We start from the raw sequence: 144,179 nt of genomic DNA, 5'->3' as shown, positions 1-144,179 counted from the left end.
GCTTTATTGACTATGCCAAAGCCTTTGACTGTGTGGATCACAATAAACTGTGGAAAATTCTGAAAGAAATGGGAATACCAGACCACCTGATCTGCCTCTTGAGAAATCTGTATGCAGGTCAGGAAGCAACAGTTAGAACTGGACATGGTACAACAGACTGGTTCCAAATAGGAAAAGGAGTATGTCAAGGCTGTATATTGTCAACCTGCTTATTTAACTTATATGCAGAGTACATCATGAGAAACGCTGGACTGGAAGAAACACAAACTGGAATCAAGATTGCCGGGAGAAATATCAATAACCTGAGATATGCAGATGACACCACCCTTATGGCAGAAAGTGAAGAGGAACTCAAAAGCCTCTTGATGAAAGTGAAAGAGGAGAGTGAAAAAGTTGGCTTAAAGCTCAACATTCAGAAAACAAAGATCATGGCAACTGGTCCCATCACTTCATGGGAAATAGATGGGGAAACAGTGGAAACAGTGTCAGAGTTTATTTTGTTGGGCTCCAAAATCACTGCAGATGGTGACTGCAGCCATGAAATTAAAAGACACTTACTCCTTGGAAGGAAAGTTATGACCAACCTAGATAGCATATTCAAAAGCAGAGACATGACTTTGCCAACAAAGGTCTGTCTAGTCAAGGCTATTGTTTTTCCTGTGGTCATGTATGGATATGAGAGTTGGACTGTGAAGAAAGCTGAGCGCCGAAGAATTGATGCTTTTGAACTGTGGTGTTGGAGAAGACTCTTGAGAGTCCCTTGGACTGCAAGGACATCCAACCAGTCCATTCTGAAGGAGATCAGCCCTGGGATTTCTTTGGAAGGAATGATGTTAAAGCTGAAACTCCAGTACTTTGGCCACTTCATGTGAAGAGTTGACTCATTGGAAAAGACTGTGATGATGGGAGAGATTGGGGGCAGGAGGAGAAGGGGATGACAGAGGATGAGATGGCTGGATGGCATCACTGATTCAATGGACGTGAGTCTGAGTGATCTCCAGGATTTGGTGATGGGCAGGGAGGCCTGGCGTGCTGCGATTCATGGGGCCACAAAGAGTCAGACACGACTAAGCGACTGATCTGAACTGAAAGAGCCTCTTGATGATACTGAAAGAGGAGAGTGAAAAGGCTGGCTTAAAACTCAACATTCAAAAAATGAAGATCATGGCATCTGGTCCCATCACTTCATGGGAAATAGATGGGGAAACAATGGAAACTGTGACAGACTTTATTTTGAGGGGCTCCAAAATCATTGCAAATGGTGACTGCAGCCATGAAATTAAAAGACGCTTGCTCCTTAGAAGAAAAAATATGACCAACCTAGACAGCACATTAAAAGGCAAAAACATTACTTTGATGACAAAGGTCCATCTAGTCAAAGCTATTGTTTTTCCAGTAGTCTTATATGGACGTGAGAGTTGGACTATAAAGTAAGCTGAGCACTGAAGAATTGATGCTTTTGAACTGTGGCGTTGGAGAAGACTCTTGAGAGTTCCTTGGACTGCAAGAATATCTAACCAGTCCATCCTAAAGGAAATAAGTCCTGAATATTCATTGGAATGACTGTTGCTGAAGCTGAAACTCCAGTACTTTAGCCAACTGATTTGAAGCACTGACTCCTTGGAAAAGACCCTGATGCTGGGAAAGATTGCAGGCAGAAGGAGATGGGGATGACAGAAGATGAGATGGTTGGATGGCATCACTGACTCAATGGACATGAGCAAGCTCCAAGAGTTGATGATGGACAGGGAAGCCTGGAGTGCTGCAGTCCATGGGGTCACAAAGAGTTGGACACGACTGAGTGACTGAACTGAGCTGAACTGAACTTCTTCCAAGAGGTTTACTGGTTTAGCTCATATTTAGGTTTTAATCCATTTTGAAATAATTTTTGTATGATATGAGATAGGGATCAAACTTTATTCCTTTTTATATGGATAGACAGTTGTCCCAATATCGTTTGTTTAAACACTGTTCTTTTCCCCATTTAAGTGTCTTATCACTCTGAAGATTGACTGTAAATGTGAGGATTATTTCTGGACCCTCAGTTCCATTCCTTTGGTCTGTATGTCTACAACAATTTATTATTCACTCTATAGAGTCCTCTTAAGAATATAAAAAAATTAGATTATGCCATCCCCATGCTTCATGGCCTGAGGACTTAGCATTGCACCTAGAATGAAATCCAAGTCCCATGAGTTCCAAGATAGTTTTGTCCCTATCAATCTTTCTTTCTGCTTTTAAGTTCTTTCTGCCTTTCTTCCTTCATTTTCTGAGATCTAGCCACAAAAAGCTTCCACCCACTGTGTTTCTTCCCTCAACGCTATTCATGATCATCCCTTCCCCACATTCAGGCTTCAGATCAAATTCTACCTCAGAGAGGCATCCATGATATCCTGTGTGTTCCTAGAAATGATCACTATTAGGACTTGTTTTACTTACTCATTTGTTGGATGGCGTGTTTATTGCCTGCCTCCCTAATAGAATGCAACTAACATAAATGCAAGGACTTTGTCAAGTTTTCTATCAGAGTCTTTGACGTAGTAGGTATTCAGGAAATATGTATTAAATTGTACAAATACATACATAAATGAGTGAATGAATGAATGAGTCAAAGAAGTCATTCTGGAAGAGGTGGCACTAGAGAAGACTCTAAAGGAAATTTAAGTAAAACTCACTGTAACCTCTATATTAATTATACCCTGAATGGGACCATTTACAAATCCTACAAGGACCAGACCTAACTTGATGAAATAACATCAATAGAGAAGTGAATGTGTACTTCACGTAGGATTGAGTTTGGAAACATATATTACTAAATTGGAGATTTGTAGCTATGTGCACTCTCTTTAATTATGGAAACAGAAAAAGAATAATTTCTCCTTTGCCTGTTTTTCAGACTCTATTCTGAGCCTACCATCTCTCTGGTTGTAGTTTTTCAGCTGCATATTTGTGAATCAAGTCAAACCGTTTCTGGGCTGAATTGTGATGCCAACTTCAAGGCATTCCTTGCTACCAAGACCAGCTGTCACATGAAAAAAATGCAGCCCACTTCCAATTGGCACACAATAGCACATAACAGCTAGACTGTGTAATAATCCCACATTGGCAGCTGGACTTTGGTTGGTAGAGTTTTCCAATACCTTTTTTTTTTTTTTTAATCTCACTTGCCCCACTCTTACTGGGAAGTGACGTGGCATTTGCCCTGTTGCCTGAGTTCCTCTTAGAAATTATAGCATATGTATTTATGCTAATTGTTAACATTCACCCTTAATGGGAACACAGCAGCAGCAATAATGTGGAGTGGAATGGACTTTGAAGTCATATGGACTTGGATACAAATTACAACCTTGCTTCTTACCAGATGACTGAACTTGAATGAAGGAATTAACCTCTCTCTAGTTTAGATTCCTTATTTATTAAATAGAGCATATTCTTCATATCTAGTTGAGTTGAGCAAGAAATTATTCATACATTCATTCAAGTAATTCTTATAGAATGGCTGTTATAAAAATAATAGTTGTCATGTTCTGAGCAGAAACCATGGGCCAACCAAGGTTCTTTTATCTCCAAGACATCCTAAGACCCAGGCACTATTATCATGTCCATTTTACAGATGAGAAAACAGAGTCCCAAAGACATAAAGTTAAGTCTTTATGACTAAAGTAATATGGTCAGTAAGTGGCAGAGACTGAATTTAAATCTGAACACACTTTTTGCTCTTAAGGACTGCTCTCCATGATAGCTGGGATTTGTGTACATTTTGTAGATTGTAAATCCCTCATGCTAGGAATTCTCCTTCAGTGCCTAGTTGTCAGGTTCCTCTAGCATAAAGAAGATGTTCTATAAATCTATGCTGAAGTAATTCACGGATCTTCTCTATTGCCATACACCAGCCTCTACGCCAGACCCTGATGCCTTGACATATGAGGAAGGCTTAGTCTCTGCTCTCATGTAGTTTATAGTCTAATGAGGATTAAATGAGATCATGTTTATAAAACACCTAGCACAGTATCTAATGCATAATCAATACTAGAAAATATATAGTTATAATTTTATAAGACATTATTTCTTTTAAAACTCAACTCAAATTCAAATATCAGTATTATCGATGCACAAAGAGAGAATAATTGTTTTATTCTCTATTTATATTAGAACATTTACCTTTAGGGGCTATTATGAGCAAACTCTGGGAAATGTGTAAGCACAGGGAAGCTTGGAGTCTTGCAGTCCATGTAGTCACAAAGAGTCAGACACGACTTAGCAACTGCACAGACAGATAATTTATTCTCACTCCTTCTTTAAGGCACTTGCTGAACATATCACTCTAGGTTTAAAAAAATACCAGTTCTGCAGATAACCAACAAGGACCTATTGAACAGCACATGGAATTCTATTCAATGTTATGTGCCAGCCTGGATGGGAGGAGGGTTTGGGGGAGAATGGATAAATGTATATGTATGGCCAAGCCCCTCTATTATTCACCCAAAAGCACCACAACATTGTTAATCGTCTTTATACCTGAATACAATATAAAAAGTTTAAAATTTGAAAAACAGGAAAAAAAAATACAGCAAGTTAAAAAAAAATACCATTTCTGTAAAATCCACAGAATCTGTCAGAGAACTTGCCTCATTCACCTGGCTTCCATCATTTCTTTAGCTCCAACCAAAGAACAAGAAGGAAAGGTACAACTCACAGCCAGCAACCTGGCCCTCACATGGAGCACCTTTCAAGAAGCCCCAAAGCATATCTGACCTGCCGGCAGGCATTTCTTCTCATACTGGGGGTTGAGATAGCAACAAGGGAAGAGGGTAGAAATGAACAGAAGTGGACACCAAAGCAGGAAAGGGAGAGTGGGATGAACTGGGAGACTGGGATTGACATATATATATATATATATATTATTGACACTGTGTATAAGATAGATAGCTAATGAATGTATAGCTAATGAATGTGAGCTAATATATAGCTCAGGGAACCCTACTCAGTGCTCTGTGGTCATGTAAATGGGAAGGGAATCTAGAAAAGAGGGGAGATATACATATATATATATATATATCAGATCAGATCAGTTGCTCAGTTGTGTCCGACACTTTGTGACCCCATGAATTGCAGCACGCCAGGCCTCCCTGTCCATCACCAATCCCCGGAGTTCACTGAGACTCATGTCCATTGAGTCAGTGATGCCATCCAACCATCTCATCCTCTGTCGTCCCCTTCTCCTCCTGACCCCAATCCCTCCCAGAATCACAGTCTTTTCCAATGAGTCAACTCTTCGCATGAGGTGGCCAAAGTACTGGAGTTTCAGCTTTAGCATCATTCCTTCCAAAGAAATCCCAGGGCTGATCTCCTTCAGAATGGACTGGTTGGATCGCCTTGCAGTCCAAGGGACTCTCAAGAGTCTTCTCCAACACCACACTTCAAAAGCATCAATTCTTCAGTGCTCAGCCTTCTTCACAGTCCAACTCTCACATCTATACATGACCACAGGAAAAGCCATAGCCTTGACTAGACGAAGCTTTGTTGGCAAAGTAATGTCTCTGCTTTTGAATATGGTATCTAGGTTGGTCATAACTTTCCTTCCAAGGATTAAGTGTCTTAATTTCACAGCTGCAGTCACCATCTGCAGTGATTTTGGAGCCCAACAAAATAAACTCTGACACTGTTTCCACTGTTTCCCCATCTATTTCCCATGAAGTGATGGGACCAGATGCCACGATCTTCGTTTTCTGAATGCTGAGCTTTAAGCCAACTTTTTAACTCTCCTCTTTCACTTTCATCAAGAGGCTTTTGAGTTCCTCTTCACTTTCTGCCATAAGGGTGGTGTCATCTGCATATCTCAGGTTATTGATATTTCTCCCGGCAATCTTGATTCCAGCTTATGTTTCTTCCAGTCCAGCGTTTCTCATGATGTACTCTGCATATAAGTTAAATAACCAGGATGACAATATACAGCCTTGACGTACTCCTTTTCCCATTTGGAACCAGTCTGTTGTTCCATGTCTAGTTCTAACTTTTGCTTCCTGACCTGCATACAAATTTCTCAAGAGGCAGATCAGGTGGTCTGGTATTCCCATTTCTTTCAGAATTTTCCACAGTTTATTGTGATCCACACAGTCAAAGGCTTTGGCATAGTCAATAAAGCAGAAATAGAAGCTTTTCTGGAACTCTCTTGCTTTTTCCATGATCCAGCGGATGTTGGCAATTTGATCTCTGGTTCCTCTGCCTTTTCTAAAACCAGCTTGAACATCAGGAAGTTCACGGTTCACATATTGCTGAAGCCTGGCTTGGAGAATTTAAAACATTACTTTACTATATACACACACATATATATATCCATATAAGTGATTCACTTTGCTGTACAGTAGAAACAAACAACATTGTAAAGCAACTATTCTCTAATACAAATTAATGTAAAAAATTGGGTGTCATTGAGTACCAACATCCTAGACTGGAAAGAGGGTCGGTAGGGCTCAAAATTCTGATAGGTAGAATTTGGTTTTGGCATTTCTCTGTCCCCTTTTCCATGCTGTCAAGCATTCAAGGGCTGACCTGGAAAAGTAAGTTTGTATATACCACACTGGGGTCCAAAGAACAAAAGCAGGAGCTTCCACAGATGAGCAAAACTTTCTAATAACCAGAAATAAACCCAAGTGTGGCAGTGAGCTTCCCAGTTTGTGCTAGTGGTAAAGAACCTGCCTGTCAATGCCAATGCAGGAGACATAAGAAACGCAGATTTGATCACTGACTGCATACGGAAGATCCCCTGGAGACCTGGAGAATCCCATGGACAGAGGAGCTTGATGGGCTACAGTCCATAGCATCACAGAGTCAGACATGACTGAAGTGACTTAGCGTGTGGTTCAGTTCAGTTCAGTCTCTCAATTGTGTCTGACTCTGCGACCCCATGGAGTGCAGCACGCCAGGCCTCCCTGTCCGTCACCAACTCCCGGAGTTTACTCAGACTCATGTCCATTGAGTCAGTGATACCATCCAACCATCTCATCCTCTGTCATTCCCTTCTCCTCCTGCCTTCAATCTTTCCCAGCATCAGGGTCTTTTCCAGTGAGTCAGTTCTTCACATCAGGTGGCCAAAGTATTGGAGTTTCAGCTTCAACATCAGTCCTTCCATTGAATATCCAGGACTGATCTCCTTTAGGATAGACTGATTGGATCTCCTTGCAGTCCAAGGAACTTTCAAGAGTCTTATCCAATGCCACAGTTCAAAAGCATCAATTCTTTGCCACTCAGCTTTCTTTATGTGGTAGTGAGCAACATTTCCTAGAGATTATAGTACCCTGTGGCTACCTGGACTCAGGACATATCTAGAAGTGAGATTCTTTTATTATCTTCTATTTCTTGAATACTTTTTCTCAAGAAACTAAAGTTTTCATGACTTTCTTCATCTTCTTATAAGAGTTGGTAGTTCAGCAGGGTATCTCCTTCTTTTACATCCCACATCAAACATTCCCATCTGTATACCTTTCTCTTAGGCTCTCATTACACAACTTTCAGAATAATGCAAGCCGTGCTTAACAGCCATGCATGTTTTCTCTTTTTAGACAATATTTGCATTTTAACAAGGTTTCCTAGCTCTGGAGAAGCACAAAACACTTTTCTTGACCGGAGATGGAAGCAGAATATCAAGAAAAGTGTTTGGAGAGCCAGAGGGGTGCTAAGCTACTTAATTTTGCTGTAGGCCAGTACTGCACAGCGGTAGAGAATAAACATGCTCCTAGCTATTGACTAGAAAAAGGGAAAGATAATGAAAAAAATCCGAAGCTTATTTCTATAGTTCGTCAAACTCTTTTTCTACCTAGATAGTTTTAGTGGGCTTTTACATTTTGCTTTGTGTTTTCTGATACTGATCCCAAAAACAAGATCTCACATCAAATTAAGTAATACAATATTGTTGCTGTTGTTCAGTCGTTAAGTCATGTCCGGCTCTTTGAGACCCCATGGACTGCAGCATGCCAGGTTCCTCTGTATTCCAATAAAATGTTACTACATTTAAATGTCTGACAAATTTTAAAATTATCCTTTGAGACAATTACTGTTATTATTACTATTATCAGCTTCTCTTAAAGATAACTGAAGCTCAGAGAGGCTAAGTAAGTTATTTTAAGTCCCTTGATCAATAAGAGAAAGAATTAAAAACCAAGGAGTCTGCACAGACTTAGACAACAAACTTATGGTGAACAGGGGTAAGAATGGAGGAAAGGGATAGTCAGGGAGTTTGGGATTGACATGTACACATTGTTGTATTTAAGATAGATAACCAACAAGAACCTATTCTATAGCAAATGGAACTCTACTCAATGTTAAGTGGCAGCCTGGATGGGGGAATTTGGGGGAGAATGGATATATATATGGCTGAGTTCCTTTGCTGTCACCTGAAAATATTACAACATTGTTAATCAGCTATAATCCAATATCAAATAAAAAATTAGAAAAAAAAAACAAGTAATCTGTGCCTAAAGCTTCACTTTAGGGTGTCATTAAGTTCCCAAATCAGTTGATCTTGTGATAGGGAGATTATCCAAGAGGATCTGACCTAATCAATAAGCCCTTTAAAAGCAAAGAGCTTTATTCTCTAGCTGGTCACAGAAGAGGAAACTCATGCATTCTGGCTCATCTGGAAGAAAGAGAACATAACCACCTATGAGGCCATGTGGAAGACCTGTGGGCAGCCTCTAGGAGCAAAGAGTGGTCCCTGGTTGACAGCCAGCAAGAAAGCAGTGACCTCAGCTCTACAATCACAACAACTGAATTCTCCAGCAACCTGAGTGAGCTTGAAAGAAAAGTTCCCACTGAAGATGAGGATTCATCTCAGCTCATCACCTCCCGCTTCCGGCCTGGTGTCCTGGAGCAGAGAATCCAGGTAAACCAACCTCAGATTTCTGACCTGCAAACCTGGAAGGTAGCACATGATCTTGTTTGGGGAGATTAAATATGTGGTAACTTGTGTAGCAATAGAAAATGAATCCAATATTCACTATGGAGATAAAATACATCCTGAAGTTTTCAGTAGAGGAAAATAGATATCACCCAATGTTTCACCACTAAGAGGAAATGATGCTCACATTTTTGGCAAATTTGTTTCTAGTATTCACAAATACATGTTCAAAACTGGTAAACAGTTAATACATTTTGTTATTCTCTATTTTGTTCATTGCAGCTTCCCAGGTGGCTTAGTGGTAAAGAACCTGCCTACCAATGCAGGAGATGCAAGAGATGTGGATTTGATCCCTGGACCAGGAAGATCACCTGGAGGAGGGCACAGCAACCTACTCTAGTACCCTTGTCTGGAGAATCCCCACAGAGAGAGGAGTCTGGTGCGTTACAGTCCATAGTGTCACAAGAAGTCAGATAAGACTGAAGTGACTTACCATGAATGCATGTGCATACATATATAAAAAATGTATTTAACTATGCCTTTTTGGAGGCATTTCAGGGTTCAGGATTAGTCACTCAGTCATGTCTGACTCTTTGTGACCCCAGGGACTGGCCCACCAGGCTCCTCTGTCCATGGGATTCTCCAGGCAAGAACATTGGACTGGGTTGCCACTTCCTTCTCCATTGGAGGCATATAGACTGTTTCATATTAACTTAACAATAAGATTCCTTAAAAAACTGGAAATAGAACTGCCTTATGATCCAGCAATCCCACTGCTGGGCATACACACTGAAGAAACCAGAAGGGAAAGAGACACGTGTACCCCAATGTTCATCGCAGCACTGTTTATAATAGCCAGGACATGGAAGCAACCTAGATGTCCATCAGCAGATGAATGGATAAGAAAGCTGTGGTACATATACACAATGGAGTATTACTCAGCCATTAAAAAGAATACATTTGAATCAGTTCTAATGAGGTGGATGAAACTGGAGCCTATTATACAGAGTGAAGTAAGCCAGAAGGAAAAACACCAATACAGTATACTAACGCATATATATGGAATTTAGAAAGATGATAACAATAACCCTGTGTACGAGACAGCAAAAGTGACGCTGATGTATGGAACAGTCTTATGGACTCTGTGGGAGAGGGAGAGGGTGGGAAGATTTGGGAGAATGGCATTGAAACATGTAAAATATCATGTATGAAACGAGATGCCAGTCCAGGTTCAATGCACGATACTGGATGCTTGGGGCTGGTGCACTGGGACGACCTGGAGGGATGGTATGGGGAGGGAGGAGGGAGGAGGGTTCAGGAGGGGGAGCACATGTATACCTGTGATGGATTCATTTTGATGTTTGGCAAAACTAATACAATTACGTAAAGTTTAAAAATAAAATTAAAAAAAAAAATAAACCTCATTTTGATCATTATTCTTTACATATATGTTTAAGTTAATTGCTGTGGTTTGTAGGACAGATCCCTAGAAGCACTGTTGATAATCAAAAAGCTTTTGAATTCTTTTATTGTTTTGATATAGATTGTCAATTTGCTTACAGAAGTGTTGCAAAAATACTGTTCCTACAAGCAGTGTGGGAAACTGCTCACCTCACTATGCTTTCACCCCTCTAAGTATTATTGCTTTCAATCTTCATAAATCTGATAGTCAAAATGTGGCATCTCTTTGTCTTTTCAGTTATGCATAGCTTTGTTAGCCATTTGTACTTTTAATGAACTATTTGTTAATGTTCTCTACCTGTTAGTATTTTTTAGCAGATTGGTAAGATTTCTTTATGGGGTTAGGATGTTAGCCAAATATTTCTTGCAAATATTTTCCTCAGATTGTTATTTTGATTTAGATTATTTATCACCTACAGTAGCTTCCGTTCACCTGTATACAAATGATCATCTCTTATCCGTGAATTTTTCCATTGCTGTTAGAGAAAATTACTAGCTCACCACAATATTAAATAGTGCCATGCATTTTCTTCTACATTTCAAATATTTTCCTTTTTATTTTTCAGTAACTGTAGCCCATCCAGTGTGAGGTAAGGCTTCTCATCTGGTGATGAAGAACCAGTCTAGTGACAGGAAGGAGGAGGAGTGTCATGAGGGCGTGAACTGCACCTTGCTTGGGTCTCCTCCACGGGGCCAGCACAGTCATATACACACCTAATGCATGGCAAGTCAAAGTGTCTCCTGCACTGAAGTTGATTGGACAGATTCACAAGGAATCTCTGAAATACCAGTGAGTCATGGACAGATGACCCCAGGATCCTAATACTGATAAATATACTTGGGTCTAATCTTGTGTCCACAGTAAGCTCAGTGGATAGCAATGGAAGGAAACAGCTTTTGTGAAAGCCTTTGTTTCAGCAGTCCCAACTCAGTGGCAGATGCTTCGGTTCCCGATCTCTTCCCTCCTGCCAAATTTGTCAGATGAAGCTGCAGACACGAGGGTCTGTTGCCATTTCAGGATCAAAAGGCACACGTCCACCTGCTGTCACATGTCTGATCCTAAACAGGCACCAGGTGATTGGATGTGACAGACATCACATCCGATGGAGAAATCATTTCCAATCACCTGAGAACTATCTCCTCCCCTTTGCCTCATGCTCAAGCCAAATAGCATCTAGAGCTTAACTCAGGCAGAATCTCTGCTGTAATGTCTTTTTTTAGGTCATGCAATTTCTAACCAAATGTATGTAGATTGCTAATGATAAAGCACAAGGAAATAACTTTAAAATGGGAAAGCTATTGAAAACTTCTTAGCCAGTGGCCCCTTGGTAGTTCTTTTGTAATTTATTGGCCATGTAACTTCCTGAAAGTCATTGCTCTCAGATCATATCTGTTGAAGCTGGTTGATCTTATTGTGGCAGAGAGGCTGTATACAGAATACACACAGTTTCAGGTTAAATAAATCATCTCTGCATGGTAGAAAATAATTGAGGTGCACTCTGTCCATTGATGAGGTAATTCATACTTCTATTTTCAATCATCTCACAAATGTTCATGCTGCTTCCTCTGTGGAAGTACCACCTCAAGTCAATATTTTGCTATGACCTCAAAATCCAGTGGCGTTAGACAACTATTTTATTATGTTCATGAATTCTGCAGGGTGGGAATTCAGGCATGGCACGGAGAAGCCTGTCTCTGCTTTGTGGTGCCTGGGAATTCGGCTTAGAAGACTGGGATAGCTGAGGGTGATTCAAATAGTGGGTCCTGAAGTCGTCTGGAGGCTTCTTCACTCGTATGCCTTGTAGCCAGGTTGCAGTGTCATCAAGAGCTATGGCTCACTGGTCGTCTCACTGCACATAAAAAGAGCATCAGGACTCTTCATGTGACCTCTCAGTGTGACATCTCCAGTGGGGCAGCCCCAAGAAAACTGCACTTACAAGGTTGCTCAGAGCTCCAGCAGTCAGTGTTCCAGTGAACAAGAGAGACGCTGCATGGCCGTTTATTATCTAGCTTCAAAAGTCACATAGCGTTACTTCTACCACATACTATAGGTCAAAACTCAAGCAGATTCAATGAGTGGGGACCTAGATCACCATCTCTTGATGGGAGGCATGTTAAGAAGTTTGCAGACCTGTTTAAAAGCTGCTAAAGAAGCAGCCCTTGAGCTAAGGATTCAGTGCAAGTATGCAGTTACCCTGGACAGTGGTTTCAGAAGGCACCCAGTACAGGATTGCAGAAGGGAGACAAGTGAACAAAGTCTCTTCACAGTGACTTAGCCAGCAGGTTAGGGCTGTGGACAACTAGGGCTCAGTCTCAATGGTAACTATGTGATGCCGAGTCCAGTATGCCTCATCACTCCCCAACTGGGAGAAAAGTTTGCTGAACTATTTATCTACTGACTCATAGTCCTTGGTTGAGTGTTACATGTCAGAGAGGTGGTGGTAGCTCCCAGACACTTTCAGAGGGTTCCCACTGGCAGAGAAAGTCCTCAAGAAGAGGCATGGGCTTGAAGGTGGAAGTTGTAGGGTTGGCATATGTCCAGTAATGTTGAGAGCTGACTAGATATATTGGGGCATGAACAGGGTCTGCCAGGGACTGGCATCAAACCTCAATTCTAGTGCTACTCACCTAGACATGGAATTCAGACAGGTTGATGTAGCTCCTATCCTAAACTGTGACTTCTGAGGGCAGGAGCTATGTCTTCTTTTTATATCTGTACCATTAGCACCAAGACTGAAACCTTGCACATAGGAGACCTCTATCCCCAAATTATGAATGACAAAATAAAATAAAGAATGTATCGATATCCTTAGGTCAACCCCTCTCCCAAGAAATTCCCAAGAATTTGTTACTATCTAATTATTTTCTACCTTGGGTACCTCTAATTTTGTGTATATATAGTCTGCCTCTGTCTTTTCTGTACCATGCTATAAGACCTTAAGCCTGCTTCTCTTCCTGGATTCACTCTTTCAAAAAATACCCCATCATCTACTAAGTCCCCAGCCAAGCAGAAAATCTTGATTTGTCTTTACCTTTTTCCCCAAAACCTCCTATATTCATGTTTTTGTTATGTCTTCAGAAGGCTACTTTATTCCTCTTTTTGTCATTTTTCTCTTAGTCCTCCTAGATGAAATGTTCACCATCTCTTGCTAGACTACTAGCTGCAACTGCCTGATTTGTTTTATTGCTTCAAAAGTCTCCTGAAATTTCAATGTATTAAGACTTGAACTCAAACAAACAAACAAAAAAAGAGTTGAACTTGTCATTTAAATCCTTCAGTTGTTCCAATATCAGGTGAAAATAAACTCTCTTAGCTTTCAATTATCAGCCAATATAGAAGTAAGACAACTAGGTTTTCAAAAATTTCCCCTACCCAGTCTATAAAACTCATTTGTCGATCTAAAGATTTCATAAATCCTCAAAACCTCCAAACTCACCTTCTGTGTTTGGGTCTTCTTATGCTGTTCTCTCTTCCCAGAATACCCTTCTATGCCAGTCTCCATGTGACGGTTTCAACTGTCCATCAGGGTCCAAAAGATGCCACTTGATCTATTAGAACAGCCACCACCACCAACCTTAGTTAACTAATCACCACAGCCCTAGTGAAAACTACCACATGTCCTCGGTTCTAGGATGTCATCAACTGTTTAATACCTCACTGATTTATTGCCATATTTTGATACAGTGGAAAGAAAATGGCCTATGTATGTGAGCTGTTTAAAAAAATGCTGGAAACGTTAGAAACTGTAGAGGTTCAGAGCATGTCATGTTAAAATAAGCCATCTTAGCATATGGATCATTTTGAGTTAAGGGTGCTTGAGAAACAGTAGACACAAGATGGACACTCTGACCTTCCATTTTCTTCCTAAAAGCAGGAAATAAAACTCCCATGTTAAAGGTGCCCTCCCTGTACCAGGAGGAAGGAAGACATTCATGTCCCTGGAGACTAGGAGTAGAAGCCAGGAGAAATATGTACAAACACACTTTTTAACCCTTATCTTCCAAGGTACTTTTCTACAATTAACCACTCTATCCAAAATGTCTTTTTTAAAAAAAAATTTAATTGGAGGATAATTGCTTTACATTGTATTGCCAAACTTCTTTGTTTTGTCACATTTTCACAATTTACTATTCTTTGTCCAATCCAGTATATGCACTTTGGGCCCCACCTTCTTCACTGAATTGTCTTCTTTTTTTTTTTTCTTGTGAAAACTCCACGTACATGTAAAAATTATAAATATAATATACACTTTTCTGTTGTCTTATGTCAGTCCCAGTTGGAGACTCTAAGAAGGTAGAGGAGAAATCTTACCTCCCTTACAAAATATAGTGCTTGGTTCCTCTCTTGTGTTCCTAGAATACTTTTATGATCAAGCATACATTTCACTGTGCTTCCCAGGTGGCGCCAGTGGTAAAGAACCCTCCTGCCAATGCAGGAGACATAAGAGACGTGGGTTCGATCCCTGGGTTGGGAAGATCCCCTGGAGGAGGGCATGGCAACCCACTCCAGTATTCTTGCCTTGAGAATCCCATGGACAGAGGAGCCTGGCGGGCTACAGTCCCTGGGGCAGCAGACAGCCAGACGTGACTGAAGCTACTTAGCATGCCCACACATCTCATTTGAGGTCTTCTGCATGCTCTGAGAAGGTCAGGCTTCTATATGAAATTTCTTGAAACATCCCTCTATATTTACACTATCACAGAATGTTCTGGATTAATTGCAAACAGATAAAAAGCCACATCCTTCAGTTTACTGGGACTAAGATGTATACTGGGTAAGAACTTGCAACTAAACTACAACTGGAATTTAGATCAGCTGGCTGGATAGGAATTTCCTGGAAGAGGCCAACCTGAGAGAAGGGACAATGAAGACCCTAAGAGATTAGAACCCTAGGAAAACATCAGGAGTGATTGGTCTATATTCTGATATGAAATGGTCAGATGGTGCCACAAGAAGACACTAGAGAGAGGCTCAGGAAAACAAGAAGAAGAACAAGGATTATTATACTTTTGAGTCCTGAAGATATACAGCATGGTATCCTACACAGGGCCACATGGGGAAGAAACCAGAGTGATCAGGAGGCAAAAGATGGGAGCAGAGAGACTACTTAAGCTACAGACTTTATTGGGGTTTCCTCAGAAAAGGCAAAGCAAAACAATGTAAACATTTAAGGACTGGCTAGTTTGCATAATTTTAGCTAACTTTACGACTGGTCTCTAGTTGTCTGGTACCTGTTCCTAGGATGATTAAGAAGAGGAATATTACCTCCTGGGGTATATGGGCCAGAAAGAGGAGGGATGGCTCTGGATTAGTTAGTTTGTATTTCAAACCCTTTCCTATCTCTAAGAATTGGCTATCCCAGGGAGAGACAGTCTCTCTTCAGCTATAAAGGTATTGTAAGATATCAAAACATCATAATAAACAGAAATATAAAATATATAATACAGTGATCCAGAATGAACAGCAGATCTTCTGTCTTAGCATCTGGCTCTCATCAACCCATTCTTTGCTCTACTCACCTTTGCCTTCTTATAAAGTGAAAGCGTTAGTTGCTCAGTTGTGTCCAACTCTTTGTAACCCTATGGACTGTAGCCCATCAGGCTCCTCTGTCCATGGAATTCTCCAGGCAAGAATACTGGAGTGGGTAGCCATTCTCTTCTGCAGGGGATCTTCCTGACCCAGAGATGGAACCTGGGTCTCCCGCGTTATAAGCAGGTTCTTTACTGTCTGAGCCATTAGAGAAACTCTTGCCTTCTTATAAAGATAAGAACTAAAGTATAGAGGAAAAAACTAGATCACTAGCAATTCAACAACTATGCCATAGGAAGACCCTCTTAAAGGTATGGTAGTAGGGGTAAAAACTTTCCTATTAGCTAAAGAAAGACAAAAGTAGATGCAGTCAGTGGTCTAGAAAAATCAGATTATTCCATGGCTGTGGTAGCCTTGGGGGTCAGTGGTACAATACAAATTAACAGAAGTGTAGACAGTGAAAAGACAGAAAAACTAGGCAGCTGAAAAAAATAATAAATAATAATAATCAATGGGACAAAAAAAATGTCAAAAGTAGAGTAGACTAGAGAACAAGGTACACTATAAATGCGACACCTGTATCAGGTACATAAGCCCATGGATATACGAGTTGCACTTTACTGCATGATGTTTAGGAACAAATAATAAATATGTGAATATTCACTATACAGCCTCAGTTCAGTTCAGTTCGCTCAGTCGTGTCCAACTCTTTGCAACTCCATGAATCGCAGCACGCCAGGCCTCCCTGTCCATCACCAACTCCCGGAGTTCACCCAAACTCATGCCCATCAAGTTGGTGATGCCATCCAGCCATCTCATACAGCCTACCTCACCCCCATTGCTCTTTTCAAAAGAAAAATTCTGGGTCAAAATTTGAGTCCCCTTCTTGTAGAGATTCTGGACAATGAGAAAAAAACAGAATCTTGGGAGGTTTATAGGGGAAGAGGCAAAGGAAAGAGAAAGAGGAAAAGAGAAGGGAATAATAAAAAGAAAAGCTTTCCAGGTAGGATATTGTTGGAAGCTGAAAATATGATAGAGAAAAGAAGACTGTTAGGCAGAACTTGCCAGCCATGTGGAGAACTGAGAGAGGCATCAAAGCAAAGGCTGTAAAAATGATTTCTGTGACATAGGAATACACATACATGTTAGTACTTTTTACATGTAAAGTTTAGAATTATTTTTATTTGTATATTTTATTTCAGATATTGTATCATTTTAGTTTAAAATTTTCCATTTCTTTTTTTCCCTCTCCTGCATAGCATGCAGGATTTTAGTTTCCCAAAGAGAAACCTGTGCCCCTTGCAATGTAAGCAGAGTATTAACCACTGGACTGTCAGGGAAGTCCCATATCTCTTCCTTTTATTGTCTATTTATCTGCTGAGGTTTTCTATCTTTTTATCCATGAATATGCTTTCTTGTACTTTATTAATAATAGTTATAATAGCTACTTTAAAATCCCTGTGTGCTAATTCTGACATCTGAGATATCTTAGGATTAGTCTCTGCTGATTATTATTTATCTTGAGAATAGGTCACAAATTTCTATCCTTTGCATGCCAAGCAATTTTGGATTATATTCTGGGCATTGTAATGCTATGTTGTTGCAGTGGAATTCTGTTACATTCCTCCAAAAATTATTGATATTTTTGGTTTGTTTGTTTTAGGAGACAATTAATTTGGTTGGAAACCAACTTCAAACTTTGCTGTCGGGCAGCAGCTCAAATTGGTTTAGTTCTGTTACTCCTTAGCTGAGCAGTTTGCAGTCCAACAGTAGTTTGCTCCTCTGTGTGGTTCAGGGATCAGCCAGAGATTTGGAAGAGTCTATACACAGAAATTAGGTCTCCCCAACTCTGGTTCTCTCCTTTCCAGGATCCTCTCCTCACTGCCTAATGACTACGGTTACTCTAAACTCTATCCTTTAGTTCTTCAGGCCAGAATGGCTGTAGGTTTTCTAGCAAAGGTTTAGATCCCACATGGTGCCAACTTTGCATGCCCTAATATGCTAGACTTCATATTAATAGGAAACATCCTATCTAGTCTCATTTCCCCAGAAAGGACAATGGCACCCCACTCCAGTACTCTTGCCTGGAAAATCCCCTGGATGGAGGAGCCTGGTGGGCTGCAGTCCATGGGGTCGCTAAGAGTCGGACACAACTGAATCGACTTAGCAGCAGCAGCAGCAGCAGCAGTCCCATTTCCCAAATTTCTATCACTCTCTGGATTCTCCTGCTTTTGTTTATTAGATTCTTCAAGCAGTTGTGTTTTACATTTTGTCCAGAGTTTATAGTTACTATCTGTAGCAGAATAAATCTACTATAAGCATACTTCACCATACTTGGGAACTTAATTATTTTTGATTACTGAATTTTGTTTCTTTGCATATGAAACCACAAATGAAGACTTAGACAAGCCTTCACGGCCTGAGTTTTTTGTTTGTTTTTCCTCCTTGTCAGTATCTAGGCACATTCTTCAATCTACTCTAGGTAAGAATTTTTGTTTGTTTGTTTTGTTTTGTTTTTAATATTTTAATTTATTTTATTATTTTTTAATTTAAAAAAATTTTTTTAAATTTTATTTAACTTTACAACATTGTATTGGTTTTGCCATATATCAAAATGAATCTGCCACAGGTAAGAATTTTAACCCAGATTGCAATTGAGGCTCACAAATGTTTCTTAAAATAAATTAGCTTTTCTAATTATAATGGAAATATAACCCCAATTAACGAATCTATTGATGGAGTTTATTAAAAGGAAATGGCTATAATATTATTAGAACACCAACTAAGTGTCAGACACTGAACTAGTCTCCTAGCAAGACAGTTTATTATGTCATATGCTATGGACAATAGCTCATTTTGCCATTGTAATCAAACTTTGAAGCCTACCTCTACAGTTAATGTAAAGGTACATTAACTGTACAAAACAAGAATGACTCTTTGTTTTTTTAATACTACCAAATTCATGGTACTTATATATTTCTCAAAATGGCTTATGTTACTCTTTATATATGAAAAAATTACATTTTAAACAAAACAATATGTGGAGACAACTCTCAAATTACATTCCAATCACAAAGAATGGAACATCAGAATCACATTTTTTAAACAGCATCCTAATTATTATTAAAGGAAATGTTGCTAGTGCAAAGATACCCTAGAATATCATGATCAGTACCCAAACCGACTGCTTATGAACAATTGTATTCATAATTTGGGTATCAGGAAGCAATGTTTTAAGCATTTTACATCCTAAATGACAATTTGTTGTGTGTGTCTGTGTTCAAATTGTGTTTTAGGAAATTAGTTGGGGATTTGGGGTTGATGAATAATGCATTATAATTCTTCCCATTTAAAATAATAGGAAATACGCTTCTGGGTTAGTGTTTTTGTGTAGAATATCTGATTTTTCAAGAATAGATTACTGAGCTGATGTTAAGCAGAAATGCCTGTAATTATATCTTTCTATGGATATGCAGGCTTACTAAATATTGAAGAAAAACATTTTCCATTTTCCAGATGTATTTGATAAAACTTATACAAGATGTTAATATGTATTGCTAGACATCTCCTCACTGTTCTTGAAAAAGCCCTAAACTAAGATATTAATCAGAGAAGGCGATGGCACCCCACTCCAGTACTCTTGCCTGGAAAGTCCCATGGACGGAGGAGCCTGGTAGGCTGCAGTCCATGGGGTCGCTAAGAGTCAGACACGACTGAGTGACTTCACTTTCACTTTTCACTTTCATGCACTGGAGAAGGAAATGGCAACCCACTCCAGTGTTCTTGCCTGGAGAGTCCCAGGGACAGCGGAACCTGATGGCCTGCCATCTATGGGGTCGCACAGAGTCGGACACAACTGAAGTGACTTAGCAGCAGCAAGATAGTAATACAAATACAAATGTTTCTGACAAAGAGGCTAAGCATTCTGTTTAACAACATAAACTAGTTTCTTGAATAAGCTGATGTCAAGGCTCAAATCTTGAGGATATACATATATATGTATGTATATTGTGTTTATATCTATATCTATCTCTCTATATATTTGAGCTTCCCTGGTGGTTCGGTGGTAAAGAACCCTACCTGCCAATGCAGGAGATGTAGATTTGAACCCTGGGTGAGGAAGATCCCCTGGAGAAGGAACTGACAACCCACTCCAGTATTCTTGACTGGAAATCCCTTGGACAGAAGAGCCTGATGGGCTACAGTCCATGGGATCTCAAAGAGTTGGATGTGACTTAGCAACTAAGCAACATATATATATATATATATATATAGACACAGAAAGTTGAGTAATGTATGACACATACATTCTTGTGCATACATAACTATATCAACATGCATCTATACTATATATGGGCTGCATTTAGCTTGCAGGCTTGTTTTACAAGACCTGCACAGGATTTTTTAAATGTCCTTCCAATAAGTAAATGCCCTTACTATACATATATAGTAAGTATACTATACTGGCTATGGTATAGCCAGTCTCCTCTGGCTGACAGCATTTGGACCACCTGTCTGGACCATGTAGGTGTTTGAGTTTGGAACTTGAGAAGTAGGATTTAGAAGCAGAAAGATGGGGCTGAGAGCATTATCTCAGATTGCAGGGTGGCTAGGATTTTGGTTTCTCTTTTGGCCCTGAATAATGAGTTGTATTTTCTTGTTAATGTTTCAGAGGCTTCCCTCCTCCAAGCATTTCCTACCTCTCATAAGGATGTTTTTCTCTTTTACTGTTTGTAAGCATTTTCCAAAATACAATGAATATACAATACAAAGATTACGTTGTAAGTTGTGTATTCAAATTGCAAGGGAATGGGATTTAAAAAACAGAACAAGCTACAACTAAAAAAGCAACTAGTTCTTCTTTGCCTTTCCTTCCTTTCCTGACTCTGTCAAATGTAAACAAACTCCCACAAAGCCTCCTGTTAGAAACATAAAAAAGGGGAAAATGCAAGCTTCTCTCAGGGCATCAACTGAAGTATAAGATAATTTATTTTAATAACCTCTTCCCCTGAAACTGTTGATGGTACACTCCCACAAAGGTATTCCTGGGACGTTTGCCCCAAGATGACTTCCTCCACTGAGCAGGTTTTGATGGCTACAGAGCTTCTAATAAAAAGAAGGAACCACACAAGTATCTTCCTTGGAATATTGGGACACAGGTCATCACAAGAACATTACTGGTGCAGAAACTCTTGAACCAGTAACATTTGCAATCATAAATTACAGGACTGGGGGGCAAACTGGTTAGAGGGTAAGGTTTCAGTAATACTGTGAGGTAGCCAATTTATTCCTAAAGACAGTGCTGGAATAAATTGAATCTGAAGGTAAAGTAATTTACATTCATTATCATAATGCACATCTAAGTATAGTTAAGTGTTTTCATCCATTATCTCATTTAAATGACCCGCTCAGTCTCCTAATTGCCACAGAGTCTTTCCAATCTAAAAGTGTCTATAAATATTTACATACAAAAAGATTTCTCCCCCTACACTTTATAAAAGAAAATAACTGAAAACAACCTAATTATTCAATTTTATGAAAATATATACATTATAGTATATACACATAATGTAGCAAAGTTATGACAATGATATTGTCTTGGCTTTTGAGGAGAATGGTAAAGTTCTTATGAAACATTATTCATAACAATATAAAATGCATTAAAAATGTAATGAAACATACCAACATGCAGAACCCTATGAACAAGAAGGAGTTCTGATTTTATTCTAAATATAAGTAGAAATCATTGAAATGATTTTAGTAGCATAGGAACATGCATGGATTTGCATTTTAAAACAATTACCCTGTGTTCTCTGTAGTTTTTTGTTCCTTCCAAATTTTCTATGATAAAGATGTAATGCTTTTAAAAGTTAAAAACAAAACAGGATTAAAAATAAACTTCTAGTCCTTGCTTTGCAGTCTATTCGCCGTATCCCCAAAATAAGCCCAAACCAAGGAACAAATACGTAGACCTGACTTCAGGACCTCAAAGGCAGGCACTGTAGGGAGGCTTAAATACCCCTGGGCTTGTGCCCTTCAACTCACAGTGCAGAGTTGTTTTTATGGGGCAGACAAATGAGCCCACTATAATACCTCTTGCATGCTTGTAAGTTGCAGCTCAGGAAGATGGTAAATAAACTCCTATCTATGGAAGTGCTACTCTCAAGAGAAGTTTAGAAGAGATAACTGGCCTCCATCAATTTGGTTTCCTTTTCTGGAGTAACTGATGCCATGTAGTGACTCCTGTCCTTCAGGGAGACAAAGTCCCAGTGTCTGCCACATTCATTCAATGTTGAAAGCTCTGGGACATGATGTATGGTGAGAAAACCTTGGAAACTCCCCCAGAACCATCCAATTCTATATGTAGAGTAGGTAAGGGTTGCCTGGGTGGTGGTATTTGGGTAGGGGGAATGTCACACACCCCTGAATCTCCTTGATCTTCCTGCTACTATTGCACACTTTGTCCTAATGAATTTGATGGTGTGTTTCTGTATGATTGCTTCCAAAATGTAAACACATTCAGATTAGAATGAGCTGGTGCTGGGTCTGAGATAACAACTGTTAGGTGGGTACAGTTTTTAGAATGGTGCATTATCAAAAGAGGGCAAGCCTAAGTCAGAATCTTGTAGGATACAGGGGCCAGTGGAAAAAGAAAGTCAAGATGTAAGAAATAACTGAAATTTGACTACATTGAGTCCAGTGGTAAGAAGTACAGGGGAAAAACTCAGAATTTGCTGCTGGCTTTCTTTCTTGCTCACTCTATGACCTTGGACAGAATATGTAGCCTCACTAACCCTAGTTTCTACTGGTACAAAGTTTGAATGATAACAACTACCTCCTAGGATTGGTGTGATGTGCTGAAAGTATCATCTTTAAAATATCTCAGGCTATGCATTATACATAAGAGGCTGGAGGCTCTATACATCGCAGTCCAAAAATCATGAATGCAGTCCTATCTTCTCTTCTTCTTACAATAAGAACACTGAGGGCTGAAGACCTTGTGCACTCAATGGAACTCCCACAATTTCATCACTGCTTTTATAGCCTTTAAAAGGAGATGCATTTTCCAAATGACCCCTAAATCTTCAAATCCTGAATCACGAGAAGAACACAATTATGTTCCCTGGAATTATGAAGACAAGGAAGCATATTAATACATATTGGAAGTTTTTTCAACAAAAGCTGAAGACAGAGATTCTATATAAATCCTCAATCAAGAAGTAAAACAACTAGAACACTATTTTTAGAGCCTTTTAGTTAAGAAAGGTTTTACTATATTTAGTGGCTAAATACAATAATGGATTGTCAAAGCATAAGACTCCATAAACTTACTATACTAAAGCGATTTTCTTTTTCCTTATTTGGGAAGAGGGAAGAAGAAAGGGTTACGTCAGGCATATAAGGGTGATCGTACCAAATTCCTTGACTTCTAACATACATGATATATTTCTAAATGATATATGACCCTTCCCTTGTTTTCTCCTTTTGGGTTTGCTAATTATGACTTTTTCAAATCTTTTCAACAAAATGCAGTTTTTGATATCACATCTATTTGCCACTCATATGAGTGTTCATACATACATGCATGCAACGCCCTCTTCACTAGAGCACAAAATGCTCAGTCAGTATTTTAGTTGTGTTTTTGAAGTAGGGATGCAGCGATTACTCTAAAAGCTTAAATTTAAAAAAGCACAAAACTTCGTCAGGAGTGAAATCTGCATGAAAGTTGGTTAAGATACTTATTTCAAGCAACACTTATTTCTCAGCTGGAGCCTACATTTCAATGAAGGCTGTTTTGGTATTCCTTTCTCTGGCTGGATTTCTATCATCCACATGGTCAGTGTTCCAGATACTGGAAAGGAAAGCCCCAAGATCTCTGCCAGTCTCTGTGGCTGAAGCAGTAATTCCAGAGTGGGGAGAGAGCATGAGAGAGAAAACTATTTGGGAATCCCATGTCTGTTGACCTTTCAGATGTCCTGAATCCCATGTTTGCTGCCTACGAAAAGGAAGTTTAGCAAAAGAAGTGGGCTCATGTGGCTGTTTTCTGAATACTGTATCAACCATCTGTTACTATTAAAGAAGTTCTGATTAAGGAGGGAAGCCAAAGAAAACTCTCTAGGTGTGATTGTGTGGAGTCTACTGGCCAGCCTAAGTTACGGCAGTGCTGGCTTGTGTCCTCATGGCTATGGCGGCAGTGATTGTTTCTGATTTGCATCAGCCCAACCCATTCAACCAGACAAGGCAATGGCACCCCACTCCAGTACTCTTGCCTGGAAAATCTCAGGGACGGCAGAGCCTGGTGGGCTGCAGTCCATGGGGTCGCTAGGAGTCGCACATGACTAAGCGATGTCACTTTCACTTTTCACTTTCATGCATTGGAGAAGGAAATGGCAACCCACTCCAGTGTTCTTGCCTGGAGAATCCCAGGGATGGGGGAGCCTGGTGGGCTGCTGTCTATGGGATTTCACAGAGTCGGACACGACTGAAGCGACTTAGTAGCAGCAGCAACCCATTCAACTGAGGTACGTGCCAGAGGTATATGGATGAGAGATGGGGCTCATTTTCCTGGAATATCAAGTTTACTTGGATTTGAGAAGAGAAGGATGAGAAATGAGGTGGAGGAAAACAATCTGTTTTATATTAATTGAAATGTATGTGATTGAGTAAAATGCAAAAATCTCATGAATCCTTAACGTAAAAATACGTCACCACATTTTCTCTCTTCTCTGCCTAGGGAGACTGAGTGGAGGTAGGAGTTCAGGCACAAATGGTACCAGGAGGTAAGGCAGGGGAGACGGAGGAGAACTGGGCAGGGAGTAGATCACTTCAGTTCAGTTGCTCGTCGTGTCCAACCCTTTGCGACCCCATGGACCGCAACACGCCAGGCCTCCCTGTCCATCACCAACTCCTGGAGTTTACTCAAACTCATGTCCATTGAGTCAGTGATGCCATCCAGCCATCTCATCCTCTGTCATCCCCTTCTCCTCCTGCCTTCAATCTTTCTCATCATCAGGGTCTTTTCCAATGAGTCAGTCCTCCACATCAGTTGGCCAAAGTATTGGAGTTTCAGCTTCAGCATCAGTCCATCCAATGAATATTCAGGACTGATTTCCTTTAGGATGGACTGGTTGGATTTCCTTGCAGTCCAAGGGACTTTTAAGAGTATTCTCCAGTACCACAGTTCAAAAGCATCAATTCTTCAGTGCTCAGCTTTCTTTATGGTCCAACTCTCACATCTATACATGACCACTGGAAAAACCATAGCCTTGACTAGACAGACCTTTGTTGGCAAAGTAATGTCTTTGCTTTTTAATATGCCATCTATGTTGATTATAACTTTTCTCCCAAGGAGTAAGCGTCTTTTAATTTCATGACTGCAGTCACTATCTGCAGTGATTTTGGAGTCAAAAAATAAATAAAGTCTGTCACTGTCTCTACTGTTTCCCCATCTATTTGCCATGAAGTGATGGGACCAGATGCCATGATCTTAGTTTTCTGAATGTTGAGTTTTAAGCCAGATTTTTCACTCTCCTCATTCACTTTCGTCAAGAGACTCTTTAGTTCTTCACTTTCTGCCATAAGTGTTGTGCCATCTGCATATCTGAGATTATTGATATTTCTCCCAACACTCTTTATTCCAGCTTGTGCTTCCTCCAGCCCAGAGTTTCTCATGATGTACTCTGCATATAAGTTAAATAAGCAGGGTAACAACATACATTACTTGACGTACTCCTTTCCCAATTTGGAACCAGTCTATTGTTCCATGTCCAATTCTAGCTGTTGCTTCCTGACCTGCATACATATTTCTCAAGAGGCAGGTCAAATGATCCGGTATTCCTATGTCTTTAAGAATTTTCTACAGTTTGTTGTGATCCACACAGTCAAAGGCTTTGACATAGTCAATAAGGCAGAAATAGATGTTCTTCTGGAACTGTCTTGCTTTTTCAATCATCCAACAATTGGCAATTGTTGGCAGTTTGATCTCTGGTTCCTCTGCCTTTTCTAAAACCAACTTGAACATCTGAAATTTCATTGGTCACGTACTGTTGAAGTCTGGCTTGGAGAATTTTGAGTATTACTTTACTAGCATATAAATTGAGTGCAATTGTGTGGTAGTTTGAGCATTCCTTGGGATTGGGATGAAAACTGACCTTTTCCAGTCTTGTGGCCACAGCTGAATAAGTATAAGTCAATTGTAGTCCTGGATTGGAGCTCTCCTGATCTGTGATCCGGGACAAGTATCTTTCCTTTATTGAAGCGGGGGGATTATATCACATTCTCATATTCACATTCTCTTGATCATTCTCATAATCAAGATAACACAGTATTTGGTATAAGACGGACATAGAGATTAATGAAATAGATATTCCAGAAATAGGCTCATACTTACATGGTCAATCAATTTGCAACAAAATTACTAAGGAATTGTGGGGAAGAGATAATTTTTTCAACATATGGTTTTGGAACTACTGAACATGTAAAATAATGAAACTTAACCCTTATCTCATGTGGCATGCAAGAAATAACTTGAAATGGATGATACATTTAAATGTAAAAATTAAAGCTTTAAAATTTCTAAAAGAAAGCATAGAAGAAAATACAAGCAGCCTTGGGTTAGGCAGTTTTTTAAATAGGTAACAAAAAACACAAGAGATCAGACACAAAAACAGTGACAAACTGGACATTATCAAAATTTTAAATTTCCTGTTTAAAAGATACTGTAAAGAAATTGAAAAGGCATGCCATAGACTGGGGAAAAATAATTTCAAAACAAACGTCTCGCAAAAGACCTATTTCCAGAATATATAAAAATCCTTTGGTAACTCTGTAAGAAAACAAAACAAGACAGCTTTTTAAAAATAGGGAAAGGTTTCTAATAGACGTCTTACCAAAGAATATATAGAGATGGCACAAAAGATTATGAAATATGCTTAACATCATTAGTCCATAGGAAAATGCAAATTAAAGTCACAAGATACTACTCATACCCTCTCGGAAGGGCTACAGTTGAAAAGACAGCTCATACCAGTGTTGGTGAGGATGTAGAACAGCTGGAATACTCTTATCTTTCTAACCAAAATGCATAAATGGTATAGCCACTGGAACATGGTTTGGCCATTTTTTAATAAATGTAAATATACTTATCATATAACCCAGTAATCCTAGTCCAAATTTACCCATGAGAAATGAAAAAGATATACTTACACAAATTTTTTATTTATATTTATCATCTTTTTATTTAAACATAAATATAAATATATTTATTGCTTTATGTAAACATGAATATAAATATGTTATTTAAACATAATCATAAATATGTTTGTAGCATCTAGTTAGTCACTCAGTTGTGTCATACTCTTTGTGACCCCATGGACTATAGCCTGCCAGAGTCCTCCTTCCATGGCATTTTCCAGGCAAGAATACTGGAGTGGGTTGCCGTTTCTTTCTCCAGGGGATCTTCCGGACCCAGGGATTGAACCTAGATCTCCCATATTGCAGGCAGACTCTTTAATACCTGAGCTACCAGGGAAGCCCTAAATATGTTTATATTTATCTAATTCTAACAGTTAGAACTGGACATGGAACAACGTCCTGGTTCCCAATTGGGAAAGGAGTACATCAAGGCTGTATATTGTCACTCTGATTATTTAACATATATGCAGAGTACATCATGTGAAATGCCAGGCTGGATGAAGCACACCTGGAATAAAGATTGGAGGGAGAAATATCAATAAGCTCAGATATGCAGATGACATCACCCTTACGGCAGAAAGCAAAGAGGAACTAAAGAGCATCTTGATGAAAGTGAATGAGGAGAGTGAAGAATCTGGCTTAAAACTCAACACTCAAAAAATGAAGATCATGGCATTCAGTACCATCACCTCATGACAAATAGGTGGGGAAACAATGGAAACAGTGAGAGACTTTATTTTCTTGGGCTCAAAATCACTGTGAATAGTGACTGTAGCCATGAAATTAAAAGATGCTTGCTCCTTGGAAGAAAAGCTAAGACAAATCTAGACAGCATATTAAAAAGCAGAAATGTTACTTAGCTAACAGAGGTCCATCGTGTCAAAGCTATGGTTTTTCCAGCAGTCATGTATGGATTTGAGAGTTGGACTGTAAAGAAAAAAAGCTGGGTGCTAAAGATTGATGCTTTTAAACTGTGGTGTTGGAGAAGACTCTTGAGAGTCCCTTGGACTGCAAGGAGATCCAATCAGTCCATCCTAAAGGAAATCAGTCGTGAATATTCATTGGAAGGACTGATGCTGAAGCTGAAACTCCAATACTTTGGCCACCTGATGTGGAGGACTGACTCATTGGAAAAGACCCTGATGATGAGAAAGATTGAAGGCAGGAGGAGAAGGGGATGACAGAGGATGAGATGGTTGGATGGCATCACTGACTTTATGGACATGAGTTTGAGTAAACTCCAGAAGTTGGTGATGGACAGGGAAGCCTAGTGTGCTGCAGTCCATGGGGTCCAAATGGTCAGACGCAAGTGAGTGACTAAATTGAACACAAAATTTTTACGTTTATATTTATCATCTTTACGGCCAGAATTTGGAAACAATCTCGATGTCCCTCAAGTTGTGAAGGGATAAACAAGTTGATGTGTATACATATGCTACCAGTCAGCAATAAAAAAGAATGGACTACTAATCCACATCACAGCATGAGCAAAACTCAAACAGGTTTTGCTAAGTGAAAGAGACTGTATATAAATGAAACCAGTATTGTAAAGAAATCATCCATCAATTAAAAATAAATATAATTATAATAAAGATAATATACTGTATCTTTTCATCTACATGGGATCCCGGAAAAGGCGAAACTAAAGGGATAGGAAACTAAAGTGATAAAAATCTGTGGTTGCCAAGGGCGAGAGTTTAGGAGAATAAATTAACTGCTGAAGGAATTTTGAGACTGAAGGAAATACTATATCCCATACCTTGATTGTGTTCATAGTTACGGTACTATGCAAATTTGCTGAAACTCAAACTGTCCATTTAAAGGTGGTCGATTTCACTATTTAAATTACATCTTAATAAAGCTAATTTTTCAAGCAGGTTGGATTGCAGAGCTTCTGAAGTCTTTTCAATCCATAAGGGATGATTCTTAGGGTACATGCATCTTTTATAATGAGCCTGACCTTTTGCCTGAGAGGAAGACAATTGTCTTTATTGCACTGGACAGAAAACACACATGTCTTCTGCTCCTGAGAGGAACAGAGTTTCCACCTTTCAAGGTCCTCTGTTCTGCAGACATCTCTGAAAAGATGATACAGAACAAAGCAGTCAATTCTCTTGTTTGCAAGACACCAAAACATTCGAGAGACAGAGCGGAGAACTGTCTCTCATTACTAATCACCGATGCCTCCCCTGAACTTTTGTTACAGTCTGGAGTCAAAACATCTGAGTTCAAAACAGGCTAAGCTACTGACTAGCCGGACACAGTATTTTACTTAATCTAGGCCTCAGTTTCCTTATCTATTATATTAGATGAAGATCATAATCATTGTCTTAAAGAAATTGGGTGAGTCAAGTAAGATTGTTTATTTTAAGTGCTTTTTAAACCCTAAGAACCGGACCAATAATTCTACCAGGTACTTTTAATGCTGTTTCATTCTCTTGCCAGGTTTGTTGCCAGCTCCTTCTACTTCTTCATAGTCCTTCAATGCACTTAACACAAAACTGAACAGGTAGTAGGTATTCAATTAATTCCTCAGGGTTGCCTAATCTTTTGAATACCTAGATACAACTGAACTCTCTTTCTAATTTTCCCTTAAAAATTCATGGCTACTTTTTTATTTTTTTCTCTTCTAGCTACCCATTCCCAGTCACTGTTTAAATAAAAAAAAAAAAAAATCTAGTTCCTTTTCCTAAAAAAGGCATTTTGAATTCCATTCCAGCATCAAATGGGTGGTTCCTTCTGTCTGTGACAAGCCCTTAGCAAATACAAAGCTAAGATGCTATGATGTCCTCAGCATGTTCACCAGGCAAGAAATGTGTTTCCTTAAATAATCAGCACTTAGTGTAATGTTCATGTGTAGTTAGTGGGGAATAAAAATGGGATGAGAGATATTAGAAGGAAAAAAAACATCTTTCATATAATGATTTTTAATCGTTTTTTAAATGCTCCAGTGGGTCAAGCCAAGAAAGCAGTTTATTCAGGTACACCTCCAATGAGAATGACAGCAGCGTAGGGTCTAGAAAGAAAGATGCGGTTTGGGCCATCTGTTGTGAGGGTGGAAATGGGGAAGGTTATGGTGATGATGGGGATGACTGAGTAGATTGCAGGTAATATCTCCTTTGGGCTTCCCCAGTGACTCAGCAAGAAGGGATTCCTGCAACACAGGAGACATCGGTTTGATCCCTCAGTCAGGAAGATCCCCTGGAGGAGGACATAGCAACCCATTCCAGGATTCTTGCCTGGAAAAGCCCATGGACAGAGGAGCCTTTCGGGGTACAGTCCATAGGGTCGCAGGAGTCTGACACGACTGAAGCAACCGAACACGCATGTGTGCATGCAACATCTCATTCTGAGGGTAGTCAGCGCACCAAGTGAAAAAAGAAAATATAGAAGATCTATCCTTGAAAAATACCTCAGCAAGGAGCCACACTGGGTATGAAAGCATTGTCTCTTCATAAGGTTTTTGTAATAAGCCTCTTAATAAGTAGTAGCTTATGTAATATCCAGATTTGCTCAAACATCATGCTGTGCTTGGTTTGCAATTATGGGTCCTGTTGTTTTAAAACTATGCAGCTTTAAACTCCATATTATCTGTAAGATGCTAATATTGGGAGCACATGGGCACATAACTGATGAAACACAGGCAGATTCCTGGCTGTCTCCATCACTTCCTCCTCACAGAGGTTAAAATGACAGGCAGAATTCTCTCCTCTCTCTCTTTCCACAAAGACTAAATCCATCTAAATAAGAATATGATGATGCTGCACTGTCCTTAAAAGGCTATAATTTCCTCTTTTAAGTTTGTATATCCATTTCTTGTTTGATTTTCCTAAATTCCCATAGAAAACACTGGACACATCTGCAGACAGCTTTGTCACGTATAGGCAGTATCTAAAATTGATACAAAAGAAGGTCATAATAAGTCTTTTCTCAGTTACATGATTAATGTACTCTGAGGCTTAGGAAAAAGCCAGTAATTGGGAAGGTTTAAGAGTGCGTTGAGTGAATTCATTGCTGTCAGAGACAATTCACCATTTCACTGACGGAGCCAGCAGCAGCCCTTCCGAGAGCAAGAAATAGCCATAAATCTAAACAGGAAAATATCTGAGTTTTGCTACCATGTCACATAAAATATCTCTTCTCAGAGCTGGAGGTATTTTTCAAAACTAAGTTAGAACCATGGCTGTGAATAAAACTAGTCTTCTTCAAGAATGAGTAATAGAGACAACATTTTATAAGATTCCAAATTTGACCTTTCTTGGAAATTCTAATATCCAGCAAGAACTTGTCTTTGAGTTCATAAACATATAATTCGTTTGATTTTCTTCCAAATTTCCACTAAGCTGAGATTGCAGTTGGAGCTAGAGAAGCAGAACACTGTGAACTGGAGAGAAACAGAGTGGTTCCCCTTGAACAGAGGGCATGACCAGAGGCCAGTGAGCTGGGCTGTCCCCACAAGCCTGTGTGATTTGGCCCATGCAGTACTGTCTAAACAGAGCTCATAAAATGTTTGAAGTAATGGGTAACCTAAAAACATGGAGTTCATATTGAAAAAAATTTCATAATTTCAGCTGCTCTTTGAAGAAATGAGATGACCTGGCAATAATGGATGGATGTCACTTCTAGGCAACAATCAGCTGGGACTGAAGGGAGACTTCCCCTTTTGACAGAGCAGGCGGTTTCCAAATTGCCACAGTTTCCACCACGCCTTGATATTTCCCAGACACGGAATGAAGCCAAGAATCAGCAACTGTTTTATCTAAGCCAGAAAGAAAAACACCAATACAGTATACTAATGCATATATATGGAATTTAGAAAGATGGTAACAATAAGCCTGTATACGAGACAGCAAAAGAGACACTGATGTATAGAACAGTCTTTTGGACTCTGTGGGAGAGGGAGAGGGTGAGATGATTTGGGAGAATGGCATTGAAATATGTATAATATCATATATGGAACGAGTCGCCAGTCCAGGTTTGATGCACAATCCTGGATGCTTGGGGCTGGTGCACTGGGATGACCCAGAGGGATGGTATGGGGAGGGAGGAGGGAGGAGGGTTCAGGATGGGGAACACGGGTATGCCTGTGGCAGATTCATTTTGATATATGGCAGAACCAATACAATATTGTAAAGTTTAAAAATAAAATTTAAAAATAAATAAATAAATAAAGTGAAAGTGAAAGTCATTCAGTCCTGTCCTACTTTTTGTGACCCCATGGACTGTGTAGTCCATGAGATTCTCCAGGCCAGAATACTGGAGTGGGTAGCCTTTCCCTTCTCCAGGGGATCTTCCCAACCCAGGGATCGAACCCAGGTCTCCCGCATTGCAGGTGGATTCTTTACCAACTGGGCTATGAGGGAAAGCACAGTTAAAAAGAGATCAGAAGTTTTATACTTAAGTGTTTACCAAAGGTATGGGACAATAAAAGACAGGGTGAGCCCTGATTTATACATCCAGGTTACCTGATTTGTCCCTATGAACACTGAAGTTTGAAACTGCTGCCTTAAAAGTTTACTGCCTTCGGAGAAGAGGGGATGAATTGAGAGAGTGATATTGACATGTATCAGAGAAGGCAATGGCACCCCACTCCAGGACTCTTGCCTGGAAAATCCCATGGACGGAGGAGCCTGTAGGCTGCAGTCCATGGGGTCGCTGAGGGTCGGACACAACTGAGCAACTTCACTTTGACTTTTCACTTTCATGCATTGGAGAAGGAAATGGCAACCCACTCCACTGTTCTTGTTGGAGAATCCCAGGGACGGGGGAGCCTGATGGGCTGCCATCTGTGGGGTTGCACAGAGTCGGACACGACTGAAGTGACTTAGCAGCACTGACATGTATACACTATCGTATATAAAACAGATAGCTAGTGGGAAGCTGCTGTAGAGCACAGGGAGCTCAGCTTGGTGCTCTGTGATGACCCTGAGGGGTGAGATGGAGGGTGGGTGGGAAGGAGGCTCAAGAGGCAGGGAATATATGTATACTCATAGTTGATTTAGGCTTTGAAGAGCAGAAGTAACACAACACTGTAAAACAATTATAATCCAATTAAAAATAAAGATGATAATAAATGGTAACTATGAAAATAAGTTTACCTCCTTCAAATAAGAAGCCTGCCTTATTTGACTGATTTGGTTCTATCATTTAAAATGCTTTCTACCAGAAGGTTCCTTTAGATAGCAATACAACGGAGGTTTTAGATGCAACATAAAATGATCTTTGTGCAGATCATCCAGTAATAAGTAATTTTAAAAGAAAAACATGTCTGCTGTCTTGAGTTAGCACATGGGCTTTCTCACTAACCCAATCACCTAAAAATTTACCACAAACATTGACATTCTTCTCAAAGCTCTCTCTACTATTCATTTAAGAACTTGAAAAAGGAAGCAGGTATAGTTACCACCTATAATATGCAACCCTCTGAGTAAGGACCGGTCCCTGTAATAAAGTAATTATGTAATTGTTACAATAAAATATAATTTACCTTACCATCAGAAAAAGTAAATTTTTTCTCATTGAAAGGATCTGACTTTTCAAAAGATTGAAGGTGCTTACTGCAATATTTCTGAGGCAAGAGACAAAAATTTAAGAAATGAACATTGCTTTTAGCAGAGCCATGGAGCTAAAATGATCTGATTGTTGCAAGGACATTGTTCAGAATACTAGGTGACTCTAAAGCACCAACAGACTTTCCATATTTAATATGTCTTTAGACAAAATTAAATTTTAGAACAGTATAAGGTCACACAGTCAATATGCCAACCCTCTTTACATTTATTTTAATCTCATCTCCCAGGATTGTCACCGGATCTTTGCCTTCTCTCCATCTCCATAAATAAACCTTGTTGACTCTTGAACCTTCATTCACTCTTGGCTTAATTACCTCCGGAGGTAACGAATTCACTTCCTATTTCCATAAAGTAGTCTGTATGGACACTTCACTTTTTTCCCTCCCTGCTCTGTTCATATTTGTAATCCTCCCCTGGGAAAGTGGGAAAACACCTCCTTTCCCAGTTATTTCTCCTTTGCTCCCTTTCTCACTCTTTTCTCTCATGTGCTTGATTTTCCTTTCCCTCTCTCATTCAACATACCCTAGCCACAATGACTCCTTTCCATTTCTGAAGCAAAGAACTTTCTCTGACCTCAGGGTCTTTGCACTGTATATTTCCTCTGCCTGAATGTCTGGCTCTTGGGTCTTGTCTCAGGCTCCACCCACTTCACACCTGCCCTCACAGAGGGTGTTCTGACTCTATGCTCCCTTTCGTACATTACTTATCACCTCTCTTTGTCCAGTATCTTTATTGTGCTGTGGCACTAGCTGCCTTGCTCTTTTTTTAAATTTTGTTTCTTGTCTGTCTCTCTCAAACTAGAATGCAAGCTTGGTGAGGCCAGGAATTGAATCTGCCTTTGTTTCCTGCTGAAGCTCAGTTCCTAGCACAGAGTTTAGCTCTCAGGAAGCTCAGTAAATGTTTGCTGAGCAGTGAGGATAAAAAGAGAGGTCCATTGACCTCACGAATATGAGCCACTTAAGTAACCTTTAGTTACAGAAAAGACTGAAGGCATGAGGAGAAGGGCATGACAGAGGATGAGATGGTTGGATGGCATCACTCAAAGGACATGAGTTTGAGGAAGCTCTGGGAGTTGGTGATGGACAGGGAAGCATGGAGTGCTGCAGTCCGTGGGGTCGCAAATAGTGGGACACGAGTGAGCGATTGAACTGAACTTAGAGGCAAAAACCATGTACCAGACCTCTTCTGTTGGAGAAGGACACCCACTTATTACCCTTATAATTTTGGGTGGTGGTAGGGGTCTAAGGCCATGGTTTTCAAACATTTTATATGTGTAATGGATACCCAAGGCTTAACTGCAAATCTCAGCATCTTCCTCCAGAGATTCCGTTCTGTCAAAGAATCTTCAATAAGAAACTAAGGATTCTGATATGGATTCTATGGAGCATGTTCTGAAGAAATAACCATTCTAGGACTAAGATGGTAGTATAGAGTCAGTTAGATGTCCTTTTCCCAGAATTTATTTGCACACAAAAAATCTATAGAAGAATCAAGAAGATTTTTTGGAGGAAGAGCAGTAGAATGGGGATTCCCTTGTGGCTTAGAGGTAAAGAATCTGCCTACAACATAGGAGACCCAGGTTCAATCCCTGGGTTGGGAAGATCCCCTGGAGAAGTGCATGGCAACCCACTCCAGTATTCTTGCCTGGAGAATCCCATGGACAGAGGAGCCTGGTGGGCTACAGTCCATGGAGGTTGCAGAGTCAAACACGACTGAAGTGACTTAGCACACACAGCAGTAGAATACCTTCCCTTTAAGGTTTAATGTTATTAGAAGGTGTCTGATGGACCAGTCCATTCTGAAGGAGATCAGCCCTGGGATTTCTTTGCAAGGAATAATGCTAAAGCTGAAACTCTAGTACTTTGGCCACCTCATGCGAAGAGTTGACTCATTGGAAAAGACTCTGATGCTGGGAGGGATTGGGGGCAGGAGGAGAAGGGGACGACAGAGGATGAGATGGCTGGATGGCATCACTGACTCGATGGACGTGAGTCTGAGTGAACTCCGGGAGTTGGTGATGGACAGGGAGGCCTGGTGTGCTGCGATTCATGGGGTCGCAAAGAGTCAGACACAACTGAGCGGCTGATCTGATCTGATCTGATGGAGTATGAGTTGGTGATGGCTGAGGCCAGTAGATTACCAGAGAATTCTTTCAGGCATAGAGAAGAAACCCTGTGAGAAAATGGGGTTGCAAAGCCAGGGCACACACAGATGGACAGTGGGCTACTTTAGTTGATACGCTTCCTGACCCAGCCTTCCTGGCAGATCTCAACTGAAACAATCTTCCTTACAGCCCCATCTCGAAGGTCTAGAGCAGAGTTTTTGTTTGTTGCTCATTTTAAGTGTGTAAAATCATTCACTGAATGCAAAGTGAAATCTTGCTTCAAGACCTAGGGAAGAAAAGGGTGAACGGGTGACCCTAAGGTTCTACATCCCCCTCATGAGATGTGTCCTTCTCATCCAAGAACAGTGATTCTCAGAGTGGTCATCTGAGGAAGACTTAGTGTAGGAAATCTCAAGACCAGACCCCTCATTCATCTGAGCATGAGTTAGAGTCTATAATTCGAGAATTAAGAGAAATAGGACCTTATTTTGTTGTTATAGGTAGGTGAGGTCTGGTGACATTGGTAATATTTAGAAAGATCCTAAATGCATCTGATCAAACATGCCCATTTGGGAGACAGGAAAACTAAGAATCAGAAACAGGATGATAGCCGGCCAATGTTACATGGTTGCAAATCCAAAATTTACTTATTCATTTTATCTTTTAAATATTGACATTTTTTAGCATCTATGCTATGCTATGCTAAGTCACTTCAGTCGTGTCCGGCTCTGTGTGACCCCATAGACGGCAGCCTACCAGGCTCCCCTCTCCCTGGGATTCTCCAGGCAAGAACACTGGAGTGGGTTGCCATTTCCTTCTCCAATGCATGAAAGTGAAAAGTCAAAGTGAAGTCGCTCAGTTGTGTCTGACCCTCAGCGACCCCATGGACTGCAGCCTTCCAGGCTCCTCAGTCCATGGGATTTTCCAGGCAAGAGTACTGGAGTGGAGTGCCACTGCCTTCTCCATTTGAGCATCTACCGCAGAGCTAGTTCTTATAGAAAAACACATGAATTTGGTTCAACAAACACTTACAAATTTTCTACTATGATCCTGGCATTGTGGTGGATATGGAGATACGAAAACAAATCAGAGAGACTTTTTCTTGAGATGCTCACATCTAGTGAAGAAGCGGAAAAGGCAATGGCACCCCACTCCAGTACTCTTGCCTGGAAAATCCCATGGATGGAGGAGCCTGGTGGGCTGCAGTCCATGGGGTCGCTGAGAGTCGGACACAACTGAGCCACTTCACTTTCACTTTTCACTTCCATGCACTGGAGAAGGAAATGGCAATCCACTCCAGTGTTCTTGCCTGGAGAATCCCAGGAACGGGGCATACTGGTGGGCTGCCGTCTATGGGGTCACACAGAGTCGAACACGACTGAAGTGACTTAGCAGCAGCAGCAGCAGCAGTGAAGAGACAGATTTATAAAGAAAGATCATCATACAAAGTGACTTTGATGCCACTCTTGATGAATATATATAATGAGATCACATCTAAAATGTAAAAAGCCATTCCTTCACCTTATTCATGACAACAAACAAATCTAATAACATGTATTAGATATAATTAAAGAAGTTTATTATTAAAACTGAGTGGAATCAGCCCTGAAAACAAGCAGGAACACTGTAAAATCTACATCATTAATCATTTGAGGAAAGCACAATAAAACCACAATGAACTACCACTCTACACCTATTAGAACATCTAAAATTTAAAAGACTAATCATACCAAGCATTGGCAAATATGCAGGGTAATTAGAACTCTCACACCCTGCTGGCAGGATTGTAAAATAGCAAACACATTTTATAAGACTGTCTAGAAAACAAGTTTACACCATTCGGCTTAGTAAGTTAGACTACATTTACTATATGATCCACTTACTCAATTCCTAGGTATATGTCTAAGAGAAAAGAAAGTCAAGGTTTATACAAAAACTTATACACACACACAAAAAAAGGAAAAAAAATGTCAAGGGGTTCAAAGTGACAGGATCTGACCTTTGAGTGGAACCCCTGATACTCACCATCTACATGATTGTGCATGGGTCTCCTGACTTTTCTCAAACTGTTTTCTTATCTAACAAGTGGGGATAGTAATTCTGGTTCTACTTATTTAATGAGATTATAATGAGGAGCTAATAGAGGAACAAATGCAAAAAGGCTTCATAAAATTTTAAAGCATCATGCACTGAGTGGTGCCTGTCCTGGTTGGCAGACTAGTGACTTTACGGAGGCAGGAGATGTCTCTAAGGACTGGTTACAGGAGAGATGGCTGGAGGGTGAGGGGATGGAGCTCATCTATGCAGACCAACAAAGCCAGAGCTAAGACAGATGCCTTTGAGGACAATAACAGGATGGCAGGGAAGGCATCAGGAAGAGCAGACAGGGCAGGAAAGAGACTCCAGGTGCTGGAGAGCAGAGGCATGTACCCAAACAGATAAGGAAAAGGAAAGCAGAGGGCAGAGCCTGGACCTCAGGCTGAGGACAGCAGAACTCTTGGAAACACAGTCTCTGTGGTCCTCACTGCAGCCAGATGAACCTTCATGAAACTCAGCCTCTCACCTGCTCTTAGGATGAAGACCACACCTCTAGACTGGCCCGCTCCTTCCTGTCCCAGCTCATCATCTACTGCTCTCCCTAGCAGTCTGCACATCGCCCCTCTTCAGCAGACACCCCGAGACTCAGTCATGCTATTTCCTCAGCTCAGACTCTGTTCTCACCCATGTGCCAAACCTCTACTCATGCAACAGATCTGAGATGAACTATTGCTTCAGAGAAGACTGTCCTGGCCTCCCAAACTCAATCAGATTTGCCTCTGAAGCCCTCCCACAGACCCAGGGCACATATATGGCTGGTGACTTAACCAGGGCCCATCTCACCCATCAAACTGCTACCTCCAATGAATATGGAGATCATGTATCTTTTTTAAGTTGATTTTTTGGGGGTGGGGGAGCCCACATTTCATGGCATGTGGGATCTCATTCCCTGACCAGGAATCAAACCCATAACCCCTGCAGTGGGAGCACAAAGTCTTAACCTCTGGACTGCCAGGGAAGTCTCTGAGATCATGTCCTTTTTTGCTCTCCACTGCAAGCTGTACACCTACCACAGGTGCAAGAAAGACAGCAAATGACTGAATGAATTAACATCTTGTGAGAACAGGACTTTCTCTGAACCCTTAAGAATTAGAGAAACAATGATATGTATGTGAGACTAATTTACAAGGCATGATCTATAATGTGAGCTTTTTTCTTATTCCCATTTTATAGATGCAGACACCAATTTCAGGGAGGTAAAGTAACTTGCCCAACACCACACTGCCCATGATGTAGGAGGTGATCTGACTCTAGGGCCTGATCTCTTAGCCAGTCTCATCCCTTTGATTTTAAAAGGCAGGTTGATCCCCAGTCCAACTCTAGATTTCTCCAGTCCTATCACCTCCAGAAAATTAGCAGGCAGATCTCTCAACAAGGCAGCCACCATCCGCAGCCTGCATTAACCTTTCAGACCTTTGAGACACCTGCCAACATGTTCCCTCAACAATAAAATGCTCTTCTGCTTCTAGGCTAAGAACTGAGAAGAATTACAGTCTAATCGACTCCATGGGCTAAAAGGAGCATCTGTTTAGTTTACATCAGCAGTGCTGACTTGAAATTAATACTTTGACATCAATCTTCATCCTCTATGTGGCCACTCAGAGCTGTGTCCTCCCTGGGTGAGCCTGGGGCAGCTAGCTCCAGGGAGGGGAAAGGGTCAGAGGAGTCCCAACCTTCCTGAATCTAATGAATTGCTTTGCCAGATGGAAATTGCTGCTCAAAGATAGCTTCTCCTTTCAAGTACACAGGCTCTCCTCATTCCTGATACCTACAACTCCAGTGGCTGGGTTAAAGTAATCTTCCCCATGATCAGAAGTGTTTGAGTACTGATTAGATATTAGAACACATAGTAACAATTTGTAGGGGTCTACGGTTCATATGGTAAAAAATCTGCCTACAATGAGGGAGACCCGGGTTCAATCCCTAGGTTGGGAAGATCCCCTGGAGAAGGGAATGGCAACCCACTCCAGTATTCTCACCTGGAGAATTCCATTGTCAAAGGAGCCTGGTGGGCTACAGTCCATGGTGTTGCAAAGAGATAGATACGACTGAGCGACTCACACACACACACACACAAACACACACACACACACACACACACACACCAGCTCCTAACATGTATGCCAGATGATTTGCTTCTTCTTAAGGCCACGTGGCATTAGTATCATTGGTGTCTGTCGGGTGGAATGTGGTAGCAAGGGAACAAAATTCATTGAGTATCTACTGCATACCAGGCATCCTTGTCTCATTAGCTCCTCACAATTAAACATCCAGGTGAATATGATTATCCCATTTTATTGACAATAAAAGAGGCTCAGAGAAGCCATCACTCAAGGTCACACAAGTAGGACAAGAAGGAATGGGTTCAAATCCAGGCATGTCCAGCTACAGGTCTGCCTAATATTTATGGGTTTAATCACCAATACTTGTTACAAAGGGTCTAACAAATTTTACCAAAAACATTCAGTTAATTCAGTTATACATAGACATATATCTAATAAATCACCTTACTGCAAAGAATGAGATTTGACCATTAGTATTCAAAGAATGGTCCACAGAAAAGTTACAGTCCATAAACTGTTGGTTACCATCCTATGGGGATGACTGTAGAAATTAACAGAAAGCATTTAGAAATGTTGACAACAAGTTGATAAAGTCATAATATCCAAGCATGCGATCATATAATCATTATTATCATATATTATAGAAATATCCATAATAAGTAGGAAACAAACATCTGTAAATGTTTCCTCTCTACAGGAAACATTGAATAGCAGTGAATTAGAATAAATTGGGTCTGGGGATGTGGTATCATTAGAAGAGTACTATGGTAAAAGCTATTTCAAATCCTGAAAGATGATGCTGTGAAAGTGCTGCACTCAATATGCCAGCAAATTTGGAAAACTCAGCAGTGGCCACAGGACTGGAAAAGGTCAGTTTTCATTCCAATCCCAAAGAAAGGCAATGCCAAACAATGCTCAAACTACTGCACAATTGCTCTCATCTCACATGCTAGTAAAGTAATGCTCAAAATTCTCCAAGCCAGGCTTCAGCAAACATGAACCGTGAACTTCCAGATGTTCAAGCTGGTTTTGGAAAAGGCAGAGTAACCAGAGATCAAATTGCCAACATCCACTGGATCATCGAAAAAAGCAAGAGAGTTCCAGAAAAACATCTATTTCTGCTTTATTGACTATGCCAAAGCCTTTAACTGGGTGGATCACAATAAACTGGAAAATTCTGAAACAGATGGGCATACCAGACCACCTGACCTGCCTCTTGAGAAACCCATATGCAGGTTAGGAAGCAACAGTTAGAACCGGACATGGAACAACAGACTGGTTCCAAATAGGAAAAGGAGTACGTCAAGGCTGTATATTGTCATTCTGCTTATCTAACTTATGTGCAGAGTACATCATGAGAAACACTGGACTGGAAGAAGCACAAGCTGGAATCAAGATTGCCGGGAGAAATATCAATAACCTCAGATATGCAGATGACACCACCCTTATGGCAGAAAGTGAGGAGAAACTAAAAAGCCTCTTGATGAAAGTGAAAGAGGAGAGTGAAAAAGTTGGCTTAAAGCTCAACATTCAGAAAATGAAGATCATGGCATCTGGTCCCATCACTTCATGGGAAATAGATGGGGAAACAGTGGAAACAGTGTCAGACTTTATTTTGGGGGGCTCCAAAATCACTGCAGATGGTGACTGCAGCCATGATATTAAAAGACACTTACTCCTTGGAAGGAAAGTTATGACCAACCTAGATAGCATATTCAAAAGCAGAGACATTACTTTGCCAACAAAGGTCCATCTAGTCAAGGCTATGGTTTTTCCAGTAGTCATGTATGGATGTGAGAGTTGGACTGTGAAGAAAGCTGAGCACCAAAGAATTGATGCTTTTGAACTGTGGCGTTGGAGAAGACTCTTGAGAGTCCCCTGGACTGCAAGGAGATCCAACCAGTCCGTCCTAAAGGAGATCAGTCCTGGGTGTTCTTTGGAAGGAATGATGCTAAAGCTGAAACTCCAGTACTTTGGCTACCTTATGTGAAGTGTTGACTCATTGGAAAAGACTCTGATGCTGGGAGGGATTGGGGGCAGAAGGAGAAGGGGACAACAGAGGATGAGATGGCTGGATGGCATCACCGACTCGATGGACATGAGTTTGAGTGAACTCCGGGAGTTGGTGATGGACAGGGAGGCCTGACGTGCTGCAATTCATGGGGTCGCAAAGAGTCAGACACGACTGAGCAACTGAACTGAACTGAACTGATGGTAAATACTGTGTCAAACTCAAGGGTGAGTGTTCTCAGAGGCCCATGACTGCCAATCAAATGGCAGCTCCTCCATGTCTTAGCTGATCACCTTGGGCAAATGACTCAACCCCTAGTGTCTATAAAAAGTGAGCATTTAAAAAATGCTAGCTGCTGCATTTATGTTATACTTGGTTGATATTATTATTATCATCCTTATTACTTGTCTTTTATTGACACCTATTCTGTTATTAGAATGTATTCCTTTGATTTAAGCTAATAGCCCTATTTTGAAATGCGAATACCTCCTTAGAGAGTAAATTACTTAATCATAAAAGCTCCACCTATCATGTATCCCTGAGTCAGCGATAACTAGAAAACAGGGGTTGGGAAAGACCCCAAGATGTCATGGGGTGAGTTGGGGCATAGGAGAGCATGACCTATGGACCACAAACTTTGTATGGGAGGATCTTGAAATATAGGAATCTGAGGACATGCAGAGAGGGATGGGACCAGGTAGTAATTTGGGGAATTACCTTGAAGAAAGCAGCAGAGAGAAGACATATACAAAGCAGCAGAACAGAGTATGGTTAAAGCTCAGAAATCTAGAGCCAGATAGTCTTGGTTTAAATATTGTCTTTGTCATTTTAATAACTGTGTGACCCTTGGATAAGTTACCTTTCTGTGTCTCAACTTTTTCAGTCTATAAAATGGGAATACTACTGATAGAAATAGAGTAGGTTAATCAATAATTAATGGAATTCCAGGTAAGCTATTTCAAATCCTAAAAAACCATGCTCGAAAGTACTGCACTCAATATGCCACCAAATTTGGAAAACTCAGCAGTGGCCAGATCACGTTACCTGTCTCCTGAGAAATCTGTATGCAGGTCAAGAAGCAACAGTTAGAACTGGACATGGAACTACAGACTGATTCCAAATCAGAAAAGGAGTACATCAAGGCTGTATTGTCGTCACCCTGCTTATTTAACTTATATTCAGAGTACATCATGAGAAACGCTGGGCTGGAGGAAGCACAGGCAGGAATCAAGATTGCCAGAAGAAGTATCAATAACCTCAGATATGAAATTGACACCACCCTTATTGCAGAAAGCAAAGAAGAACTAAAGAGCCTCTTGATGAAAGTGAAGGAGGAGAGTGAAAAAGTTGGTTTAAAGCTCAACCTTCAAAAGCGAAGATCATGGCATCCAGTCCCATCACTTCATGGCAAATAGATGGAGAAACAATGGAAACAGTGACAGACTTTATTTTGGTGGTGGGGGGGGGGGCGGTGCTTCAAAATCACTGCAGATGGTGACTGCAGCCAAGAAATTAAAAGACACTTGCTCCTTGGAAGAAAAGCTATGACCAACCTAGATAGCATTTTAAAAAGCAGAGACATTACTTTGCTGACAAAGGTCCATCTAGTCAAAGCTATGGTTTTTCCAGTAGTCATGTATGGATATGAGAGTTGGACTATAAAGAAACCTGAGTGCCAAAGAATTGATGCTTTTGAATTGTGGTGTTGGAGAAGACTCTTGAGAGTCCCTTGGACTGCAAGGAGATCCAACCAGTCATTCCTAAAGGAAGTCAGTCCTGAATATTCATTGAAAAGACTGATGCTGAAGCTGAAACTCCAATACTTTGGCCACCTGATGTGAAGAACTGACTCATTGGAAAAAACTCTGATGCTGGGAACAAGTGAAGGCAAGAGGAGAAGGGGATGACAGAGGATGAGATAGTTGGATGACATCACCAACTCAATGGACAGGAGTTTGAGCAAGCTCTGGGAGTTGGTGACAGACGGGGAAGCCTGGTGTGCTGCAGTCCATGAGGTCACAAAGAGTTGGACATGACTGAGTGACTGGACTGAACTGAACTGAGGATAATCAAATAGCTCAGAAATCGCATTAAGAGATTGTAAATATAGAGGAAACTTTAGGGAGCTTTGGGAAACCACAGTAAGTTAATAATTACTCAAGAAAGCAGACTTACTCAGCAACAAAACCATGCAGCAGAAGCCTGAGACATGCCCCAAAACAATAAAATAGTGGTGGCATGAGACCCACATCTTGCCCATTGAGTTCAGTAAGTTAAGGACCCCAGGACATGCTTCTTCACACATAAAAACAGTTATTTATGGAAAAGTGACATTTCCAAATGAAAGACCCTCATTGTACTTAGACCTAAACTAATTTTTCCATAGTGCCATGACTGTCCTGGTTTGACCACGTAGAGAAAAGAAAACTCCCCCATGCAACTTGGAAGAGGAGCTGATGATGGACGCATGCTGTCTACTCAAGAATGAGGAAGTGGTCTTATTCCCCTCCACACTTTTCCTTTGATTATAAAACTGTAGCCCACTAAGTTCTTGGGGCATGACACCCTCTCGCCTGTACACTTGTAAGCCTCACAAACATCCTGTTCTAATAAATCACTCCTTATCTATTACTTTGCCTCTTATTGAATTCTTTCTGCACTGAGATATAAAGGACTGGAGCTGCTTGGAGACTCCAAAATGGCACCTAAAAGTTTCAGTACCAACTTCATAGGGTGCTTGTGTGAAAAGTCAGTGAGTGTGTGTGTATATCTATAGACATAAATAGTTATTATCTATCTTAGTGCCTGAAACATAGTTAGAGCTATAGTGTATGTGCCATGATCATTAATACCAGTAGTGGTATCTGTAGTAACAGAGCATTTCAGCTATGAGCAACTCTCTCAAAAGTCCTTGCTATTAATTTAAGGACATCTCTTGTGAGTGTAGGAAGAGATGACTCAGCACAACCCAGCCTCATTGCTGGAACATCAGCATGTGACAGGTCAGTAAACCCTGCTCTGCACACAAATGACAAGGCTCTGAAAAATAAAAATCAGTCTCCCTGAAGCAGTCTTCTCCTAATTACTCCATAAGATCCCCTGGGATTATGGCCTGAGACTTTGGCAGGCAAAGAAGATCATTTGCCAAGTGCAGTGCTGGGCGCTGCCCACACTGGACCTGCCTGGCTGTGACAGGCTCCTGCCTCATCTCCCAATCCCTGGATTGCTCAGTTGCCACATCGGGGACATTGTAAATTTGGGGAATGAATACACGAATCCTCCAATCTTTTACTTGGTCTAATCTTTTACTCGACAGATGACCAAATATGAGATCAATGGAAGCAAGTGATTTATCTAAATTTTAAATGGGAATAAAAGGCAACTTTTAATGGAACAAAGTATGATTTTATTTGAACTGGAAAGTATTTTTAAAGACCAAATGGCTGGAACTCCAATGGAGAAATGTCAGGCCTTCTGTGGACAAAAAGGGAGATGTTTTGGAGTTGGGTAAGAAAGAAGGGAGGCCTCTCAAATCATGCTGCTGCTGCTGCTGCTAAGTTGCTTCAGTCATGTCTGACTCTGTGCGACCCCATGGACGGCAGCCCACCAGGCTCCCCCGTCCCTGGGATTCTCCAGGCAAGAACACTGGAGTGGGTTGCCATTTCCTTCTCCAATGCATGAAAGTGAAAATTGAAAGTGAAGTCGCTCAGTCATGTCCGACTCTTAGTGACCCCATGGACTGCAGCCCACCAGGCTCCTCGGTCCATGGGATTTTCCAGGCAAGAGTACTGAGGTGGGGTGCCATTGCCTTCTCCCTCAAATCATGCTACATAGACAATATTCTGCCTACTTGTAAAGAGGGCTCCAACCAGGAAAAGGCAAAGTTGTCCTTACCCCCATCTATCAATAATGTCACACCCCTAACCAGGTACTTGGTGACTTCTGCTGGCTTTCCCTGGATAATATGCAATTGGTGTAGGTGGTTCTTGAACCCTCCTGGGAGAATCTTTTTGACCCAGTTATATGTCTTCAGGTACCCATTATTGAGAACTGACTTTTCTTAACTACCATTCCCCAGTAAAAGGAAGTAGGACTCCTTAGTGAAATGGTTCATTCTAAGACTGGGCAGTTAAACAAGAAGAACCTGGACCATCTCACAATGCATAAAGATGTGTTCAAAAAACAAAAGGTTGGGCTCATGCCAAAGGGAAGCAGGATTCAACCTGAATGAGTGGCCAAAACTGGAGTAATTGCAGGCAAAAACAAACAGAATAGTATTGGATTATAACCCAAAATGTAAAATTAATATACCCAAATTCATACTGATTCATACTAATATAAAAAAATGACTCACTGAATGAATGAATGAATTTTTTTTTTTTAAGCTGAGAAGGGATCAAACTTGTTCTAGGAAAGCTTAACCTCCCCACTTCTTTGAGTATGGACGGGACTTAGTATAACTTGCATTCAAAGAAAAGAATATGGGAAGGGGAAAATAGTAACTGTACTGTGGAGAAACCTGGCTTACACTTCCTTAACCAGATGGTCGAAGTTAAGATTATTAGGTAGAAGCTATGTTAATGTCATGAAGCCCCTGATGTGACCTGATGAGAAGGGCACTTTGTCTGTATGGCATTCTCCCTCTGAAAGCCGTAACTCCATCATAGTCATAAGGAAAAGATCAGACAAACCTACTTTGAGGGCCATTTTACAAAGTCTAAAACTGACAAGTATTCCTCTAAACTGTCAAGGTGAAGTGAAATAAGAAAGGACCAGAAGCTGTCAGAGCCCAGAAGAGACTGGGGAGCCCTGACAACCAAATGTAATGTGGTGCCCTGGCTTCCATCCTGGAATGAGAAAATAATATTAACAGATAAATCGGGTAAAATCAGAATAAAATCTCAGAGAAACGTTGGCTTCTTCATTTTGACAAATGTCCCGCAGTAATGTAAGATGCTATCTTTAGAGGAAACCGGGAGAGGTGGATATGGGAACTCTCTGTACTGTCTTTGCAATTTTTCTGGAAATCTGAAATCATTCCAAACTTTAAAAAATGTATCTTAAAAAAGTCCTTGAAGAGGCTCAGACCAAGAGAATTGAGTCCCATAAGCTTAAACCAGCAGAGGTTTCTGAATGGACCACTGAGTAACTCATCCTGAGCTTGTCCGTCTGTGGCTGAGGGCTTGGGTAGTGAACCAGCAGTGTTAGAACAGGTCAGCTGTAAACTCACTCCAATGAATGAGGCTTCTCAGTCCATCAGGCACATGCTGGGGACCAGGAAGTTCTTCTGTTAGTAGGTAGGTTCATCCTGCAGCCTTTCCACTAGAAAAAATAACATAGTCTTTTGTGCTAAAAGACGATGATAAATGGAAATACACACACACAACTTCCTCTGGTCTGGGCTCAAATCTGGGTTCACCAGATAAACTATAGGACACCCAGTGAAATCTGAATTTTTAGACAAATAGTAAAATGCAACATGCAATACTTGAGACATTCAATCTGGGGACATATACTAAAAATTATTTATTGTTCATCTAAAACTCCAATTTAACTGGGCCTCTAGTATTTTTATTTGTTAAACCTGGCAATTCTACTCAGATAGCTTATCAGTGCAGGCTACCTTGATTTTCTTCTTTAAAATTTTAACCCACATACCCTATTTCCCTTTATTTCCTTGATATACACCTTAACATGTTACATAGTTTATTTACTGTCTGTCTTTATATGCTGTAAAATAAGCTTCCAGAGGGAAAAGATCAATCATTCATTGATCCCAAATACACTGCTGGCACATAAGAGGTGCTCAATAAATATTTGTTGAATAAATGAGTATCTTAAGGGAGTAAAGTTTATTGAGCTTCTATATTGCAGAAGGCATTGTAGTAGGTACTCAGGATACTCATGATAACCTCATACAGGAAATGTTCTCTGTTTTTTACAGTCAAGGCTCAGAGAGGTCTGGTAATGTGGAACATCTCACACAGTCAGTAAGCTGCAGTTCTGAGATACATATCAAGTTTTGCCAAAGTTAAGCCACTTTCCTTTTGCTATGCCAGGTAACAAGCTGATCTTGTCAAGAGGAAATTTTGTTATATATCTTTGGTGAGAATTTATAGAAGAGTTCCATTTGGTGTTGTGAAGCCCATTACATCAGGGAAAATGATTCTCAGACAATTGTTCCTGGTTTGCATAAGATGGCATTTTGCAAATGTACAGGGCAGAATGTAAGTGAATGCCCCCACCTTGGGGAGGCGGGGTCCCTGTCCTATATCAAAGCCACCTCGATTCACTTGCCTTCTCTCACATCAAAGCATGCATTTGTTAAATTTCTTCAAAATGTCTCTAAGGTGCAATTTTGTTTTATAGTCACTGTCAACCCAAACCATTTAACGTTAATTTCTTACAACCTACTCCACTGTCAGCTTTCTTCATCCTTGATATTTATTTCCTAGCTAAATGTGCATTTATTTGTTGACATTTTTATTAAATTAGACCATAATAAATCTGACTATGCTTATATCTAATATTTTCCCTTTGTGCTTGAGAATATAAAGTAAGTAGATGTGTTTATTAACTGCATGACCAACTGCCCAGAGCAAGTGGTGAAGAGCAAGTGCTGTAATGATAAACCAGAGGGAAGCAGAGCCTGAAACCCCGTTGTGGGGTTGTGGTACATGCTGAGGTCCAGGGATGCTTCTGATGCCTTCACCATGTGGATGAGCACATCAGAGAGACAAAGAAGACCTAGTATTCTCAGCCCCATTAACCACTGAGAACTCAAAGAGGGGGATGGGATGCCAAGAGAAACTGATGAGTAGGGAGCACAGGAAATGATCTCAATTTCCTGGTGCCTTGTCAACAACTGTAATCAAAAGATTAAGAACACAGGCTTGGGAGTCAGACAGATAGACCTTGCATTCTGGCTTGCTGGCTTGCTATCTGTCTAAAAACTCTGGGCAAATGCCTAACCCCTCTAAGTCTGAAACATCTCATTTATTAAATGGAGGTAGTTATAATACCCAGCTCATAGGATAATTATAAAGATCTATGACATAATGCACATGTATGCTTAACACTGTGCCTAATATACAGTAAGAGCTCCAAACATAGTGTACGACTACCATTGTATGGATGTGAGAGTTGGACTGTGAAGAAAGCTGAGTGCCGAAGAATTGATGCTTTTGAACTGTGGTGTTGGACAAGACTCTTGAGAGTCCCCTGGACTGCAAGGAGCTCCAACCAGTCCATTCTGAAGGAGATCAGCCCTGGGATTTCTTTGCAAGGAATGATGCAAAAGCTGAAACTCCAATACTTTGGCCACCTCATGTGAAGAGTTGACTCATTGGAAAAGACTGATGCTGGGAGGTATTGGGGGCAGGAGGAGAAGGGGACGACAGAGGATGAGATGGCTGGATGGCATCACTGACTCGATGGAAGTGAGTCTCAGTGAACTCTGGGAGTTTGTGATGGACAGGGAGGCATGGCATGCTGCAATTCATGGGGTCGCAAAGAGTCGGACATGACTGAGCAACTGAACTGAACTGAACTGAACCATTGTTTCCTTTCTTTGCTCCAGACCCCAGGTTCTCTACGACTTTGTTGTGTCTGGTTTCTGCTGCCACTCTGTATAATATTTGCCTGTCCTAGGTTATCTGCATGGGAACCATGATTCAGAGTTGTGAGTAAGCCAAGTCAAACAGGAGTACCTTCTTTCATACTGAGGCTAAGAGATCCCCAGTGCAACCAAGAAAGCCCTGGGGATCTCCAGCAGCACAGAATATGGCAGCAATCCCCAAACTGGAAGCCAGAGGACCTCTCTGAGACCCTAGTGATTTTGTCAGAGTTGGGATACAACAGCTTGAGCAAACTGGTTCTGTTTCCCAAAGACTCAGTGCATTAATCTGAGAAAATGGGGACAATTTCTTACCAGCTTATTATCTCCCAGATTATTGCTTCTTATTCAGTCTTTCAGTCATGTCTGACGCTCTGCAACCCCATGGACTGTAGCTTGTCAGGCTTCCCTATCCTTCACTTTCTCCCAGAGTTTGCTCAAACTCATGTCTATTGAGTCGATGATGCCGTCAAACCATCTCATCCTCCATTGTCCCCTTCTCCTCCTGCCTTCAATCTTTCCCGGCATCAGGATCTTTTCAAATGAGTCAGTTCTTCACATCAGGTGGCCAAAGTATTAGAGCTTCAGCATCAATCCTTCCAATGAATACTCAGAACTTATTTCTTTAGGATTGACTGGTTTGATCTCCTTGCTGTCCAAGGGATTCCTTAGAGTCTTCAACACCACAGTTTGAAAGGATCAATTCCTTGGCGCTCAGGTTTCTTTATAGTCCAACTCTCACATCCATACATGACTACTGGAAAAACCATAGCTTTGACTAGATGGACCTTTGTCAGCAAAGTGATGTCTTGCTTTTTAATATACTATTTAGGTTCATAACAGTTTTTCTTCCAAGGAGCAAGTGTCTTTTAATTTCATGGCTGCAGACACCATCGCAGTGATTTTGGAGCCCAAGAAAATAAAGCCTGTCACTGTTTCCATTTTTTCCCCATTTATTTGCCATGAAGTGATGGGACCAGATGCCATGACCTTAGTTTTTTGAATTGTTGAGTTTAAACCCAGCTTTATCACTCACCTCTTTCACCTTCATCAAGAGGCTCTTTAGTTCTTCACCTTCTGCCATAAGGGTGGTATCATCTGCATATCTAAGGTTACTGATATTTCTCCCAGCAATCTTGATTCCAGATTATTGTTTAGTGAGCTGCAAAGTGTTGGGCAGATGTTCATGAATATCTTTTCCAGTAATCTAGGCTTTCTAGCAAACGAGGGAAGAGAAACTTCTACAGAATCTAAATTTGTGAAAGAAGTCAAGAGAACAATGATTATATTCTGTTCTTATTAGGATGATCTTGGCTATTTTATTCTTGGGAGGCAGCAGAATGAATGGATAGTGTCTCTCTTGGGGAACTTGTAGATTCATATCAAATTATTTGGGACATCTTCAAATTTGATCCAGGATGGTAAGAAAGTTTGCTGTGAGTGCTCCTAGTAGTATGGTTTTCCTATAATTTCCTACTAACTAAACAATATAATGCACAATCAAAAGTTATATAAAATTAATAAAGCTAAAGAAGCATGTTATTGTCCCATCAAATGGGCCATATTAATCTACTGAGTTCTGACAATGAGGGTATGATTGATGTAATAAAAGATTTGCTTCCTTAGATGTAACTAAGGTTTGAGTCATTGCCCAGCAAATTACCTGTTAAAAACACATGTGCCAGCATCAAGTTGTGAAATCTATATCTATGGCTGATTCATGTTGAGGTTTGACAGAAAACAACAGAATTCTGTAAAGTAATTATCTTTCAATAAAAAAATAAATTTTAAAATGTTAACATGGTGGATTATAATGATAAAAAATAAATTGTATATAAGTTTTCTATAAAACAAGTATGAGTGGAAAGGAAACTATAGAATAAAAAGCTTTGAGAAACAGTGTAATACATCAAAAGGAACACTGGAGTGCAGCTAACTGCCTCTCTGTTCCTGGAATAATAGTAACCACAATTACCATTTACTGAGCATCTACTATTTGTCCAGCTCTTATATATAATATGTTATTTATAATACTTCATTTAATTGACCCCTCTTATGCACTGGCTGTCAAAACACAGCTTGCATCAGAATATCCCAGGGCTTGTTAAAACAGGAAGTGCTGGACCCGAACCTAGAGTCTGATTCAGTCAGTGGGAGGGGAGAAGGGCTGCAGAGAACTGGCATTTCTGAAAAGTTAGAAGTGATGCTGATACTGCTAATTCAGGCACTACGTGTTGAGGGCCCAGATCAGCAAGACAGACATTGGTTTGCCCACTTTAGAGACACAGATGGAGAAGGAACTGGCAACCCACTCCAGTATTCTTGCCTAGAGAATTCTGTGGACAGAGGAGTCTGGTGGGCTGCTGTCCATGGGTCGCACAGAGTTGGACGTGACTGAAGCGACTTAGCATGCATGCAAGCATTGGAGAAGGAACTGGCAACCCACTCCAGTGTTCTTGCCTGGAGAATCCCAGGGACGGGGGAGCCTGGTGGGCTGCCGTCTATGGGGTCGCACAGAGTCGGCCACAACTGAAGCGACTTAGCAGCAGCAGCAGCAGCAGAGACACAGAAATGGACACTAGGAAGGTTACAGGATGGAACTGTTGTTTCACACCTTCAGAACCAGAACCAAGCCACATTGGTGCATACTTGAGTCCAAGACCTATGTCCACACAGACACAAGAGAAGAGAAAGGACTAGGAAAGGGAAGAAACCTACTTTGAAATGACTGTTTTCTTGTCCAGGAGAGGAAGAGAAAAGACAGTTTATTCAGAGTCAAAAGCTTTGCTCCATGGCACCTCATGCAAGCACTGAGCCTTGGATTCCCCATTCATAAAAGGGACATTATCTCCTTTCTAGACTGTTGTAATGATCAAATCTAAGTGAGATGCAAAAGCGTTTTGGAAAATCCAAAGTGCTACAGAAATGTAAGGTATTGTTAGAAACAAGTAAAATAAATTAAAAGACCAAGATCTTCATTAAGAGGATTTCCAACTCTTCATACTTTTACAGAGGCAGCACTAGCTACACAGTAGCTATGAGGCCCATTTCTACCAATTAATGGATATGGGACTGTGGACCTATCCTCATGGACAGGTGTTCCCTATATGGAAAATGTAGGCAACCCTATGTACTTCACAAGATTTGGGAAAACTCCACTGACTTAAGATAGGAAAACACTTTGTAAACCGCAGATCACTCTACAGGATAAGAAAATATCTTCAGCAATAGCACAAATACTATTTTTTAAAGAATCAAATAGGAAACAACTGATTTTTTTCTTTCCTTTTCTTCCATTCTTTTCACTTTTTCCTTTTATTTCATCCACTCCCATATTTCCGTTGGCTTACCTCTGCTAGCAACCCATCATAATTTGTGCATCAAAAACAAACTATCCAAAGAACAGATCAAGCTAATGTGTCTTGCACTGAGAATGGGGGTCCCTTTGTGTTAGTTTATCACTTGAAATAAAAATCATATTCCTAATCACGGCTTACTCACCTCCATAGAAAGCCCTGGCTCCTTCCTGGTCTCACCTCTAACCTCCCTCTCCTTGTTCTAGGCAATCTACTTATCTTAGTTTGGTCCAGCTGCTACAATAAAAATACCATAAACTATGTGGCTTATATAAACATTTATCTCATTATTCTGGAATCTGAGAAATCCAAGATCATGGAGCTGTGAGATTTGGTGTCTGGAGAGGACCTGCTTCCTAATTAATAGTCATTTATCCACTGTGCTCTCACATGGAAAAAAGTCAAAATGCTTCCTGGGGTCTCTTTTATAAGGGTACTAAATTCTATTCTTGAGAGTGTAACTCTCATGACCTCATCACCTCCAAAGTCTCCATCCCCTAATACAAACACTTTGGGAACTAGGATTCAACATATGAATTACTTTGTAAACAAAGGTCCATCTAGTCAACGATATGTTTTTTCCAGTAGTCACATATGGATGTGACAGTTGGACTATAAAGAAAGCTGAGCATCGAAGAATTGATGCTTCTGATCTGTGGTGTTGGAGAAGACTCTTGAGAGTCCCTTGGACTGCAAGGAGATCCAACCAGTCCATCCTAAAGGAAATCAACCCTGAATATTCATTGAAAGGACTGATGCTGAAGCTGAAACTCCAATACTTTGGCCACCTGATGCAAAGAACTGACTCATTTGAAGAGACCCTGATGCTGGGAAAGATTGAAGGCGGGAGGAGAAGGGGATGACAGAGGATGAGATGATTGTATGGCATCGCCGACTCAACGGACATGAGTTTGAGTCAACTCTGGGAGTTGGCAATGGACAGGGAAGCCTGGCATGCTGCAGTCCATGGGGTTGCAAAGAGTCAGACTTAACTGAGCGAACTGAACGGATATAAATTTGGGTGGGACATAAACATTCAATCTATTGCAATTCCCTTCCTTGTATTTGTTTTTCCAACATAGAACATATATTCCTGCCTCAGGAATCATCCTTTATGTAGGATGATATTTTCCTGAGCCTGTAGCAACCTCCCCAGACTTTCACTAGCCTGCTTCCCATCATGCCGTCTTAGCTCAGGTCTCACCTTCTCAGAGGGACTCTCCCAGGGTACTTTCAGTCCACAGGAGAGCAGAAGTCCAGTCTCTATACCAGGTCACTCCATTTCAGCATCTTCTTGACACTTTATGCAATCCAAATCAGTGGTTCACAGCAAGGGCACACAGCCACCTGTGAAGGTATATAGAAATGTGTGGGACAGTTTTGACTAACAGGATGATGAGAGATATGCCTGGTATTTAGTGGATATGTTGCAGAAACTGGCCATCGAGAAACCAAGTGACCCTTGGAGAGTGGGAGAACTCTGATTTATTATGCCAGCAGGCCCAGTGGAGTTAGCACTCCAAGCTCTGAGCCCCAAGCAGTGGGGTTACACGTTTTTTATAGGCAGTGCATGACATCAGACTATAGTGGGCAATACTGACTTAATAGGAGGGTTTAAACCAGGGGCTGTGTGTGCACAGAAACAACAGTTAGGAGAGGGTGGGGGAATGCCTGACCTTTACAGGGACAAGCATGGTTAAGCAAGATCTCAGGGGCTGGGTAATTGCAAGAGGAGGGGCAAGGGTGAGTGAGATAAGCTTCAGTTTCTAGCATTGTTTTAAGTTTCCACTTCCCCGAAACTATGTGATCTATATGATCATGCAAGTGGCAAGCTGAGTTACAGAAGCAGAAAGCGTATATTAGACTCCATTTTGAATTTCATACATCCCTCCACAGATGTACCTGTTGAGAAATACTGATTTGCTTGTTATCTATCACCCCCATTTGAAATGTAAGCTCCCATATCAGTTTCCTATTGCTGCTATAATAGATTACCACAATTTAGTTTAAAATAACACAGATTTTTTTTTTTTTTTACAGGTCTAGAAGTCAGAAGTCTAAAACCAAGGCTGCATTCCTTCTGGAAACTTCAGAGAAGGCTCCATTTCCTTGTTTTTTTCAACTTCTGGAAATCACCTACATTTGTTGATTCATGGGCTCTTCCTTGCATCATCCCATTCTTTGATTTTCGTTGTCGTATCTCCTACTAATTATTCTTATCTCTTTTAAGGACCATTGTGATTGAAGGAGGAAACAGACAGAACAGGCTCCATCTTAAAAGCATGACTCCATCTTGGGCCGGACTGTGGACTTCGAGCTATATGCCCAGTATCTATGGAAACGACATACCAACTGGAAAACCAGGCCCCCCTCCCCCCCCACCCCATAGAAGAGCCCCGGGGCTCATACCTAGATTCTCCATGGTATTCATGGTAAAGAATACCTTAATCATCTGTGTAACTGAATAGAATCATAAATTCTATTATGTTTATTGGGGTATGACCACAGGCCTATTGATAATTGTCCACTGTTAACTACCTAGGCTTAAGGCACGGGTTTAAGGCATATGAATCATGGGTTAACTTTGATTTTATCTTTCTTTTCCTTTATTCAGACTAGTTTCAGAGAATTTGGGGAGGTGGGTTTGAGCGCATATATAAGGTTTTCACAAAAACTGGTCGGGGTCCTTGGCTAAAAGGAGACTCTGCCTTGGGCCCGCTGGTGTAATAAACCGCAATCTATTATCTGCATTGTCCTTCTGAGTGAGTTTTTTTCCCAGAACGTGTGGCTACAATATAATTATATTGAGTCCACTAGGTAATGCAGGAAAATCTGTTTAGCACAAGATCCTTAACTTAATCAAACCTGCAAAGTCCCCTTTGCTGTATAAAGTAATGTTCATGAATTTCAGGGATTTGGATACATGTCTGGGGGCCCATTATTCATCCTACCACAGCTCCAAATGAGCAGGGAACTTGTCTGTCTTATTCAATGGTACAGGTCCAGAACCTGACACAGACCCTGGTGCATGGTGGGTACATACCTAAAAAGTTTCTAACACTGGGTGAAGGAATAGTAAATCCATTGTTCACTGCAGTCTGGAAACCATGTCTGTGAGAGGACTCTCATGTGAATACTGACATATAAAATAAAGCTGCAGTTTAGAACAATGTCATTGGCCCTCATGGAATATGGATTTATCCATGTTGAAAACTCCTTTGCAAGCCAAGTTCTTATTCCAAATCAGCATTGTGACTTTGTCAGCATCTGCCCCAACCCTGAACTTTCAGAGTAAATCTTCCCACGAGATACCCTCAGCCATAAATCTTTCTCCTGGCTGTTTTCACAAGGAATTGGATTTAAATGAGGATAGGGAGTTAATCCTAAATGCTCACATTTACAGCGAAATAAGGTCTTATTCTGAAATAATATACCTAATCTTAGTTCTTAAGGCAGTTGATGTTATATAGGTTTCCCCTTGGAGGTTGGGTCTGGAGGAATGTAACAAAATAAAGCAGACTATTCAGAAAGGCCAGCGTGAAACCCAGACTGCAAATCAAAATATTTGCAAGTTTTGTCCTTTGGAAAATTTTTCTTGGCTCAAACCAAGAACAGTGTGACATGCCATAAATTTCCTCAGGCCAGGCTGACACACACAATTTACAAACCCACCCTTTCAATTTGCAGAGCCCTGTTGCTTGCTGCTATATCCTTCATGCTCAAGGGGGTTGAGGTCTCCATTGTATGGAGACCAAAGGCTCAGAGAGGAAGAGCAGTGAGACAATGGAAGCAATACCAGGGTCAGAAATCATATCTTCTGGCTTTCTGGCCAGAGCTCTTCTTTTTCACTTCACTGCAGACCATCTGTGCTCCTTCCAGAATAGGCTCCTCTGAGCCCAAGGGAAAGTCAGAGAAAGACTGTTTGCTGGTAGGAAGTTTGCTAAACTCAACTGTAGAACTCAATTATGGGGAAAACTGCTGTCTCAGGATTCCAAGATCCAACATAGAAAGAGGTACTAGAACCCATCCATATACATATAATTTTAATCCAAATCAGCCAGGGTTGGCTTGGCAGCTAGTGAAATGAAGGTGGAGGTGGGAGGAGGAGCATGATGTGGGAAGAGAGATGCAAAGACTTGGAGTGAATCACTGTCTTTATCAACTACCACATGTATCAAAGGGAAAGTCTCGTGTACAGAGCAGATTACATTTGCTGCTAACTTCAGGCAGGGCTTCTGACAAGCCGAGGAAAGGATTACTCTTTTTTATGGAAATTCAATCTAGTTTGATGCTGGAAGTTATGGATTCATCTAAAATAGCAAGTGACAGGCACAGCAACACATCAGACACCGCTCAGGCAAACAGTGGAGTCTAGAGCCCACCCATTTCTACAGGAGCCCTTGATGGTCAGTGCTCTTGCTGTTGCCATGGAAGTGGTGGGGAATCATTAATAATTTTACAGATACTTCAGGGTAGGGGCCAGGAAACAGCCTCTTCAAACTGTGTGTTGTAGACTCTTCATGGTTAATTCAGACCAGCATACACAGCAATAGATTCGCAGGATCTTTGCACAGAGCCTGGGGAATGGAAGGGTTTTCTCACACCTATGGCCTTGGGAATGCAGTTCTCCATTCTTTTGCAAGTCTGGGGAGCCCAGAGGAGAAAGCATGCACAGAAGTCAGGGTACCCCACTTGGTGTCTTTACTGTGACATCCCTGTGACTTTTAATCTTGGAAAAGACACTCCCCTCTCCAGAATACATACAGGACAGATGTGGTGGGCTGTGACAGCTATTGCTATTTTGTCTCTCCCAGAATGTCCTCTGACCCTCTTTTGTTTTGATAACATTCTCCCCTTTGGTGGGGACTGAATGGGAGGAATACTGCATCCCTTTTCCATGGGCCCCAGTGGTCATCTATACACACACAGCAGGTCCTCGGTATGCATGGATTTGGCACCTGGAGATTCAACCAACCCAAAGACAGATCCAAAATATTTAGGGGGAAAAAAATGTCAGGTTTCAAAAGGCAGAGCTTGAATTCCCACACAGGTAGTTATTTACAGATCATTTACATGCACTTACAATTATTTACATAGTATTAGGTATTATAAGTAAAATCAAGATGATTTAAAATACAAAGGAGGATGTGCTTTAGGTTATATGCAGATTCCTTGCCATTTCATACAAGGAACTTGAGCATCCCCAAAAGTTGATATCCTTGGGGGTCCTGGGACCAATCCCCTACAGATATGGAGAGACAAGTATGCACCTTTGGCCTAGAAAATACACAGGAGGAAAAGGATGGGTCAATCATTGTGCCCCAAGCCCCAACCAGTAAGGAATTCAAGAAACTGACCCAGGTGGAGCCAGGGAAACTGCCTGGTTTCTAAATCTAGCCCTGCCACTTGCTAGCTGTGTGAATTTGGACAGCTTACATAACTTCTCTAAATCTCAGTTTTTAAGTAGAGATATTAATAGTGGCTTCCTCAGAATTGTATAATTTAATGCAAGAATGAGCGTAAAGCTAAGAGCATAAAGCAAATACCCAACACATGCTAACGATGCTACTTTCTATTATTATTTCCTGGTGTTTTTCATACAAATGTTGAGAAAGAATTCGTCTGTCTCTGGAGTGACAAAATTGATGATGGGAAGTTGTCGGTGCCAGGTTACTTTGCCTGGCAGTACAGAGAAAACTGTCGTCAATACAAGAGAACAAAGATAGGCAAAAGCAAAGCTGAACTGATGATCATAGAGACCGAATCAACTTTGTTTGAATACCTTGATCCATCCAGACCTGAAAATGCTACATTGATTGACGGCTGTTCCTTTTGTCCTAAAGTCAGTTTGAATAGGGTTTCTTTCACTTTCTAATTAATACAAGATGATTTGATTAAATAATTTCTAAGAGTTTTCTCATTTCTGAAACCATTTGGTGGCATCATTTCATTTAACTTACTCACCATACCTTTAGGGTTATATAAAGGGGACTTTTCCTAGTAAAGAAGATAGTACTGAGATGTCTTCATTGCCAAAAACAAATTGCCCACAGATATCTAGAGGAGGGAAATTTTAGAAGACTGATTTGAATTTGTGAGATTATTTTTTTTTTAAAGGGGGCTAATATGAGGAAATACATTTAAGTTGAGACCTGACATTTTAGTAGGGCTTAATATAGTGAATAACAGGAAGAATTCACCTTCATTTATACTTACTGATGATTGGGGAATATATAGAAGATGTAGTTTTACACCACTACAATAGCACATATCAAAGACAGCACTGTTGAACATGTTGATATCTGTCACTGGAGAGTATATGGCCATAGGATGGCCTTACATATTGCTAAGGAGTATAAATTAATGGTGTAACTCTGGATAGCCATTACACTATAAAGTTAACATTTACATAGTGACTACTCAGCACACTCCCCATTCTAGGACATATAGCAGAACATTTTGTGCAACAGGAAACCAAGAATGTTCAGATTGGCTCTAACCACATAACAACAAAACTTGGAAGCAGTCATCAAATGCCAATTGAAAGGATAATGGGTAAATTCATTGTGGTATATTCACTCAGCAGCATATTATATGCCCGTCGAAAAGAGTGCAGTATGGCTACTTACAACCAGACAGGTGACTCTGAACAATATAATATTAAGTGAAAAAAAGTAAGAAAAGAGAAAAAGAAATGCAAAAAAAGAGAGAGAAAAGCTACAAAAGATTATATTCAGCTACCATGTTAATCAATAAAATTAATTGTAATTAGATAACATATACATTAATATTTTAATATAGAGATGCGATAGAAGTAATGAGGGAAGAAAAAGAGGAAGTAAAGAAGGAGAGAAAGATGAAAGATCAGCTCAAGATTCTGACGGAATTTCCTTTGGGGAGAAGGAAGCAGGAGATCAGAATAATGGAGAATCTCACAGGTAGGTGTTAAGTTATTGACAACATTTTAATTTTCAAACTGGTATCAATGTAAAGAGTGTTTCCTAAGTAAAAAATTATGATTAATATAATTCTGTGCAGTCAAGTTTTAGGAAGAAATTTCTGGGGAAGGGCAGTAGAACTATAGGAAAGGGCATTTTAGAAGGCCTTTTATCACCCAGTCACTTTCCTCTCTCCCAACTGCTTTTGGCTGGAAGCTGGAAGTAGGGTGTGTGCATGTGTGTTTACATGCATTTTTTGGTGAAGAGTAGAGGGAAGGATGACACCACCCTTATGGCAGAAACTGGAGAGGAACTAAAGGGCCTCTTGATGAAAATAAAGAGGAGAGTGAAAAAGCTAGCTTAAAACTCAACGTTCAAAAAACAAAGATCACGGTATATGGTCCCATCACTTCATGGCAAATAGATATGGAAACAGTGACAGACTTTTATTTTCTTGGGCTCCATAAATCATTGCAGATGGTGACTGCAGCCATGAAATTAAAAGACACTTGTTCCTGGGAAGAAAAACTATGACAAACCTGGATAGCATATTAAAAAGCAGAGACATTACTTTCACAACAAAGGTCCATTTAGTCAAATTTATGGTTTTTTCAGTAGTCATGTATGGATGTAAGACTTGGACCATAAAGAAAGCTGAGCACCAAAGAATTGATGCTTTTGAACTATGGCATTGGAGAAGACTCGAGTGTCCCTTGGACTGCAAGGAGATCCAACCAGTCAATTCTAAAGGAAATAAGTCCTGAATATTCATTGGAAGGACTGATGCTGAAGCTGAAACTCCAGTACTTTGGCCACCTGATGCAAAGAACTGACTCATTGGAAAAGACCCTGATGCTGGAAAAGATTGAAGGTGGGAGGAGAAGGGAATAAAAGAGGATGAGATGGTTGGATGGCATCACCAACTCGATGGACATGAGTTTGAGCAAGTTCAGGAGTAGGTGATGGACAGGGAAGCCTGGCATGCTGCAGTCCATGGGGTCGCAGAGTTAGACATGACTGAGCTGAGAGACTGAACTGAGAAAGAAGTTAGGGTAGCAGTGTAAGGTCAGGGAAGTCATAAGGAATGTATCATTTAGGGCATTTTAGGCCAAAAGAATTTATGTTTTTATTCTAAATACTGATACCAATAAGGACTCTATGGGCACAGAAGCCTTCTTGTGTCTCCCAATTCTTTGATTACAGGAAATAGGCTTCATTTAGCCTGCATGACTTTCCCTGCTTCAAACAGTTGCTAATTAGGAAAGAAGGGATGCAGAGACAAGGGGGGAGCAGTCAAAAGAAACAAAAGTGCAGCCATGGGGCAGGGTCCTGTATCCCCCTCATATATACATAAAATATTTGTGAGTTATGTTGCAGATACTGAAACCACCAGGTGGGAGAAGTTAATGGTATGCTCCCCATATGCAAGTAGACCCCAGACTGGTTGGAGCCAGAAAATCAATGATGCTGACTCCCACTTACTCCCACAGATCAACCAGAAGAAATTTCATGAGCTGATCATGTTCTCTTTGAGCAGTTATTACAAAACTTCTCACTTCCCTTTCCAGGTTGGGAAACACAGATTGAGGCCCACTGTGGGCATTAGTCTACTTCACCCAAAACTCTCTCTGAGATTTGATTCAGTGTCAGGGTAGAGAGGTTGGATTTGGCTTCAATATCATGGGAGCCATGGAAAGCTGTTCAGCTGAGACATGATCATGTTTAGTTTGTAAAGATTTTGCACCTTGGCTGCAAAATGGAGACAGAATTGGGGTGCAGGGAAGTGGTAGGAATGGAAACAGAGAAGGTGTGAAGCTCCTGCACTCTACCTGCCAAGGGAGATCTTGGGACCAGGAGGCAGCAGCTGATCATGGAGAGGCAAATCTAAGACCATGGAGATAGACACTATGTCTTTCTAAGTTTTCCATTTTCCTTTCCTAAGAGACAAAACAGGGCTTCCCTGGTGACTCAGCTGGTAAAAAATTCACCCGCAGTACAGGAGACCTGGGTTGGAAAGATCCCCTGGAGGAGGAAATGGCAACTATCCCTGACCCCGCCCTACCCCAGTATTCTTGCCTGGAAAATCCCACAGAGAGAGGAGCCTGGTGGGCTATAGTTCATAGGATTGCAAGAGTCAGATGTGACTTAGCAACTAAACCACCAAGAGACAAAACAAAACAAAAACAAAAAAATATCAAAAGCATTCATCCATAATTCATGAAAGTGAAAGTCGCTCAGTCATGTCTGACTCTTTGCGACCCCCTGAACTATATGATCCATGGAATTCTCCAGGCCAGAATACTGCCGTGGGTAGCCTTTCCCTTCTCCAGAGGATCTTCCCAGCCCAGGAATCAAACCCAGGTCTCCTGCATTGCAGGTAGACTCTTTACCAGCTGAGCCACAAGGGAAGTCCAAGAATACTGGAGTGGGTAGCCTATCCATACTCCAGGGGATCTTCCCAACACAGGAATTGAACTGGTGTCTCCTGCATCGCAGGTGGCTTCTTTACCAACTGAGCTGTGAGGAAAGCTCATAATTCTTCATTCATCACATCAAATGATGAATTTATATACTCACCATTAAACATTAGAAAAGATATATTTGATTAGGAACAAATTCATTTCACCAGAGGCTCTCACAAAAGATGTGGTCTTTGAGAAATGTGAGTGAGTGATACTCCCTTTTTTGCCCAACATGCTATAGCTGTAATTGGGAAATCAGCGATGCATGTACTCATTAGAAAGAAAAATGAATGGCCTCCCCACAATACATCCCTCCAGTTTATGACTTGGAAAGCTAGACCATAGAAATTGCCAAAAAATTTATCTAAAAGTGACCAGAAACTTTGATGGCCCTCTTCTAAGTAAGAAAGCAAGCCTCATCATTCCTGCTTTTAGCCAAAATGCATGGAACACCCAACCATTTTAATTTTCTATTCAGGATTTTGTGACAATTAAATCAGACCTTGATGAATTTGGAGGGAAAAACACCCAGCACAGTGATTATGAGTACTAATTAGGAAGCAAAATAGTGGCTTTGATGAATCTGTGCTTGGTTTGTCCCTTAATTAATTGACTGGCTGCTATTATACTTGGTGGTTGATTGGTTGAAATATTCCATTAAAATTGGATACAGTTGGGGTCTTTTGTTCAGAAGAGTTTTCCAAAGATGAGGAGTGAATGAGAAATGGTGCCATGAAAGCCATACATGTATTTATTTATTTATTTTGTTGACTGAAGAGGGAATTCTCTTGCAAGTTTCTGAGCATATGTCTTCATCCAAGTGTAAGATAACTTCTGTAACTCTGGGGACGTTTGCTTTAAAGACAGTGAACAACTTGCTTGTTTTGCTAAATGTAAGGTGGTCCACAGTAGCTCTTGTGGCTTAAACATATACTCCACTCACACATGCATACATGAGTGTGAAAGTGCCATGTGAACTGTCATAAGCTAGACTGGCACACTCTCCCTGCTTCCTGTGTCCAGGGAAATGGCTCTGATTGTCCATCTAATACACAAACAGGATTGGCAGATTGATAGCCTCCTCGATTCCGTGGGTGGTGTTGCATGGCCATGGAGTGATTTGTCAGGTTAATTCTGATAACAAATGAGACTCTGGCATGCTAACTAGTTATGCAACCCCTCAACTGTCAGCATCCCCCAACTTCTTAGAGGGACAAGTGGCATTCAGCCACCCAAGATTGAGCAATAACAGGTCTGTGATGCCCTTAGATGTCTGGGGCTGCACATGTGCTACACTGACTGGCTCAGCATGTGCCTACCCTATGCCAGCAGGCGTGGGTAACTAGTTGAACCCTCTTTGCGATGCGGATGGGGATCTAATACATTACCAGGACAGTATGTCAGCAAAAAAAAAAAAAAAAGAATGCGGGAATGCATTTTTCCACTCAAATCCCTCTAATATTTTTTGGTAACCTTAACTCCTTTTCTCCTACAGAATCTTGTGACATGGATTGAGACAGCAGATGGCAGAAGCCAAGCTCAGGCTTTTCCCCTGCTGCTCAAGGACCACACTGTCCCTCCTTGGCACTGGAGGAGCAATTGTAAAACATACTTAGACTGATCAAAGAGCAATCTTCTGGGGACTGCCTGAAGGAACTGTAAATCTGACTCTCACCAAAAGATCAGTGGAGTCACCCATGTACAGGATCCTCAGTCAGTGTTTCAGCTCATCAGAACTCCAGCCTCTGAATTCTCGTTTGACACCTGCATCCCCATGCCCAGATGTGATACCTCTTCTCGAAAGAGAGACTGACTGCCCTGAGCCAAGCTGCTGCAACTTCCTGCTGCTGCAAAGGAAATTCCTACTATCCTCATGATGACGGTACTTAAGAGCAATAAATATATTTGTATTTAAATGACAATGGAATTATGATTGTTTTTTAAACAAACCCACACTCACTGGGGATAGGGGGAATGGTGGATAGGAAACTAGACACCTAAAGAACAAATATTTCATTTCTTAGGCTCTAAAAATGGAATGTTATGCAAAGTCTGTAATTGCTTTGATTTCAAAATAGGAAAGAATTCTGGGGGCAAATTCAGAGACAAAGTGCAGGAACCTGCAGACAACCTGGCTATCAAACCTAGAAGTGTCCTGCTCTTACAACAGAGATCCGGTCACTTATTGACTGGAAATGGGCTGGCAAGATTGAAAGATGGCCATGTCTGCTAAAGGACATAGTTATGCTATGAGAATATTTGTCCTAAGGTAGTGTGTGGAGTCCTACATAGGAATAAAGACAAGAAGATACGTTTTTTTGGAATGGCCTGCTGTTGTTTTTGTCTCACCTTGCAGAGCAATGGAGCGTGAATTTCCTGCCCAATGTCCTGCCTGCTCTGCTCCTCCAGGCTCCTAGTTTTAATCAGCACAGTGTACAATGTCACTATGACCCTGGCAAGTGGGCAGAAAGAGTGGTGAGGTTTTCTATAAACTGGTTTGATTTAAAACTATTGTTAGGTAGACTCACAGACATAGAGGACAGACTTATGTTTGCTAAGGGTGAGGGGTATGTGGCAGGGAAAGATTGGGAGTTTAGAACTAGCAGATGCAAACTAGTATCTGTAGAATGGATAAACAACAGGGTCCTACTGTATTGCACATGGAACTGTATTCGATGGTAGTTTAGTCGCTAAGTCGAGTCCAACTCTTACGACCCCATGGACTATAGCCTGCCAGGCTCCTCTGTCCATGGGATTTTCTAGGCAAAAATACCAGAGTGGGCTGCCATTTCCTTATCCAGAGGATCTTCCTGATCAAGTTCCAGGGATCGAACTTGAGTCTCCTGCATTGCAGGCAGATTCTTCACCGACTTAGCTACAAATTCATTTCAGTTCAGTTCAGTTCAGTTCAGTCGCTCAGTTGTGTCCAACTCTTTGAGATCCCATGGACTGCAGCACGCCAGTCTTCCCTGTCCACTGCCAACTCCCATAGTTTACTCAAACTCATGTCCATTGAGTCAGTGATGCCAGCCAACCATCTCATCCTCTTTCGAACCTTCTCTTCCTGCCTTCAATCTTTCCCAGGCCCAGGGTCTTTTCCAATGAGTCAGTTTTTTGCATCAGGTGGCCAAAGTATTGGAGTTTCAGCTTCAGCATCAGTCCTTCCAATGAATATTCATGACTGATTTCCTTTAGGATGGACTGGTTGGATCTCTACAAGGGAAGCCATAAAACATAATGAAAAAGAATATGTCCTTCTGGTTAGTGTATAGCTTGAGAGTCTTTGATTCCCTTGCTAAGCGCAGAAAGAGAAAGCTAATTGTTTAAGTAGCATGCACAGGTCTTTGCAAGAACTAGGGAATATTTCCCTTCATTCAATAGCATGAGGTTACCATTTCAGTTTTCTCTTTTCTGCCCCTCCCTCACCCCTTTTTGTTCTTAAAAAACAGAGTCGAAGTGAAGTGGGAGAAAAAATAAGTATTATATTGAAATGCTAATCTCATTTCATTAAATGAATTGTGGAGGCTGAGATAGTGATCTGCATCCTCAAAGAATAATTTCTTTAAATACCTTGAGCTCAATATTCCCTTCTGGACAACTTTTCATCTTTCTATTAAAAAAAAAAAAAACATTAAATTATGTTAAAGTGTCCCAGTCAAGCCTGGCTTTTAGAGCATCCAAGTTTCAGGGGATGTGCTCAGTCATGAGGGTGAAGTACCAAGGCACCCCCGAAATCTCTTCTTAAAAACAGGTCTTCCCTGCCTTCTCCAGCTGGCTTACATTGCCTGAAGCAGCTCCTCAAAGCTGAGCAGGGCCTATTTCAGGAAACAGCAAATAAACACAGTGTTTTAGGTCAAATCCATTACAAAGTTGGTCAGATCACCTGCAAGCTTCTCTCAGAGGCTTTGGCCCCAAAGCTTCCGTATTTATTGGGAGCAAACCTCTATCTGAAAGAGCATTCATTATAATTCTCTAGGGAGTACAGCCACTGATCCCAGTCACATCCTTTATAATAAGCTTGGGGTTGAGTTCCTGAAGGTATTCAAGGCCAGGTCTATTCTCGTTGTCACTATGGGTTTGTACTTGAACTTGGGGAAGTCAGATTCAAAGTTATTTTTAATTACATTTTTTAAAAAGACCCTGTAACCTAGAGTGAAAGTGTGCAAGAGAATACTGACTCCCAGAAGAGAGGGAAACCAGGGAGGGAATTAAACAAAGCAGGTGTTTTCATAAGAACTGGAAGAGACTGGAACAGATGGGAGGGAAGCTGTAGTATTTCTGAAGGCAGAGAATTTTATCTTAGAATAGCAAAGTGTCTAGAATATGTTGGGAGAGAAGAAGAGGGAAAGGGAGAGATAGGAAGAGCTACTAAGGCAACAATAATAATTAACCAGATTCAGGAAGGTTCTAGTTCTTTGGTACCAGAGGAGAGAATACAAAGGCAAGCCATTCTTTCTGGGTGTATATCATGGTTCTGAGTTTCTAGCAATAGAAACTAACTCCAGTTGATTTAAACAGAAAATGATTCATTGGAAAGATATTGGGTAATTCCTGAATCACTAAGGGCTAGACAAGAGACTGAACTGCTACTTGGTCAAAAATAGCACCCAAATTCACACAGCAGGTCTATGAATTCCCCACTTTCTGCCACCACCCAGCCCTAGAACCTCTAGTTTGCACCACTCACACCACGACACCCCAAGCACTGGAGAGTTAGTACATTGCTAGCAATTGTTCTCCTTGAGAACAGAACCTTGCTACAACCACCCACGCTGCTAGAAAGAAGTCTCAGAGAAGTCTGAGAGTCTTCACAGACCACTAGCTCCTATTTAAAATCTGAGTGAGTATGTGTTAGAGTTTAGCTCTCATTCTTAAGCTCTGGCTGTAGCCGTAGCTGGCAAATTGACTTTCTGGCATCTTCACCCTCTCTAGTGAGACATGAGGCCCATATTTGGCAAATTCAGCAAACAAAGGAAACTATTTCCGATAGAAAAGCAAAAAAAAAATAAAAAAAGAAACCCAAAACTACTATATGATGAAAACTTTCTGAGTTACTAAAAAAAAAATAAGAGCACTAGGATAACACAGTCCTGAGAAAAGTCAGGTGCTATATCAATAATTAGGCATAGCTGTGATGAGCACCAGAGAAGGCAATGGCACCCCACTCTAGTAATCTTGCCTGGAAAATCCCATGGATGGAGGAGCCTGGAAGGCTGCAGTCCATGGGGTCACTGAGGGTCAGACACGACTGAGCGACTTCACTTTGACTTTTCGCTTTCATGCATTGGAGAAGGAAATGGCAACCCACTCCAGTGTTCTTGCCTGGAGAATCCCAGGGATGGGGCATCCTGGTGGGCTGCTGTCTATGGGGTCGCACAGAGTCGGACATGACTGAAGGGACTCAGCAGCAGCAGCAGCAGTGATGAGCACTGGTTCTGGAGACAGAGACCTAGGTTTGATTTTGGCTCCAATCCTTCCTACTTATGTAATCTTGAACAAGAGGCTTTAATCTCTTTAATTCTCAGTTTCCTTATCTGGAAAATGGGGTTAATAATAATTTGCCAATGTTGATGCCATGGCATCTGCTGTGACACCTGTCTTATTTGCCTACTTGGTATTTCTTCCCCATCATTTTGTACTAATGGTTCCCCTCTTTCCTATGGAGAACTTTTTCAGTATAACCCAAGTGGGACAACTCAACTCATTTCCATTAGTGTAAGTGGCTGCCATGATCTGTTTACACTGAAAACATTTAGGATACCAAGTGGGTAACTTTTCCATACCAAACAATTCTCCAGTTCTCTTCAGATAGCAACCAGGTATCCTTTAATTTAATTCAGTTCTGACACTAACTAGACAGAGTTATCACAGGCCCAAGTGAAGAGCTCAGTCCCTGACTGTCCTCTACTTCACACACCAATCACAAAGAGTGGGTTCCCAGTTTACCCACATTTCTGTCTGACTTGGCTACAAATTGTTGGTTCATAATACCCCCTCCTTCTCGGGACAGATAATTTTCTATAATGGCTGACATAATTCAGGGAAATAATTTATCATTATCTGTTTATTATAAAGGATATTATAAATGATACAAATGAACAGCCAGATGAAAAGGTATATAGAGTGAGGTCCACCTGTGTTCTGAATAAAGGCAGTTCTGTTCCCATGGAGCTTGGGCTACACTACCTTCTTGGCACCATGGGTGCATTTTCCAATCTGGAAGCTCTCTGAACCTTTTTGTCTAGGATTTTTAGGAAGTTTCCGTTATATAGGCATGATTGATTAAATCACTGATCATTTGCATTGGTGGTTAGCTCAATCCTTAGTCTCTCTCAGTCCTTGGAGGTTGGGGGCAGAGATGAACGTTCCAACAAAGATGAAAGTTCCAATCACATGGTTGGTTCCTTCTGCAACTCTTCCTTATCCTGAAGCTATCTAGGGGCTTCCAGCTACCAGTTATCTCATTAACACAAACTCACATGTGGTTGAAAGGGGCTGATTATGAATAACAAAAGACACTCTTCTCATGCCTATCACTCAGGAAATCTCCAAGCATTTTAGAAACTCTGTGCCAGGAATAGGGGTGAACACCAAATATACATTTCTTACTATATAACACCACAGTGGCATGTGACTCAGGCCTAACCAATCACTGGCCTTAGTTCTTGGCTCAGGGATGGGCATGGGTCTCAAGTTGGGCCAATCAGACTCCTGCTGACACCTTTCTCCTGGAAATGCCTAGAAAAGCCATTTCTTTCCCAGGGCTGCTACACTGGTGAGAGGTGAATCTGGATCTGCAGGAGCCATGTTTCCTATCTAATAGAGAGAGTCCACCTGAGGTAGAGAAAAAAGATGGAGTCCTAATGACATTGTCTGCCCTCCGCCATCCAGCTGAACACAAAGCCAGATGCTCCGTAGATTTCTCAGTTAGAAGAGTCAATACATCCCTTTTATGCTTAAGCTAATTTGTATTGAATGTCTGTCACTAACAACCTAAAAAGTCCTGAAGATTTCAGTTGTTGAAACGATTACACCAGATAATGCTAGTAGTATACTTAGTGAGGTATCTAGTGGTGTTTGCATCCTGACCTTCCTTGTCATAGGTGAGGGCATCGAAATTCACTCTCATAAAAAACATGACTTTTGACAGACTCATTTCATAGAAGGAATCAATAGACTATGTGTTCAAATCAACAAGAAGGCAAGAAACCTACCCAAGTGCCATGTGAACTGGCAAAATGAGGGCTTGCATCCAGGTCTCCAAACTTTCATTTGAATATTCTTTCACTGATATGGTCACTGGTGATCAGGTCAATCCTCAGCCTCTCTCCTATTGATGGAGGTCGGGGGCAGAGATGAAAATTCCAACTCCAAAGTTTAGTTACTTTGAGGGTACAACCACTGCTGGGTTATTGATATTTAATATTATCTAAAAACTTACTGGAAAATCCCATGGATGGAGGAGCCTGGTGGGCTGCAGTCCATGGGGTCGCTAAGAGTCAGACACAACTGAGCGACTTCCTTTTCACTTTTCACTTTCATGCATTGGAGAAGGAAATGGCAACCCACTCCAGTGTTCTAGCCTGGAGAATCCCAGAGACGGGGGAGCCTGGTGGGCTTCCATCTCTAGGGTCACACAGAGTCGGACACAACTGAAGCAGCTTAGCAGCAGCAGCAGCAAACACTTACTAGGAGCCTCCCTGGTGGCTCAGATGGCAGACAATCTTCCTGCAATGCAGGAGATCCAGGTTCAATTCCTGGGTCAGGAAGATCCCTGGAGAAGGGGATGGCTACCCACTCCAGTATTCTTGCCTGGAGAATTCAATGGACAGAGAAGCCTGGCAAGCTACAGCCTATGGGGTCACAAAGAGTTGGACACAACTGAGCGACTAATACACATGCGCACAGACACACACACAAGCACTTACTATGTGTTCATAGTATCTCTTCCCTGATTATCTCACTTAATCCTACAGTGTACACATTATTGCTCCCTCTCCCCCATTTGTAATTGAGAAAACTGGTTGAGGGATCTACCAAAGTTACACAGCTATTGAATGTCAGAGTGGAATATCAGCCCAGGACTGTCAGACTTAAAAAGACAGTTCTCTTAACTAGCAAATCATGATGTGCCCTCAATAAACAAATAGTTCACGTCCTTGTTACCTCTGAAAAGTCAACTGAAGCCTAGGACTTCTGTAGCTTTGACATGTAGCTTGATGTCTTAAGAAAGTCACAACTTCAACACTGTGCTTCTGCCATTTCCCATATGATGCAAATACCTCTTTAGAGCCATATTCCACATTTTGCTCATTTTTAACAGAATGCTAATTCTATACATATTCTCCATGCCTAAGTTTAGATGTATCCAGTTGAGCATACTTAGTTTTTATCTAAATGTGCCAGATCCCAGGTGAAAAATTATTGCCTGCATTATAATTATACATTCAGAATAATGTGTATGTCTTCTGGGGGTCTATGAATCAATAGCTTATTTTGCAATATAATGTTCACTTTTTTGCCATAGACATATTAGAGAAAGCTAAAACTTGTCAATTGGCTGTATATTAATGATGAATTTGAGACTTGGACAAGAAAGTAGAATAAATCTGAGTTGACATCACTGACCAAGAAGACCTCCACGACTTTCTCATCTGTCTGCTATACCTAAGGTCTGAGGAAAGCCTAGAACTAGTAAAGATTGGCACAATAAAATAAAGCCCGGTTTATATGTTTTCCAAAATAGACAGTCATTCGCCATTTAATAAACATTTACTGATTATCTGCACTAGACCCCAGGGGTAGAGGTGTGAACAAGACAAGGGCCCTACTCCTTCAGAGATGACATGTGAGTGGAAAGTGACAAACAAGTAATCAAATGCACAGATGGATAAGATTGTTTCAAATAGTGATAAATATATGAAAAAGATAAAACAGAGAGTGGGTTAGACAGAGACTAGGGGTGATGAGTCAAGAAACGGCAATACATAGGTATTTGGTAAAGGCTGCTCTGAGGAGAAACTATATGAGCTGAGACTTGGAAGATGAGAAGGAGTTGGCTCTGTAGAGATTAGATGAAGAGCATTTCAGGGATAGGGCATAGCATGCACAAAAGAAATACAATCAGTGTAACAGAAGAGTAGAAAGCAGAAAGAGAGAAAAGCGTAAATGATGTTAGACAGGTAAGCAAAGGTTTCATCATGTAGGACTTAGCAGGTCACTGTAAGAAACTTGAATTTTACTTTTAGTGTAGAACAAAGCCATTGGAAGGATTTAAACCAGAGAGTGATGTGATCTGATTTATAAGCTTTCTGCCACTCCAGTTCAATTGCATGTACTTACTGCAAATTTAAAGTTCTGGAAGAAAAATTAGCTCCAAGTCACAGCTGCCTTGCTACAAGCTATATTAAACTCTATAGATTTTTTTTTTTTTACTGGAGAGAATGGAAAAGTTCTTTTCCAATTGCTACATTCTTATAAAGTGCTTTTAGGAAGAATTTACAGTATCTGATTGCCAACAGACTCCTGGAAAATTTACTCTTGCTATTATGGTTAAGCAGAGAGTTTTCTGAATGACTTACTAAACTTCACGGAAAAGCAATGGCCAGGAAAGGCAGAAAAACTTTTTTTTTTTTTTTTTGGTAAATAGAGATCTTCATTTTGCCCTGAACCAGCCCTGGTAAGTTGCTTAGTCACACCCGCCTCTTTGAGACCCCATAGACTGTAGCCCACCAGCCTCCTCTATCCATGGGATTCTCCAGGAAGAATCCTGGAGTGGGTTGCCATTCCCTTCTCCAGGGGATCTCCCTAATACCAGGTATTCTCCAGGATTCTTGCCTGGAGAATCCCATTGACAGAGGAGCCTGGCAGGCTAACAGTCCATGGGATCACAAAGAGCTGGACATGACTAAGTGACTAACACACTTGAGCCCTGGTAATGTATCTACTAAAGACTATGGATTGTGCTTCCTAAAGCAGTTAATGGTCACAATGAATCATCTATCCACATTCTAATGCTGCAAGAAAGAGCAAGGGCTCTAGTCACCAGAACCAGCTCCTTATCTTCCTAGTTGTATAATAACAGTCAAGTTATACTCTAGTTTTCTAACCTGAACTGGGGAATAAAAATGGTACTTACCTTTTTAGGTTATGATATGAATTAAATGAGGCAATCCAAGTAATGCATTAAGTCTAGGACAAAGTATAAACACTTGTCATCAGGGGGTCCACAGTTGAAAGGTGGGTACCTAGGCTGAGAGGTATATACCATAGCACTGTGGACGATAAATGTCACCTGCTCTAACAGTAAATAAAGGATGTTGCAGACATCGAGTCATCCAGCCATCCAGCCATCAGCCACTGCAGCCTCCTCTGACTATGTACTCTGAGGGGATTCAGGATGAAGAAAAACAGGATACTGGCCATAGATGGTTAAGGTGCAAATCAAAGAAATGATTTTTTTTTTTTTTTTGGCCACAGAGTAGCATGTGGGATCTTAGCTCCTCAACCAAGGATCTAACCTGTTCCCCCTGCAGCATGGAGTCTTAACCACTGGGCCACTAGGGAAGTACCTGGAATGATTTCAGTGAACCCAGGCTCTTGATCTTCCCATATATTGTTGTTGGTGTTTTTCAGTTGCCAAGTCATGTCCTACTCTTTTCGTGATGCCCCACCTCCAACCCCAAGTACTGCAGCATGCCAAGCTTCCCTGTCCCTCACCACCTCCCCATACATAGAAAAGTGCTAAACTCATTAACTTGAGATGTCTTCCTTTTTTTTTTTTTTTTAAACTTAACACTAATCTTTTAATGTTCCAACTACCTGGTTTTTAGATCATACCTGAATGGTCTAGTGGTTTCCCCTACTTTCTTCAATTTAAGTCTGAATTTGGCAATAAGCAGTTTATGGTCTGAGCCAGTCACCTCCCAGTCTTGTTTTTGCTGACTGTATAGACTTTCTCCATCTTTGGCTGCAAAGAATATAATCAATCTGATTTCGGTGTTGATCATCTGGGGTGATGTCCATGTGTAGAGTCTTCTCTTGTGTTGTTGGAAAAGGGTGTTCGCTATGATCAGTGCATTCTCTTGGCAAAACTCTATTAGCCTTTGCACTGCTTCATTCTGTACTCCAAAGCCAAATTTGCCTGTTACTGTAGGTGTTTCTTGACTTCCTACTTTTGCATTCCAGTCCCCTATAAGGAGAAGGACATCTTTCGGGGGTGTTAGTTCTAGAATGTCTTGTAGGTCTTCATAGAACCATTCAACTTCAGCTTCTTTAGCATTACTGGTTGGGGCAAAGACTTGGATTACCATGATATTGAATGGTTTGCCTTGGAAATGAACAGAGATCATTCTGTCATTTTTGAGATTGCATCCAAGTACTGCATTTCAGACTCTTTCATTGACTATGATGGCTACTCCATTTCTTCTAAGGGATTCTTGCCCACAGTAGTAGATATGATGGTCATCTGAGTTAAATTCACCCATTCCGGTCCATTTTAGTTTGCTGATTCCTAAAATGTTGATGTTCACTCTTGCCATCTCCTGTTCTCTGCTGCTGCTAAGTCGTTTCAGTCGTGTCCGACTCTGTGCGACCCCATAGAGAGCAGCCCACCAGCCTCCCCAATCCCTGGGATTCTCAAGGCAAGAACACTGGAGTGGGTTGCCATTCCCTTCTCCAAAGCATGAAAGTGAAGTCGCTCAGTCATGTGCAACTCTTAGGGACCCCATGGACTGCAGCCTACCAGGCTCCTCCATCCATGGGATTTTCCAGGCAAAAGTACTAGAGTGGGGTGCCATTGCCTTCTCCATCTCCTGTTTGACCACTTGCAATTTGCATTGATTCATGGACCTAACATTCCAGGTTCCTATGCAATATTGCTCTTTACAGCATTGGACCTTGCTTCCATCACCAGTCACATCCACAACTGGGTGTTGTTTTTGCTTTGGCTCCATTGCTTCATTCTTTCTGGAGTTATTTCTCCACTGATCTCCAGTAGCATGTTGGGCACCTACTGACTTAGGGAATTAGTTTTTCAGTGTCCTATTTTTTTGTCTTTTCATACTGTTCATGGAGTTCTCAAGGAGAGAATGCTGAACTGGTTTGCCATTCCCTTCTCCAGTGGACCACATTTTGTCAGAACTCTCCACCATGACCTTGGGTGGCCCTACAAGGCATGGCTCATAGTTTCATTGGGTTAGACAAGGCTGTGGTCCATGTGATTAGATTGGTTAGTTTTCTGTGATTGTGGTTTCTGTCTGTCCGCCCTCTGATGCCCTCTCTCAGTGCCTGCCATCTTACTGGGGTTTCTCTGACCTTGGATGGGGTGTATCCCCTCATGCCCCAGCTCCTGACCTTGGATGTGGGGTATCTCCTCTCGTCCATGCGCTGCTTCAGTGCCGCGCAGCCACAAGGCTATGGTTTTTCCAGTGGTCATGTATGGATGTGAGAGGTGGACTATAAAGAAAGCTGAGTGCCAAAGAATTGATGCTTTTGAGCTGTGGTGTTGGAGAAGACTTTTGAGAGTCCCTTGGGCTGCAAGGAGATCCAACTAGTCCATCCTAAAGGAGATCAGTCCTGGGTGTTCATTGGAAGGACTGATGTTGAAGCTGAAACTCCAATACTTTGGACACCTGATGCAAAGAACTGACTCATTTGAAAAGACCCTGATGCTGGGAAAGATTGAGGGCAGGAGGAGAAGGGGACAACAGAGGATGAGATGGTTGGATGGCATCACCGTTTCATTGGACATGAGTTTGGGTAAACTCCAGGAGTTGGTGATGGACAGGGAGGCCTGGTGTGCTATGGTTCATGGTATCTCAAAGAGTCGAACATGAATGAGTGACTGAACTGAACTGAACCTGGCTTTTGTTGTAAAAACACTTATATAGCCTGGCTCCTCCCTTTCCTCTTCAGAACGGACCCTCAGAGCTCTCTGAGAGGCTATCTCCTGGGCTTAAGTCTTCAGTATGTCTGCCAAATAAAACATAAGTCTTTAGCTTTTAGGTTGTGCTTTTTTCCAGTCAACAGCACAAACTGTTCTGTGTGTAAAGGCAAACTGAAGGCTATGGGCAATTGTGCCTTTTCTCATATTGATGACCAACTATGGCCTGTGGATCAAATCTAGCCCATCACCTGCTTTTGTATCGTCTGTGAGCTAAGAAGAAACTGGAAAGCCTGAAAAGCTGAAACTATTTACTACCTGGTCCTTTTTGAAGAAGTTAGCTGACTCCTGCTCTAACCAGCTGAACTGGTTACACTGTAACTAACTAAATTGCTATTCTGCTAATAATTCTCCCCATTTACATTGAGATTTATTTTGATAAAACTTCAAATTCCCAGGTGGTGTTTCATATTCCCCTGGATATTTGGCCTGTAGTTGTACCTACTGTACATGCTGGGTGAACTGTAATAGGTGGATTAGGACCTCGTGGTCACCCCACCTAAAATGAACAAACAGAATGATGTGCCTTTTCCTACTCAATTCTTAGTGGGAGAATTCTTTATGAAAGTACTACCCAGAATCATCAGCTAACATCACATTGTTATTGTTTAGTTGCTCTGTCGTGTTTGACTTTTTGTGATCCCATGGACTATAACCCGCCATGCTCCTCTGTCCATGGGATTTCCCAGGCAAGTATACTGGAGTGGGTTGCCATTTCCTCCAGGGGATCTTTTGGACCCAGGGATCAAACCCCAGTCTCTTGCATTGGCAGGCAGATTCTTTACCACTAGCACCACCATTACTTTATTTAAATAATTATGATAAATCACCAATTAAAGAAACACACCAACAAGTACTTGCAGATTACTTCTCACTGGGCATAAGAGTTTTCCAGCAGTAACTAATATAATCTCATTTGTATCTTCAAATGAGACTTCCATCTTAAGCACATGGACACCTTATATTTAAAGAAACACAAAAACCCTACAGAATTTCTGACCCATTCTCTATCAAAAGCTTTGACAGGCATTTTCTGCTTAGCCTTTGATCTTGCTGTCAAAAGATATCTGTCAGTGAGCAAATTGTCAGGCAAATGCCCTTCCAAGTTCTTTGCTTTTGGTCTGTTTCTCCTCAGACACTCAGGAGAGGTCTCTGCTTTAAAGAGAGAGAAGTGGTATGAAAGGGCTGTGCTGCTGGTGTACATGAAATCTAAGGAGTCTTTCCCTAATCAGAAAAAAAAAGTCATTGTCTCTAACGATCTTTCATCTCCATATTTTTCCTTATTGATAAGCCCTTTTTCCCTCACCCTGTAACATGCGAAAAAGCACCTCTGTCACTATATGCCAAACATCATATTGCATGTTTCCTGTGTATCATCTCTTTTAACCCTTATTCAACCTTGTCACAGTGTGTATTGTCCCCATTTCACCGGTGTGTATACTGAACGTGGAGAAATTAATTTGCCTTGGGTCACAAAGCTTATAAGTGACATACCTGAGGTTTGAACCCAGAGCTTCTAATTCCCAAAATTATTCTTAAAAACTACAACCCACTGAGTGTGGTTCTTTGCTTTTGTCTAAATTTAACGTGGATTTATCATTCCCAATTTCCTTTCTAAGAATACCCAAAGATAAATAATTTAAATTATATACAACAGACATGGCATTTTTAAAAAAGAATAGGAAGTATTTATTAGAAAACAATTTATTTTTTCCATAAGTCTGCTTGGACAGTGTTTCACAGACTTTGTGAACCAATAACATATGTTTTCTCTAGGATAAGACTGATAGACTTGGGATACTGCTAGGCTGTTTCTCACTCCTTAGGACTTGACAACTGGCTAAAGTGTCCCACATTTGTGTTATAGAACACAAGGCAATGAGAAGGTATGGATCATCTTCCATATTCATTCCTCGGAGTTCATTCAAATCTGTTGCAAGAATCTACATTTCATTGTTCTAATACTTACCAACCTGTTTATAATCTGATAATGAACATATGATAAATATTACCATCATTATTCCAAAATTCATTCTACTGTGCTTATGGTATCTTTATGGCATTTTTATTTTTAAACTAATTTTATCGAGGTTAGTTTGCATAAAACAAAATGCAGCTATTTTAAACCTACATTCTGGTGTGTTTGATACATGTGTGTTCCTTTTTAAACGCTACCTCCATCAATATAAAGAACATTTCTATTATTCCACAAAGTGCCTCACAGTCCTCTGTAGTTAAGCCCTGAGGAAACTCACCCCAGATTTCCACTAGTATTAGTTTTGACTACTCAAGAATTTCACATCAAATGTCTCATACAGTATGTATGTTATTATTTTAGAGGTATTTCACTTAGCAGAGTAACTTTGAGATTAATTTATGTTATATGCATTGGTAATTTATTCCTTTTATTACTAAGTAGTATCCCAGGGATGGGGGAGCCTGGTCAGCTGCCGTCTATGGGGTTGCACAGAGTCGGACATGACTGAAGTGACTTAGCAGCAGCAGTGTTCTATTTTATGGCTATGCCACAACTTGTTTATCCATTCATCTGTGATGTACACTTTGGTTGTTTTTAATTTGAGACCATTATGAACAGCTATGGCTAGGCTTCATCTATACATGAACCAAGAATTTCCAGATACACAAGCTGGATTTAGAAAAGGCAGAGGAACCAGAGATCAAATTGCCAACATTTATTGGATCATAGAGAAAGCAATGTAATTACAGAAAAACATCTACTTCTGATTCATTGACTACACTAAAGCCTTTGACAGTGTGGATCACAACAAATTGTGAAAAATTCTTAAAGAGATGGGAATACTACCTTACCTGTCTCCTGAGAAACCTGTATGCAGGTCAAGAAGCAACCATTAGAACCAGACATAGAACAATGGACTGGTTTAAAAGCTATGACAAACCTAGACAGTGTATAAAAAGCAGAGACATCACTTTGCCAACAAAGATGTTTATAGTCAAAGCTATGATTTTTCCAGTAGTCATGTATGGATATGAGAGTTGGACTATAAAGAAAGCTAAGTGTTGAGGATTTGATGCTTTTGAATTGTGGTCCTGGAGAAAACTCTTGAGAGCCCCTTGTACTGCAAGGAGATCAAACCGGTCAATCCTAAAGGAAATGAACCCTGAATACTCATTGGAAGGACTGATGCTGAAGCTGAAACTCCAGTACTCTGGCCACCTGATGCGAAGAGCTGACTCACTGGAAAAAAAAGCCTGATGCTGGGAAAGATAGAGGGGATGATAGGGGGTGACAGAAGATGAGATGGGTGGATGGCCTCACCAACTCAATGAACATGAGTTTGAGCAAGCTCCAGGAAATAGGACCGGGAAGCCTGGTGTGCTGTAGTCCATAGGGTTTCAGAGTTGGACAGGACTTACAGACTGAGCAACAACAACAAAATTATGAACAAAGTTGTATATCAGAGTACAAGTCTTTGGATAACTTGTGTTTTTATCCCTCTGTGTAAATATCTATGAGTGGAATGGCTGGATTATATTGTATGTCAATTTTACAAGAAACTGCTGAACTATTCTCAAAAGTAGTTCTGCCATTTTACATTCCCATGAGAAACATGTTCCAAGGCCTCAATCTTATGTCTCAGATAGTGGATTTAAACTTCATGATATTTCTGTTTTGTCAGTAGAAATGTGATTCTCAAACTGAGTGATTCAGGAGAGAAACTGTCCTCAGTGCCAATTTCTGTGATGCTGTAAGGATAAATAACATTACCTTGACTGTTAAAAATCTAATTTTATTGGTTAATGTCCAAGGGAGAATGCTGACAGGTTTTCAAAGAATATAACTTAAAATCCAGACTGTGAAAACTACACTGACTTAGGTTCTCTGTTGCTTAGAGACAGGACTTTGATGAGAAACTACAGTTTGAGTAATGGCCATAGAACAATAGCAACTCAGGATGACCTGTGACATTAAAATGTGACCCACCTCAAACCATCATCTGCTGCCTGCAGTCTGTCTTACTTAGGCACTCAGGGTGGCTTTAACTGAAGATCCCCTGAAGGAGGGCATGGCAACCCACTCCAGTGTTCTTGCCTGGAGAATCCCAAGGACAGAGGCGCCTGATGGGTTACAGTGCATAGGGTCGCAAAGAGTTGAACATGACTGAAGCTGCTTAGCATGCATGCACATGTAGGGCATTGTTACTAAGTATGAACTGTGTGAGAGGATGGCAAACACTAACCCTACACCTAACCCTAACTCTGATCCTAGGACAAGGCTCAAGAAGTCCAGTCTGTGCCCGTAATAGCACTCTACAACTTGTTCCCACCAAGGGAGTGAGGGAGTGGGGTACATCATGGGGCAAAATGAAAAAACAGTGTCTACATTTGGCCTTGGCAAAGAGCAGTCTGGCCTTATGGCAGATAAAGGCCAAAATCTGAACTTGAAGGAAGAAATGCTGTTATTACAGTGTCGCAGAAGCACTTGTGAGAAATGGCCAGCTGTTTATAAGGCGGCATACTTTATACTTGTATGGCACTTCCCAATACTTAAACCATTTCATATATATATATATATATATATCATCTCATTTAATCCCCACAACACCTTGCAGGCCAGGGTGGGGGCAAGCTAATCAATATTGCTATTTGACAGAAACACAATGAGGTTCCAACTAACCCAACAACTTGCCATACTTCCCACAACCAGATTGGCAGACTAGTACCAGAGCCTTTGATTTTTGGTTCCCATTTTTGTTTCCTAGTTTAAACACTTCTTGCTGCCTATCATGGGTAAACTGGGTGACAAAAACATAACTTTATCAACCTACACCAAAATTCCCTGGAATATACTATTTTAATTTCATGATAATGATTTAAAAAAAAAACAACAGCAATGGCATTCATTGAAGACTACTTGCCAAATACTATGCTAAGTGTTTTACATAAACCCCTTCATGAATCCTCTTCACACAAGCCTATGAAATAGGAACTATTATTAAGCCTACTTAACATGGAAGAAACTGAGTTGAAGTGATGATAAGTGGACAGGAACCCAGGCCGGACTTCCTCCAGGCTCTTAATCAAAAAAATACACTACCTCCTGCTGTGAATTCAGTTTCTTACTTTAAGATGGAACCCCTCCAGCCCCATGAGTTTGACATTGTAGCAAGGAGGCTGGAACACAAGGCTCACTGTGAATGTACAGACTAAATTTCTACATCACCGACTAACAAGAATCCATTGTCATAGCAACAGACTTATCAGATATTCCAGCTCAAGCACACAGAAGTAACATTCTCAAAAGATCCACAAGGGAGCCTGCCTTCATTCAGGGCCATCATTCCAGATTTCATGTGAGTTTTTAAAAAATTCCACTTGTTTCATCTTTTAATTTAAAAGTTGCTCCAGAAGCCCAAGTAGCAGAGAGGACATTCATGAGAGAAGTAAGACACAAAAGTCATTTGATATAAGAGATACAGGATAAAACAAAGTTTCGCAGCATGTGGGCCCATTTTCCTAACATGGGAACCTTTCATTTTGTATCTGTTTACCCCCTAGAACTAACTTCTACCTTGATTTCCAGGCAGTCCTACAGTATAGAATGCCAAGTGGCCTGTAAGAAACAAGAGTTCTGTTTCAATACAATTTTCTTCAAGGGAGCCCATTTTACCTGCTGAATCCATAAGCCAACGGTAAAAAAATTATATTTCCCATCTTACTGGTAGTAGATGAGGGTGTTGAAAGGCACAGGACATACTTATAAATTATTCACTGTTTATCTAAAATTTAAACTTAATTTGGAATCCTATATTTGTATTTGCTCAATGTGGCAATCTTATTTGAAGCCAGACTAAACAAGGTTCAACTTTAGCTCTATCATCTGCCATCTGACCTGTTCTTTTAGGTTGGTTATCATCAGCCTGTATGGAGAAGGCAATGGCACCCCACTCCAGTACTTTTGCCTAGAAAATCCCATGGACGGAGGAGCCTGGTGGGCTGCAGTCCGTGAGGTCTCTAGGAGTCGGACATGACTGAGCAACTTCACTTTCACTTTTCACTTTCATGCTTTGGAGAAGGAAATGGCAACCCACTCCAGTGTTCTTGCCTGGAGAATCCCAGGGACGGGGAAGCCTGGTGGGCTGCCGTCCATGGGGTCGCACAGAGTCGGACACGACTGAAGCGACTTAGAAGCAGCAGCAGCAGCATGTATATGAATATATCCAGTTATTTAACATGCTCATTACCCCATCTATAAAACAGGGTTAATGTCTGTATCTATCTTCTAAGTTTGTGCTAAGAATTAAAATTTTAAATATCTAGCATGTATCTGGAATATACTAGGACTTCTTATATGTTTATTATTATTATTATTATTACTACTAATACCAGTCATATTTAAACCAGTAAATGTAAATGATCACTGACACATTTCTACTAAGAATAATAAAAAAGTACCAAACATCTTTCTAGAAACCTAAATGATGTGATGAGTCAATGACACCTGACTAATAATAAATAGCAATTGATTCAATTCAACTTAGTAAACATTTGTTAATTTCCTGAGATATGCAAGAACAGAGTTAAGCACTAGAAAAATCATAAGCCATCAGAGCTAAAAGGAAACATACACGATGATCTCATTTAATGCCACTCACCTTACACATGAGGAAGGAAAGTAACCAGGGCAATAAACAAGTGATTACCCAGCATCATAAGCTAAAAATGGTGGCAGAGCCAGGACTGACGGCCATCCTCCTGATGCTGGATGCAGAGCAACTTTGATTCATCTTCTCTGCCTGCATGTGCAAAGAGAGTCCTCATCTCCTGAAGTGCACACTCTGGTAGGGACATACAAAACGGCAGCAAACACTGTTTTTCTTTTTTCTTTTTTTTTTTTGCTGTGGATCCACTAAAGTAGAGCCAATTTTACTTAATAATTTTATTCTCAAAAATAAATCCAATAAATTAACAGAAAAAAAAAAAAGAAGAGAAAAGCAGGGGTTGTTATTTTCATTATTCTTTTTTTTTTAATTTTATTTTATTTTTAAACTTTACATAATTGTATTAGTTTTGCCAAATATCAAAATGAATCCGCCATAGGTATACATGTGTTCCCCATCCCGAACCCTCCTCCCTCCTCCCTCCCCATACCATCCCTCTGGGTCGTCCCAGTGCTCTAGCCCCAAGCATCCAGTATCGTGCATCGAACCTGGACTGGCATCTCGTTTCATACATGATATTTTACATGTTTCAATGCCATTCTCCCAAATCTTCCCACCCTCTCCCTCTCCCACCGAGTCCATAAGACTGTTCTATACATCAGTGTCTCTTTTGCTGTCTCATACACAGGATATTCTTAGCAAAAATAGAAGTCAATTGGCAGATATAAGATTTTAAGTTGAGTTAGAATCTGAAGTAAATGCTAGACCTCCTGCCTTCTTGCCCTGGAGCTGGGTGTCCCACCCATAAAAGGAGTGAAACTTATTGTGAAGCAAAGTGAACCAGCAGGTGTTTCCCAATGAAGATATCTTTACACAAAACTGCACAGGAAATCAGAATGAGCCTGGGGATCTGGCAGAAGGAACCAACCAACACAATTGGCCAAAGATCAAAAGAGCCCCATCACAAAAGCCAATGAATGACCTTCTTCCCCAGATGATCCTGAAGAAAACCCAGACTAAAACCAAATGCCAGAACAACAGAGTAATCAGAGTCTGTAGATTCACAAATTTCAGAAATGCAGGGCAAGGATATATTTGAGGACACAGAGGGAACAAGTGGCCCAGTTGGCCTCAACCCAGGTCTGCTGTTCTCTGATGTCCTTCTCTGCAACACCATCCTATGATCCATTCTTTTCTATTCTGTCCTATTCCATCCTGGCCTGTTTCTTCCCATACGTTATCTGATTAATACATTCGGCATATTTTTTAAATTGTATTTACCATTTTAACCATTTTTAGGAGTATAATGAAGTGACTTAGCAGCAGCAGCAGGAGTATAATTCAGTGGTACTGAATTGTATGCTCACAGTTATGAAACTATCACCAATATCTGCTTTCAGAGCTTTCCCATCCTCCCAAACAGAAATTCTACACCCATTAAACAATGGCACTCTATTCTGCTCCCCTTAATCCCAACCACCAATATATTGTCTCTGAATTTGCCTTTTTCTAGGTACATCATATGCTAATTTTCTTTTTGTGTTTATTTCAATTAGCATAATGTTCTCAAAATCCCTCAATGTTGTAGTATGTGTCATAATTTCATTCCTTTTTAAAAAGCTAAATAATGTTCAATGGCAAGTACATATTACACTTTGTTTATTCATCCATTGATGGACAGTTAGGTTACTTTCCACCTTTTATCTATTCTGATTAGAAAATATGTGAAGTGAAGTGAAAGTCACTCAGTTGTGTCTGACTCTTTGCGACCCTGTGGACTATAGCCTGCCAGGTTCCTTTGTCCATTGAATTCTCCAGGCCAGAATACTGGAGTGGGTAGACGTTCTCTTATGCAGGGGATCTTCCCAACCCAAGGATCGAACCCAAGTCTCCCACATTGCAGTCAGATTCTTTACCATCTGAGCCACTAGGGAAGTCCAAGAATCTTGGAGTGGGTAGCCTATCCCTTCTCCAGCAGATCTTCCCCACCCAGGAATCAAACCGGGGTCTCCTACATTGCAGGTGGATTATTTACCAGCTGAGCTACCAGGGAATACTAAAAAATATAGAAAGGACCTAAATAGATATTTCTCCAAAGCAAACACAAATATGGTAAACAGGTACATGGAAATGTGCTCAATATCATTAATCATCAAGGAAAGGCAAATCAAAACTACACCTTATACCTACTAAAATAGTGATTATCAAAAATGCAAAAGATAACCCAAGCATCTATCTATAGATGAATTGATAAGGAAATTGTTGTATGCATGTGTGTGTGTGTAGTGTGTATATATATATATATATATAGAGAGAGAGAGAGAGAGAGAATGAAATATTATTCAGCTATAAAGAAGAATGAAATCCTGCCATCTGTGACGTGGATGGACCTTGAGAGCATTATGCTAAGTGAAATAAGTCTGAGAAAGAAAGGCAAATACCAATGATTTCACTTATATAAAGAATCTTAGACAAATAGAAAGAGGCTCAGAGATACAGAGAACAAATTGGTGGTTGCCAGAGATGGGAATTGGGGAGGTGGAGAAATGGAAGAAGGTGGTCTAAGCAGTAAAAAAATAAAATAAAATAAATTAGTTTAATTTTTTTTAAAGATAACAAGTGTTAGTGAGGATGTGAAGATAAGGGAACCCTTGCACACTGTTTGTGGAAATGTAAATTGGTGTAGCCACTATGGAAAACAGTATGGAGTTTCCTTAAAAAATTAAAAACATAACTATCATATGATCTGGAAATCTCTGCTCTAAGTATAAATCTGAAGGAAACAAAATCAGGATGACAAAGAGTTATTTGCACCCCTATGGTCACTGTAGCATTTTTCAAAATAGCCAATAAACAACATAAGTGTCCATCAACAGACAAATGGATGAAGATACATATATACAATGGAATATTATTCAGCTCCAAAAATTAAGGAAATTCTGACATTTGCAATGACGTTGATGGACTTTGAGGGCAGTATGCTAAGTTAAACAAGTCAGACAAAAAAAGACAAATAAGTATGATCATGCTTATGCATATGGGATCAAAAAAAAAAAGCTGAATTCATAGAAACAGTAGAATGGTGGTTGCCAGGGGCTGGAGCTAAGGAGAATGGAAAGATTTTGGTCAGAATACACAAACTTCCAGTTATAAGATAAATAAATTCTTGGGATGTAATACATAGCATGGTGATTGTAGCTAACACAACTATATATTTGAATGTTTACAAAAAATATATCTTAAATCTTCTCACCACCACGAAAAAAAAAAAGGTAATTATGTGAGGTGATGGAGGTGTAACTAACCTTATTGTGTTAATCATTTTGCAATATACACATGTATGAAATCATCTTGCTGTATCAAATCTCATTTTAAGATCAAACTTACACAATATTAGAGATCAAATATATCTCAACAAAACTAGAAAAGATCATAAGTGGAATAAGTGATATGAAAACCTAAAAAAGTTAGGGTGAGGTTCCTGAGAAAGTGATGTTTAAGTTGAGTGCTGGAAAATAACTAAAGCAGTGGTCATTAAACCGTAGCCCATAGGTAAATCCATCACCCTCTATTTTAATAAGTAGTTTTCCTGAAACACAACCATTTTGACTAGGTTACATACAACCTATGGCTATTTTCACGATTTAAGAGCAGATGTGAGTAGCTGTGACAAGGATCCATATATGGTTCACAAAGTTAGAATATTATTATCTGGTCCTTTACAGGAAGTATGCTAAAAACTCACCAAAAGTCACTGAAGAGGAGATACTGATTAGATGGGGCGTGAAGAAGGAGAGGGCATGGCATGCGCATCAGCCCTGAAAAGAAGGAGCGCACAGCAGTCACAGAACTTTGCATAGCTATGTTAGTTTCTAGGGCAACTGTAACAAATTATCATAAATTTGGTGGCTTAAAAAAAAAATTATCTCCAGAGACTAGAAGTCTGCAATAAAATTGTCAGCAGGACTGGTTCCACCTGGAGGCTCCGAGTGAGAAACCCCATGCCTTCATCCAAACTTCTCTTGGCAACTCTTGGCATTCTCTGACTTCTAAATTCATCACCCCAATCCCTACCTCCATCTTTACATGACCTTCTCCTCTTTGTGTCTCTCTGTCTTCTCCTTTTCTGTCTCTTATAAGGACCCCTGTCAGTGCATTCGAGACCCACCCTATCTAGGATAATCTCAGTTCAAAATTCTTATTACTCCCAATGATATTCGAAAAGAGCCTTAGTTCAAGTAAGTTCACTTTCTGAAGTATCAGGTGAGTCCGCACTAGAGTAGGCAAAAGGCACCTGAAGTCCAGTGTGATGGAAAATGAGAGAAGAATGTCAGGCGAGGAACCTAGAGAAACGGACAGGTATCAGCTCTCACCAGTCCTTGAAGAACATACCAGTGATCAAGGAGATTCCTGTAAACCTTGGAAGGAGGGGGAGCAAGAATATTACTATGCAATCTAACATAAATTTTTTTTTAAAGTTCATGTAAAAGATCCTGTTTTAGTTGGATAAGCCCCAAAAGGACTCCAGAAACACATTTCCCATCATGTTTTCTTCCAAATGGTCAGATTAACGAATAGCAAAAAAATGTTTGACAGAAAAATTAATATTTGAATCATAAAGTCTTAGATTAAAGTCATCAGGATCTTTAAAGTATAATTTGAGTATTGTGGACACTATCTAGTAATTCACATTGTCTTTTATTTTAAAATTCATTTGTCAAAGACTGACTCATTTAGACACGTGTTCTCAGGCTTGCCCTCCTTCTTCCCCAGGACTGAGGCCGTGTTGACCCTATCTGTTCTACCCATATCATTCATTACTGCCAAGGATGACCCTTGAAGGAGGGTCTTAAAGCCGTGTCCATCCCATGCTAAGAACACTGCCTCAGGTCTCAGCCATCACTAATTCAGCTTGACCTTGTCTCTGAGTTTGGTAACTCTGCAGCTTCTTCACTTCACAGACTCTGTCTGCTCCTTGCAATGCAGTTCTGGCAGTAGGAATCCTGCCTTGCTTCAGGGAGTGAAGTTCTGAGTTGATAATTTCTTTTATATACTGCCGGCTCAGTGTCAAAATCTTGCCTTACTCTCAATCAGCATCCCATTTAGGTTTGCAAGGATTATTAATGGCAAGACTGTTGCTGGGTTCCTACTATCATCTGATAAGCTTCTGCAGCAAGCGCAAATGGTAGACCACAGATCAGAGGCAAGAAATGTTAATTCCATTTCTTTCTGTGTGTGTGTACTCAGTCATGTCCAACTTTTTGCAGCCCCATGGACTATAGCCCCGCCAGGCCCCTCTGCCCATGGAATTTTCCAAACAAGAATCCATTTCTTGTTAAATTGAACTTAATGTCTCTTCTGAGCCTTCCTTCATTGTGGTGAAAGCTGAACTTAATTCGGGATGTCCCAAACATCCTTTTCCCCAAGGCTACTTGGGACCATGACGTAAGTGGGGAGGAACTGGTAAGGGCCATGGTTATGTATCTGTGTTGGTATCCTCAGAGATAACTTATTCCAATCCTCTGCAGATCTGGCTCTGCTGACTGTGGCCTCCCCTTGATCCAAGCCATATCTGTGCCAGTCTGTGATCTGGGGAGTCTGGTGGTTCAATCTAGAAACTTCATGCAGTCATTTCTGCTCCATTGTTCCTACATCATTCCAGGTTAAAGGGATTGCTCAGCTCTTACCTGCTCCCTGGGGGTTATGCAGAGATGGCGGAAGTACATCCTTGCTTTTGGATTCCTCAGATCCCTCTTGTGATGCTCTCTCTACCTCCAGCCCAAAACTCAGAGGAGGGGAACATAATGTGAGGTCTCGCCCCAGATATCCACCCAAAATCAAGTCTTTGTTTCTTCACTACCACCCTCTAGTCAGGTGACAATCTGATCTAGTCTCAGAGATAAGGAAACTGAAAATGTGACTAACTGCGCTTTTCTAAGTTTTTTTTTTTTTTTTAATCTTATACTTGAACCTTGGCTTTGGAAAGTCCAAAGCCAGAAATACTATTCTTTTATTTTCTAGTTCTGCTGTCCCACCCCCTTTTTTGAGAGTAGGAGAGGTAAAATATTCTAGCTGTTGCATAAATGGAAGAAGGGCTCTGAGGTAAGAGAAAGTAAAGGGGGGGCATCAATTAATACATCCAAGTAATATCCCACTGCTCTCCCTTTATGTGAACTGTTTGTGGAACTACACATATCTCAAAAAATGGAATCCTGTCTACATTGCTCTTTCTATCATCCATTCAAGCACTCTTTCACTCTCTACTCCTTTGATCCATGTATATTGAGCCCAATGATAGGTTAGGGATTTGCCTGGCACTCGGGATACAGAGTTGATTCCAAACACAAGGATGCTTTCACAAAGGAGCTCTCTGTTTAGCTCAGGGCCACTCGGTCTTGTCACTGACATTTGGGACTGGACAGTTGTGGTGAAGAGCTCTCCTGTGCATTGCAGGATGTTTAGCACCATCCCAGCCTCTACTCACTGCATGGAAGTAGCAGCCCTCGGTGTGGCAATCAGAAATGTGCAGAGACACTGCCAAGTTCCCTTGGGAGGCAAACTTGCCCTCAGTTGAGAATCACTGCTCTAGGAAGAGAAACCGGCACATACATGTATAATACAGTGAGGCCAGTGCGCGGATATAGGCACACACAGGTTGGCATGGAATCCTAAAGAAGGCATCCAGGCCACCCTGGGGTGAGCTGGGGTGAAGTGAGATACTGATGCCTCAGCACCTAATGTTCTGAACCACAGCCCACACTGTCGTTCTGCATTTCTGCTCTGTCATTCACCACTTGCTTACTCATTCAATAAGTATTTCTGAGAATTGATTCTAGGAGCTACACACTGGACATGCACAGATTAATAAGATATGGCGCCTGCCTGCACAGAGGCCATGTATTATTACAGTTAAGACTACAGGCTCTAGCATCAGCATTCTTAATTTCAAACTCTAATTCTAACAATAGCTCTGTGACATCGAGCAAGTTAGTCAACCTCTCTGATCTGCACTTTTTAATTATTTACAATGAGGATAATAATGGCAAGTACCTCTTAGAGTTAATGAGATTAAATGGGGGTAATTCTTGTAAATCTCTTAGCATCTGGTCTGGCAGATGGAAAGCATGGAATAAATGTTAGTTTTTATCACTGACTGTCCAAGTTATATATTATTGTAGGAAGGTCTTGTTTCAAGCTATAGCCTCTCATCAGTGCCAGTACAGTTAATTGGACTATGTCTGGTCATGTCCTGATATGTGACAGGCAGAGATGCAGTTATCTTGTTCATCATTGGATTTCCATTAGAATATCATTAAGATTAAAAGTACTATAAAATCTTAATTAGGACATTAATTTCCACTGTAATAAATTAAATTTTCAAGTCAACAGCCATAACTGTAATAAATAAGAAAAAAAGAAGAAAAAGGCTGAAAACAAAACCTCAGAGTTTCAGATTTAAGCCTTATTTCTCAGTTGATATTTTCAGTTAAAATTTGCTTTTCTTCAATTTTAATACACAAACATTAGTTTGGAGACTCTATCTTCTCTTCGGCTTTACACAGTTCCTAGAGCATGTTTGAGCATAACAATTACCCCAGCATAGAGAAGCTTGGGGATGGTTTAATAACAGTCTTCAAATACATGAAAAGTTATTATACAGAACATGATGACCAGCTGTTCCCTACTTCCACAGAGAACCAAGAAAAATAAATAGGCTAAAAATTACAGTGGCTGACAATTTGAGGTGGATTCACTGAAGAACTTTGCAAAGTATAAAGTCACTGTAGAAAACCTAAGAAAAGAGGTTAGGAAATGTGGTATAGCAAAAAGTACTTGACAGAGATTTCAGGGGATGTAGTTTCTTATGCCAGATTCAAACCAACGACTATCTACAAGGTTCCAAGCCTCTGATGCTGTTTTTTAAACCACAGAATCTTCCACACGTTCCTTACAGAGGGGTCATAGCATAGCCTGAATTTCCCCACGATTCGACAGCCATGAATACAAATGAGGTTATTTTAGAACAGAAGTCCTCAACTGGGGGTGGTTTTGGCTCCCAGAGGTCACTGGGCAATGACTGAAGTCATTTAATTATCATGACTGGAGAAGGTCAGGGATGCAGCTAAACATTCTACAAAGAATAGGATACCCTCCCCTCAAAGCACATGCATACTACAAAGAATCATCTGGTTTGATGTGTGAATACTGCCAGGATTGAGGAACCCTACTCCAGACTAAGAAGCTAGCTTTCTCAAGTTTGTGCACCTACTTATTTAAGCCTATATCTAGTGTCCAGGTTTTACCAGGTAATTTGAGAGCCTTTGGGTACGGTAGGGATTGTTATTCACTAGTATTTCTAGCTTTCTGTCTCCTGGGTCATGGTAGGGCTGCACTTTCCCACCTTTTTTGAAATTATGGGTAGCCACGTGACTTGCTGTAGCCATTAAAATCTCAGTGCAAGTGACATGCTTCCCTTGTAAGGCAGATAGGGAATTGACTGTGTTCTTTCTACTATGGTTGCAGTCTTGGAAGCACAGGTCATGGTCACAGTGAAGTCTTCATCCTGCCAGTTTCCCTAGTCACTGTGACAAGCAGTGCCCCCTACTGACATGGTTGGACATATTAGAAGGAAACTTTCCCCATAGTTGGGCAGAAGACAATGGCACCCCACTCCAGTACTCTTGCCTGGAAAATCCCATGGACGGAGGAGCCTGGTAGGCTACAGTCCATGGGGTCGCTAAGAGTCGGACACGACTGAGTAACTTCACTTTCACTTTTCTCTCTCATGCATTGGAGAAGGAAATGGCAACCCACTTCAGTGTTCTTGCCTGGAGAATCCCAGGGACAGTGGAGCCTGGTGGGCTGCCGTCTATGGGGTCGCACAGAGTCGGACATGACTGAAGCAACTTAGCAGTAGCAGCAACATATGACTATTACAAAGATGCAAAATATTATTAAAAGAGCAATATGTCAGGAGTGTAGGTTGTCAAGTCAAACCTCTTTCACTCAAACTTATCTCTATTGCTTACTAGCTGTGTGATCTTGTGTAAGCTATTTAACTTCTCTGCCTTCCAGTTTTCTCATGTGTAAAATGGGATAATAATAGCATCTTTCTTTGACATCAAATGGGAACATGAACACAGAGCACTTAGTATTTACTCATTTTTCTAAGAACTTCTTAATATTAAGTCATTTATTTCCCATAACAGCTGTGTGAGATTATTATTAATTTTCCCCTCATTGTACAGATGAGGAAACTAAGAATTTAAGTGACCTAAGCACACAGAATTAGTAAATGACAGAGACAGTATCCAGCCTGAGGTTGTTTGGCTACAGAGTCCATGCAATTAACCATGACACAATTACATGATGATGAAGATGATGTCATTTTCTTAAAAATACTGTCTGTGGGACCACATTTACAGATTAGCATAAGGCTCAGACTCAATCATCAAAGAGTTCACAGATGATTAGGGAAAATAAGACACGAACTTTAAAAATGCCCAGACAAGGTAAAATGTGGTAAGTGCCATAAAAGAGATAAGGATAAGTACTTAGCAATTTTATTAAATCTCCCATTTAACCCTCAGTTAACCTGAAAATTCAATTAACCAGACGTATTACCCATATGTTGCTATTAATCAAGGTTTTATAGTATCAGTTGAACTCGTTTAACCCTAATAAGCAGATGATTGCATACGGATTGCAAGAGGATTTAGAAGCACAATAACTCAGAAACCAGCTCCACAGCTAAGTGTTTTCCTAAAAGCAAAGGGAACATTGCTGAGCAGAAAGGGAGGAAAGGAGAAAACAGTAAATGTTTAGCACAAGGCAGTAATGAAGAGGAGACAATGCTGGTTGGTGGAAGACTAAGTAGGTCAGAAGAGAAAGAAAGAGCCCTTGGCATCACTGATGTTATCTGGGTAACGTCTGTCAGAACAGATGGCCCTGCTTTTCCAGCAGACAGTCCAAAGGACAGTAACTGGTGAGGCAAGGTGTGCCTGTCTATATAAAACCAATTTTGCAGGAGGACAAATCTGCTCTTCTTGAGCCCCCAAGCAGGATTATAAAGAACGTAAAAGACAATGAGATTTAGGACATGGACAGATGAACCACAGAAAATATGATGCTTCCCTTTAAAAAACAACCTCCTTTTCTTCCAGTCTGGGAAAACCCAATTCATCCTTCAAGACCCAATCAAATGCCCTGGAAACTGTTCTCTAAATGTTTTATAAAGAATTATGTTGTTTCTGTATTCAGATGGTTCTTTATTTTTGTCTTCCTTATACTAGCTTCTACATGGCAATGTACAAATAAGTGTCTCTAGAAAGGAGAAAACAAGGCAGTCCTGAGAATTATAGAAAGTTTTATCACAATGTATATACCACCTAATGCAAAGGTTTGGAACATTTCTCTCTCTCTACACAATTATGTTCCTTTTCTAGATTTTTGAGCCACATGTCAATGCTTGTGAATTAGTAATACTTGGTAAGCCTATATCTCATAGTGAAAATTAATTTTATGATGTTCCTTCCTCAGTTTTCTTAAATAATGAAATGGGATCATACCCCAAGCCAAATCCAGATTAGATAAGTGAAGTTCTTTTAGTAGGAGACAGAGAAGGAGTAGGGTGCAAAGTTCAGATTTCATTTATGAGTAAGACCAGTTGTGTTGACATGTGACAGTAACAAATCAGAAATTTATTGAAATGAACCTATTTTCTCCAGTTTGACAGCATACTAGTTCATGCTGATGACGGAGTTGTAACAGTCACCTTGAAGATGTTTTCTGAAACAAAAGGCAAAGGAGAAAAGGAAAGATATACCTATTTGAATGCAGAGTTCCAAAGAATAACAAGGAGAGATACAAAAGCCTTCCTCAGTGGTCAATGCAAAGAAATAGAGGAAAACAATAGAATGGGAAAGACTAGAGATCTCTTGATAGAGATTCCAAGGGAACATTTCATGCAAAGATGGGCACAATAAAGGACAGAAATGGTATGGACCTAACAGAAGCAGAAGATATTAAGAAGAGGTAGCAAGATTACACAGAAGAACTGTACAACAAAGATCTTCAAGACCTAGATAACCACTGGGTGTGATGACTCATCTAGAGCCAGACATCCTGGAATGTGAAGTCAAGTGGGCCTTAGGAAGCACCACTGCAGACAAAGCTAGTGGAGGTGATGGAATTCCAGTTGAGCTATTTCAAATCCTAAAAGATGATGCTGTGAAAGTGCTTCACTCAATATACCAGCAAATTTGGAAAACTCAGCAGTGGCCACAGGACTGGAAAAGTTCAGTATTCATTTCAATCCCAAAGAAAGGCAATGCCAAAGAATGCTCGAACTACCACACTATTACACTCATCTCACACACTAGCAAAGTAATACTCAAAATTCTCCAAATCAGGATTCAACAATAAGTGAACTGTGAACTTCCAGATGTTCAAGCTGTATCTAGAAAAGGAAGAGGAACCAGAGATCAAATTGCCAACATCCACTGGATCATCGAAAAAGCAAAAGAGTTCCAAAAAAATATCTACTTCTGCTTTATTGACTATGCCAAGGCCTTTGACTGTGTGGATCACAATAAACTGTAGAAAATTCTGAAAGAGATGAGAATACCAGACCACCTTACCTGCCTCTTGAGAAATCTGTATTCAAGTCAAGAAGCAACAGTTAGGACTGGACATGGAAAAACAGACTGGTTCCAAATTGGGAAAGGAGTACGTCAAGGCTGCATATTGTCACCCTGCTTATTTAACTTACATGCAGAATACATCATGAGAAATGCTGGACTGGATGAAGCACAAGCTGGAATAAAGATGGGAGAAATACCAATAATCTCAGATATGCAGATGGCACCACCCTTATGGCAGAAAGAGAAGAAGAGCTAAAGAGCCTCTTGATGAAAGTGAAAGAGGAGAGAGAAAAAGTTGGCTTAAAGCTCAACATACAGAAAACTAAGATCATGCCACTTCATGGAAAATAGATGGGAAAACCATGGAAATAGTGGCAGACTTCACTTTTTGGGCTCCAAAATCACTGCGGATGGTGACTGCAGCCATGAAATTAAAAGATACTTGCTCCTTGGAAGGAAAGCTATGACCAACCTAGACAGCATATTAAGAAGCAAAGACATTACTTTGCCAACAAAGGTCCATCTTGTCAAAGCTATGGTTTTTCCAGTAGTCATGTATGGCTGTGAGAGTTGAACCATAAAGAAAGCTGAGAACTGAAGAATTGATGCTTTTGAACTGTGGTGTTGGAGAAGACTCTTGAGAGTTTTGGACTGCAAGGAGATCCAACCAGTCATTCCTAAAGGAAATCAGTCCTGAATATTCATCGAAAGAACTGATGCTAAAGTTGAAACTCCAATACTTTGGCTACCTGATGTGAAAAACTGACTCATTGGAAAAGACCCTGATGGTGGGAAAGATTGAAGGAGAAGGGGGCGACAGAGGATGAGATGGTTGGATGGCATCACTGACTCAATGGACGTGAGTTTGAGTAAGCTCTGGGAGTTGGTGATGGACAGGGAAGCCTGGCATGCTGCATTCCATGGGGTCACAAAGAGTTGGGCAGCTGAGCGACTGAACTGACTGACTGAATCCCACTCACCTGAAGTTCGGTTCCCTATTCCCATATCTCATGACATTTTGTACCTCCAGTTTGGGACTTTTGTTTGCTATGGCCAAGTCTGCCTTCCCAACAAAACTGACTGTGGCCCTTGTTTGCCTAAGAATTAAACTTTGCTTGTATCTCTTGAGCTTGATTGAAAAGATGACCTTGCCATTCAGTTTTTCTAGTGACAACCTAACAGCTAGGTCAGACCTGTCCTCTCTTTCTAGAGAGCAGTGAAGGTGCTCATTCTTATACCCTGGAATGCATGTGAGCTCATCCATGTCTTCATTAGAATCAAGGAATCAAGGGTGTTGTCTCCAGTGGTTATCTCATTATTCATGGTGGACCCTAAAATCACTGAGGCCAGAAATACTTTAAGAAGTGTTAAAAAATTAATATTAGCAAATCTGAGGCCAAGTGTTCCCTTGCAGCATCATTTCCTAGCCACCCTCATAAACCAATTTCATCCAAGTAATGTTGCGAATATGTGGTCCTGGATGACTACTGAATAAAAGAATTCCTGGATGGGCATCTCCCTTCTGAGACTTGCAACAGGCATATACCAAATGTTGCAGATGAGACCTAAAGCAGATCAATAATTTTTCTTGTAGTGTGTGTGTGTGAGTGTGTGTGTGTGTGTGAGTGTAAGTGTATGCAATATGAACAACTCAGAGTTGTTTCTGCTTCTTACAATACCATCTTCACCCTTTCATTAAAAGGATTTTTATTACTAAGCATTCATTTCACTCTATTAAATGCTCAGTAATGTAAACTGATATTTGAGTTTAGTATAATGAACCTAGACAGCATATTAAAAAGCAGAGACATAACTTTGCCAACAAAGGTCCGTCTAGTCAAGGCTATGGTTTTTCCAGTGGTCATGTATGGATGTGAGAGTTGGACTATAAAGAAAGCTGAGCACTGAAGAATTGATGCTTTTGAACTGTGGTGTTGGAGAAGACTCTTGAGAGTCCCTTGGACAGCAAGGAGGTCCAACTAGTCCATCCTAAAGGAGATCAGTCCTGGGTGTTCATTAGAAGGACTGATGTTGAAGCTAAAACTCCAATACTTTGGCCACCTGATGCAAAGAGCTGACTCCTTGGAAAAGACCCCAATGTTGGGAAAGATTGAGGGCAGAAGGAAAAGGGGATGGCAGAGGATGAGATGGTTGGATGGCATAACCGACTCGATGGACATGAGTTTGGGTAAACTCGGGGAGTTGGTGATGGACAGGGAGGCCCAGTGTGCTGTGGTCCATGGTGTCGCAAAGAGTCCGACACGACTGAGTGACTGAACTGAAACTGAACTGAATGATGAATCTTACACCATGTTTCCCGTCAGGACATACAAAATCAAGCTGGTACATAATGTGACCTCAAATTCTTAAAAAAAAAAAAAAGTAATTCCTTTCCCTTGTATTACTTTCCAATGTGTACCTTTACATGCTACGTGTGTTACAATTCCCACTGCTATTATGAGGGGATAATTGTAAACAACAAGCATGACATTCTTTGGTAGGCAGCCCTGGAGACAAGACCTGTCAATCCTTAAATGGATAATAAGCTGGAAAATTTCACTTGGAGATTAAGATATTTATTTTTTCATTCAACAAATATTTAGTAGTGCACCATCATGTAAAGGGAATCTAACAAGGCCTTGCTCCTATTCTCTGGCGCATGCATTTTAGAGCTAGAAATTGCCAAATTAATTAATCTTCTTTCCTCTTACATTTTGCAGAAATGGTGACTGAGGTTCAGTTTTTGTGGCTTGAACACAACCTATGTCCAATGAATAATAAAGGCAAAACAATGGATAGAGGAAGAAGTAATCACTTGGAATATGTATTTGGTACAGTTATTTGTAACATTAATATTATGAGTACTATAGTTAAATTTGTCTTCACCACCTCTAATGATTTCCTTCTATACTCTGCCCACTGAACTCCTCCAAGGAGTATTTTAAATAGAGTACCAAAAATGTTCCAAGTACCATGACTATGTGAGGAATTTTATAGAATAGTATCCAAGAAGGAAATAGAAATTAGTCCATAGAAAAATATTAAGAGACTATGGTTTCCATTTATGGTTACAGGGGTGATTCTGGTATTGGTTGCAAAGAAATTCAGACAAGCCTTCCTGCTGAGGATAGTCAGAAAATATGGGCAAGGTATGAAAGTGTCTCCTTAAAGGCATCAGAGAGGTAGTAATGTTGTGAAAAATTATTAGACCAAGGTCCTAGAGAAGGAAATGCAGAGTCAGACATTTAGCGTCAATTTGACCATAGGATATTTATAAATTGGAATAGACATTAGAGGCCAAGTATTACTTTTGACAGCCCCCTGGAGTGTTTTCACACAGAAAACCCAAAATAACCTATGAGTAACACAATGCGTGGAGAAGGCAATGGCAACCCACTCCAGTACTCTTGCTTGGAAAATCCCATGGATGAAGGAGCCTGGTGGGCTGCAGTCCATGAGGTCGCTGAGAGTCGGACACTACTGAGTGACTTCACTTTCACTTTTCACTTTCATGCATTGGAGAAGGAAATGGCAACCCACTCCAGTGGTCTTGCCTGGAGAATCCTAGGGACAGGGGAGCCTGGTGGGCTGCCATCTCTGGCGTCGCACAGAGTTGGACAGGGCTGATGTGACTTAGCAGCAGCAGCAGCAGCAACACAATGAGTATAGCATGTCCATGGGCAGAAACTTGGTATTAAAAACATCAACAACAGACAGAAAATAAAATTTAAACACAGTTACAATACCTTTAAGAATTTAATACTTTGGCCACCTGATGTGAAGAACTTTCAAATGTTTTCAAAGAACTTTCATATATTTCAAATGTTTTCATTTGAAAACACCCTGATTCTGGGAAAGATTGAAGGCAGGAGGAGAAGGGGACAACAGAGGATGAAATGGTTGAATGGCATCACCGACTAAATGGATATGAGTTTGAGTAAACTCCGGGAGTTGGTGATGGACAGGGAGGCCTGGCATGCTGCAGTCCATGGGGTTGCAAAGAGTCAGACATGACTCAGCGACTGAACTGAATACCTTGTAATTATTCTAATAAACTATACCCAAGATCAATACTCTGGAAATCATAAATCAGTGATTCTCAAAGCATGGTTTTGGGATGAACACCACAAGCATTACCTGGGAACTTCTTAGAAATGCAAATACTCAGGTCACACCCCAGATATACTTGGACTCTGAGATGGCCACCCAGCAATTGGAATTTTAACAAGCCATCTAAGTAATTCTGAGGCATGCTGGAGTTTAAGAGGCTCTGCTCCAAGGCATTATCAAGAGAACTTAAGGAAGACAAATAAATTGGGAGATATACCATGTTTTTGGATTAGAAGTCTCATAATATGATGAAGTTTTTTAACTGAACTCTAAGTTTAAAGGAATTCCACAATACAGTATACTAACACATATATATGGAATTTAGAAAGATGGTAACTATAACCCTGTATGTGAGACAGCAAAAGAGACACAGATGTATAGAACAGTCTTTTGGACTCTGTAGGAGAGGGAGAGGGAGAGGGAGAGGGCGGGATGACTTGGGAGAATGGCATTGAAACATGTATAATATCATGTAAGAAACTAATCGCCAGTCCAGGTTTGATGCAGGATACAGGATGCTTGGGGCTGGTGCACTGGGATGACCCAGAGGGATGGTATGGGGAGGGAGGTGGGAGGGGGGTTCAGGATGGGGAACACGTGTATATCCGTGGCAGATTCATGTTGATGTATGGCAAAACCAATACAATATTGTAAAGTAATTAGCTTCCAATTAAAGTAAATAAATTTAAATTAAAAAAATAAAGTAATTCCAATCAAAATCCCAACTGATACTTGTGCATTATTTGTGCTCATAACTTGATAAGCTTATATGTTAAACATTCATGTGGAAACACCAAGGGCAAAGAATAGATAGGAACTCTTGAAGAAAATCAGGTAGAGAAAACTTGCTGAACAGATATTAAGACATTATAAAACTTCAGCAGCTAAAACAAAGAGAGAGACAAAGAGAAAGAAAAAGCCCACAAAAAGACCCATACTTTATATATATTTTTTTTATCATCAAATTTTCATTATAGAGAGTTTTTAATAAATGGTGCTAGGTCAACAAGATATCTCTGTATGAAGAAATGAAACTTGAACCTACCTCACACCAGAAACAAATATGTGATTTAAACAGAAAAGTTTAAACAATAAAACTTCTAGAAGATAATGGAAAAGGATAGCTTTTCCTACCATGAGGGATACCTTAAACAGAACTCAAAATAAAGAAATAGATAAATCAGACAAAACCACTTGGGAAAAGATCACCTGTGTCAATGAAAGATAAGCATACATCTATCTTGCATTTTCTTTTCTGTGAATTAATCACCTCAAATTCTTTCCCACATGTACAAAGAGATTATGGAAGGATGAACATAGCAGCATTACAGATAATAACCAACATCCAGAAACAACCCAAGCATCTATCAACAATAGAATGAATATATTGTGATATATCTAAATAACACCATGAGATAAATATACTGCATGTACATCATAGGTGAAGCCCAAAGTCACAAAGATGAGCAAAATAAAATAGAAATTATTCCATTTAAATAGTTTGAAATGAAAAAAAAAAAAAACTAGCCTGCAATATTTAGAGATGCTTAAATAGATGATAAAAATGTAAACTATTAGTGTCTACAATAAAAAGCAGGACAGTGGTTACCTTTGTGGAAGGAAGATTATTATTAGGAAGAAATATGGGGTCCTTCTGAGGTGGTTGGAAGGTACTGTTTCTTTCTCTTTCCTCCCTTAGCTCTGGCCAAAATAAGAATTGTAAACAAGAAATATGTCTTTGAGGAAATACACCATGATGGTCATCGTCATTGCTGGCCCTCACTGAGTAGTACACGTTTGAGCACTGCTGTCTAAGTGCCCTATGTCAGCTAACCTCATCTGATTCTCACAGTAACCCTAGGAGGGGGTACTACTATAAGTGTCATTTCAAAGTAAACTGAGGTACTGAGATATTAACTAACGTTCTCAAAGTTACACAGCTGAAAAGAAGCTAAGCCAACTGTTCAAACCCAGAGAACCTGACTTCAGTGCCCACACAAGCCCATGCTGTTAACCCAATCTCAAACAGTGGGAGTTCTAATGACAAACACAGGATTGTAAGGAAAAGGGAGCTTTTTCTGGTGAGTATTTCTTCTTCTCTCATGAGACTCCACAAAGACAATGGTCTCTGTTTGGTCTCTGCAGCTACAGACCCATAGAGGCCCTTGTAGGAGACTGATTCCTTGAAGTGTGAAGGTCCTCCCAATTTTCGAGAGATCTCTTTGGGAAGAAAAGAGCCTAGCAATCTCCAAGGAGAAAAACTCATGTCTCAGAGGAAAAACAAGGACTATCTCAGAGTGTTCGCCCTGAAACATCCTTACTTAATGGCACAGCAATAAAGTAACAGAGCTAGGAAAAGGAAGAGCCGCAGAAGGACAAGGCTACTGGCTTCTGGAGGGAGACCTACATCTGAGTTAGAAAAGACGACGTTGTTTCTTTAGGCAGCTAAGGGGAAACAGTGATAGACGTACAGGGAATGTACATTTTCCAGAGTGCAGGATCCACAGCCCTGGCTGCCCATGGAAATGAAGGGGGTGGGGCACAGAAGTAGCATCACATGAGGTGACCCCAGCAATGCTGTTCGGGGTGTAGGGACATATCTTTACATGATGTGGAATCCCACAGGGAGATTGCTATACTGTACTAAGTAGCTTCAGTCATGTCCAACTCTGTGCGACACTATGGACAGTAGCCTGCCAGGCTCCTCTGTCCTTGGGATTCTCCAGGCAAGAATACTGGAGTGGGTTGCCATGCCCTCCTCCAGGGGACCTTCCTGACCCGGGAATCGAACCTGTGTCTCTTAAGTCTCCTACACTGGCAGGCAGGTTCTTTATCACTTGGAGATAATTATTCTTTTATCATTTTCCTTTCAATTTTCTTACTATTATAAAGTCTCAATTTGACACTAGTATGGTTTTAACAACTCTCTGACACCTATTACTACTTCTTGTAACAAAGAGATTTTGGCAGGTGAAAAGAGTATTTAACTAGAAGTGAAAAACGTTCTTTCATCTTCATTGTGTTCACTTTTATGGCTTCCTTCTATTTATGCTAACAATTTTTTATTTGCAGAAATAAAAAGTTCTTTTTCAAGTAAATTTATGTATGAAAAATATAAATGTTTTACAGAATTATTATATAAAAATTTATAGAGGTCATATGCATATATGGCAAAAAATTGTGATGATGTTGTAAAGTGTGGGTAATCTTCTAAACTCTTTGAATACTCTATATCCTGTCCTCGGTTGGTGTTATACCCGGAAGTTGTTGGTCCACACTGGGAACATCATGTCTGTTTCTGGAGAGCACTCTCTAAAAGAGATGAAGCCACACTGAAGGCCATCCAGAGTGACCAGAGAAAGACCAGAACACACAGTAATAACCACAGCATAGGATCTTGAGCATAATGGAAGCCTCTGCACAGGGCCATATGAGCTGCTATGAAGAATCTAAACAACTCTCACGTGGATGCACCTCTGTGGGATCTGGTCTTTGTGTCCACAAAAGATAGACACATTTCTATCTTTCTAGACATAGATAACTTGCAAAAATCAGATTTTTTTACAATATACAAAACATTCTTGCAGCCCAAACCATCCACAGGCAGAATGTAATAGTAAAAGAATAAGCTACCCTGGTGGCTCAGATGGTAAAGTATCTGCCTGTAATGCGGGAGGACCCAGGTTCGGTCCCTAGGTTGGGAAGATCTCCTCGGGAAGGGAGTGGCAACCCACTCCAGGAGTTTTGCCTGAAGAATCCCATGGACAGAGAAGCCTGGTGGACTACAGCCCATGGGGTCACAAAGAGTCAGACATGAATGAGCAACTGAAACCACTACTATTGCTACTAGGGACCAGAAGGTGTACAGGCTCCAGTCTTCCCACCAATAATTCCTGGTAAATGAGCTTGCAGACAGAGCCTTAACTCTGAACCTTGTATTACTTATGTATGAGGCGAAAAAGCTGGACTAGATGAAGGAAAGTGGGTAGGTTCATCTTGATAATCCTGATTGCTTGGAATGCTGCCTGAAACTTCTTGTGGAAAAAAATTTTGAGGCCATATTTTGAGTCCTTCATATGGGAAGAAGGACTGATTATCAACATCTACCCCAGATCAGAGAGGTGAATCACCACATTTCTGATTGCCTTGGACCAGATGATCATTATGATTCCTCCCCACATCAATTTCACATCACTTTTTAAAATCTACCAATAAGTGCACTTCCAAAAAGGTTATCCATTAAAAAATTTTTTTTTAATTGCTGTATTCATTAGAGTAGACTTTGTTTATGGATATTAATGCCTTCTATTTTTACGGTATTACTCCAGAGTGACAAATCATGTAGCCAATTGTACCATTCTGTTCTCAGAAGCAGGCTTACATAATTATTCAAAATTTACCTGTCCTTTAGGGTTTTGAAAAATGTACTGGTTTAGTTGGACTGCCTGATTAATGAAAGGAAATTTCTGTTCTTCCACTCTTGTAGGATTGACCAGCACTTCTAGAGTGTGAACAAAGCCTTCATTCACTATAAAGATGTTAACAATCATGCCCTCATACAAGGGGATTTCTTCCCCCAGACAAATCGTGACGGTATCTAGTAAATCTGCCTTTACAGTGAGTATGTGAGTTCCGTTTCATTTTATTTTTCTCTATAAACATAATATGCAGAATAATAGATGATCCAGCACTTGAATGCCATGGAAAGAGAATGCATTTGTCAAGGGCCACAGTAGACTCTGCTGATGCCTAGCTCTGCTAGATCATGACCACGCTTCATTTGTCATCAGCATTCTGCTTAATTTACCACAAGTGTCATCTCCCAGGGCTGTCAGCTTGGAAAGATGATGCCCCGTTGTGTGGGCTTTATGGGTACTGAGTGTTGAGGGGCCAGGGCTATAGGGAATGGGCTATCATTCATAATTTCCCACACTGCTTAGTTGAGGCAGGCAGATGGGAGCCTGAGGAAAAAGGGAACTTGAAGCTAAGCAGATGGGCAGGCAAGTATCCAGCAGCATCTGCTGCTGCTGGCTAAGATGCTTCTAGCTACTTGTCTTAAAGAGCCTTCATGCTACTTATGACTTGAAGTACAGATCTGTACTGTCCAACACTATAGCCACTGGCCACATGTTGCTGCTGAGTATTTGGAACATGGCTAGTCCAAATTGAAATGTACTGAGTGTATAATGTACACACAAGATTTTGAAGACTTAGAACCAAAAACAGAATGTAATTATTTTTATATTGATTCTGTGTTGAAATGACCATGATACCGACAAACTGGATTACATTATGCAAATACTTAATAGATTCTTACTTTTTTAAAGGTGGCTATCAGAAAATTTAAAATCATATAAGTGGCTTCCATTAGGTTTATAATATTGTGTTGTTGTTGTTTAATTGCTAAGATACGTACAACTCTCTGTGACCCCTTGGACTGTAGCCCACCAGGCTCCTCTGTCCATGGGATTTCCCAGGCAAGAATACTGGAGTGGGTTAAAATTTCCTTTTCCTGGGGATCTTCCTGACCCAGGGATCAAACCGGCATCTCCTGCATTAGCAGGAGGATTCTTTACCACTAAGCCACCTAGTAAGGCCCTAAAATGTTGCTTTAAAGTAAAAAATTCATGAACCCTCATCCCTTTATTCTACAGAGAGGAAAACAGAGAGCCTGATTAGGTAAGTAGTTGATATGGTCACATAGCTGGTGAGGGACAGAGCTAGGATGAGTCACCACATGTCTGATTTCCAATCTTGACCCCTTTTATTCTACATCATCTCCTAAAAAGTGAATGTCACTCAGTTGTGTCCAACTCCTTGTGATCCCATGGAATTCTCCAGACCAGAATACTGGAATGGGTAGCCTTTCCCTTCTCCAGGGGATCTTCCTAACCCAGGTATAGAACACAGGTCTCCCCACATTGCAGATGGATTCCTTCCCAGCTGAGCCATAAGGGAAGCCCAAGAATAATGGACAGAGTAGGCTATCCCTTCTCCAGCAGATCTTCCCAACCTAGGAATCAAACTGGGTCTCCTGCATTGCAGGTAGATTCTTTACCAACTGAGATATCAGGGAAGCCCTCAACTCCTAAGAAGAAGCACCCAACTCTAAGAGTAAGGAGATGTGGATATCTTTTTGTGTTCAATCTCTTACCTGTGAGGGACAGTGCTAACTTTTCTATGCCTGAGTCTCCACTTTACTAAAGAGTGCAAACACATTTACCATGTTGATAGGGAAATCAAATTATCTTTTAAAAGAGCTTCAAAAATCTTCAAAGACAACACAGTTTTTGGCAGTTTTTTGTGTAGAGCTTAAGAGCACAAACACTGGAGCAAGATCACCTATCTGTGTTTCAGTTTCGATTCTATTATCACCATTTTGGATTAGTTATTTAAATTGTGTGTTTCTTGGCCATTTGTATGTCTTCTTTGGAGAAATATCTATTTAGGTCTTTTGCCCATTTTTTGATTGGGTTTTTTGTTTTGATGATATTAAACCCCATGTGTTGTTTGTAAATTTTGGATACTAATCCTTGCTGATGACATCATTAGCAAATATTTTCTCCAATTCTGGGGGTTGTCTCCTTGTTTTATTTATGATTTCCTCTGTTGTACAAAAGCTTTTGAGTTTAAATAGGTCCCATTTGTTTATTTTTATTTTCATTACTCTGGAAGACAGATCGAAAATGATATTGCTGCAACTTATGTCAGAGAATGTTTTGCCTATGTTCTTCTCTAAGGGCTTTATAATGTCCTGTCTTTAACCCATTTTGAGCTTATTTTTGTGTATGGTGTTAAAGAATATTCTAATTTAATTTTTTAACATGGAGATGTCATTTTCCTGAAACCATTTTTTAAAAAGACCATCTTTTCTTTATTGTATATTCTTACCTCCTTTATCATAGATTAATTGAGCACAGGTGCATTGGTTTATTTTTGAGTTTTCTGTTCTGTTCCATTGATCTATATTTCTATATTTGTGCCAGTACCACACTGTTTTGATGACCATAGCTTTGTAATATAGTCTGAAGCCAAGGAGTCTGATTCTTACAGTCCATTTTTCTTTCTCAAGAGTGCTTTGGCTATTTGGGGTCCTTTGTATCTCCACACAAATTTTAAGATTTCTTGTTCTAGTGCCATGAAAAATGTCATTGGTAATTTGAAAGGAATTTCATTGAATCTGTAGATTGCCTTGGGTAGTATAGACAATTGTCATTTTGACAATATTGATTCTTCTAATCCAGGAACATGGTATATCTTTCCATCTGTGTCATCTTTGATTTCTTTTATTGGCATCTTATACTTTTCAGCAAACAGGTCTTTTGTATCCTTAAGGTTTGTTCCTAGGTATTTTATTCTTTTTGATGTGATGATAGGTGGGATTGTTTCTTGAATATTTCTTTCTGATCTTTCATTGTCAGTTTATAGAAATGTGACAGATTTCTATGTATTAATTTTGTAACTTGAAACTTTACCAGATTTATTGAGGAACTCTAGTAGCTTTCTGGTAGCAATGTTCAACATTGATAATTATTAGAGAAATGCAAATCAAAACTACAGTGAGATATCACCTCACATCAGTTGAAATGGCTATTTAAAAAATCCACAAAAATACATGTGTTTTTTTTGTGGATTTTTAAAATAGCCATTTCAACTGGTGTGAGGTGATATCTCATTGTAGTTTTGATTTGCATTTCTCTAATAATGTGGCAGATTCATTTTGATATTTGGCAAAACTAATACAATTTGTAAAGTTTAAAAATAAAATAAAATTAAAAAAAAAGAAAATAATTGTAAGAGAATAAAAATGAAAATAATTTATCAGAAAACAAAAACAAAAACAAAAACAAAATCCACAAAAATAAATGCCAGAGAGGGTATGGAGAGAATGTAAATTGGTACAGCCACTATGGAGAACAGTATGGAGGTTCCTTAAAAAAATAAAAATAGACTACCATATGACCCTGCAATCCTACTCCTGGGCATACATTCAGAGAAAAATATGGTCCAAAAGGATACATGCACCCCAATGTTCTCTGCAACCCTGTTTACAATAGTCAAGACATGGAAGCAACCTAAATGTTAATTGACAGAGGAATGGATAAAGATGTGGTACATATATACAATGAAATATTACACAACCATTAAAAATAAGGATATAATTCCATTTGCAATAACATGGTTAGACCTAGATATTGTCATTCTGAATGAAGTAAGTCAGACAGAGACAAATAAACATCACACAATAGCGCTTATATGCAGACTCTAGAACAAACTCATAAAAATGAAGTTATTTACAAAACAGAAACAGACTCAGAGAATGAATTTATCATTACCAGGGTGAAAGGTTGGGGGAAGGGATAGTAAGGAGCCTGTGGTTGATATGTATGCACTGCTGTGTTTGAAATGGATAACCAACAAGGACCTACTCTATAGCAAAGGGAACATTGGTCAATATTATGTAACAACCTAAGTGGGGAAAGAATTTGAAAAAGAATAGATATATGTATATGTATAACTGAATCACTTTGCTGTACACCTGAAACTGATACATCGTTAATCAACTATGCTTCAATATAAAATAAGTTATAAAAAATTCTCTGGGTCTTAGCCTTCCCATGTGTAATACAATATACCCTATGGTTTTAGCTTAGTTAATATATAGAATACACTTAGAACAGTACTAGGTATTTGGCAATAGCACCCCACTCCAGTACTCTTGCCTGGAAAATCCCATGGACGGAGGAGCCTGGTAGGCTGCAGTCCATGGGGTCGCTAAAGTCGGACACGACTGAGCGACTTCACTTTCACTTTTCACTTTCATGCATTGGAGGAGGAAACGGCAACACACTCCAGTGTTCTTGCCTGGAGAATCCCAGGGACGGGGGAGCCTGGTGGGCTGCCGTCTATGGGGTCACACAGAGTCGGAGACGACTGAAGCGACTTAGCAGGTATTTGGCAAATACATAAATAGTGTTAGATATTATTATTAGAGATGCTACACCATATTCCTATAAGAAATTTCACCCAAGTTTTTTTTTAAGTTAAACAGTTAACTGCTACTGCTAAGTTGCTTCAGTCGTGTCCGACTCTGTGCAGCCCCATAGACAGCAGCCCACCAGGCTCCCCCGTCCCTGGGATTCTCAAGGCAAGAACACTGCAGTGGGTTGCCATTTCCTTCTCCAATTCATGAAAGTGAAGTCGCTCAGTCATGTCCGACTCTTAGCGACCCCATGGACTGCGGCCTACCAGGCTCCTTTGTCCATGGGATTTTCCAGGAGAAAGTACTGGAGTTGGGTGTCATTGCCTTCTCCGTAAACACATAAGAACTGTTCTTAAATGTAAGCTCGTGAGTGACCATTTACTCTGTGATTCTAGGGATTGGAGAATGACCCAGTGCCCCTGAAACAGGATTAGTTTCACCGTCTCTAAAAATAATAATACTATTTACCTTTCTGGGTTGTTGAGAGAATTAAATGCCTACTGGACTGCCTGAAAATAAATACTAATGTTCCATTTAAACAACAACAAAAACTCTTTCCTGTCCACTAGTACACATCATCATACCACCATTTGATATGTATTTCTTCAATTTAAAGCTTTGGTTTTGTTTCATGACACTGCCTACCTTTCTTCCTTCTCACTCCAAACGTACACAGAATCCTGTCAGTTCCACACAAATCTCTAGACTCTGGCATTCCTCCACCTTCAGTTCGCTCACCTTCCAAACTTTGACCAAACAGTCGACACCAGTGGCCTCTTTTCTTTCCATAAATGATTGTATGAAGCCTCAAGTCCCTGAGCTTAGTCTAAACCATGTCTCTCTGAAGTGAGTTTTCAAAAGCATGAGATAACAATATGGCACTACCTTTCCTCAGTCCTTTTTTTAACTTTCATTCACATCCTCCTTTTAATTCTCTTTGTTGTCCTGCTGCTTCAGTGACCGCTCATATTCTTTCTCCTCCTCCTCTTTGTTCACTCTTCCCCTCTCTCAGCTCTATCTTCCTCAAGGTCTAGCATTCTCCTCCTCACTCTGCCTGCTCTACCCTGCTGACTGAATTTTCCCCATGGGTTCAACCTCACTGCTGTATATATGCTACAAGTCTCTCTCTCCTCTCCCTGTCTGTCTCTCTCCTCCCCACATCCACCTTGCCTTTCTCACTCCCTCTTTCTACCTGTTTTCGGAATCCAAGAACATGGCCCTTCTTCACATGAAACCCAAGACAAAATCTCATCTTCCTCCCTCTAGCTCCTCTCAAATGCCTGAGATTTATTTATTAGTGATAATACTATATTCTTCCAGTTTCTCAAACTTGGCATATTCTTAGATTCCTCACACTGTATTATGAAAAATCTGCACTTGAATCCTCACTTCATTTCATACTAGTTCTATTAGTCTGGGTTCTCCAGAGATACACACTCAGAGAAAGAGAAAGAAAGAAAAAAAGAGTATAGTTAATTTACAATGTTAATTTACAGTGTTAATTTCTGCTATACAGCTAAGGAACCATTTATACATATATCTATTTTTTTCAGATTTTATTCCCATATAAATCATTACAGAGTATTGAGTAGAGTTCTCTGTTCTAGTGATGGTTTTTCTAGTAGTCGTGTATGAATGTACGAGTTGGACCACAAAGAAAGCTGAGCACTGAAGAATTGATGCCTTAGAACTGTGGTGCTGGAGAAGACTCTTGAGAATCCCTTGAACAGCAAGGAGATCAAACCAGTCAATCCTAAAGGAAATTAATCCTGAATATTCATTGGACGGACTGATGCTAAAGCTGAAGCTCTAATACTTTGGCCACCTGATACAAAAAGCTGACTCTTGGAAAAGATCCTGATGCTGGGAAAGATTGAGGGCAAGAGGAGAAGAGGGTGACAGAGGATGAGTTGGTTGGGTGGCATCACAGACTCAATGGACATGAGTCTGAGCCAACTCCGGGAGATAGTGAAGGACAGGGAAGCCTGGAGTGCTGCAGTTCATGCATGGGGTCACCAAGAATCAGACACAGTTTAGCAACTGAACAATAATGACAACTCTTTTTTAGATTCTTTTCCCATATAGTCCACTATAGAGTATAGAGTTCCATGTGCTATACAATGGGTTCTTATTAGTTTCCTATTTTATATATAGTAGTACAGATATGTTAATTCCAGTCAATCTAAATTTATCCCTTCCCCATTTTCCTCCTTGATAACCACTGCTTTCTACATCTGTGATTCAATTTCTATTTTGCAAACATGTTCATTTGTACCATTGCTTTTTAGATTCTACATATAAGCAATATCATATGATATTTTTCTTTTTCTATTGAACTTACTTCACTAAGTATGACAATCTCTAGGTCCATCCATGTCACTGACAATAGCATAATTTTGCTCTTTTTGTGGCTTTGTATATGTGTACCGTATCTTCTTTATCCATTCCTTCATCAGTGGACATTTAGGTTGCTTCCATGTCCTTGAATCAACTATACTCCAATAAAGATCAATTTTAAAAAATAAAGGCTATGTCTAAAGTCATATTTTAAAAAATGAAAAAGAAAAAGAGAGAGGAATTGGCTTATGCAATTATAAAGGATGATAAGTCCATGATTTATTCTCCGTAAGCTGGAAACCCAAGAACCCAATGGTGTAGCAGCTTGGGGTAAGTCCAGGGACCTGAGAACCCAGAAAGCCAATAACATAAGTCCCGGTCTGAGTCCAGAGGCTTGAGAACCAAGAGAGCTGATGATGCAATTCCCAGTCCAGGACAAAAGAAGACCATTGTTCCAATTTACATAGTCAGAGTTAGGGCAAATTCTCCCTTCTTCCAGTTTTTTTTTGTTCTACTCAGGCCCTCAGCAAATTGGATGATGCCCATCCATGCTGAAGAATGCAATCTGTTTTATTCAGTTTACCAACTTAAATGCCAATCTCATCCAGAAACATCCTCACAGATACAACTGGAAATGTTTACTCAAATACTTGGAACCTTCTGACTTATAAAATTAACCATCACACTAGCTACGTAGCTTTGACAAGTTGCTCAGCCTCTCTGAGTTCCAGCTTTCTCATTTGTAAAATCAGGAGATTAAATGAAATTGCATCTTCATGATACTTAGCATATCCTTTTATCAACTTGAATACCCACCTCGAACTAAATTTCTATCTGAATGCTAGCTTGTTCATTGAGATGTATTGTCCATGGTGGTTTTCCTTCCCCTCATGAATAAAAAATACTCATTCAATGTCAAGCATTATTTTTATTATTATAACTCCACATTTAACTTTTAGAATTAACTTCTAGGTTCTTTGACACTTGCAGTAACTCGTCATGACTTATATAGCTTTCTTACAAAACGTTTTTTGTGTCTCGTCATAGTTTTCCATTTCCCATCCCTACCATTTCCACTGGAATTTTATAATTTTATATCAAATTTGTATCCAATTCCCAGCAATGTATTCTTCTTCTAGTCCTTCTCTCCATTTACCAACTTTGCCAGACTAATTTCCCTAAAAGTCCACTAGATTATTGATCCTAAGAGCTGGGGCTTGGGGAAATGGAGAGTGACTGTAATAGGTACAAAGTTTCTATTGAGGATGATGAAAATGGATAGTGGAATTTTAATTTGGATGTTCTGGATTAGATAGTGGTGATAGTTCCAGAATCTCATAAATGTACTAAAAAAGTCACTAAACTGTATACTTTTAAACAGTGAATCTTATTGTATGAATTGTATCTCAAAAATAAAAATAAAAGAGAGGATTAAAATATGTCAGAGAGTACCTAACTTATAGACATTGAGGAATTTGCTAAGCTTCCCTTTGCCCCCATTAAAAATGGTAAAGCTAGCATTAAAATCAAGTCGTTCTGATACAAAGACTATGCTCTTCACCACTTCACCAATATTGCCTCTCACATGACAGCAGGGTTCTGCTGGAAAAGAGAAATAGTGAAACAAGCCCTTCTGATGGTTGTGCCGTTTTGACTAAAATGCTGCTTACTTGAGCGTATGATCTATTAATGGTGACTACAGAACAAAGTTATTCATATCTTTTGCTCAATGAAATAATCTGTTGAGACTGTATTAATAAATCAAGCCAAAGACATGAAAGATTATATAAGATAACTTAGAGGAAGGAGTAAAAAGAATTAGAAAAGTGTGGGGAATACTGATACTGCTTTTGCCTAAACAAACATGGTAAACAGTGTTTTTGCCAAAGAGATTATGGAAGGAGTTTAAAAAATCAAATTAAACTTGAGGGACAATTGGTTTGACAAATAAGTCTTCAGCTAGAGACTGTGTATTAAAGCAAGGATTAAAGAGAAAGAGGAAATACTTCTGGAGTTCCAGCCATGATGTAATGAATCAGATACACATGGCTTCACAACCCTCCTCTGCAGCTTTCTCAGCCAAATAACCTTGGCCAAGTTACTTAATTTCTCCTATCATCTACTTTCTCTTGTGTAAAATATAGACAACAAAAATTCATCATAAGGTTATTATTGTTATATAAAGGGCAGAAAATAGGTACACTAAATGGTAGCTTTGATTAGTTATTATTATATAGGCCAGAAAATGTCCTCAACGTTTGGGTGGGGGTTAATTGACAGTGCTGGAGGGACAGCAAAATTTCCCCATGTCCAACTCAACTCCCTAAATACAGATAGCTCACCCCCTAGATCCTTCATCCATCAGGAATTTTTTACTTATAATTCTAAAGGTTCACAAGGAAGCATCTTTATTTTCCCCTGATGGAAAAAAATATATAATAATATAAAGATGGGATTTTCTTTCAAAATGGCAGACTAAGCTGACATAACAAATCCCCTCTTCCCACCTCAAATAGTGAGAAATTTTTAAAATTTCTCTTTCATGATGATTTCAGTCACAGACACCTTTAGTAAGGGATTTAACAAAAATTCAAAGAACATTCAAGCTATAATTTATGCAAAATATTTCAAAGATTAATAAAAGAAGACAACTATCCAACTGACTTTATGAAACTAAGATTTTTTTTTTACTAAGGTAAGAAAAGGACAGTATTAGAAAACTGAATTAATGACTGACTTAATTACATACATGAATATAAAGAAAATACTCATTGATTGAATCCAGCAGTATTTTAAATGTAATAAATCATGACCAAGTATGTATTTTCTCATGAATGAAAGATTATTCCAATATGAGAATATCTAAATAAAAATAAAAATAACCATACTCACAGACTAATGGGGAAAAACAAATGGTCACTTCAACCCATGCAGAAAAACAGTAGACAATATTTTATGTATTTTTCTAATAAGAGTTTTTACCAAAGAATAAAAAAAAAACTATAATTCTTATTTTAATAAAAGGTTCAAAAAGCTTTTGGAAACCTGCAGCAAATATAATACTTAATGATCAAACTTTAGAAGCATTCCCATTAAACTCAGGCACAAGACAAAGATTCTCATTATAACATCTATGATTATTTTCCTGAAGGTCTTAGCCAATGGAGTAAGACAGGGGAAAGGAACTGATGCTAGGATTAGAAACTTTTGTTACTTGCTAGTGATTTGTCTACATACAAAATTAAAGAAAAAATTCAAACTGCCAGAACTTAATAGTTCAGCAGGGTTGCTAGATATAAAAATCAAGTATAAAAATTAATAACTATTTCTATATTGTCGATAGTCAATCAATAAATATAAGAGAAAACTGTCGCCACTCAAAATAGTGATAAAAATTAAGAACTGGCTCTAATAAAAGAAGTTTAGCACCTTATGGAGAAAATATTTAAATGTTACTAAAGTTCACAAAAATCTCAATAAATGGAGAAATAATCAGTTTTGTGGATGAAAAGACTAAACACCTTAGATATGAGGATATTCTCTGAATTAATCTGTAAAATTAAAGACCATTATAATTAAAACCAAAAAGAATTCCTATAAAAATACAATGACGGGTATAGCATTAATGTATGTATAGGTGAATGGATCAATAAACAGTATAGGAAACCTAGAACACAGACTAAAGCATTGGCAAGTTAGAATTTAAGAAACATAGCATCACAGATATGAAGGAAAAGCAAGATTATGTAAGGAATACTATTCCCATCTGGAAAATAAAACCTATCTTTCAGACTGTACACAAAGATTCCAATAGATTTAAGATTTACATGTTAAGAACAAATTTTAGATTTATTTGATGAAGTATAGAAGGAGGTCTTTTTAACACTAAAATTGGAAAGGGTTTGTTTAAACAAGATCAAAAAAGCAAAGTTAAAAAAGAAAACAACTGTTAAGTTTGATCATATTGAAATTTATCAGGGGTGATAAAAGTACCACAAACTATAAAAAGATAAGTAACTGACTAGAAGGAGTTACAACACAGAATAAGGATTAGTGAGAAAAATGCATATGGGTGCCTAATGCCTACAAATGAATAAGGAAAAGAAAATAAAATGGGAAAAGTAACAAAAGATACAAAAAGAAAATCAAGACAACAAATAACCATAAGAAAAATGTGCAACCTCACTCACATCACGGAAATTAAGGTTATATGGCACTTTTCCACACATATAAGATTAATAAAAATAAAGAAAAGTATAGTAATACCAAATATTGGTAAGAATGTGGGCAAACAAACAGGATGATGCAGTATTATAATTACTTGAGATAACAACTTGGTGAAATTCAGTGAAATTTAAAATGGGTATAATCCATATCCAATACAATTAAGCAAGAAGCAAAAGTAACTAGAAAGCTTCATGTTTATCAAATATACTCAGCAATTCTGTCTCTAGATGTGTACCACAGAGAAACGTTTGCCCATGTGTACCATACATTACATGCAAGGTCATATTTTGAAGCAAAGTTTGTAATGTTCATAATAGAAAAACTGATAAATTGACTAATAAATTATGGTACCTTCATAGATGGAATACCAAATAAAGTAACCATATCTATACAGATGAATAGATTCCAAAATCATAATGTTAAATGAAAATTTAGCAACTTGCACAACGATATAAACAGTAAGTTAGAGATTGTATAATTTAAAACAGACAATAAATACCACAAAACATTTCTTGGCAATATAAATATATATAGTCAAAAAAGGGATTGGGAGGAATTCCAAGTAGTATTGCCTCTGGAGATAAAAAAGAAATACAGAGAGAATATAACTGAAGAAAGACCCAGAAAAAGAAGAGAGAAACAATAAAGCAGAAGAAATATTTGGACATATGATGGCTGAGGATTTTCCAAAAATGAAAAAAGACATCAATGCACAGATTTAAGAGACCCGATAAACTTTTTGCTTGGGGGTATAGGGAGCTACAGAAAGCATTTCTTCCTTATTATAACAACACAAAAATCAGAAAAACTGCAAGTTCATGATTTTTCTTACACCTATCAGAAAGCTAGAGACATAGGGTAACAGCAAGTCTGAAAACTAAGGAGAGTCAGGTGCTTGCAGGAGAGGATGCAAGCACTCGCTTACCTGGAACAGGCAAAGCTTGACACTGGTAAGAGAAATTCAGCTGGAGCTGTCCATGAATTGGTAAGGCCAAATGTGGGCTGGCAATATGTAGAGGCCCTTGGAGCTGCAAATACAGGAGGGGTTTTTATGACCAAGTTGCACTGACAGTTTCTTCTCCACAGACCTTATTATGATGTGAAAGTCACTCAGTCGTGTCTAACACTTTGTGACCCCATGGACTATATAGTCTGTGGAATTCTCCAGGCCAGAATACTGGAGAGGGGAGAGGGTAGCTGTTCTGTTCTCCAGGAGATCTTCCCAACCCATGGATGGAACCCAGGTCTCCCACAGTCCAGGCGGATTCTTCACCAACTGAGCCACCAGTGAAGCCCCATAGACCTTATTCCTGCTAAGTCATGTCAGTCGTGTCCGACTCTGTGCGACCCCATAGAGGGCAGCCCAACAGGCTCCTCTGTCCCTGGGATTCTCCAGGCAAGACCATATTATGCACATGCAAAAAAGACCGGTGGGAATCCTGAGAGGGTGTTCATTCTGATACCGATGTGGGGATGGGGAAGAGCAACCACAGCTGGAGGGCACAAAACCTACCCAAATCCTTCTTCCTTTCCGCCCTACAAAACTGGGCAGGGTGACAAACAATGACGTCCCCCCAGTACTCAAGTGAAACCCCACTGAAACTGAGGGAAAGAATAGGAAAACATTTTTCTATGCTGTAGAGAGAGGCAGGAACACAGATGAGCCCAGAACCAGAGCTGCGAAAGGGGCAGGAGCTTTGAGATGATTGCAGCCATGAGACCCACAAACTCAATACACCTGCAAAAGACAGATCTATTCAGGACAAAGGATGCTCATCACCCAACCTTCAACCAACAAGCATCCAGTAACCAGCAATAACGGAAAATTCTGGGAAAGGGAGGCAGAGGATTAAAAGGGGCAAAAGAGTAGAGAGAAACCTACCCTGAGGTAAAATGCAAAAGAAGACCTAAAGTTGATGGCAGAGCCCACCTTAAGGAAAACCATCCAGAAAACTACTTCCCATCCTAAACACAAGGTATGGCTTCAGGAGTATAAAAGCTGGTACACAGAGAGCAACTATAACAACTGCAAGCCCCAGACTCACTCATCTCCCTACTAGATTAGCTCAAAATCCTACAGTAAAGGTAAAGATTGAATTCACAAAGATGATTGAATGAAATCCAAAATTCATGATTAAAAAAACAAACTCAACTTAGGAATAAAATTTGAATTGATTTTGAATTGAATTGCTTTTGAATCAATCCTTTTGAACTGTGGTGTTAGAGAAGACTCTTGAGAGTCCCTTGTACTGCAAGAAGATCCAACCAGCCCATCCTAAAGGAAATCAGTCCTGAATATTCATTGGAAGGACTGATGCTGAAGCTGAAGCTCCAATACTTTGGCCACCTGATGCAAAGAACTGACTCATAGAAAAGACCCTGATGCTGGGAAAGGTTGAAGGCAGGAGGAGAAGGTGATGACAGAGGACGAGATGGTAGGATGGCATCAATGACTCACTGGACATGAGTTTGCGCAAGCTCTGGGGGTTGGTGATGGACAGGGAAGCCTTGCGTGAGGCAGTCTCAAAGACTCGGACACAACTGACTAACTGAACTGAACAGAGGAATAAAAAAGTAACCTCCTTTATCTAATAAAGATGTTTTTTTATGAAGTATAATAACAACTGAAAAATAAAATATTGAAATTCTCTCTTTGAGATTAGGAGAAAGGCAAGGGTGTAAGATATCACCCGTCTTTTCATTATAGTACAGGTTGTCCTAGCAAACACAGTTAGGCAAAAAAGGGATATTAATCATGCAGAGGTTAAAAAGCAGGAAACAGGACTGTCATTATTCATGAGTGCTAGGATTACATATGCAAAATATCTAAATTATTTATGATAAATTAATATACCAGTAGGTTTTGCAATATTCAGTTCAGTTCAGTCACTCAGTTTTGTCCAACTCTTTGCGACCCCCATGAATCATAGCACACCAGGCCTCCCTGTCCATCACCAACTCCCAGAGTTTACTCACACTCATTTCCATCGAGTCGGTGATGCCATCCAGCCATCTCACCCTCTGTCATCCCTTTCTCCTGCTACCACCAATCCCTCCCAGCATCAGGGTCTTTTCCAATAAGTCAACTTTTCGCATGAGGTGGCCAAAGTACTGGAGTTTCAGCTTTAGCATCATTCCTTCCAAAGAAGACCCAGGGCTGATCTCCTTCAGAATGGACTGGTTCGATCTCCTTGCAGTCCAAGGGACTCTCAAGAGTCTTCTCCAACACCACAGTTTAAAAGCATCAATTCTTCGGTGCTCAGCTTTCTTCACAGTCCAACTCTCACATCCATACATGACTACTGGAAAAAACCATAGCCTTGACTAGACGGACCTTTGCTATCAAAGTTGATCATAACTTTCCTTCCAAGGAGTGAGCGTCTTTTAATTTCATGGCTGCAGTCACCATCTGCAGTGATTTTGGAGCATAAAGTCTGACCAAAAGTACGCGGGGTCAAGTCCTGACTTTTACAAACAGGTGCTTCATACCCTGCTGACAATCTACGACCCTCTCCTTGGCTGACAGCGGTGTCAATGGGGCTGATGCCAGGGTGAGGGTGTACTCAATTTCTAATTAGCCCACTCACTATACTTATAGTTTTCACTTCTCTTCAAGAACAGGCTGTGAGCATGATCACATGTGGCCCTTCTGAGCCTGTCACACTCTGTATCTGACTCTGGCCCCCAGCGGGTCTTCATCTGCCATTAGGGTGGTGTCATCTGCATATCTGAGGTTATTGATATTTCTCCCGGCAATCTTGATTCCAGCTTGTGCTCCTTCTAGCCCCGTGTTTCCATTATGTACTCTGCATATAAGTTAAATAAGCAGGGTGACAATATATAGCCTTGACGTACTCCTTTTCCTATTTGGAACCAATCTGTTGTTCCATGTCCAGTTCTAACTGTTGCTTCCTGACCTGCATACAGATTTCTCAAGAGGCAGGTCAGGTGGTCTGGTATTCCCATCTCTTGAAGAATTTTCCACATTTATTGTGATCCACACAGTCAAAGGCTTTGGCATAGTCAAGAAAGCAGAAATAGATGTTTTTCTGGAACTCTCTTGCTTTTTCCATGATCCTGCAGATGTTGGCAACTTGATCTCTGGTTCCTCTGCTTTTTCTAAAACCAGCTTGAACATCTGAAAGTTCATGGTTCTCGTATTGCTGAAGCCTGGCTTGGAGAATTTTGAGCTTTACTAGCGTGTGAGATGAGTGCAATTGTGTGTTACTTTGAACATTCTTTGGCATTGCCTTTCTTTGGGATTGGAATGAAAACTGCCCTTTTCCAGTCCTGTGGCCACTGCTGCATTTTCCAAATTTGCTGGCATATTGAGTGCAGCACTTTCACAGCATCATCTTCCAGGATTTGAAATAGCTCAACTGGAATTCCATCACCTCCACTAGCTTTGTTCGTAGTGATGCTTTCTAAGGCCCACTTGACTTCGCATTCCAAGATGTCTGGTTCTAGGTGAGTGATCACACCATCATGATTGTCTTGGTCCTGAAGATCTTCTTTGTACAGTTCTTTTATGTATTCTTGCCACCTCTTCTTAATATCTTCTGCTTCTGTTAGGTCCATACCATTTCTGTCCTTTATTGAGCCCATCTTTGCTTGAAATGTTCCCTTGGTATCTCTAATTTTCTTGAAGAGATCTCTAGTCTTTCCCATTCTGTTGTTTTCCTCTATTTCTTTGCATTGATTGCTGAGGAAGGCTTTCTTATCTCTCCTTGCTATTCTTTGGAACTCTGCATTCAGATGCTTGTATCTTTCTTTTTCTCCTTTGCCTTCAGCTTCTCTTCTTTTCACAGCTATTTGTAAGGCCTCCTCAGACAGCCATTTTGCTTTTTGCATTTCTTTTTCTTGGGGATGGTCTTGATCCCTGGCTCTTGTACAATATCATGAACCTCTGTCCTTAATTCATCAGGCACTCTATCTATCAGATCTAGTCCCTTAAATCTATTTCTCTCTTCCTCTGTATAATCATAAGGGATTTGATTTAGGTCATACCTGAATGGTCTAGTGGTTTTCCCCACTTTCTTCAATTTAAGTCTGAATTTGGCAATAAGCAGTTTATGATCTGAGCCACAGTCAGCTCCTGGTCTTGTTTTTGCTGACTGTATAGACCTTCTCCATCTTTGGCTGCAAAGAATATAATCAATCTGATTTTGGTGTTGACCATCTGGTGATGTCCATGTGTAGAGTCTTCTCTTGTATTGGTGGAAGAGAGTGTTTGCTATGACCAGTGCATTCTCTTGGCAGAACTCTATTAGCCTTTGCCCTGTTTCATTCTGTACTCCAAGGCCAAATTTGCCTGTTACTCCAGGTGTTTCTTGACTTCCTACTTTTGCATTCCAGTCCCCTATAATGAAAGGAAATTTTTTTGGGGTGTTAGTTCTAAAAGGTCTTGTACATCTTCATAGAACTGTTCAACTTCAGCTTTTTCAGCGATACTGTTTGGGGCATAGACTTGGATTACCATGATAGAATGGTTTGCCTTGGAAACACAGATCATTCTGTCATTTTTGAGATTGCATCCAAGTACTGCATTTTGGACTCTTTTGTTGACCATGATGGCTACTGCAATTCTTCCTAGGTATTCCTGTCCACAGTAGTAGATATAATGGTCATCTGAGTTAAATTCACCCATTCCAGTCCATTTTTGTTCACTCATTCCTAGAATGTCAATGTTCAGTCTTGCCATCTCCTATTTGCAATATTCAGTCAGTTCAGTTCAGTCGCTCAGTCGTGTCCAACTCTTTGCAACCCCATGAATCACAGCATGCCAGGCCTCCCTGTCCATCACCAACTCCCAGAATCTACTCAAAATCATGTCCATCATGTCAGTGATGCCATCCAGCCATCTCATCCTCTGTCGTCCCCTTCTCCTCCTGCCCTCAATCCTTCCCAGCATCAGGGTCTTTTCCAATGAGTCAACTCTTCAAATAAGGTGGCCAAAGTATTAGTTTCCGCTTTAGCATCAGTCCTTCCAATGAATACCCAGGACTGATCTCCCATTAAAAATCCAAGAATAATAATATGGCCCCCAAATATACTGGGCAAAGATCAATATCATTATGAGGAAAAATAGACCAACTGACAATCTGAGTAGACCTAAATACACCTCTCCTAGTAATTTGACAGAACAAATAAAACATCTGTGAAGATACTGAAAATGTGTACAACACTAGTAATGATTCTTGGCCTAAAGAATATATGCAGAACATCATATTCAATGACTGTAAGATGCATGGTCTTTTCAAGCACCTGTGGAACATTTATGATCCTGTCCTGACCCTGAAGGTGCTACAAATGTCAATGGACTAAAAAGACAGAGTTTCTGACTCCAGTACAATTAAGTAAAAAATGAAAGTAACTAGAAAACTTCATGCTTTTACATTAAGAAATATACTTTAAAGGACCCACCAATTAAAGACAGTGAAAAAGAAATTAGAAAATATCTTAATGAAATACTAATTAAAATGCTATTTATCAAAATGTGAGATTCAGGCAAATTGTATTTAGAGAGAAAATTATAGCTTACATACATATATTACAAAAAGGAGACTACAAATTAATGTGTTAAGCATCCATTTCAAGAGGTTACATCCAGAAAGAAAAAATAAACCCAAAGGAAATAGAAGAAATTCAGTAAAGTGGATCAACAAAGCCAATATTATTCTTTTGAAAAGAGTAATAAAATTGATAAGACTCTAGTGAGATGATTAAGGCAAAACAGGAGAAAGAACAGATATATATATAACAGTAGGAATATCACTATGGGTCTGAGAGCAATTTAAAAAGACAGGAGAACTGCTTTAAGACAACAAATTTGACAATTGTGAAGCAATGGATAAATTCTTAGAAAAATACAAGTTAAGAAAACTGAATCTAAAAGAAATAGGAAATCTGGCTCATTCTACAACTGTCAAACAAATTGAATCCATAATTTAAAACCTACCCACAATGACTTCTACCAAACATTTAAGGAAATACAATACTAATCTTTCACCAACTTCTCCAAAGAACAGAAAAAGAAGGAAAATTTCCAAATTCATTTAACAGTATCTTGATTTAAAAACCCCTGTCTGTGACATAATGAGAAAAAAATTAAGCAAATCTTACTCAAAAATATAAAAATATTTTTAATTGACACATTTAATAATTTATAAAAAGGGTAAAAAATATAACCAATTTGATGTTTATTCCAGTAATACAAGATTGGTTTAATTTTTTAAATATCCCATTTTAATAAATATGCTATAGTTTTATACAGTGATACACATTACAAGAAGCTGGTGAAGGTATACAGAATCATTTTGTACCATCTTTTCAACTTTTCTGTAAATCTAAATTATTCTAAAATACAAAGTTAAAAAATCAGTATGTCACCACATTAGCATGAAGGAGAAAAATATGTGAGTGCTTCAAAAACTTAAGGAAAAACTATTGAATGAAATCCAAAATTCATTCATGATTTTAAAAAACTCATCTAGGAATAGAAAAGGAGAAGGCAATGGCACCCCACTCCAGTACTCTTGCCTGGAAAATCCCATGGATGGAGGAGCCTGGTTGGCTGCAGTCCATGGGGTCGTGAACAGTCGGACACGACTGAGCAACTTCACTTTCCTGCATTGGAGAAGGAAATGGCACCCCACTCCAGTGTTCTTGCCTGGAGAATCCCAGGGACTGGGGAGCCTGGTGGGCTGTCATCTATGGGGTCGCACAGAGTCGGACACGACTGAAGTAACTTAGCAGCAATAGCAGCAGCAGGAATAGAAATGTAACTTCCTTTATCTAATGAACATTGTCTTTATAAAGTCTAATATCTAATAGCAACTGAAAATGAAATATTGAAAAATTCTCTCTGAAACTGGGAGAAAGGCAAGGGTGCCCGATGTCACCTGTCTGTTACATATTGTACAGGTTGTCCTAGCAAATACAGTTAGGCAAGAAAAGGCTATTCATGCAGAGATTGAAAAGGAGGAAACAGAACTGTCATTATTCATGAGTGCTAGAGCTGCATATGTAAAAAATCTAAATTATCTACAATAAATTAATACAATGTACCAGTTGGTTTTTCAATATTATTAAGCATTAAAAATCCATTAATTTTCTATATACTAGGAACAAATTAGAAAATGAAAAAGTAAATACCAAGAAATATATCTAACAAAAGATGTACAAGACTTCTCTGCAGAGAAGTTAAAGAACATTAAGAGAAATAACAGAAGGATAAACTATGTTTGTGGACATCTGAATGCTGTAACAATGGCACACCTGCTAAACTGATCTATGGATTTAAGGTAATCTCAATCAAAATGCCAAAAAATTTGTTGGTAGGATTGGAAAAGTTACTTTTAAAATGTATATAGAAATGAAAAGGACTGATATTATTCTTGAAGAACTTGCATCACTTAGTATAAAGATTTAGTATAAAGCTATATAACTTTCAAAAAAGTATGGTATTGGTCCACATAGAGAGATAGACCAATGGATTAGAATAAAGAGCCTCCTGAGAACCACATCAAGATTCTTTCAGTGCCACTTTAAGAAAACTTTAATTTATGACTGCACTGGGTCTTTGTTGCTGTGCACGGGCTTTCTCTAGTTGCGGCAATTAGGGGCTACTCTAGTTGCAGTGTGCACGCTTCTCGTTTCAGTGGCATCTGCTGTTGCAGAGCACGGGCTCCAGGGTGTACGGGCTTGAGTAGTTGCAGCCTGTGAGCTCAGTAGTTGCAGCTTATGGACTCTAGACTGTGGGCTCAGTAGTTGTGGCACATGGGCTTAGTTGCTCTGTGGCACATGGGTCTTCCTAGACCAGGTATTGAACCCAAGTCGCCTGCACTGGTAGGCAGATTCTTAACCAATGGACCACCAGGGAAATCTCAGTGCCACATGTAACTCCAGTTTGCTATTGTAATAGCAAATTGATTTTAACTGACATCTCATGTGTGCAGCCTCACTGCATCTTGCTTTGGACTCACACTGCATACCTGTTTCTTCCTGCCCTAGAACTTGCATAATGCCAAGGCACACAGCACTCACACTCACACAACCTGCAGGCACAGGGGAGTGAACACTCACGAAACCAGTCTTGGTCAATGGAGAACTCAATGGAGAAATCTTTCTTCCTTTTGTTCCCAGGCAGGTGAGTTGCACTTTGTAAGGTTTCTTAAAAGTATTGAGCAGAAATGATCTATAGCAGCGGCCAGTTTGATTACACATCCTTGAAATGGCTTTCTTTGTTTTCTTATTTCGGTTCCCTAGGCTTGTACTTCTGCTACCTGCAGTTCCCAAATAAAGCACCTTGAAGCGAACTGCCTCAGGGCTCTGTTTTCCGGAAAACCCAGATGAAGACAGTGTCCCTACTGAATAACAGGGTAAGTCTGGCTTTTACAATATATGGTGCTGGCACCATTGGATATCCATATAGAAGTAATAAAATTTGACCCCTACTTATACCTCATTTGAAAAAATCAATTTTTTGGTGGATTATAGATCTAAGTGTGAAAGGCAAAACAATAAAACCTTGAAAAGTTAGCATGAGAGAATATTTTCATAACCTCAGGGTAAGGAGAAGACTTTTAAAGAGAATACATCACTACTATAAAATAAAATTTGATAAATCTGACTACATAAAAATTAAAAAAGAACATCTGTTCATCAAACAATATCATTAAAACAAGGAAAATACAAGGCACAGAGTAAGAAAATATATTTGCAATGCATATAACTAACAAAAGGTTTGTATTCAGAATATAAAATTAAATCCTATAAATGAGTAAGAAAAAGTCTGGTAGAAAAGTCAGAGACTTGAACAGTCACTTTACCAAAGAAGACATCCAAATGACGACCAGACATATGAAAATGAGTTCATTAGTCATCATGGGGATGCAAACTAAAACCACAAGCCACTGTACACATCCACCAACCTGGCTAAAAAAAAATTTTAACCAACAGTTCCAACTGTCACCACGGATATGGAATAAGGGAAACTCTCAAATTCTGCAGATGGGAGTATAAATTGATGCCACCATAGGAAAATTAAGCACTATCTACTTAAACTGAATATATATATTACCTATGACTTAGTAATTCTACATCTAGAAAAGTATGTCCATCCAGAAATGCGTAGTCATGTGCACCAAAATACTTGGACAAGAATGTTCACAACAGAACAACCCAAAACATAAGAGCAATAAACTGAACAAATCAGTGACTATATTCGCACAATGGAGGGCAGCAATGAAAAGGAAAAAACTGTAGCTACACACAACAGGGATGATTGTCACAAACATGATATAAAAATTCAGTCTTTGGTGTCTGTTCAAATCTGGTTATTTAAAATTCCAAAACAGCCAAAACCATTGTGTTTACAGATACATATTCTGGTGTTAAAACGTAAAGAAAAGAAAATGACTTTCAAAAATCAGAATAATAGTTACCTTTAAGGGAAAGGAGGGAGTTGTTGTTGAGACCAGTCATTTGAGGGGCTCATTGGTGCTATCAATGCTATTTCTTGAACTGAATTCTAGTTATACAGATAAGTACATTATAGTAATTCTTTAGTGTCTTCCCTGGTGGCTCAGCAGTAAAGAATCTACCTGCTAATGCAGGAGACACAGGTTTGATCTCCAGGGTCAGGAAGATCCCTGGAGAGGGAAATGGTAACCCACTCCATTATTATTGCCTGAGAAATCCCATGGACAGAGGAGTCTGGAAGACTATAGTCCACGGGGTCACAAAAAGTTGGACGTGACTTAGCAACTAAACAACAACAATAATCCATTAAGCTGTATGTTTTCTCTTCAGTAAATGTGAGGTATTTCACAGAAGAAAACTTTAAAACAAAGAGAGTGAGGCAGCTCAGTCCTATCACATACTGGGTTTTCACCAAATTCTAACACATTATTATTACGAAGAGAAAGTCTAATAAGCAACTGAAAGCTGCGGTATAAGACGTGGAGAGGTTTTAGTCATAAAAATTCCTATCACCATTGCCCACATAACAGAATTTTCCCAATTCCTTTACACACTTGATGGCATTTTTGAGGCCTAGTGGCTCAGAATAGTCAAGTGATTTCCCAGGTCAGAAAGCTACTAAATACCTTTTGCAGGACTTGAACCTAAATGTTGAGTCCACTGTTCTTTCTCCTAACTCCAGCAAGAGGACAGTGAGGAGGGAAAAGAAACTACAGGAAGGGTGATTGGGCAAGTAGAAAGTGCTGGTGTTGGGATTTGTGTACCCAGTCCTAAGAATTGGTGATTGTTTAGGTTTTTATTAGTGTACATTTGTGGATTTGCTTTGTTTTTGCAGAGGACAATCTTGCTAAGACCATTAAACACATTATTAACCAGAGACATACTAATATAGAGGCATTACTGCTGCCGCTGCTAAGTCGCTTCAGTCGTGTCCGACTCTGTGCGACCCCATGGACTGCAGCCTACCAGGCTTCTCCGTCCATGGGATTCTCCAGGCAAGAACACTGGAGTGGGTTGCCGTTTCCTTCTCCAATGCAGGAAAGTGAAAAGTGAGAGTGAAGTCGCCAGTTGTGTCTGACTTCTAGCGACCCCATGGACTGCAGCCAACCAGGCTCCTCCATCCATGGGATTTTCCAGGCAAGAGCACTGGAGTGAGGTGCCACTGCCTTCTCCAGTAGAGTCATTAGTTTCATGTAAAAATCTCCTGGTCAATAACATGTTAACTAAAGAGACAGCAAAATGGGAAGAAAGGCTATGGTCACTTGCCACAAGAGAAGTTTTCCCTCTGGGTTCTGGGTGCTTGAACCTGGGTTATTACTAGGGTGAGGTCAGGTTGAAGTCTCAGCTTCTGTTTATCTCTTTTAATGACACCTACTGCTGCAATAATAATCACCCTCTAAAGTTTTGTGTGCTGAAACTCACTCTCTTCGAGACTTCTTAAGAAACTGTTATATCTTACCTATGAATAAATTACCCACCAAGAATGCACTTCAGTCTTGGAATAATGTGATATGCCTCGACCCCATTAAACTACATCAATGTAACTACACAAATGCTAATTGTAATACTCTGTTATTTGCACACAGAATCAAGGGGCAATGTCCTGCCTTAAGAGTTTAATGGCTCTAAAGCAGCAAGAAGCAGACTTTGTTATCCCTCTCTGGCTCTTCAGCAGCTGGTGGCCTCTGTAGGAAAATGCAAATGCAGAGGCATAGTAGTTGAACCTTGGGTATGTTTGCATTTACACCTGCTGATTAAATCAAAGGAAAAAGCTCTGCTTCCCAACTGAAAATCTTCTAACCTGGAAGCCCAGTTCAAGCAGAAGCCAAGAACATATTGTACAGGTCACCTGATGCATTGCTATCCAACAAACATATAAAATGAGCCAAAAATGAAAGCAACATATATAATTTTAAATTTTCTAGTATTTTAAAAAGCTAAATAAGTGAAATTAATTTTAATGATTTATTTAGCCTATTGTAACTAAAAGATATTATTTCAATATATAATTGATATTTTCAAAGTTGAATATTTTAATTGCTATTTTCATATGAAATCTTCAAATCTGATGTGTTGTTTTAGACTTATAACTGTAGGGGAGGAAAAATCCTTTTCCTTTTCCCTCTTAGGTCAAGTTAACTGGGAACTACAAATTAAACTGACAAACTATATGCTAACGGGAGAAAGGCATACAAGTTTTGCTTGATGCTAACATTTAAATTTTTACACGTCCAGAGGCTTTTGCAGAAAAGACATGAAGACCAAAAGAGGTGGTGAGACTTAGGGTTTTATGACCATTTTAACAAAAGATTATAAATGTGGTGAAGTGATTAGACTTAAGGAGTATAGGCTTCTAGAGGAAGTAAAGTTGTGGAGAGATAAATACATGGTGGAAACTAACTGAAGATAGGGGTTATTTTAGTAAGGTTTGTTTGCACAGACTCATCTCCATGCCAACTTTCTGTCTTCAGTGATAATGTTTGGTTTCTTCCTCCCAGGTATAGAAGAGAGGAGGAGGAACACCTTCACAAAGGGAAATTTATGCCTTGGCAGGTTACATAAACCCTCTAACCATTAGTCGTCTTATCTGTAAAATGAGGATAGCAACAGTATCTACTGCTCAGGGATTCTGAGCATTAGATGAGATAAGGCATAAAAAGTGATCAGCACAGTGGTTTTTTTGAATGCCTTGATCGAGAATGGTTAGCTCTATCTTCATTATAAGTGAATCTCTAACAGTGTACAAAGCATTTACTTTGCATGATTTTCATGAGATTACACTAAGGAAACCGAGGGTCATTATTTCTACTGTACAGATAAGGGAACCACGCCCAGGAACTGGTCCAGAGTTAACAGGGCAATATGCCGCAAAGCGTGGCTCAGAGTCAAGTCTTTGAAGGCGTGTTCATTGCTACTTTCACTAAAGTGCATTTGCTGTGGCAGGAAATGTGTTTGCCTGTTTTTAATCTTGTCACTTACTGGGAAAGGAATCTTCCCAGTGGCAAAATATTGAGCAGAAGAAGCTGGAGAATCTTACTTTTCATGACAAACAATCAGCATTTACGGAGCACCTGGAAGGTGCAAAGCCTTTTACACCAGGAAGATATGCTTTTCTTTGCTCTCTTAGCAAAACTCAGAACAGGTCTTTGTGAAATTTGTCCTCAGATTAGACACTCAAATGTACAGGCCCTTACAGTGAAGCCATCGGTTCACCCTGGGTGAACTATCATGAGGTGAATTAGAGAGTCTGAACAGTTCTTCAGGCGATGTGGCTCTGGTGCCTGAAGTAGTATAGCGTATGCCAGGTTGGAGGAGACGGTGGAACGCTCTTCTGGAATTTCATTTTCAAGTTGAAGTCTAAATTCTTTGTTTCACTCTCTGAACTTGTCAAGGCACACAGCCTTAGTGTCTTTTGCAGAGTAAGGGCATATTCTGCCTTTCAATAGAGCCAAGAAACATTTCAGGGCAAGTTTAAGTCAGAAAAATCATGCCAGGAAATATTCCCCCAAATATGAGGAAACTATAAAAAACTGTAGGTCCCGTTCAAAAGGACTTAAGAACTGCCATTATCAATGCCACCTTTTCTTATTTTCCTTTCTTAGGAATATTCTGTAATTAAATGGATAATATGGATTATTATCAATCACAATCAGTTCCCAGAAGACACATAACTATAATAATCTAAAAGTATGGAATTTATAGCATGTAATTCAAATTTTAATATAGTACTCTTTTAAAACTTGTGTACATATAATATATATACATATATATTACATGTAATATATAATGACCTAGCAAAAATACAGATTCTGTTGGGGCACATATTTTAAGTAGGTGTACTGCTGAGTGGAAAAAAGTTGATTTCAAAATGGCTTTTTCCATGTTACCTAATTTCTATAAAACAACAACTACATACAAACATCAATTTTATCTCTGTCTATCTATCTGGAAAAGATGACACCAAAATGCTAACAGTATCCCTCTGGGAGGGGATACTGGAGGGGGGGCAGATTTTTTTCTCATACAGCTTTATATTCTAACTTGAACAATAAACATGTATTATTCGTAGTATATTTTTCAAACTATTGAAAAAGAACAACTCAGAAGCATTTTGGACACTTGGTGACTTATAGGTAGCCAGCTCCCTCAGGGAAAGTAAAGACTCCATGAAAACCCTTGATGAAGCACATCTCTGGGAGAAAAAAAATCTATGCACGTGTGCAGATGTCCATCTTCAGCAAGCCTCTCAGAAGAAACAAATAGGCTAACTGGGGACTGCTAGCAAGCTATTCACTAACCAGGAATTCATTCAGGTAAGCCTCTCTGACGTTGTCCCCATGACCCACATCGAAATTGTGTTTCAGCCTAGTTAAGTCACATGGGAACATTTCCTCACCAGTATAACGATAATAAGATGTAACTGTTCACAGGCTATGTGAAGATGAGATAAGATACCATGAGTGAGATGTCTAGCCCAATACCTGGAAGAGAGCGGAGGTCTTAATGAATAGGAGCTGTCTGCAGCCGGGCCCAAAGTTGCCGTCTTATCCCCAGGGGAGAGGGCAGGAAAAGCCAATACCCCCAAATTCCCTCTCCCTTGTAAACAGACAAAATGACTTTGAAACCTCTACTAGCTTGAAAGTCTCAAATGCAGCCTGTGAGCCTGGAGATTCTGTTAGAATCCCAAAGACTATAAACAAGCAAAAGAAAAATCATTTAGAAAAACTAACTTATTCTTAGCTGTAAAGTTCAAGAGCTAGAAAGCTGAATTTATTCTGTTCACAGGGAGAAAATTAACATTTTGATAACACATTTAGAAATAAGCACTAAAAACAGATAATACAAATCCACTCAGGAGAAAGTAAGTGTCATAGAAGAAAATTCTACATAATTATAACAATAACTTGGCTTGGAAAAACTAATGTAACCAAATTCACATAAGTAGAAAGTGGCAACACTGGGATTTGAAGTGAGTTTGATTCCATCATCTTCCTTTTCTTATTATAGCCATAAAATCCTCAGATTTGAAATAAATGTTAGAAGCTGAGTCAGTTTCTTCATTCTTAAAATGGTATTAATAATAGCAGACCAAGGAATTGTGTTTCAGTTTGTAACTTATCTGCTAAAATATAATTAAGGTCACTAGATTTAGGAAATAAAAATACCATGTGTCCCATAAATTTGAATTTTGATGAACAAAGAATTTTTTAATATTAGAGTATGGATATACTTGGGCTTCCAAGGTGATGCTAGTGGTAAAGAACCTATCTGCCAATGCAGGAAACTTAAGAGACATGAGACATGTGTTTGACCCCTGGGTCAGGAAGATCCTCTGGAGGAGAACGTGGCAATCCACTCCAGAATTCTTGCCTGGAGAATCCCATGGACAGAGGAGCCTGGTGGGCCACAGTCCATAGGCTCATGAAGAGTTGGACACAACTGAAGCAACTTAGCACACGCACACACACACACACACACACAGATATACTTACACTAAAAATAATTTGCCAGTTTCCTGAAATTTAAATTTAATGTGGTGTCTTGTATTTTATCTGACAACCCTAAATATGATGTCAGCCTAGCATCTACCTATGATCTAACCAAGAGAACAGATTTCCTTGAAATGTTGAAAGGTGTAATTCAAGGCAAAGGAATGACATTTTATAGTTTTAAAATCATAAAGAATCTGTGAAACACTTTACACTTGACTAATAACCTCCTTTGATTCTAGTCCTCCCAAACTGACACTCAAAGAAATTATGCCACTTGCTCAATGTCATACAGCTAGTAAGTTAAAAAAAAAAAAAAAAAAAACCTGACATTTAAATTTGGATAATCTAAAGCTGCTGCTACTTTTGCTAATAATGGTAAGTGCAACTGTAATTTATTAAGTGCTTCCAATATTGCCTATTGGGTGTTGTGGTTAGACTTCATAGATCATGTCTCCCTTTATGTGAGGATAAATTTCTGCACCGAAAAGGTTCTCACTGAAGGCTGTTTAGAATCTTCCTTCCCCCCAAATTCACCCCTAATTCCAAAATGATAATGAGTAACTAAATTGAATAGTAGCACATTCTATATAATCTAATACAAACGACAAATTCTAGGGAAATTACTTGCAAAACCATCATCTATTAATATTTATATATTTGCCTCTTCTCTTAAAAGGCTCTGGGACACTTAGAAACAGGTGGTATGCCTTGGTTTCCACTGGGAAAATGAATTCAGTAAGAGTCAAGAGTGTGAGGTCAGGTCCCAACTCTGCACCCTGCTAGGGACAGAATTCAGTGAAGTCATTTCCTCCCTGAACTCAGTTTCTGCATCTGTAAAATGACTAGAACAACATTTCCCAGGAGAATGGACTCTCAGAATCCATAGGATATTTCCAGGTGGTATGAAGAAGAAAAGAAGTCCATTTCTATAGTTAACTAAACTTGGGAAATGCTGGATTAAGAGAAAGCAAAATGGATTTTTTTATTCTTTTATTACAGAATTTTCATTCTTTGAAGTTCAAATATGCTTTCTTTTCTCATCTTTAAAAGGTTTTAATAGTGCCTTCCCCAGATTCAGTTCAGTTCAGTCGCTCAGTTGGTTCCGACTCTTTGCGACCCCATGGACTGCAACACACCAGGCCTCCCTGTCCATCACCAACTCCTGGATTCCTCCCAAACTCATTTCCACTGAGTCGGTGATGCCATCCAACCATCTCATCCTCTGCCGTCCCCTTCTCCTCTTGCCCTCAATCTTTCCCAGCATCAGGGTCTTGTCAAATGAGTCAGCTCTTCACACCAGGTGGCCAAAGTATTGGAGTTTCAGCTTCAACGTCAGTCCTTCCAGTGAACACCCAGGACTGGTCTCCTTCAGGATGGACTAGTTGGATCTCCTTGCTGTCCAAGGGACTCTAAGAGTCTTATCCAACACCACAGTGCAAAAGCATCAATTCTTCGGTGCTCAGCTTTCTTTATAGTTCAACTCTCACATCCATACATGACTACTGGAAAAACCATAGTCTTGACTAGACGGACCTTTGTTGACAAAGTAATGTCTGTGCTTTTGAATATGCTGTCTAGGTTGGTCATAACTTTCCTTCCAAGGAGTAAGAGTCTTAATTTCATGGCCACAGTCACCATCTGCAGTGATTTTGGACCCCCCCAAAAAATAAAGTCAGCCACTGTTTCCACTGTTTCCCCATCTATTTGCCATGAAGTGATGGGACTGGATGCCATGATCTTTAAATAGATGTTACCTTCCATTATTATGGCTGTCATTGCCATTATTATTACTAATCTGAAGACTAGATTGATAAAGAATATAGCATCCTCCAAACTTGGACTCTAGACTTGATTGACTGACAGAGTATCTCACTGAGGGCTAACATTTCTCATTATACCATCTGAGAAATCCTGATCAGAAGGACCCTAAAGCCCATTTCGTCTCTGATATCCTGACTCCACAGTGAAGTAAACTCCTAAACACAGCCTGCTCTACCCAGAGCAAGAGCACTAGGACTCATATTAAGTACAAAATGAAACGTATTGAATGAACAAACAAATGAAATTTTTTAAGTTGAGAGCCCACATATTTTATCCAGTTCTGAGGCCCAGATTGCAGCCCAAACTCCCAGCTAAAAGCACTTTTGAGTCTGTGGTTCTTACGTTCGAAAAGGGACATATGAACTTCAATATATCCACAAATGCTCAATGCCATACCCTCCCAGGCTAATTTGCTCATAATCATCCAAGCCATTAGCTGTTTCATTCATTCACTCATTATTCATTCATTCAGCAAATATCTATAAAAGTTCCCCTATGTTCCATGCATTGTTCTAGCAATGAGGATATTACGAAGATGAATCATTCATAGAGCAGACCTTCACAGTAATTAGAGTCTCCTTGAGGAGAAAAAAAAATACGCACAGTAATGGTCATTTAAGGTGAGTCATGCTGAGCGGCAGGAGTTTGAAGCAGTAGTGGATTATAGTCAGCTTTGAGAAGCAGGACAGTCTTCAGGAGAAAAGCATATGGCATTAAAATGAACTTAAAGACACAGAAGTAGACTCACAGACAAAGAAAACAAATGTTTGGTCACCAAAGGGGAAGTAAGGGATAGTGATAAATTAGGAGTATGGGATTAACAGACAAATACTACCATATACAAAATAAAAAACAAAGACTTATAGTATAGCACTGTATAGCACAGAGAACTATACCCAATTTTTTGTAATAATCTATAATGGAAGAGAATCTAAAAAAGAATATAGATATATTTACGTAAATAATATATATGTAACTAAATAACTTTGCATACAGCTGAAACTAACATAACATTGTAAATCAACTATAATTCAATTTAAAAAAAAAGAAAAGAAAACCACATTACTTGCATGAGGACATTCAAGACTTAAAAATAAAATTTGACCTTGAAGGATATGGGCGTGTGAACCTTTTAGGCAGAAGGAGCTCCTGGGCCAAGAATTCTACATCATACCAACAGTGTAAATCATGTCATGTGACCAATCACATGTCAGGGCCAAACAGCGTGTGAAGCCTGGAACGACAGCCCAGGTCTGCTACATGCTGGTCATTTGGATAAAGCAGCTAGCCTTTCTATTGTCCTTATCATTTCTAAACTGTGAATATTACTGTGAGACGAGCAAGCAATAGTAATAAAATGTATTTAGCACTTGCAAAATGCCAAGCACTATTTTAAGCCCTTTGTACGTATTGGCTCCTTTAATCTCCACAACAAGCACATTTCTCAGGTGAAGCAATTTGACCAAGGTCAAAAAGAAATGAGTATTGAGCCTAGGTTTTTCCTAATTCTTGCTGGCTACAGACCCAAGGCAAACCCTAATCATTAATATTATTATCTCCATTTCACCAGTGAAGAAACTTAGCAAAGTTGAGAAACTGACTGGCTTGAAGTCACACAGCTGATAAAGGACAGAGCTGAGGTCCAAACTCAAGCCTGTCTGTGCTCTTGGAGTCCATGCATGCTCTTAAAACACCAAACCAGTAGCAAAGGTGTATAAGATAACTTATGATATTCCAGGCACGGTTCTAATCATTTACACAGATTAACTAATTTATTCCTTACAATGATCCCGGGAGGCATGTATCAGTGAGAAAAGTGAACTAGAAAGGCATCAGGTAATTTATGGAGGTCCACATAGCTTCAGATTGGTGCATCTGAAAACTGGACTCAAGCTGTCAAGCTTCTGAGTCTGGGTACATGCTCTATAAAAAATGGAGGGGGTATGGAATTTTCTGGTGGTTCAGTGGCTAAGACTCCATGCTCCCAAAGCAGGAGACCCAGGTTCAATCTCTGGTCAAGGAACTAGATCCCAGATGCCACAACTAAGATCAAAGATCCTGTGTGCCGCACCTAATATCTGGTACTGCCAAATAAATAATTTTTTTTTCTAAGTGGAGGAGGAAATGAAGGCATTTTGGAAGTTCAGAAACCCTTTCCCCTCACTCAGAAGACACTTTAAATGATCTAACTTTCAAGGTTAGCATGTCTAAAATACAAAGCGCACTCTTGGGAGTCACTTCTTTTCTGATTTGGACATTCATATTTTCATTGTATGAACTGAATAGGAGTTGGGGAAGGATTTCATCAAATGAATGATGTGGAATTTTCCATACATTCAAATTGATTTTGTCTATATGTACCCTTATAGAACACAGTTTAAATGTTTAAAATAGGAACATGCACCCAAGCATATAGTTGTGTTTCTGCACACACACTATATGGGAAGAAGTGGAGGTAGGTGTTAAAAATACGATAACTGAGTTAAAAGATACAACTTAAAATTAGAAAAGATTAAAATTTCCAAAGCTTAAATGAAAGGACTCCTATGGAGCCTTTTTATTTCTACCGTTTTGTGTTCTGTAACCTTCTTTTTAATGGTAGCTATCATCTCAACTGTGATGGGCATTTTCTTAAGCTAGAAATGATCATTAGCTCTTAGAATTACAAAATGCCAATAATTGTCTGATAATCTGTCTCAGTTAAGCTATTTCCTGCTGCTCTCTTTCCCTTGTTTTTATTCAGAGTGTGAAAAATACTTAGCAGGTGGACTTTCTGTTGAAAACTGAAGGAAAGATGTATTTCTGCTAATCGCTTTGTGCAAAGGTTGGTTAAGAAATAAGAGCTAGTGTTAAACGACAAGATAAATGTGCAGTTAAGGACAACTGTGTAGGAATTAAAGAGCAGGAAAATATTACAGTGAGTCTAAGCTAATAGCATGAAAATAAAAACTTTCTACTCTAGAGGCAATCTCCTGCTTCCTTATTTTATGTCTTGTGTCTTTTTCAATTAGTTTTACGTCATGGAGAAGGACATGGCAACCCACTCCAGTACTCTTGCCTGGAAAATCCCATGGGTGGAGGGGCCTGGTAGGCTACAGTCCATGGGGTCAAGAAGAGTTGGACATGACTGAGTGACTTCACTTTCACTTTTCACTTTCACTTTTCACTTTCATGCATTGGAGAAGGAAATGGCAACCCACTCCAGTTTTCTTGCCTAGAGAATCCCAGGGACAGAGCAGACTGGTGGGCTGCCGTCTATGGGGTCGCACAGAGTCGGACATGACTGAAGCAACTTAGCAGCAGCATGGGGAAACAAAAAAAAATCTTTCACTTTCATTTGAAACTACAAACGGGGAAGTTATTGGTAGAAATAAATAGGTCATTTTAAAAGTAATTATGTATATTGTACATTGCATGTTACATATTGTAAAGTATTAATTTATGCCAATTTAATAATATTAAGATGGACGTGAGTTTGAGTGAACTCCAGGAGTTGGTGATGGACAGGGAGGCCTGGCGTGCTGTGATTCATGGGGTGGCAAAGAGTCGGACACGACTGAGTGACTGAATTGAACTGAACTGAACCGTTCCTGAGAATGACTATGTACCAGGCAGTGGGTTGACTTCATGTGCATTAGCTCATTCAAGCCTCACAAAGTATAAAAAGGAGTGGCGTTAGCCAATGAGGAAACCATGGCTTCGAGAGGCAATGTCACTTATCAAAGGTCATACAGAGAATGAGTGGTGACACAGGATTCCAGCCCATGACATCTGACGCAAAACTTGTTCTTTTAATGGCCATATTGCATGCCAGTTTCACCTGTTCTACTTTCTCCGGGCTTGAACAATTCACTTGAAACAGCAGAGAAACCTGATAATGGCTAAGTTATATCTGATAGTTGCATAAAGTGGTGCTTCTCAAACTTGAAGTGCCGGAACAGAGAGAAGTGCCTGGAGCTATGAAGCTACAGGGTTTAAAATGATGTCACTTCCTGGAATGTTAAAGTTAGTCAGTGGGTAATTAAAAACAGTATTTTTACATTGAAACACATATTATGGTATAGAATTCACACAATATCTAAAGGTAAAATATGATAAGAATTTAAAGAAATCTTGGGGTCAGCCGTACCTCCCAGAAGGGCTAAGCCCACACCCAAACATGATTGCTCCTTCTCATGTCACCATCACATCTCAGCCAGCCCAGCATCCCTCTTTCTTCAGATGACAGCATCAAGATTGTCCTCTTATGGAACCATTGATACATGCTCATTCTTGGTGACTCGGTGCTTGACCCCATGCCCAGCTCTAGCAAAAGCCTGTGATCTAGGTTTGACCTGCGGGACCCAACTATAAGTAACTGGGAAAGAGAAATCCTGGTGGTTCAGCTGGTAAAGAATCCACCTACAATGCGGGAGACATGGGTTCGATCCTGGGTTGGGAAGATCCCCTGGAGAAGGGAAAAGCTACCCACTTCAGTATTCTAGCCTGGAGAACTCCACAGACTATATAGTCCATGGGGTCGCAAAGACGACGACTGGAGAACTTTCACACACATACACTCGGGCTGGGAGGGTGCTAGCCTGGAGCTCCTCTGAACCATCTGCCCAGGACCTGAGCACAGCTTGCTGAGAATGATGCCAGCATGGAGCAAATCAGAGGCAAGAGACAGAGCAAGACCACATCCTGCTGAAATCGTCTGAACCCTGGCCATGCTTGAGGCAAAATCCTGAACTCATTAGCTATGAAAACAGATAAACTCTTTAGGGGCAAGTGCTCTGCCACTTGCCAACCAAAATTATCCTAAGACAATGTCTGTCAATCCCTTTGATCTTTATGGAAACTCACATATCAAAACTGTTGACCGTAAGGTGGAGGAAAAATTTCATAGCTGGTGGTGGTGTTTCTACAACTAGTTCATCTGTGCATCACGGGAGAGGAAGGATCAGAACCTCAGAAAAAGGAGAGGCTCATGGAAATGAATCGCCAGGACCTCCTCTTACACAAGTACATAAATCAAGTAATGAAATAAAAATGATACATCAAGAAAATAGGCAGGATTCCCAGAATAAATAACTCTTTCTGTTCCCATCATAAGGCAATGGTGGCCATGCCTGGATAGGAGTGACCTACACAATGAGACAAAGATAATAAATGTGACTAAGAAAATCATTCTCCATTTTAGCAAAAAGAGATAATTTAAGAATGATGCATACACACACACATATATATGTATTTATATCCAACTGTTCTATTCTTCAAAGGACCTGAGTTTAAAATTAACTACAATTTTAATTGTTGGGTCTTTTAACTTTGAAACTTATTACATTTTAGCTCTGTAATAGCAGAGTTGTTTCAAAGGAAGACCAATGTCAAAGAAAGCTGAAATTTCTGAGGTCTAGTCTCAGCCCTGTTCATTACTGCTCTGTGGTATTCGGAAAGTTCATTGGCCTCTTTGACCTTGAAGGAATCCCCAGGTTTGGCCCAAACATAATGATGCTTCCTTCCCAAAAGTCGACACACACTCATCACCTTTGGAGACTAGTCTCCCTTTTGCCAGAAAAGACAATGGCACCCCACTCCAGTACTCTTGCCTGGCAAATCCCATTGACGGAGGAGCCTGGTAGGCTGCAGTCCATGGGGTCACTAGGAGTCAGACATGGCTGAGCAACTTCACTTTCACTTTTCACTTTTATGCATTGGAGAAGGAAATGGCAACCCACTCCAGTGTTCTTGTCTGGAGAATCCCAGCAATGGGGGAGCCTGATGGGCTGCCGTCTATGGGGTCGCACAGAGTCGGACACGACTGAAACGGCTTAGCAGCAGCAGCAGCTGCCTTTTGCCCTGCCTGAGTCCAACCATTTACCTCCGTGCTGACTGTCCCACCTGCACCTGTCCCAATCTTGGCTATTGGGACATCTATTTCAGCATCTATTTTAAGATTTACCTACCCTGGAAAGTCCTCTTTACTGTTACAGTGTATATATCTCTTCCTTCTGAGTTTTCATATCATAGAGGATCACAGAGGATGTCTACAATTTCATCTCATTGAATCCCATCTTCTTCCCATCAAACTTTCATTTCTGTACACTCAAATGCCTGCAGGAGTGGGGCTGGCTGATATTCATATTCATATAATGCCTGAGTAGTATGGGGTGTAAGAAAATGGGGTGAAGTATATAACTGAAAGTAACACTTGCCCAGCTAGCATGATTTCTAAAATATTACACATACATAATAGCCAAACCAAATGCACATGCAACCATGTCAGACCAACGGACCACCACCGTACACACTGCCTCATGTCATCTCAGCCATGACATGACCAAGAAGCCTAACTGAAAATTGACATGTGATGCACACCATTTCCTATTCCATGTTATTTCAGCTGTATTAGAAATCCTTTGGGCTTCCCTGGTAGCTCAGACGGTAAAGAATCTGCCTGCAATGCAGGAGACCTGGGTTCAATCCCTGGGTCTGGAAGATGCCCTGGAGAAGGAAATGGTACCAACTCCAGTATTCTTGCCTAGGAAATCCATGAACAGAGAAGACTGGTGGGCTACAGTCCATGGGATTACAGAGTTGGACACGACTGAGTGACTAACACTTTCAGTTCACTTTCAGAAATCATTTAAGAATCAACTAATACCGCAGTCTTTGCTGATTTGTAAGCACTCAACTATCTCCAATCTCTTGTATTGTTTCATAATTATTTTAAATGTATGCTTGGTCTTATTCCTCAAATATAAGCTCCTTGAGATCAGGATGCAAGCCATTGTATGGCATACAAGGTTAAATGATAGACTGCTTTTCTTCACTTGACTCATGTACTCTGTACCCTGACCATGAGAATATCTCATTTGAAGAGACTTTCTTTGGAGGCCTATTTTTAAAAATGAAAAATGAAGTAGTGAAGCAATTAAATCCAAATTGCTCACCCACAAGATGTGGGAGAGGGTCTCTCATTTCACCCAGAAATGTTGATTGTGGTATGATTTTTTTGTTTTGGTATCTCTGCAAAGTGAAAATTCCTCAAGCATTCATCACCCAGCAATTACACATAAATGTCGCAATTAAGTTTCTCTTTTTCCAAGCTGGTGTCAGAAAAAAAAATAAAATAAAATAAACCACATTAAATCCACTTAGGCATGGCAGGTTAAAAAAAAAAAAAAAAAACACTTTAATGGGCCAAAATTATGTCAGTAATCCTCAGCTTCTGTTGGAGAGGAGAGGAATCATGATCATGGTTATTAGACTGGTGGCCTTAACATTTCATGATCAAGGTGCTTTCCTCTACAATGTCAGTCAGCTTAGGCCTGCTGTCTCTTGTTGCTGTTGTTTAGTTGCTCAGTTGTGTCTGACTCTTTTGTAACCCCATGGACTATAGCCCGCCAGGCTCCGCTGTCCAGGCAAGAATACTGGAGTGGGTTGCCATTTCCTTCTCCAGGAGATCTTCCTGAGCCAGGGATCGAACCTTCTGTCTATCTCTCTTTTTAATTGAAGAATAGTTGCTTTACGATATTGTGTTGGTTTCTGCCATACATCAACATGAATCAGCCATATGTCCCCTCCTTCTTGAACCTGCCTCCCCTCCCACCTTATCCCACGTCTCTATGTTGTCACAGAGTCCCAGTTTGAGTTCCCTGAGTCATACAGCAAATTCCCACTTGCTAGACACGACTGAAGCGACTTAGCAGCAGCAGCAGCAGCAGCAGTGTATATGTTCTCATGCTACCTTTCCATTCATCCCACTCTCTCCTGCCCCACCCCCCATATCCACAAGAGTGAGGCTCATTTAAGTCAAAGCAGCCACCCCATGCCAAGGATGCAGCATCCTCAGCAAGTGACCAATGAAGAGATCATGCTTACTCTCTGTTGCTAAAATGGAATGAAGGAACTTTTTAGGGCTTTGCAAACTGCTTTAAAGAAAAAAAGCCTGTATTCATGCCCAGAATAGAGCTGATACTTCAGTATTGATCTGCAAATACATGTTGCATAAGTGAATTATCTCCCTACTTTGTTAGGATTTATATTTGGTAGTTCAGAAGGAAAACAGACATAGGGTATGTAGAAATTGATAATCAAATGACATTATTTTACTGTGGAATGGAAAGGAGACTTGCCATTGCTTTTTTTTAAAGTTATGTATACACGTATTTTTTTCAATGAGTTTTCTCAATAAGAATGAAAATTTCCCTAGAATATCTTATCTCTTGTGCACATGACCTCATTAACATCAAGAAATTATGCTCAGGGAAAAAATATTGACATATTTAGGCTACTTATGATAATAACAATAACAGTATTTACAGAGTACTTATGTTCAAAGAACTTTGCTTTCATTTTTATGATTAATCCCTCTAACAATCATTTGAAATAATATTATCCTCTGTTTTACCCTAAGAAAAATGAGATGCAGATTAATTATATTAACCACAGGATATAATTACTAGATAGTAGCATTGGGATATGAAACCCAAGGCAATGTAAGATCAGAGATAGCAAATATAAACATTCTATTATTTATTTTAAAATCCCACCTTTACTGCATCAGCTGGTGTTCCAGTGACTTGCTTTCTCCAGATACTTGTGTTCTTAAAGAGGCAACTACCTTAAATTTGCAAATTGGCATCTCCAGGTCTCTCTTCCAAGGGACAAAATTCTTCTGTCAGATATCACTTATTAGCAGAGCAATTTGGTCACCTATGTTTTGGAAACTTGGACATAAGCCCAGTCAAACCGGTTGCTCTCCTGCAGAACCACTCAGAGCCTTCAATATGCCACAGCACAAGGAACTCTACTCAATGCTCTGTCATGACTAAACTGGGAAGGAAATCTAAGAGCAGATACATGTATATGTATGACTGACTCACTTTGCTGTACAGTAAAACTGGCACAAATTGTAAAGCAATTATACTCCAATAAAAATTAATTTGTAAAACTACAAACTCCTCAGCATTGCCTACCAAACTAGACCTGTCGAGATCTGACTTCTTAGGACCTTGAGAAACTCCAGCCACTGTGCTCAGCTCCCACCCCCACACCCTAATCACATTCCCCCATCTTCGGTACTTCTCACCAGCCCATCGCTTCACTCCCTTGGAGTCTTAGCCCTCCCCACACTCTCCCAGCTCTGTGCACTACCGACTCCTCCCTGGAACCTTTCAGGACTCAGCTGAAATGTCATTTCCTTTAGAAAGTCTTTCCTTTTCTGAAGCCCATATGGCCCACTCTGGTTGTCCTTCTCCTGTTATGTCTTTTATTTCATTCACACATATTGTTCATTTATTTACATGCTTGATTATGGACTATTGACAGCTTTCTGAATAAAATTCCCATGAGGAGCTAAGGTCCAGAAGGACAAGGACTCCATCTTATGCGGTGTTGTATCTTTACAACTTAGGACAATCCCTGACACTTACAGATGCCCAGTAAAAGTTTATCAGGAGAATGAATAAATCTCTTGGAGGCCAGTCTATTCCTTTCCTAAACAAATCTGACCATGATCATCCCCCTATTTTGTGCATTAATTGAATTATAGTTGATTTACAATATTGTGATAGTTTCACCTGTATGCTGCTGCTGCTAAGTTGCGTCAGTCGTGTCCAACTCTGCGACCCCATAGACGGCAGCCCACCAGGCTCCCCGTCCCTGGGATTCTCCAGGCAAGAACACTGGAGTGGGTTGCCATTTCCTTCTCCAATGCATGAAAGTGAAAAGTGAAAGTGAAGTCGCTCTGTCGTGCCCAACTCTTAGTGACCCCATGGACTGCAGCTACCAGGCTTCTCCGTCCATGAGATTTTCCAGGCAAGAGTACTGGAGTGGGGTGCCATTGCCTTCTCCGTTCACCTGTATAGCAAAGTGATTTATATATGAGTGTGTGTATATACACATATATACACACATATGTATATACATTCTTTTTCAAATTCTTTTCCATTATGGATTATTACAAGATACTGAATATATTTCCCTGTAATATATAGTAAAAACTTGCTGTTTATCTATTTTATATACAGCAGTATGTATCTGTTAATCCCAAGATCCTAATTTAATCCTCCCCCCTTTCACCTTTGGTAACCGTAAGTTTGTTTTCTATGTCTGAGAGACTATTTCTATTTTGTAAATAATTTCATTTATATCATTTTTTTAGAGTCCACTTGTAAGTTGTATCAGCTTATATTGTCTTTCTCTGTCATCTTACTTCATTTAGTATGACAATCTCTGGGTCCTATGTTGTTGCATATGGAATTGTTTCATTCTTTTTCATTGACTATATGTACCATATCTTCTTTATTCATTCATCTGTCAGTGGACACTTAGGTTGCTTCCATGTTTTGGCTATTGTAAATAGTGCTGCAATGAACATTGGGGTCCGTATATCCTTTCAAATTAGAGTTTTCTCTAGATATACACCTAGGGTTGGGGTTGTTGGATTGTATGGCAACTCTATTTTTAGTTTTCTAAGGAACTTCCATACAGGTCTCCATAGTGGCAGTACCACTTTACATTCCTACCAAAAGTGTAGGAAGGTTCCCTTTGCTCCACATTCTCTCCAGCATTTATTATTTGTAGACTTTTTGATGGTGGCGATTCTCACTGGTGTGAGGTGCTACCTCTTTGTAGTTTTGATTTGCATTTTTCTAATAATTAACAATGTTGAGCATCTTTTCATGTGCCAGTTGGTCATCTGTATGTCTTCTTTGGAAAAATGTCTATTTAGGTCTTCTGCCCATTTTCCTACTTTTTTTTTTTTTTAATTGAGCTGTATGAGCTGTTTGTATATTTTGGAAATTAATCCATTATTGGTAGCATCATTTGCAAACATATTCTCCCATTCTGTAAGCTGTCTTTTCATTTTGTTTATGGTTTCCTTTGTTGTGCAAAAACTTATAAGTGTGATTAGGTCCCACTTGTTTATCTTTGCTTTTATTTCTTTTGCATTGGGAGACTCACCTAAGAAAACAATGATAAGATTTATGTCAGAAAATGTTTTGCCTATATTCTCTTCTAGGAGATTTATTGTTTCATGCCTTGTATTTGAGTCTTTAAGCCATTTTTAATTTATTTTTGTGTATGGTGTGAAGGTGTGTGCTAACATCACTGATTAACATGTAGCTGTCCAGCTTTCTCAGGACCACTTGCTAAAGAGACTGTTTTTTCCCTATTGTATGTTCTGGCCTCCTTGGACTCTCTATTCTATTACATTATTCCATATATCTGTTTTTGTCCCAATAGCATGCTCTTTTGATTACTGTAGCTGTGTATTATTGTCTGAAGTCTGAGAGCATTATGCCTCTAGCTTTGTTCTTTTTCTTCAGGATTGTTTAGCAATTTGAGGTCTTTTGTTGTTCCATGTAAATTTTAGGATTATTTGTTCTAGTTCTGTGAAAAATGCCATGGATAATTTGAGAGTGAGTGAGTGAGTGAAGTCGCTCAGTCGTGTCCGACACTTTGCGACCCCATGGACTGTAGCCCACCAGACTCCTCCCTCCATGGGATTCTCCAAGCAAGAGTACTGGAGTGGGTTGCCATTTCCTTCTCCAGGGGATCTTCCTGACCCAGGGATCGAACCCGGGTCTCCTGCATTCCAGGCAGATGCTTTAACCTCTGAGCCACCAGGGAATTTGAAAGGGATCACATTAAATCTTTAGATTGCTTTGGATAGTGTGGTCATTTTAACAATGTTATATCTCTGATGGTCAGCTTTGGTTTAAGGACTCCATATTAGTTTTGCCAAACTTTCTTGGAATCAAAATGCCACCTAAGAATCTTCCACTCAGCCAACCTTCCTCGCTTTCTTGCTTCATTCCTTCTCTTACTCTAGTTCATAAGGGACAGTCCTACATTGCACTGTGATAGCTCTTGAGCTTTCTTAGCCTTCTTTTACTCCATTCTCATTTTCCTCCATAGGTATTTTTCCAAATTAATCTCTTACAAATCTAATCTATTATATTCATTTCCTGCTGCTGCTAAGTCACTTCAGTCGTGTCCAACTCTGTGCAACCCCATAGACGGCAGCCCACCAGGCTCCCCCGTCCCTGGGATTCTCCAGGTAAGAACACTGGAGTGGGTTGCCATTTCCTTCTCCAATGCATGAAAGTGAAAAGTGAAAGTGAAGTCGCTCTGTCGTGCCCGACTCTTAGCAACCCCATGGACTGCAGCCCACCAGTCTCCTCCGTCCATGGGACTTTCCAGGCAAGAGTACTAGAGTAGGGTGCCATTGCCTTCTCCGAATTCATTTCCTAGGACTGCCTTAACAAGGGTGAAAACTGAGTGGCTTAAGCAATGTAACTTAGTTTTCCACACTTTCAGAAGCTCCGAATCCCAGATCAAAGTTGCAGCAGGGTGTTTTATTTCTGAAAGCTGTGAGGGAAAACCTGTTCCAAGCTTCTCTCCTAGCATGTTGTAGCCTTAGGTGTTCCCTGAATTGTCTTCTTCCTATGTCTTTACATCATCTTTCTCTTTACATCATCTTTCTTTTGTACATGTCTGTCTGTGTGTTCAAATTTGCTTTTTATTATGACACACTCATATTGGGTTAGAGTTCATCCTAATGCCCTTATCTTAACTAGAGTATCTGCAATATTCCTACTTCCAAAAAAGATCACATTCACATGTACTGAGGGGAGTAGGACTTTAACATCTTTTTTATTAATTTTTGTTGGAATATAGTTGCTTTATAATGTTGTGTTAGTTTCTACTATACAGCAAAGTGAATCAGCTATGCTTATACCTATATCCTCACTTTTTTGACTTTCTTCCCATTTAGGTGACCACAGAGCATTGAGTAGACTTCCCTGTGCTATATTGTAGGATGTCATCAGTTATCTATTTTATGCAGGGTATCAATAGCGCATATATCTTTTGTGGGGACACAGTTCAGTCCACAAAACCCATTTTAGTGTGTTCTTATGGGAGAACCTGAGCTAATTCAACAAGAGAATTCAGAAATTTCAGTAAGTCTATTTATACTTAAAACATGCATCAATGCTAGAATTATCATTTGTCCTAGCTGTATTTTTGAAAATGGAAAATCCTGTATTCTTTAAGTTATAAAAAGTGCTAGACATATTTAATCTTTAAATTAATCTAATGGAACATAATTATACTAATTATATGCATTTAAAACTTTTATCAGAAATACCTCACAATATTAATTTTAAAGTACAGCTATTTTAAGATAGGCCAGAGAGAGGATAATTT

At 40.0% G+C, this 144,179-nt stretch overlaps 1 long non-coding RNA gene and 1 other non-coding gene across 2 annotated transcripts; one reads left to right on the top strand and one right to left on the bottom strand.

Moving 5' to 3' along the window:
- Nucleotides 1-80,490: 80,490 nt before the first annotated feature.
- Nucleotides 80,491-102,256, top strand: LOC133252055 (uncharacterized). Its single transcript, XR_009737794.1, has 2 exons — nt 80,491-80,574; nt 102,121-102,256. It is a non-coding gene; the product is annotated as an uncharacterized LOC133252055 (long non-coding RNA).
- A 40,269-nt stretch (nt 102,257-142,525) lies between these two features.
- TRNAS-GGA (transfer RNA serine (anticodon GGA)) lies at nt 142,526-142,598 on the bottom strand. The gene has a single exon. It is a non-coding gene; the product is annotated as a tRNA-Ser (tRNA).
- Nucleotides 142,599-144,179: the final 1,581 nt, after the last annotated feature.

The sequence above is a fragment of the Bos javanicus genome, chromosome 7 (assembly GCF_032452875.1).
Source record: "Bos javanicus breed banteng chromosome 7, ARS-OSU_banteng_1.0, whole genome shotgun sequence".
NCBI classification, from domain to species: domain Eukaryota; kingdom Metazoa; phylum Chordata; class Mammalia; order Artiodactyla; family Bovidae; genus Bos; species Bos javanicus.
This window is presented reverse-complemented; position numbering and strand designations above follow the sequence as displayed.